Consider the following 121763-nt stretch of genomic DNA (forward strand, 5'->3'; position numbering starts at 1 on the left):
ATTAATGCTCTTCTTGCCTGTTGGTTAGGTGAACGACAAAGTCTTCATAGGTTGGCAAATGTTATGTACTCTTTCCATTAGAGTAAAAGTTCAGAGAAATGCTTTAATGTTGGGATGTTGTTTTGCTGAAAATGTCCCCACATTTTTAATTCTGGTGTGTTTCTCTCCATTCAGCATTCGCTCTGCAGAATCAGTACATTGTATTTATTAAAACAATTTTCTTTGAACTGGCGACATATTTTGAAGTTTGCAGAGAACACAGTTATAATTACATATTATATGGTGTATCAATTCTTACTTCAATTTCACCAAAACCAACAATTTTTAGAAAGTAAAATAAAGTTAATATTTTAGAAAAAGTCCAGGCCACTACCTTTTGACCTCATTAAAGGAGAACCAATGGAGCAACTTATTAGTAAGAGAGAAATAAAGGATGAAGCAAACAGTAAAAGGGTTTTACAAAATTATTGATTTTCAAAGAGAGTCACACAAAAGGCCACATTTATCAGTCCCTGATTTCACACTTAATGACGAATTTGAGGCCTTACTTTCTGGAAAGATATTCAGAAATGGACAAACTCTAATTCATCATTCCATCATTTTTATATCTGAAATGTAATTACTTTGTAGATATTTCAATTCAATTCACTGGTAAATAATTAATCCCAAAGCAAAATTAAACATTTTAACTCATGTGATTCAGCATAACACACAGTGATTGTATTTGTGCTTTTTATGTTTTTCATAAGGGTGCAACAAAATGTTTCCTACTGGGAAACATTTTCCTACTGCAAAATGTTGGACTGATGGTCCAACATTTTGCTCATCTTTGTTGTTTTTTATTATGTTGAAACATAAAAAGGCAGAAAACATTAAGATATGCACATCAGCCACTACATTAAAAACCAAGCTTTTAAATCGATTTGAGACAAAAAATAATTTAAGTTATTCACACTTTTGTAAGTACTTTTAATAGAAAAAAAACAAAAGCTATGTTGTTGTGATGTAATTACATAAAGACTCCCATAAAAGAGACATTAAACCTGGCAGTGATACAAAATGCGAGGACATGATTGCTGTGTATGTTACACTAGGTCAAATAAAATAATGTTCAAGCAGATAACTGGAAGTAGCAAATGGCAATGTTTATTTCTTCACAGGTTCAGCTCAACTCTCTTGTGCACAGCAACAGCGCCACCAACGCCAAATTGTTATAATTCCTTTTGCTTCAGATTTTACAACAAACAGCCTCAGAGGGCAAAATTAGACCTAAAGCGTTCAACAATCTTAAATCTGGAGGTTCAATTATTTCTTTGTTTGGAACACCACATAATGTTTCATGACATATTTCAGCTCTGTCACCTGAAACTTCAGTTCATTGTCTTGTTTCTCACAGTATCTTTTGCACCAACACAAAGTAGGTTAAGTTGTTATTTAAGAGTTATTGCAGAAAGCAAAATAACTCAGCTGTCAGTTTGAAAGACTCATAGAGACAGCAAATAGTGTGCAGTCATCTCTAATGGAAGAGTCTGCTTTCATTCCTCCTCATTAAAACATAACCTGAAGTAAAACAGTCTCCTGAGTGGTGGTGTTCAGAACTCAAACACATGCAAATAAGGTGTTAGTTTTCATCAAACAAAATGCAAGAACATTTCAGTCACCAAGGGGTGAAGATGCTCTGGAGTAGGCATCGTTTGGAGAAGAGGCAGAGGAATGTGAAGCACTTTCAAACTGTCGAAAGTTTAAAAATGTATTTAATTTGCCTGCGTCTCTGCCTAAACAGTTTTCTTTTATAGCGCTTCTGTTTTTTATAGGCTGCTTTGGTTTTTTTAACTAATCGAGAAAAAAAAAGTGAATAAATGCAAAATTCTTAACATTCAGTTCTAGCGGTTCTGCCTGTTACTAAAGTCTGATAACTGACTCAGTTATTAGTCTGCCTGTTCTGATGAGGCGATTTTGGTTCTGAAAGATGGCAGATCAAAGTTGGGTCAAAACTTTTCCCATCATTTCTTTTTGCCCGTCAGATTAATGAAGGAACTTGAGTCAAAATGAAGCCATAAAACCCATTTCCTTTCAATCCTGAGAGACATTTATTCCCTCATTACAGGACATCTTTGTATTCTGCAGTGAGAGACTAGAACTAGTGCTGCATCTTTATGATTATATTTAATTTTGAAACGGAATTGCATATATTAGTTTAATATTTCCTCTTAATTATGACCGTCAGTTCCTCTATAATCTTTAACTAAAGTATTTATTTTAGTGTTTTAATTTAAATGTGATTATTATTGTTCAGTGAATAGGACAATGCAGTGCCCTTTAATTTTTCATAAGTTTTGTTATGTTGTAACTGTTATTGGTTTATGAGAAATATAAATATTATGTGGAGAACTCAGGCGGCCCAAGACTACAGGGCCCATAACAATGCAGAACTTAAAACATTAAATTCTCTGAGCATTGAAGCATAAATGATGACATTGAGAAAAGTTTATATTTGATTTTTGTTCATAAATGATTGACATAGAACTGCCACTGTTAAGAGATACTTTTATATATTTGTACAGGTTTCAATGTATTAAATTTATTTCAGCATTTTTTTTTACAAATCAATTTATTTTCAAACCTATAAATCATAATAAACATTTTATAATTGACAAACATATCTAATTAAAGTACCAGGAAATTCGGAGATAAAAAACAAACAAACAAAAGAAGCAATAAAAATAATATTTATTGAACATTTCTCAAAGATTTGATAGTTTCACACCAGTAAATCACTATTGTGCTAACAGGGAGGTTGTTCCTAAGTAAACCTTAACAGAGGATGTCAGCTCTTGTCACAGCATAATTTATCCCCTAAGGAATTTCATATTCAGGGTGAAAGGGTCATGAAAGCCAAAGATATGTACATAACTGTGTTTCTGGTTCATTTAACGGACAACAGTTACATTTCTTTTTAAAGAAAATGCAGTGGTTTTGCTTTGACTCATTTTAAACATGAAATAATCCTCACAAAGAAAGGCAGAAATATAAAAATAAAGTAGCAGACAAAGTCACTTTGACTTAAAAAATAAAAATCACATGTTTGTTTTGACTTATTTGGCCTCAATATTATACAAATTAAGTCAGTACAGAAGTGAATATTGTCTAATAATGCATAAATACAGCATAACTCAATCATTCAACAATTATTCAAGTGGTGTCAAGAGCCATCAACAGAGGTGTTTATGTCAGCTGGTTTCTAGCTGCGTCCTTAGTGAAAAAGAAACCAACATAAAATACTTATGAACTTGCTCTCAGGATATTAATATCCATACAGCATCACTCCTTATATCACCTAAAACTAATTATGTAAACTGTTCATTGAAATCAAGAAACCTAGTCTTTAACTTGTGCATCATTATTATCAGTCATTCCTGCATTGGTTTGGTGTGGAATGCTTTACGTCGTAGCTTATATCCATCCTCCTCTGGATAAGTGGTCAATATATATTTTTTATCTGACTTCATATAGCCACAAATTAAATCTGTACCGCAATTGTTATTTTACCTTTTTATCCTTATTTATTAGCATAAATAAGTTTGGTAACTACAGTTTTAAACTGGTAAACATTCCTTCAGTCGATACAGCAAAGATTCAACTTTCAAAGAGAAACACTGATCACAAAAATGTTTTTGTTTTTAACTCACCTGGAACATTTAGCTGCAAAGCCTGTTTGTTTTAACACCAGTCTTCATATTTAATGCAGTCTCAGTTCTGCATGCTGCCGCATTGTTCCCATCAATATAGTTCAGTAAGGTGACATAATTCAGATCACAATACCTTCACATATCTTTGTTCACATTCACAAAGTGAAGCATTTTCAGATTGTAAATATTACTTCTGTTTTCTTACAAGTGAGAAAAGGAAAAGTACTTCAGCGTTTTACCTGCAGTCAACAGCGATCAGAGTAATTCGATCATCAGACGATGAAGGTGGGAAATGTGTGTAGTATGCAAGTCAAAATCCAACATGAGGACTCAAGTGTTTAACTGGTAAAAGTGAAATTGCTAGAAAGTTTCAGAAGAACTGAGCACTTATTGCCAGACAGAAATATATCCGAAACCTGGAGACGAAGTCATCTTATATTACTGCAGCTCTTTAACCCCATCGCCTCTTTTGTCCTCATCCAGCTTATAGTTCATCCCCTTTGTCACAGTTTCTTTGTGTTTCTCCACACTGGGAGATTTCTGATTCCCGTCGACTGCAAATAAGACACTGACAGCTTGTAAATATTTTGCACATCCCCTTCTCAAAAAAAAAAAAACAATAAAAAAAAACAAGCTTCCAACATGGACACAGCTGAAAAGCAAAAAGGAAATATTCTCTGATGAGCACACACAAATACCTTTTGCAAGGAAATAGTGATTTTCCATTTGGCTCAAATCAAACTGTAAAAAATCCAGATCTCGCTATAAAAAGGAAAAAAAAAATACCTACAACAAAAAAAAAAAAACATCATTGGATTTGTTAAGTTAAACAAATCTTTTTTATGAATTTGACATAAAAAAGCACACATACTTACTCCCAAAATTTTAACAGCCAGAGAAACATATTGCTGCTGTTAAACAAGGTCTGTAACGGAAACTTGTGTTTTATATTATTATTAGCAAAAAGTCCTAAGAGTTCTAACTATTTAACAATTCAAAACCTTGCAGCCTGAACTACTTAAAGCATCCGTAAAAGAAACCTGATTGTACCTATTTGCAAAATGACCAAACATTATTCTTGAAGGTCTACATGACGTGTATTATTGTGTGTATGGTACTATAAGATGAACGTGCAATTCTCTAAACAGGAATAAATTTATCATTAAACTACAATCCTGGAGAGAGAAAATAGGACTACTATGTTACGATTAAATAATAAAGATGGACTTCTTTTCCTATTGGTCACACTCTGCTCAAAATGCCATAATGCCCATTCATAGATTTTCGAACCAGAAACACTGGTTTGTCCGTTCTGTACTGGAGTCCTTTTGCTTTACTACCTCCTGTTAAAGAGGTCTTTCCGTTTTCGTAGCTCCTCTAAGACCCGCGCCCTGAACTGCATCCAGTCTTCGTCCAGGAACTGCTGGACGCCCAGAGCCTGATGGAGCTCTGCAGAGTGGCTGCGGAGGAAAGGGTTGTACTGCTTCTCCTCCCCGATGGTGGAGGGGCTCTGATAATGAAGTGCATGACAAAAACAATTCAGTCTCAGAAAGCTCCAATCACTTTGTTTGTTCTCTTTTTGGCAGAAAGGAAATGTATGCAGCAAAGGATTTCTGCAGCTGAAAATCAGCTCAGATTTACATTTGTGGATGTCTGACCCAATTTGAATACTGCTTCGTTTATTCATGCATTTTTTGGACCCTGAAGTAACTTATGTAGCTGAAGAATATGTATCCAGAGTATTAAAAATATTTCTGAATAATCATTACTGACCAGAATTCATTCAGCTTTGCTGGCTAAAGTATTTACAATGATTTTGTAAAGGCAGAGCCACAACATTCAGGATATTAGAAAAGGATTCCATGTGACGAACCAATGCAAAGTCATAAATAATTATAAAAATGAGAGGAAAACAATACATAATTTTCCATTTTTGTCCCCCATCCTTTGATACCCCTTAATTAAATCCAATGCAATTCAGCAAATATGTGGAGGAATATGTCAATGAAGCTGCTCAAAGGCTAAGATGAATAAAACTTAGTAATGGGTGAATATTATGATCTGAAAATGCGCAAAAGAGGTCGACACAAAATCAAATGTTTGATGCAATGGAAGTGAAAATTGTGTTCCAAAATTACTTTATGCTGCAGAATCTGAAGTGTGCAAATCTTAAAAAAACATGTACAGAATAGGCCATAAGTTTACATACACAGGAACGTGTAAAATGTATATGTCCTTTATATTTCAGATACCCAACGAGATGTGTTTGAACAAAGAGCAAAGAATTGAAATTATACTGACGGATGGATCAGGAAGAAGTTGCAGGGTTGCACAAAACTTGAACAGAAAACATGAAACGAGCATCACACACGACACTGTGGTAAAAGTCCCACCAAAATAATAAAATGTTTATTTTTTTCCATGTATGAAAACTTATAGCCCATCTATGCTCAACTTTGTGTCTGTCACATAAAATTCCTCAAAAATACATTTAAGTTTGCAGTTTTGAAGTGAGAAAAGCTATGAATACATTTTGCATAACAGACATGCGGCTTCATGAAAATCAGCCACAAACAGAAAACATGAGCAGAGCCTGAATCTCATTAGGCTGCTTCAGTGTCAGAGTCCTGGCGCCGTTCGTACTGGTTCACCATCACACTGCCGTGGCTTAGAGGACACATGGATACACTGGAGTCTATGCTAATCTTATTAGTAACACCTGGCCTTTCCCTTCCATGAAAAGCCAAAACGCCTGTCTGAAGTCAGATGCGACTTTCTTTTCCAAAAGAAATTCCCGAATCAGGAGCCAATATCACCTGGAACGGAATAGGTTACCATAAAGCTGCTCTGTTTTGGGATGAGAAATGAGTGAACAATGTCCTCTGATGCCAGGAACTAACTGTAAAATAGTAGGGATTTTATTTCATGAACAGGAAAATAATCAGCAACAATTCGCTTTCAGACAATGTCACAGCCAATTAAATGTGTTTACGCTTTTCTCCAATAACAATTGCCAACTGTGCAGAAAATGTGATATTGAAAATCTTTCTATGCGTTCCCTTGTAAAAATATTTGTACGCTTTTATTTTTTTATTAAACATTTCTGTAATATTATAACCAAAAACTAAAAACAGTTTTGAGCTCTTATTTTATAACGCAAAGTAGTGCACAATAAAAAGGATTATTTTAAGTGGGCTTTTCCACATAAAAACATGAAAACTGTGGCAAGCATTTGTCCTCAGCCTCCTTTCACTCTGATTTAGGGCTGGAACAATTCCTCGAATGATTCGATTACCTCCATTATTAAAATCCCTCGAGGAAAATGTATCTGCCTCGAAGCTTCGTTAAATTATGTTTTATTATGTTGCACATGGTGTTCCAGCCGGGTCATTGTTTGTGTTGGGCAGTGATATCTTTCCCGCCTGCGAGTCGTGTTAAGTGATGGCTGCACAATGTCAAATTTTCCTGGTTTTTATTGTTTGTTAGGGGACCAGTAAGCATTCTTTAATCAACTGGTGCGGTGCTTGCAGTACGCCACCATTTCCCGTTGCAGAAAGAGAGAGAAAGAGCTTTAAAAAAAAGAAAGAGAAAGAGATTTTTTCCGGATTACGCAATTAATCATAACAATAATCAATATTCTTTTACAACAGATTTTTCCGCAATAAAATTCAGTTGATTGGATTTTTACTGGCAGCGCTCCACACAGATGTTTCCTTTTTGAGTCAATTTCCTGATCTGCGTCTGATTGGTAGAGTTGTTTTCATCCACCTTGCCCACAGTAAAGAAAAGTGAAGCAATATAAAATGCAGGTGATCAAGTACATAAAAGTTCAAGAGGTATGAACACTTTTGCAACATGCCGTATTTTGGAAATGGAGGTTGACAAAACTCCGGGAGGTAAAAACTAATGGAACAGCCTCTGCAGTCATGTTGTATTGATAAGAGGTAAAAAGCAATCTAAATTCCAGGTAAGCCCTGAACTGAGAGTCTCTGCCCAGCTGCAGAGTGCATCACAGATGAAGCTCGACAGTAAGCCTGGAAGGTTAGGGAGGTGACGGGAGTGTGCAGACCAGGCTTTGACAGCATGTAAACTGTATGCAGCGATAAGCCTTGTTTCCCAGGTGCAGGACAACACGAGTCCTTTCTGGGAAGGCGGGCTTGAGGAATATAACAATGGTAAAATATCATTCTCACCGAACAAAGCTTCTGGTCTCGCTGCTGCAGCACCCACTGATATTTGTTTTCTCTGGTAGCGTTGTGTGGCTCGACCTCAGCAGCAAACAGCAGGTTGTCCTCTGCATACTCATGACCTGCGGGTTCAAGGACACGGGAAAAAAAAAATCAAAAATTCACTGCATGTCAATGACACTGAAAAGCTTTCAAAGTGTTTGTCGTAACATGACAAAAAATCAAGCATACTTTGAATGGATTCCAGTTAAAAACTGTCCATAGTTTGCTTCACAAATACTTCTGAATGACAACATGAGAGAAATGAATGGATTAACTAAACAGTGTAACTTTAATCTGATCGTTTTTTGTTTTTCTAGACTCTCAATTCTTTATGTAAATTTAAGGATGGACAGAAGGAAACAAAGAAAAAACATAGACAGGAAAGAACACAATGAAGGACATGAGAAGAAAAGAGGGAAAGACATGAGGATGGAAGAATGGAAGGCCACAAAAGAGGTAAGAAAGAAAACATGAGAGGAAAGAAGGAAAAAAAGAAAGGACACAAGGAAGGGCAAAAAAGGAAGAAAATGAAAGGCCATAAAGATGAACAGAAAGGACAATAAAAGGAAATAAAGTGTGGAAACAAATGCATTTCTAAATATTTATCCAGACCTGAGAAAAGCTGAAATCAAATTAAGCACTTTTCTAAATAGTTTATGGCTTTGTGAGAACTCTTGTTCTTTCAATCTGAAGTTTGAAAAAAAAAAAAAAGCTTTTCTGTCTGACAGTAGAAGCAGTTTACATACCTGGCCACAGTAAAGTATCGTCACTTAAGGAGCCGACCGTGTCCAGAGATGAGAGCATTGTTGTGGCACTGCCCTCAAACATCCTCCCTGAAAACATTAAGTTCAAATCATCTTGTTAGAAGAAACAAGTATTTCTTCTAACAATAATAGAAATATCCTTTATTGTCCCTTACAGGGAAAATTAACTTGTACAAAAGCAAAGGGACAGTAAGGACAATTTTTCAACACCATAAGAAAAAAATACAGTACAATTCAAAGAAATGTGCAAATGAGTCAGACATTCTGAAAAAAATAATAAAAAATGTAAACCTAATAAGTATTGCAAGTGGTACTGTTCAAAAATGACAGAAAAGTATTAAGAAATACAAAATCAAAGTCACACATTTGCATTTTTTCACTTTTATTTCAACAGCTGGCCTGTTTCCAGTTGACCTAAGTTGTTGTGAAATTGATGTTTTTCAGCATTGCACAATCTTCCCTGTTTTTCTTTCATCCGTGTCCTAACTCGTTCAATACAAGTTGAGGAAATTATGATGAGTGTCGCCCAAAAGCAAAAAGAAAACTAATCAAAAAGTGTTCAGGTGAAAAAAAAGAAGTAAAAAAGCTTTTCCCCCCAATAAATGATAGTTGAAAATTTTTTTTCTGGAATCTGGAATGTTTGGTGCTGAAAAGATCTGTCTTGGTGTCATTTGGTCCAGTTAAAGTCTCAGTGTAATTAACATTTGTAAAGAAACTGGCTGGTATGTAGAAAGCATCTAACGGTTGTTTCATGGATTTGAAGAGCCCGAGAAGTCTCTCTTTGCTGCAGTTTTCCAACAGTGAGCTTTAGAGGTTTACTTTACCTCCATCCCATAATGCTCCCTGTGTGTGAGAGCAAGATAAATGTGGGACTAATGGAGCCTTGTTTGTCACAGTTCCACTTGTTCTAAAGTTTTTCATTATTGCTCCGACTCTAGATATAAACAAGTTTTGACAAGCAGCTACTTTTTGTAGCCAACTTCTGACTTACAAAGACTAACATGTCTTTTCCAATTCTGAAAGTGTCTAACAGAAATGTGTCCCATCATATTTATGCCCCAGTTGAATGGCGTGTCATAAAATTAAAAGTTTCAAGACATTGATGTAATTTAAGTATAAATTTAAAAAGTTTATTGGCTTGCAAGAGTTTTTCATTAATTTACGCAAAGAAAAGAAAAATGGAAAAATGAAACAAAGTAAGAAAGAAGCGAGGAACTCAAGGACTTGAAAGGCCTTGAAAAAAGGATCTGAGGAAGGACACAAGGAAATAAAGAAAAAAAGAAAAATAAGGGCAAAAAAGATGACAAGGAAGGAAAGAAGGAAAAGAAACAACAACGTAAGGGAGGGAGGAAAGAATTGAAGGAAAACAGCATTTATGCAATGAGATAAGAAATAAAGGCTGGAAAAACTGTTTCTTCATACTCATCTTTTTTAAATACTTAAGCAGATCTAGAAAATAATAAAATTTTTTACTTTTCAGACGGCCCTGCAATTATTAAAAGGTTTGTCAGAACAACTGCAAAGGGACTTGAACTGAAGCCAATGTGCCACTGAAATAAAAGATAATAAAAGATGATAAAAAAAAGTTAAGGTTTTGAACATCTTTAAACAGAAACTAACAAGCATTTATGAAAAGCGATGTGTAACTGACCACATCCTGAGAGGAACACCAGATCCCCAGAGAAGAGGCTGGAGGGAGAACCGGCCGCCGGGCCGTCCAGGAGGTAGATCATGTGACCCACGGTGTGTCCAGGGGTGAACAGGGCCCTAAAGTGCAACCGACCCACATTTACTGTGTCTCTGTGCGAGAGTGGGCTGGGAAGAGCAAAAATAAATCAAACTGATGTCCACAAAACTAATTAACGTAATTAGAAAAAAGTAAAAGCTAGAAAAAGAAAACAGGAAGTCATTCAATGCGACCTATGATCTAAAATAAACCCCCACAAGACAAACAAGAACAGTTAATCGCAGCGTGATAATTTACTGTGAAGTCAGCTGCTGCTGCGAGGGCTGGCGGAGGGAACAAGACACGACTCATTACAGTAAAAGGCAAACGTTGAAAGTGTGTGTGCTGCCCGTGCAGGCTGGGACTTACTGTGTGAGGCCAGGAATGTTATCAGCCGCGCTTCCGTACACATGACAGGAGCTGTGAAGCCTTTTCAGGCCTTTGTTGCCCCCGCTGTGGTCCCTGAAAACACAAGAGAAGATAAAGGACCTTTGGAAAACTACCAGAACTGACACATCTGAATATTTAATTTAGATGTATTTTGTTGCTGAAAATAAGCTAACTCTATATACACTTAAACGTATGCTTACCAAAATTACTAGATACTCACCAGTGCTTGTGGGTACATAATATAGCTTCTAACATTACTCCCTCTTCTTCAAGCACCGTCTGAAAAGTTATAAAGAAACATCAACAAAGTGTGCCATTTACATGTAAGCTGGGAGAACTAACTAATAACAAATGCTTTTACTTTAGCAGTTCATCATTGGAGATTTTACCAGAAACCTGACAAGGTAAACTTCCCACATTTGTCGAAAATACAGCTTCAGGTGTCAAAACACTTCTGCATTAACGGGAAATGACAGCTGATGTGTTCACCTGAACTGTTTGAGGGTCTGCAGGGTCTATAGCAACTGCAACACTGGAGGCTGTGTCAATAACAAGGTAGCTGTAGTTGTCAGACAGAACGGAGATAGGAATTATTTTAATACCTGTGGACAAACAAGAAGAGGACAGATCAGAATACACACAAAATCCATAAATACACGGAAAAAAAGATGACTTCCCTGCTGAAGCTTATAGAATAATATATACCAGCTGAACCTTTTTACAACTTGTAAACGCAAACATTTACAACATAATACTGAAGAGAAAAATAATAACATATATAATAATAACATTTTGTTTTTTCTACATTGTTCCTCTGTCTGTATATTTAGTTTTGTTATTCTTTGTTTTTTTAAAGCATCACAGCATGATGCCGTCATGTATGTTCATGGTTATGTGCAGTTATGTGTAACAAAACTTGATCAGAGCTGCAGGTTTTTTTAAGGTTCAGAAAAACCTTGAAAAATGTATTAGGATTTTATATCTACTCGAAAATTATCTCGGTGAGACTGTCATAGAAAAACAGAGTGACTTCAGTCAGAGGCTTCCTCAAATTTGTTGTAATACAGGCCGCTACAGGAGATTTTCCTACCCATAGCCATCACCTCTGACAATAATTCTTTAATTAAATGGGTTACAGCAACATTTAATTTAAACTTAAACACAGACAAACAAGGTTTGATGCTTCTTCTTTTATAGAGATGTTATTTATCGAACATTATGTAACCACAAGAAAATGGTTAAGCCAGTAAGCCATTTGAGTGTCCATGAAAATACTGCTGTTATTATATCTACATATAAAAACACTTGTTGGTTAGATTTTTAGCCATAGAGGAAAGACCCCTGGGCGAGCCTGTGAGTTTGCATTAGTGTTGAATTCTTTATATTTTTGACTAGTGGGCTTTTCAAGTCACTTCAGAAGGATATTAATTTTATTTAGAGGAGTCAGAGTAAAGTGGAAATAACACAAATGGATGCAGCACTTCTCAGATTGATGCTATTCCTTTTATTTTATGTCAGTCTATCATGTAAAATCCTAATAGGATATGCAGCAGTGGTGCTTGCACTGCTAGGAAAATGTAAATAATCCCTGAATGTACCATTGAGCTCCATAGGACGGGTTGTGGAATGACCAGCAGGGTAATTCTCCCTGGCTTTCCTCAATTGCCTCTTGTAGTACATATAACCCAGTCTGGTCCTTGTGTAGAGTGTATACCTGGAAAAATAAAGCTCAAAGCTAAACAAGATATTTTAAACTCTGACAAGCAGTTGACTCATTAGCATGCAGGCAAAGTTTTCGGCATTTAAATAAAAAAACGTAGGCTTGCTAGCAACAGCAGTCAAAACAATACACGTCGCTAAGCTACACAGACAGAAAACCTTAAGTTGTACTGACGCGATTCGGAACAGCGGCTTCTCTGTTCGAGCCATTATCCCGTTCAGGAGCCGCCTGCAAAACGCCAACGTGGTCCGCCGGTACCGAAAAGATAAACACAAGAAACAGAAGAAGGATGCAGCGACCAGCGGCGTTGCTATCCAATCAGGAAGCGCCATAGCCTGCGTTGTGCGTTGGGCGCAACGTGATGACGTCAACGTGATGGGACAGCGTCAGTTTAGTCGTCTGGTCAAAACAAGGCGGAGGAAATAAAAACAATACACGCCATTGTTCATAATTAGAAGCAGTAATTCTTGTTTTTACAGTTAAAATAATAATAATAAAAATGCATTTACATTTATATTCAATTATACTTGGATTTGCAATTTAAGAATAATTGTGTATTTCCTCTGTTTTTGAAGAGACATAAGAACTAGGGTTTTATTTGCTTTTGTTGCATTGAGTTACACATCAACATGACAAAAATAAAAATAACAAAACAAATTCACACCCATCATGTGAGTATGTTTAAACTTTTCCCCAGAACAGAACTATATTTTTGGGGAAAGAATAACAAGGAAAACACTCTGGGAAAAAGTTCAACTTTAATTTTGTTCCGTTTTTTTTATGTTTGTTTTTACATTTCATTGCATTCTGATCAACTAAACAATGAGGGTACCGGTGTGTGTTCCAGTTGGCATGCTTTCTCTGAAACAGCAGTGTGAGTTTCAGTGAGCGTATCCAGTTACACAGAGGACTTGTTCCAACAATGACAGTCATTGAGCAGAGAGGACGGAGGGGCATTCTGCTCCCATCACAGGCTGAGGCCAAAAAAAGGTAAGTTTCTATTTTTCACATATATTCAGACTAAACTATGACACAATGGGGAGTTTAATTAGACCCACGTTCTCAGGTTACCTGTTCTTTTTGTGATAATAATACCGGATTACTAGACTTTTAAAGTCATCAATGCAAACCTTAGTTTAAACAATGTGGTTATATTACTGGCTATATAATTCCTAAAAATTAAAACAGCTTGGCTGGAATTACTTTAAAACTCAGCAGCAAGAATCCTGAAAATGGTGAAGGTAATCAGAAAGTGAACCTTTGTGTTTTGGAATCAATATAAAGTTTTTCTATTAGTTTTCTAATGGTTTTCTTAATACCACCGATAGGAAATAAAGTTAATCAATTTCTTATTATTGCCCTCATCTTGGTTACAGCATCTAAATATTAATGTTTTAAAAGCAAACTAAAAACTTTTCTCTGATATTTGTTATATTAATTAATCTTGCTGTTATTTTGGATTTATCACAAATATTAAGGCTAAAATTTATCTTCAAATCACTGTAATTTTTTGAGTAATTTCTTCATAACAGTTAAGTTTCCATTATTTTGACTTGTCTAACAATATTTACTAAAGTAGACATTTTTAACTTGTTTTTCTTATGTCAGTCTATCTGTTTTAACATGTGCAATTCTGTAAATTTTCTTTTTAAGGTGGTGCAGAGAAATGTCTTCCAAAACCGATTGTCCTCCATCCTATGAGGACGCCCTGAAAGACCCTAAGATTAATATTTACCCCTTCCAGACACAAAATGGCGCCCTTCTTCCCCCTCCTCCGTCCTACAGCCCCAGTCCCGGCGTGTGTCCAGGCCCCGGCTTCCCTCCGTCTGTCCTTCCCATCCCCACTCTGTCAGCAGGACTGTCTGCGTCCAGCCCAGGTTCCCAGGAGCTTACACAGACTTTCATCACTCACTTCTATTGAATTCAGATTAACTTCTGAAGCTTAAATTGCCTTTTTTGCAATTCTCAATTCTGCAGGAGAAATGGATGACTTTTTCAGCAACCAGTGGGAGAGCACGTCCATTCGACACGCCTTCATCAGAAAAGTAAGGACTTTCTTTTCTTCTCTTTGCCAAAGTCAGGGAGTCAAACTGCTCCTCTGTTGTTCAGTGTGCCAGTAATCACTGTTGATCTGACCTCCATCTCCATCCCTGGACAGGTTTACTTGATTTTGACTGTGCAGCTTGCGTTCACCTTTGCAGTCGTTGGCATCTTTACATTTGTGTAAGTCTCCCGGTTCAGTCCAATAGAATACCACTTCTACTTGTTTAGTGCGGATGAATAAAAGAAAGCATTGCTGCTCTCTCTGTTGTCTGTGGTTTCACAGTGACCCAGTGAAGATGTTTGTCACCCAATACCCAGCAATCTACTGGGCTTCGTTGTGAGTTTACTTTCCATCTACAGTAACTAAACTTTTAACAAAAATGTCTAATTTTATTGTGAGAAAAAAAAAAGAAACTTTTATTACATTTGAGTCAGCCAAGCAGAGCCACATTCCTGATTTATTTCTCCATAGTGCTGTTTTCTTTTTGGTGTATTGCATTCTCATCTGCTGCAAAGAGCCAAGGTAAAGCAAGGATCATTTCCAAACAATCAGAAATTATTGTTTTTAAAGACGTCACATTATTTTTCTTCATTTTCTGTGCAGGAGGCGTTTTCCATTGAATCTGTTGCTGCTGGGAATATTTGTAAGTATTTATCCTGAATCTGGAGCCAAAACCTGGGTGAGGAGTTAGGGCTTGAGCCAAAGACTGGCAGCAAGTAAAGATGAAAGAATAAAACAAGCTCTTGATTAAGAAAAAACATCTTGTCGTGTTTTATCTTGCAGACTGTTGCCCTGTCTTGTATGGCTGGAACAGTTTCAAGGTTGGTTTTTGAACACCTGAATTCAGCGCACAAGTCTTTTCTTTACGTTCTGTCAGGTTATAAACACAAACTTCAACGTGTTTCATTAAAAAAGATCAACACCAAGTAGAAGAAGTAAAAATCTTGGAAGTCTGCATCTGTATTCAGTTTTTCTCAATCAACACTTTGGAGGAAACACTTTTTTTTTTTTGTCTGGGATTGTTTTTCTTTTAACCTGGTTTGTTCCAGGATTGTCTTGAATTCATCTCCCTCCATCAATTGTGATTAGCTCTTTCAGTCCAAAAAGCTTGTCCACATCATCATTCTGCCACTACCATGTTTCACAGTGATGTTGTTTGTTCACTGTGTTTTGCATGTATGTTGAAAAGTTTCAGTTTCATTTCTATTTGTAATAAAATTGGAAAGCAAATAATAATCTTCCATTTTCTGTCACATAAAATCCAAATAAGATGCCCTAAAATTTGTGGTTTAAACATGGCAAAATGTTATTCTATTTAAATCTGTATGTTTCTGTTTTTCCAGCTATTATGAAACCAAAGCAGTGATAATCGCCATGGGAATAACAGGAGTCGTGTGCATAGCCGTGACAGTCTTCTGCTTCCAGACGAAGGTATCTGAAAATGGTTTTTCTGCTGCAGCTCAGCAGCCTGTGGCTTGTCAGAGGATGTCTTTGTTGTCAGTGTAAAAGAACTCCATTGTCTCACATTACAATGGGGCACTGAGCTCCTTTAAATATTTAGAACATTGATGTGAATCCCATCTGATGCAACTCCAGATACATAAGTTGCATGTTTGGCCAGTACATGGCACATCCAGCCAACTTTTTTATTTTCTTTATTGCAACTTCACTCAGAAACGTAAAAAGAGAAGAAAAAATATATTTCCACTGCTCCTTTATATGTGGCTTGAAGCGTGTTCTGTCTCCCTTTCATCCTTTTAATGACTTGTTTCTAATCACAGGTGGACTTCACCTCCTGCGGGGGATTTCTCTGCATAGCTGCTGTTTTGCTCATGATCATTGGGATCGTTACGTCCATCGTGCTCTCCTTCCAATATGTGAGAACTCTTTGGTCAAGTCCTTTAATATATTCTCGCTTCTCTGCGTGAGCTTCAGCAGTAGCTCAACAGGGGTGTACACGTGTGACCAATTTTCTCACTTAGTCTTTTTTTATGTCACTCAACAGGTCCCCTGGCTGCACATGCTCTATGCTGCAATCGGAGCCATTGTTTACACTCTGGTGAGTAAATGCTGACATAATTACAAATCATTTCAGTTTTGTGTTTCTATATTGATCAGCAGCAAAAGGCAAATTGGTTTCAAGCTATATTGAGAAAAGCTAATTAGCAAGTTGTTTTTATATGAATTGCAGCACAGTGCAACTCTAATTTTATGCAACGTTTCTTTTCCAAATAACCAGAATTTAACAGTATAGTGTTTAGATTTATGACTTGTGAAATGTAAAAGTTTAATATACTGGGATTCTGTGGGATAAAACGGCACAAAGTAGCAAAAGCTAAAATGTTAGAAAAGAGGATAATTTGTTTTAAAATGTTCTCACTTTGTAGAACCACCATTTCCAGACGTCATTGGAAACGGTGTATAAAGTGCATCTTAAGTACATGTTCCCCTCTGACATTTTCTCCTTTTACTTTTCACCAAATCTCTATGACTGTAGTACATTCCTAGTGATAAACCCTGACACTTTGTCAGAGGTTTAGTTCCTCCAGCTGAGAGGCTTTTACTTCGGGACAAATTGTGACAAACTCACTGGACTGACTGACAGGTGGCGTCGGGTCAATTGCTGTTATACATCTTTCAGGTTATGTTCCTTCTGCTTTTGCCCATTCTTCTTTGTAAAATACCTGAAACTCAGTGAGACTGGAAGGACAGTGTCAGTGAAGAGTAAATTTTACATCCTATCAGAAACTTTGTTAAGTTTTGCTCTGGACTTTATCTGAGACATTCTAACACCATCTAAACTGTTTCATTGTAGTTTTGTTTGTTTAGGGTCTATTTCGCAGCTTCCAACAGGGTTACCTCTAGCGTTTTTCTGTATTTAGCACCATTAATCTTCTCTGTCCATTTTTGAAGAAAAGCAAAGTTATTGTGCTAAGAGTGAACCGGTTTTGCAGTCTACCTAACTGTTTGTTCTCTGAAATGTTCAAAGCTTACCCTGCTTTAAATTTCTCCACAACTTGATCTGCCTGTTTCTTGGTCTTCTTGTTCATTAAGGTTCCGTAAAACATGAGACCCACACTAAATTGTTTCAGATTCTTCACGTGAAACTTATTTTCTGCTCTTTTCTAAGTTTTTAGTCTACAACACTCAGCTTCTCATCGGGAATCGGGAGCTGGCCATCAGCCCAGAGGAGTACATCTACGGAGCGCTCTCTCTCTACGTTGATATCGTTCACATCTTCCTCTTCATCCTGCAAGTCAGCGGAGCGGCAACCGACTAAAGCAATCACCCAGCAACATTTTATCAGTAAATCCTGAATGTACGGAGTATTTTGGGGAGCAACGTCACATGTATGCATGCGCACCAATCAAAAGAATACTTTGTGTAAAACTTGCTCACCATTATGTAAACTTTACTGTAGTTTTATTTATGTTTGTAACACTGAAGCACTTTGATGCTCTCTTTGGAGCAGGAATGGAAATTGGAGACCTTAGCCAAGTATGAGTGAAGAAAGGCACTTATTTATGATGTAATATTTATGTATATAGAACAAACATCTGAATTATTAATCCTTTCAAACCTAATTATTATTTTGGTAATTTATGTCCTTTCAGCTCGCAGCAAGAAACAAAAACATATTTTTTTTCATTAGCCATTTTTATTTCTCATTAATTACTTATAAAACACATTTAGTTACAGGCAAACTGTTGAAAACCACAATCTTTATATGTAATGTTTGTGCTGGTAATACAAAGGACTCTGATTTGTGTTCCAGTTGTTTAATCCACATAATTAACCCTTAGAAAACCTTTGTTAATTAGAAGACTAATTAAACGTGTGCAGCCTCCTCTGGGAGTGTTCTGGCCCATTCCTTCCCACTTCAACGCGTCTGTTTTTAGTTGTTAGAAAACTGTGCACACAAATCAATAAAGTACCTTCTATTACAACTGCTTGATTCTTCTTAGTGATGAACTTCTATCAGCCTGTTAGAAACAGGGGGTGGAGTTATATCCCACTCATTCCCCCCTTTCTGGATTGTAGATTAGTTGTAATCTCCGTCACCTACAGCTTTGAGTCCGGTTGAGGTGAGATTCCTCTGTACTCAGGGTGTGAGACGTTTGGGGTCACGCGGGAACATGGAGGTCTGACGCACGTTGTGGAGACCCAGGTACAGCATGCAGACTCTCTCCAGACCTGTGAGGGAGGGTGGGTTGGTAACTCACCAGATTCAGATTTAGCTTCCAGTAAAAAAAGACTATAAAGCTTCTTACCAATCCCTCCACCACCATGTGGGGGAGCTCCATATCGGAATGAGTCGATGTACGACTTTATCTTCTCCAGATCTATAATAATCAGGAAAAAAAACAGAATTGTTACAAAGTAGCATACTAAACATTTAGCTTTTTTCTCCACAAATGCTCCCCATGCTTTTCACATTCTGCTATTGTAATACCTGCCATTTGACTGTAGAGGGAGATAAATCCTTTCAAACACATTCTGTGAATGCGCTTATGTCTAAACTTGGTTTCTTACCAATCTGGTGATGCAGGGCCCTTTCGGTCAGCAGCTGAGGGTCGTGGACTCTCTGAGCCCCAGACAGGATCTCCTCTCCTCTCATGAACATGTCATAAGAGTTGGAGTATTTCTGGTTGGAAGAAAACCCAGAAAAGAATCATATTATCTGTTAATTAATAGAATATTTACACTAAGTATGTAAGGTCTTATATATAAATAAATAAACAACTTTCTGAATATAAATCTGGGTAAAATGAATCTTTACACCTCGACCTGCTTCACAGTTTCACTACAGAAACAAAATTTAGTATTGTTTATGCAGATTTTATATGATGCATCAACTTATATTACATAATTGTGAAGTGAAATGAAAGTGGACTCCAACCAAAAACCCCCTGAAATTTTCTCTGTTTGAGTTCATCCACTCTGAGTCGATAACACGTAAAACAACCTTTGTCTATAGTTGGAGCATTTTGTCACTTCTTTCCACAGATTCCCACAGGTCTGGAGTTTGACTAGGCCATTCTAACAATTTTTGGCAGTCCGTTGAGGACTGCTGTAAACTATGTCAAAGTCTGAAGTGTTTTTCAGCTTCTAACAGGTTTCCTTCTGCATTTATTTCCGACTTTGATCAGTTTCTGTATTCATGGTGAAGAAAATCATCCCAGTGGTGAGACCAGGGAAACGTGTCTTTTTTTCTGCCACATGCAGCGTTGGGCGTGAAAGGAAAAACAAAGTTACATTTTGATCTCACATGTCCAGAGGACCTTTGCTCTGTTTCTTTCAACAATTACAATCCATTTACCATTCCAGTATAAAATGTCAGAATGGTGCCAAGTATGAGCAATGGATGTCCAGAATATCAAATTTCTCCAATTTTCTTTGTTTATAAAATCATTAACACTTCTTAATTTTTTGATATTTTGTTGGTCATGGAAAGAAATTAGTGGTTATAAAGAGATAATATATGAAAGGTTTAAGGGTTATTAATACTTTTGCAAGAAACATTTCAATAAAATAACTTTTTAAACGTAAGAAAATATCTTTTTTTTTATTTATGGAGCTGAATAGGTCGAAAAACGTCCTTCTAAAAATGTATGGAAGCAGATTTATTATTACATAATTTTGTTTTTTAGATGATAAGTGTTTTAGTGTTTTGTGTAGATGAGAAACTTACAGGGTTGTTTGGATCTGGCATTGTGTAAAAAGGTCTAACAGCCAGTGGGTATTTGTCCAGCACATAAAAGTCAGTGTCATACTGCGGAAAAACACAAATAAAAACAACAGATATGAACAACAGGTAGTTGCATTAAAGTGAAGCAAAAGGAACCAAATCTTGAATGAAGCAATTTTGTTTTTGGATTTAAATATGGCAGTGGCCGGCAGCTCCAGTCCTGCCTCCCTGCTCCAGAATTAAATGCCTTATTTAGCTGTATGGCATGTCAGCAAGTTTAGCAAATGTCTCATCATTAACTGTTCATTTGATTCAGATGTGTTGGAGCAGGGATGCACCCAAAAAGGTTGCAGGACAACGGCCTGTGAGGACCGGATTAAACTCTACAAACCTTTTCCTTGACAAGACGACCCAGCAGCTTCTCATTAGGAGTGCTGCAGAATAAAAAAAAAAGATCGTTAAACATTTTATTTACCATCAGCAAAAAACTTTCACACAGTTTTCAAATGCTTTCATTTCCTGCTCAAAAAGAAAAAGTTCTGGAAACGTGGTGTTATCACGAGAATTACATAAAGTTCCTTAAAGCATATCCTGACTTCTGCATTTTCAAATTAAAACTATCTGACGAAACATGGCGACCCGTGCAGAGGGTCTGTGACGTAACCTGACCTCAGGTCGTCTTCGTCTCCTATCTCCACTCCGGCCTCGCGCAGCATGGCCAAGGCCTCCGTGTATTCAAGCCGCAGAGTGGGCTCCAGGAATTTAAACGGCTCGCTGGGGAACTGCTTGTTCACCGTCTGAATCTCAGTCTGGAAGCTGATGCAGAAAAACCAGAGAACAGTTTTAATTTTATTATTCATTGATTTTCACATTTTTAACATAAAATATATAATGCAGGAATAATTATTTGCAGAAAATGAGAAATGGTCAAAATAATGAAAAAGATGCAGTGCTTTCAGAGCTCAAAAAAAGCAAAGAAAACAAGCTGATATTCATTTAAAAACAACAATACTAATGTTTTAACTCAGGAAGAGTTCAGAAATCAATATTTGGTGGAATAATCAGGAGGTTTTCAATGAGGTTCAGTGCAGTGAGCTCTTTATTTTTCTCAGTGCTCTGTTAGATTTATTAACAACAACCAACAGTTTATCATATTGACTCAAAGGAGCTGAATACAAATGAATAAGTATACAATGAGAAAATAATTTATGCTTTACTTTTATTTCAACTTTATACTCTGGTTTGTACTAGTTTTTCACATAAAGTTTGTGGTTGTAATGCCGCAACATGTAAAAAAAACTCCAAAGGTTCGCGAAGTTTTTACAAGGGAATGAAAATCCCTCACTATTTCCAGAGAAACAGAAAACATGAATCAGATCTTAACTGTTATATCTTCTAATAAATATTCTTTTTAAAATGATGTCTAAACAGCATGTGACGACAGATGTTTCCAGAAAACAACAGTCATGAGTTGCTCTGAGTCAAAATAAGCACACACGTCAAAGGAAATAGTCTGGGAAGTCATGAGAACCGAAGTAGCAAATTGGACTGAGAACAGAAAAGAGGAACAACTGTCATAAGGTAAAACAAACCAACAAAGGCAACTTGAACTGCATTAGTCGGCATTTACTCTGATAAAGCCGACTTTCCCTGGACAGATGCTTCAATCATTAATTTACGAAGTGGGACTTTATTGTTTATTGTGTTCTTCTTTTACTGGAATGCACCAACTGACAGAAATGCTGCAGGGCTTTTTGTGTGTGATATTTACTCTATGATTTGGCCATCTGCTTCCTGCTGCACTGATTTCCACCAGTAGGAGGCAGTAGAGTCACATCGTATCAAATTCCATGGTGCAACTGGCTTAATGTTATTTTGGATCTGCATCTCTTCCAAGTCGTCTTTTGTATCATTTGCATACATAGATGAGAAATTATTAAACTCATTTTGAAAAGAGGCCAAGAGAGTTTTATTTATTTACTTATGATCCAAAGAAACATGAAGTCATGGATTGTTAAAAGTTTTCCAAAAGTCTGAAGTTTCTTACTGGAAACTGTAAGATCCCAATAAAAATTTTTACAGGAACAGTCAGGGGTGCCGGTACATATGACCCCGGTCATGATGCCCTTTATTGTTGCAAAGTGCACCAGTCCCTCCTGCAGCTAAACTTCCAGACAGCATGATGTTGCCACTGTCGTACTTCACAGATGAGAAGATGGTGAAACCAAACCAAAACCTTCCAGAATGGTATGATGGCTGGACATTTCCATGGTGTTTATACTTGGAAATAATTGTTGTAACTAATGGCTGTGGCCCCTCAGGTCTCTGGGACTGTTGATTTTAATTTCCCATTAAGTCACAGATGGCAGAATGTTGAATAAATCTGCAGGTGTGTCTTCATTTAACCCAAATGTTATGAATTATTCAGTTTACAAAGCTTTAGTATCGTCTCTTGGCCTTTTTTCAAATTGCTTAAAGAGTTCTTCATGTATATAAACATTTGAATTTGAACAAAGTAAAAAATCTCACTTGTTTTTATGGTATTTAGTAAATAGGAATGATTTTCACTGACCTAAACCAAGAAATGTTTAGCCTGATGCAATAAAATGGTTTTCTTCACATTTATTAAGTATATGTGAATGTACGTTTTCTTCTGTGTTTTCTTAATGTGTAAAAATATATTTTTCTTAGTTTATTCTGATTTATAAAGATACAAGAGAGTCGATACTCCCTTTGTGAAAACAAATAATCAACTATTTAAGTAAACATATGTAAAATTTATTAACCCAGTTTTCTGTTGTGTTCAGGTTTCTGGAATCCAACTCAGCTTGGGATATTTATGCTCATACAAAAACATTGTGAATAAAAAGTAGCATTATGTGTACTCTTCGGACACAACCTATAGCTTGAATAGGATTTTTATCACTTCTCAGCAGATTTATGACCCTCTAAAGCATGTCTAACTGTGACTTGGTAAATATCCTGTCTGGCTTCTTACTTGTCTCTGAGGCCCTTGAATATCTGCACCATGGTGTCAGTGATGGAGTCAATCACTTCGTGGTAGTGGTAGCTGAAGGCCATCTCAATATCCAGACCCACAAACTCAGTCAGGTGACGGTGAGTGTTGGAGTCCTCTGCCCTGAAAACTGAACGTCGGACATTTAACATCAGGGTCAAAAGAAGTCATACGTTAAAAATGACAAAACTAGCATGCAACCTGACTGGATCTAAAGGAAGAAGAGGGTAAAATAAATGTGGATTAACAGTTATGTTAATTTTTTCTTTTTTCCCCACTCTTCCATGAAGGCCAGAATAGTGGAGAGCTTAGCTAATTGTTATGTTGAAAGATTGTTTTTCAAATCAACTTGAGCTCCTCTGAAGTTCCTCCTTGCTACTTCTCTGATTAATAGTCTGCATAATCATCATGGTCCGTTTATGATGCCGTTTGTTCACTAATGTTCCCAAACAACTTAGAAGTTATATAACTGAAAGTGAAAACGTTTAAAGGGAATTAGACTTTTACAAGGTACTGTATAGTGAGAGTGGAGATAAATCTTCAACAGTCTCATTTCCTCCCCTGAACAAATAACCAGCCACCGACTGGAGTTGGACCTTTTTATTCTCTTGCTTCTTTTCTAAAGCGCATCATAGATCTAGGGGCTAAAGCTGAACAAAGCTGAGCTTCTGACCATTTAGATATTTGAGCACATTTGACCTCACTTCTTCATACTGAGCCTGCATGACTGTAACTAAGGCAACAGCAGTGAGCACAATGATCTTGAGCCCTTTGATTCGTCAGGTGCAGCCACAGAGGAACTGGGAAAAAACACAATCCACCGAGCGGTGTTCTCTTCCTAAATATACATCAAACAAAGTGTTTTAAATAAGAACGTCATTCTATTAAACCAGCTATGCATTCAAGTGTTTGCTCACCTCATCAGATGGTGGCAGTATTTCCTCAACTACAAAGCATGAGGTTCTCCCAAGTCTGTGTAAAAAGTATTTTACAAGTCCCTTTACGTCACTAACGGACCAACTATAAGCTCTGTCCACAGTTACAGGACCAGTGGGATGTCTGTTAAACTTTAACACATTTGGAGCCATTTTAAACGTGTCATTTCAGTTAATAGGGTCTACGGTTTTCATTACACTCCTGATGCTCATTTTTTTATTATGCCTGTGAGGACTTTGCCAGCTTATAAGGTGTCAGACGAGAGGCGTCTCTTTTACCAGGGCCGACGCAGAAGACCTTGTCAAAGTCAGCACAGATGCACATCTGCTTGTAGAGCTGAGGGGACTGGGCCAGGTAGGCGCTGGACTTGAAGTAAGACACCGTGAAGACGTTCGCTCCACCTTCGCTGGCAGCTAGGAAAGGGCAAAGACAATTTTCAGGAGTGATGGGGGGATTTTTTTTTCCCAGCTCAACCTGCAAAAAAAGATTACTATGACCTGCGAAGGCTGAGAGTGCTTTTCAAAACTTCACCCAATCTTACCTGAGGTATGGCGCTCTACAAAACTCTTGGAACATTTTCTTTATATTTTACCTAAAAGGAGCAAAAAAGTGCCCTGTAATGTTTAAAGTTTTTCTTGGAAACTATTTTTCAAGTAGTCTGAAGGCAATTCAAAGTTCCTGGACTTATTTTTTACCCTGTCTGACAAATTTCAGACCTTTTTGTGTTTTTTGAGCTTCTTACTCACACTGAAAAATTAACAAGGTGAATGTTGTGCCAAAAAATATCTCAAAAATTCAAATTGAGACTGACAAATGAGCCCAAAATCAGCCAAGGTTCCAGCAGAACCCAAAAAGGACGATGAGCATAGCAACGGTTTCTATTTATCTGTCTGCTGCTGGAATAATTGCAAGACAGGGAGTGATTAGTTCCAACTAGAAAGGTCTCAAAGCAATTAACTAATACTTTACAAACTGGACTGGAAAATATATGCTCTTCCAAATCAGAGGTGGATGAATGAGGATTGCTTGAGATGTCTCTACAACCAGACCTGTAGAGAACTTTATCTACACATAATGGAAGGGTAGCACCAGTGTGCAGAACACTAATAAAGCCTCAAGATTAATTATATAAAAAAAAATAATATTAGTATCATTATATTATGAAATGTTTCACCTGTCCAACCTATCAAAAATAATTCCCAAAACACATCAGATCCGTTTTAGCATCTGATGCAACAGAAATGCGGCTCTGATGATGTAAGCAGCAATTAGATGATGTTAAAAATCAATGGAGTCTCGTGATTTCCTGTGAATGTGGCTGAACAACACAGATTCAGAGGTACGTAGCAATTTGATGGAAATGTGACGGGTGAACAATGTATAAGTGAATAATAATAAGTGAGCTACATTACAAAGTAAAATGCATCCACTTTTGTGGGGGAGGGGAGTATGAATTTAAATCTTTTGCTTACTCATGGTAGGAAATCAGAAGTACGGAAAAAAAATGTAATGTTTATGCTGGTAGGATATAGACTTTAGCTTTAATAACATACAGCTACATCATTTTTAAAGTTTAATCAGTAATACTTTTATAACAAATTTATGCCAGATCATGATTTCTTGGTTAATGTCAAGTTGTCACAACAAAGACAGTTTGAATAATGTCAACTTTGTATTCAAAGTGTCATGATTTACCGAATGACACTTTATGACAACAGTCATAAATATTCATGAAGACTTACTCATTTTTATGACTGCTGTTATGTCGTGTTTCTGACGGTGTCATGACTGTCTTGTTCACAACATGTTAAATAAAGCTGTCTACCAATGTCTCTCTCTAACGGTGAACTCAAGGTTTTCGTGCATAATTTTGATTCTTAATATCAAACTGGGGGAAGGTTTGGAAGAAGAACAATACTTGAATAAACTCCAGGAATCCCCCTTTTGGTCGATCAGATCACCTTCAACTGCAGTGTTTCCTCCCATTGGAAATCAAGTTTGGACCTCAGCAGGTCCGACCTCCGACCTTTCTAAGGCTGTCAGCTGACGAATACCTCGACACTCAGGTTGGCCCTTGGCCTCTCTCCTGGCTCTGCCCTCAGAAAGTCAAAGTCGTTTCCCTCGCTTGGACTTCTGAATCGAAATGTAAATTCACAATCAAATCTGAAATGTTTTTAGATAAACCAACTTCTGGACTACACCAGGTGAATGAAGACACCTGCAGAAACCTGAATGAAGACGGCAAACAAAAGCAAAAATTTTAATCACATGGATCAGAATTGAGATATTCAACTGGTTGTGACTGCTATCCCCACACCTCCCATTATGGTATGTGGAGGTGTGTGTGTGTGAGAATGTGTGTGTGTGTGTGTGTGGCTAAAAATACTATGGAATTCACTGAAACCTTGTTGTTTACATTTTAGAGATGGTTGAACTAAAATTGAACTATATCTATCACGGGAAAAGACAAGGTTGCATCCAGAAAAGAAGCTTTAAAGTTGTTACTGATTCACAATCAAATCAATTAATTATTTATGGTTTTAAAGTAGCAAGAAAATAGTTGAAAGATTATTTTATGTGTACTGGGATGCATCTTAAAGCTTAGCCATTTTCAGTCTCAGATTATCTTAGCTCACTGTCGTGATAAAGGGGTTGATAAGCCTAAAAAAACTGACTGCTGACCTTTTCCAACACTTCAAGCAGCTCTGTAGGAAATTATTCTTAACAGAGTTTGCTTCTGTCCACAACACAGATGTTTGATAAGCAAGAAACTGACCTCAGGAGAAAAACAAAAACCGACTGATTGGGAGTGGGAACAAATGAACAAGATAAAATAAAAATAATCAGTCTGACGTATCGGCCACCTGCTGCTCCAATTCATAAACAACAAATGGGTCATAGGAAATGAGACTTAAAATTTTTATACCACTTTCCTGTTTTTGTCTCTGGATAAACGGTCACCCTTCTACTATTTTCAATTTAATATTCAAACATAAAATGACGCTTTTGTAGATCTACTCATGTCATTCTTAATGTTTCAAGGAGAGCCAATTTGCCAATTTAAATATATTTTCCACATTTGAGCTGTAACTCAACTTTAAGGACCAATGGTGGGACTGCCTTTAGTTCACCTTAGAATTAACTTTGAATAAGATTTTCTGAAAGTAAATAATAAATTAAAGATTATTTCTTTAAGCACTTTGATCTTTGCTCAAATAGAAACTGGTATGATGAGGGTGGAGTCATTTTTAGGTGTGATTTGAAAGTGAACCACAAATTGGTTAATTGTACTCAGACTCAACTGTCTGATAACACTTTGAACATCAGTTGACATGCAGCTAATTTTTTACCTCGGAGGTTTATAAAAATCAACAATAGTGTTTGGATTCTGACTCAAATGGTTTGTTTTCTGGTAGGAATGAAGCTGCTGACAGACTTGACCAGGATTCTCCTGCAAGAGATTTGAATCTCAATGGGATTTTCAAAATAACAAGGCCTTATAATAATGATAATAATAATAATACTAAAAAGAAAGTTTGTGATATCCTTTGTATTACACACAGCCTATGTAATATCTGCACCGCCAAATCTATTGAATGTGAATGCATACATTTGAAAAGTTGAGTGTTAGAAATAACTGAACAGAAATATTGATCATTTGCTGCTCTTATGTTTAAATATTGCAAAAAAACTCACATTTTCCAACATGGGTTTGGTTGAATTCAACTAAAACACGTGATACCTCATGTGTTTTAGTGAAGTATCACTAAAACTTCACTAAATAACGATATACCCAAAGTCTTGTTAGATGAAGACTTTGTGTTTAACAGGCATTGTTTTTGATAAGGCAAAGATAAAAAAAATGAAAAAAACTCAGCTAAAATAAAGAGCTTAACAAAGTACCCTTCAAGGTCACTTTGCACAACAGCAAACTCTCTGAACCTAATGTTCAATTACTTTATGTAAGTTGTCATAATGCGGTACAAACTTATTTTTAACCTTCACCAAGACTGCGATGTGTTTTTATTCAAAAACAACACGTTTCAGGATTACATAACGACCAGCCATGCAAAGCACATCTGCAGCTTTCTGTTCGACACAAACGTCATCAAGGAAGACGCTATCTGATGTTCTCGTGCCATAGTGAAAATATATAACAGGGCGTGGGTAGGGGGGTTCTCACACGGCACAAACTGTACGCTGCGTGTGTGATGGGTGTAGCCAAGGCAGGAAGATGCGGTTTTGCAAAAAGCACATCATGTTGCCTGGCAGGTGCCGCCAAAAAGAAAAAACGCGGCAGTTTTAAAATGAGGCGAAGACGCAACGATTGGCTCCCACGCAGTAAAAGAGGAAGTGAGAGCGAAGCTGTTCATTTCAAATGTGAGAATCACGTGGGAGTCCAGGGATAGCACAAAGACACTGCCCTTTTATATTACATGTTTTGGAGTTTTTTATGTAACATGCTTTTGCCGCCTCTGTCTCAGGTTTTAGCTCAAGTTGAATATTTCTACTAGAATAGAGGAAAAATACCAACAGGAGAAGAAACACAATTGAAAGAGCTCAAAAACATTTGAACTCTGTTTTGCAGGGTGAAGAATCTTTTTTGTTTTGTTTTATATTCTCTCCAGCTGGCAACTTCTTCGTCTAATTAAAACCTTGGAGTGTGAAAAGACGTGAAAATTGAGAGGTGAAGGTTTGATGCTACAAAAACAATCTTCTGAATAGACTTTGACAAAAGCCACGTCTCCCAATCCTGGTCCTCGAGGCACCCTGCCCTGCATGTTTCAGATGTTTCCCTACTTTAACACATCTGACTCAGATAATTGCAGTTCAATAAAAGTCTGCTAATCGGCCAGCAATTGAAAACGGGTATGTGTGAAGCAAGAGAATTATAACTTGAGGAAACATGGGAGAATTGTCATGTTCCAATGGCAGATTGTTTCATTATACTTTTGTACTTTTTCATCAATATTAAGAAATTTTTCACTTAAATCAAGTTCCTTTATGCTGAAAATCTGCTTTTAAGTTGGTTTTGCTTTATTTCAAGTGTACTGAGACATTTGCACAAGAAACTAGACCAAAAACACTAAGAATGTGTGTTTCTGCTGTGTGAATGAATAACAAGCATTGGTTGGTTTGGTCTGCAGTTTCTTTTATGCTTTTGGCTTTTTTTCCCCAACTCTTGCTACAGTTGAAAGCAAAGCAGGGGAGATCACTGTTAAAAATTAATCCTCAAAACAAAATTGTGTAACAGATGAAAGAGCACACTGAAACATAAGAGTATACTCCCTAAAGTAAAGGCCCCATTTGTGGAATGAACAAACAGCTTCTCCTCCTCCAGAGCTGCCATGGGCCACTTGGGCTGCATGTCTTACTCTTTCCATTTTCAGATGATGGATTGAACAGTGTTCAGTGGATTAAACTTCCTTACAACTTGATCCCTGAACTGTGCTATGTTTTCCTTGGTTTTCACAGTTGTGAGACTTTCTTGCTGCAGCAGTTTTAATATGTTTGCTTTAAGCAGTTGAACAAGTCTATTATTTTTTTAAAGTTTGTTTTTGCTCTCTATGGTAGGAAAAGCTGGTAGAGGGGGTAACAATTCAAGGAAAATACCTCTGAACTCTGAAAGAATAATTGTTGTGTTCTGAACCAAAGTACAACTACAGTAAAACTTCCCTTTTCCAAATAGAAATTGGTGTTCAATTAAAATGAAGCAGAGAGGCTAATGTTTTAAGTTTAAGATCCTGAGTGGCCTAACATTTTTTCATATTCCAAACTGTGTCATGTTTGCATGACTGTTTTGGTTTTATGACTAAAGTTGGGAGATTCATCTGAACTTAATGTTTGGTTTATGATTTTAAAATGCATACTAGTAGAGGAAGCGTGATTTACAACCGTCACTTCATGACTCACAGGGCACCTGTGGGCGGTAGGATGGAAACAAGGGTGCCTCCACTGAGATGGCTTAAAAAAACAAAAAGAAAAAAAGATCAGTTTCCCCAACTGGGCCAAGATAAGAAAACAGTTTTACCAGATATTATTTTGGGGGTCTGGATCTCCACAAAGCCCTTTTTGGTGAGGGTGTCTCTGAAGAGCTGGCAGACTCCTGACTGCAGGCGGAAGATGGCCTGGCTGGTGGTGGTCTTTGGGAGGAAACACAGATACACATACACACGCATAAAACATTGAACCACAAGCAGAGCAGCGTTACCACACACAGAGTGATTCATTGGACTCATTACCCAATCGGAACAGATGTGCAAAAACAAGATTGCCAGTTTTTTTTGTTGTTTTTTTTTTTATCTTGCACCTCCCGTCTGCACGAAGGTTGAAACATTTATTTTCTGCCAAGGGCGAGACCTGCATCAGAGCCCGGTGGGAGCTCCGGGAATGCAAAGCCTATCATTATCAATGTAAATGCTGACAGCGAAGATTACTGTTAAAAATTAACCCCCAAAACCAAAATGTGTGACAGTTGAATAAAATAAGCAGACAGAAACGTAAAAGTACACTCCCTAGAAATCCTTTGACTCATCTCAGATTACCACAAACCTCTACAGTTTACTGGCCTGCGACTACAACTATTACATGTCAAAAGGAGAGAAACTGTTGCTATCAAGTCTCATCTGTACTGATGGCCTAAATTTGAATAGACATCATGACTACTTCTTGACAAAAAAGGGAAAAGTGATAGCATGCGAGTACCGGCCAACTTCTAACTCGACAGACAATGCTTCAGGGATGTCTGACTGAAATCTGAACCACCAGCGAGAACAATTGGTAAAAAGAAGAAGTGAGAAAGATATAAAACTTTCCTGAGCATTTTTATCAACACCTTTGCAAAGCTGCAAAGCAGAATGGCTCTGACTCATTTTTGCTGTGCGTCATACGTTTGGGCCGAACCTTTCTTTTAATCTGGGGAAAACAATCAGAAAAAAGCCAGTTTGAGTGAGGCCACGTTTATACCTTCGAAAGCGCTTCCTGTTTACAGCAAGTCTGCAGCGAGAAGGTGCAATGGGGGATATGGAGGCAGTAGTTGGTCTCCTCAACCAGCAGCTCTTCTGAAGCTGCGGTTACTTATAAGAAGCACCTGAACATCACTTACAACTCAGAGGCAAACTCTACGGTTCAGAAACCCAGCTGCGGTGATGAGATACCACAGACGGGTTTCAAGGTCCAAAATTTAAATTTATGGTTACGTGCGGTTTCAGACGCACGTCGCAAGACGAGCAAAGAATTCATCTTTTTTTTTTTTTTCCCTTACCATGGTAAACAATGACAGACTCCAAAATGGTTAAAATAATGTTAATACTGGAATTTGATAGTAATAAAAATGTCTGAAGTTAATCTAACAACTCAGTTATTCTTTTAAAGTATTTGGCAAATGTGAAATACCTTAGAGAAATGATAAAACCACCTCTAGAGAACTGCATAACATCTGACTATGCAATGACATGCATTGCATTAGTTAAACTTCTGCATTTTATATTGTGACATATTAACAGATAAAATGTAGCATTGCAAAGTATACAAGAAGTTTATTTTCTTTGTATAAAATCTCAATATCTTAAAGAAATGCAAAGTTATTAGTGAATTATACAACTATCACATTCATGCTCATTTTGCCAGGGTCACATTTGGTGACACTTGTTTAAAACAGCAGAAAAAAATGTTTTTCAATAAATTATACTATTGGGAGAAAATCTATATATTTAATATTATTTATTTTTTCCAACATTTTGGGTAGATTGCTCACCATATAAGGTCAATTTTTGCACTGTAACATTAACACATTCGCCAACGTCTACACAAATTGTATGTTTTCTTGAAGACACATGTTGAAAGTTTTCATGTCTTTGCAACCATTATATTTAAGCAATTTGTAGTTTATTTTCAAAACTTGCATGTTGTGATGAGGTGAGAGACAGTTTTGCTCTGTTATGTTCATAAGTGGAAGAATAACTACAAAAAAAACATCCTTTTACCCATCATTTGATCAATTCAGTTTCATTTACAGAATCATTTTATAGCTTTAAATTGCTTATATTTTTTCAGTTTGATACACTACTCTTTCAACAAACAAATCCTGTATGTGAAGCTGTGCATGAACCTGTTAAAATGATCTCCATTTGTTGCAGTTAAAGCATAAAATAGAGGAACTAGAAGCAAAAATATACTTTAAAAATGTTAAATCTGTAATGCTGTTTAAAATTAACAATCGCACATCTAAAAAATAATGATGCAACGGTCAAACAGCAAGGAGCGTACATATATCACTCAAAATGTTTTGAACTGCACTGTTTCAAAGAAAAAATGAGCAATGAATGAAATAACTCTGGACAGATTGCAAGTCCAAGCTTTATTGCACAAACTAAATGAACACAACTGAACTTTCTCTGCTTTTCATTGTACAAAGCACCTGATGTTCAAGCATCACATGAGAGAAGTTTCATGGAAACTCAACTATTCTTAGAGGAGCTTTATGGGTCCCTCATCGAGTGTTTGTCTACCAGAGTGGGAACCGCTTTACAGCCTCGCCAGGCCCTAAAGTGAACAAGTGATGACAGACCCTCGTCTGTGAGCTTCAAGTGTTACAGAAACAGGTGTTGTTGTGAGGCTTTAGAGCGCCGTGTCTCTGCTGTGGTGTTGCTGCCTTCCTGCCAGCCGTATCACCGATACATATCAAAACAAGGCGAGACTCGGCGGCTATGTGCCTTCTGCTGCTCGTATAGATTTAGCATGCTGCCGCATTGTGTGGGAGATGTGCTAAATCACAGATGAATGTTTGCTCTTCTAAGGTGCAGTGGTTTGCTCAGTCGTTTTGAAGTTATTAGGTAGTTTGCTTTCTGTTTGATCTAAAGTACCGCGCTTCAATGCTGTGGCAGTTTCAGCTTAACCTGAAAAGTCTGAATGAAGCCGCTTCTAAATTTAGACGATGGAATGTAAAAGATAAGTTTTGAATGGTGTTGCTTGAATTTTTTACTGAAAAAACACGCATGTTTGTAGGAATGTGAACTGAGATTTTCTTTTCCTCCACCAAGTGTCACTTTTAGGATAATATCCACCAATTGATAGTTTTAACACATTTCTGATGTCTCTTACCCTGAGATCAATCACCCTGTTGTCCAGCCTGGTATCCTGGTTAACAGTGGCTCTTCCTTCCTGAGGGGAAAAAAAACATTGTAACATCACAACCAAACATTCGACTTATGAAATATTCAACAGAGCTGATCTGTTCTGCTCCTGTTCTTCACACAGGGGTGCTTGTATTCAGTGATGTGTAAATATTTTATAGGCTTTTTAAAGCTCACAAGGGATGAAACATAAGGAGTGTTGCATATCTGGATATGTTAAGATATAACATATAGGGGCCATTCTCAGTAACTTAGAAAAGTAACTTCATTCCACTAATTCAGCTAAACTCATCATACAGAGCATGATGTGTTTCAAATGTCCATCTAATCATGGCTTAGTTAATAAAGCTCAAAATTGACTTTTTTTCATAAAACATAATATTATATATCATGCAATAAAAATAAAACAGAAAGTTATCACTAAAATGGAAAAAACTAACTTGAAAGTTATCCAGTAATAAGGTCATAACATCCTCCACAAGGACAATACTGTGCCAGAAGCGTTTGCTAAAGAAGCTTGCTGGTCACTGGCTTATTAATGTAACGTTTAGTGGAAGGAAAAAGTGAATATAAAAAAATGTAAGCAGGTTTTTATGAGTTTTATGCCATAAGTATCCAAAGAAGAATAATTTAATTTTGATTGTATTCTAATTTGTCGAGAAACATTAAATTAGCAACAACAGAGATGTGCTAAGTAGTTTTAATTCATACATTTGAGTGAAAAAAGTAAATGAAAATCTGTCTAATTTTGGGTATATATGTGCATGCAAACATTCTTCTCTATCCATTTCAATGCTACTAAAAATTTCAAGTGACCCGTTAAAAGAAAATACCTCTTGTAAGTTTCTTTAAAAATGAAGTAAAGGACATTCAAAATCAAGTGAGAGATAAGTTAGGGCAATCCAAAAATGTATTTCTAATTTATATTTTAGCCATTTAAATTTTCCCACTAAGGTGACAACTTGGTATGCTAAAGATGATTTGTGTCGTTTAAACGTCAGACTGAGAACTGTCCAAAAAATAAAAAATTGCAGAAGCTATTAAGGGTTCATAAAGATTTAATAAGGCCTAAAAAATTTTAATCCTTTGCATTGTACAAAAATCATGAAACCAATCTGAATATAAAGTAAGGATTAAAGCAAATTTCTCACTTAAGTTACTTTAGCTCAAGGAGCTAACACTAGCTTCTAGGTGATAGGGTGACCAACTTTTTTCCCGGAGACAGAAAACAAATTTCTGTTAATATCTTCTGTTTAAATAAGAAAACACTAATGTGCTAATAAATTATTTTCCCTGAGATAAATAAAATGTGACATCAATATATGAACAACTAAATAAACTGAGCACTGACATGTCCTAATATTTTCACACGACTGTGAGAATATGCGCACCAAGCACTAAATGGGAAACAAGATCAGATGCAGATTCAACAACAAAAATAGTCAGCTGCACCAAAACATCTGCTGTTCAAGACAATAGGGAACCGATTCAGAAAAGGGAGGAATATAAAGAGAAACAAATAAAAAAGTAAATGTTTCATCACAGGAGGAACTAATGCTTCCAGGGTCATGTCGTGCTTCCTCAGAATATCCTCTGGGGCGTGAGTTAACAGCCTATGTTGCTACATCCTGCCCCAGACAGCCTCATACAGTGGGGAAAAAGCGTTGGATAGGCAGACAGTCAGAGCCGATCTGCCCTCTGTCTCTGGGGACGACAGGTGCTGCTACAAGTGTGTGACTGACATGTTGAATCCCAACAGAAAACACCTGAGATCCTGCTGCAGATGTGAAATGTAGCTGGTGGACACAAACAGGTGTGTTCACTGCAACAAGGCACAACCCGTGTACATACAAGGACAAATTATTTGACATCCCTGTTTGAAATGTGCTAAAAAGTCTTTAATAGTTCACCCTTCACTCCAGTTTTGTGCTACAAAATACTGTAAATGGTTTCATCAAAGACATCAAAAATTCTATTTGTGATACCTGCAACCATCCCTTTGCAAAAAATAACTTCACCCTTGTTTTTATTTTATTTTTCTTTAAGTTGGCCAGAGTTCAAAAATGAAGAACTTCTAATTATGAAGTGATGTTTATCTGTTATTCTCAGGTAGAAATATGCTGTGACAGATGCTTGTTTCTCTATAAAATGTCAAACAACTTCCTCTGAGATGTGCTCGTCTAAATAAGTCTAGAAAGAACGACGGACAGAGAAACAAATAAAGTTTAAAACAACTGCAACAGGGATCCAAAACGGCTGTCAAAGCTTCTACGACAATCAGACGCTTTTTCTCCACCATCTGTCCTAAAACAACTGTTTCTGAAGCTGCAGTTAGCCTAGTTTAAGTAGAGTTTAAGTGGAAGTAGTGTTCTTGTTGGATAAAAATTAAATGAGCTAGAAGCCCAAAAAAACCAAAAAACAAAACTCAAGGTAACACAAAGAATGCACATTGTTAGATACAGTGGAATATATGCTTCTCTTCCAAAGGACATGGGATTATTTTGAGATGTGCATGGTGATATAAACTTCAAGTCAACACCAAAACATTCTTAAATAAACATTCTTCTCTAATTAAAGCCTACGGAAAACTTGTGTGATGGTCTGAAAACAGAGATCATTAAACATGCTTTAACCATGTGAAATCATATCACTAGAGATAAGATGCAGCCTTTTTTAAATCATGTCATTACAGCTAATATTGAGCCAAAAGTTAAGATGGTGATTTAGTTCTGCACAACAGCAATATTTGCTAACTTTCTAACACAAGTTGATTTTTTCCCCCACATTTGTCACAATGGAATAACATCATTCCTCAAAGTTTTCTCAAATAAAAATATGAAAGGTTTGTATTCCAACCCCTCCTATATAAAACCACTTTTTGCAGTTCTTTTGACATACACCTCTACCAGTTTAGAGTCTAAGGTTACAGATTTTTTTTGTCCATTCAAGTCACCTCACCTCCTCCCCATCTCCATCCGGCCTGACTGCGTCCTCCAGCTGCAGGGGGAGACGAGGCTCTGCCTGGCTGATGACAAAAATCTGAGAGAAAAAAAAACAAGCAAAAGAAAACAAAGCTTCGCATAATAAAATGTCTGAAACAAAGCTGCAATGTTTACATAAGGGCTTAAGAAAATGGAAAGTACCTGACCTCCAGACGTCTACGTCAAAGTGAAAGCGGATAAGAAGCGACACCCCCTCTGTTTATGTGAAAAGCTGACTCCAGCTGACAAACGTGTGCGTTTATTGTGATCGGTTTGGTTATTATTTCAAGTGTAGAGTCTGAACACCTGGTCTCGTATCTTTGAAATTTTATTTCTCCACATCTGCTAGCACGAGGTTTACCTGGTCAATGATCCCAATTTGCTTGAACATTGAGTTTTAACAAAGAGGTAAACTTTTACCTACTCTAAGAGCAGCTGTGTTCTTCCTGTGAGGGGAGCTGTGTACCTGCCTAAACAAAATTATAAAGGCCTAAAAGTCTGGATGCTTTTATGCTGCCAGGCAGGAAAGATATACAACTTTGTGTGTTTATTTGGATGTGAAAGGGAACAAAGGTGCATGAGAAGGCCTTGCAGGTGAGCTAACCCTCTCGATGTGGAGCTCCACGTCCTGCTGTGAACAGCTCTCGATCTTCTGCTCCACTTTCCTCACCATGGCCTCCACATCCACAATGCTCTCCTTTGTGATGCTGCGGAGTGAAAGCAACAAGCTGCACTTAGAAAACAAACTTCTACGCCTGCATCGAAGCTACATTTCTGTTAAACTCTGACATCAACCTGCAGACATGAAGGAAAGCAAGTGAGTGGGACCTGGGTGAGTGATTTCTGACTTGATTGTGCCATTTTTTCTTCTTTTTTTTTCAATCATGCTGGAACTACAACTGTTGAAGTGACATTTGCAGAAAAGTGAAGAGGTATTTCGTCCACTTGTGGCTTTCATATCAAAACCACCTTCCCCTATTTCTCCCACTGCTTTAATCAGCAGGCTGCAATGACATGTACAATTTCCCTACAAGCTCATTAAGAACAAAACACAAATGGCTCAAGTAGTTTGAGGGAAAATATTTATTCAAATTTAGACAATTTGTAATGAATGACAATAAATTGAGAGATTTTTTAAAATATATTTTGGGTCATTTCTGATAATTTCAGGGGTCGCATTAACAGGATATTTTCTGTATTTGAACAGAAAATCAGAAGGCCTGTAGCAGAGAAAGATACACAGTGGTTAACTGCAGCCTTGAGATTATTGTAAACCAAAGTCCATTTGATAGATTTACATTGTGTGGACTGTCTTGAAGCACCACTGAGTACTTCAAGAATCACTACATGCAGACACAATTGTGTTAAGTCAACCCTGAATTAGTGACATCTGATCTCAGCATCTTACCTGGGCTAAGAAGAGAAAGCAATGGATCATGGCTGAAATTTTCTGTTGCATTTGAAAATCAAGATCCCAAACTCTAAAATAAGACAGGATGGGCAAGAATTTTAAGTTGCTTAAGATTCGGTGTGATGTTTCTACAGATAGCAAAGATTTGGGGAGCCTTGTAATCAGCTGGTGTTGGTCCACTTTAGACATGGAGATGCCTTTAAACTAGTCTGACCAAAACTTCACAGGGTTTCTCTCAGGAAGGTTAGAGAAAGCTGAACCAAAAATGCAGCTAAAAGCAACTTGGGCTTTCCGTTTTGCCGTACTTTTATGGCATTCAATACAAAAGGAGTCCTAAGAAATATTCAGTGCATCTACTGTACAGTATATGGACTTGCTTATAAGTAAGGGTATAATTCTGGATTATAATCCTGTCTAACTGGTATTCAGTACTATAATTTTATGAGAAATAAATTTGGTATTTTGTTTAACTGAGAAGCATAATAAAAAAATTAGTCAAACGAAATGTTTAAAATATTCAATCTGTGTAATGAACCTATAATGTAAGAAGTTTCTAGACAGAATCATGGAGATACATTAATCTTATGATGACATTCTGATTTATGGACAAGCACCTCCATCTACTCAATACTGATCAACTCCAAATAACAAATCTACCCTATGGAAGATTAACAGACAGATTATGCAATCAAATGATTTAAAAAGCAGAAGTAGAAATCAAACAAAAGGTATGGAAAGTTTGTCAAATTCTCAGAAGCTGAAAGGAAGAGACCGTCACTCAATTGTAACACCGAACGAAAGGAAAAGGATGTTTTCAGTCTTCAAAATCATGCATACATCATCTAACTTCCTGCACCAACAACTACCTGAGAAAGAACCTGAGATAAAATTATATGTTGTTTTTATTCATCTAATTCATCTTTAACCTTCTGAGAATCAAATAATTTGGTACTTAAATCAGTAATTGTTGAAGAATTTGAAATTATAATTCTCAAATAAAAAAATTGGGAGTTTAATAGTTTTAAGTTTGCATAAAATAAAGCAAAAGCGTCAGGGTGAGGAACTGCATTGTATTTCAGGATGTAGGAAGCAACAAAATCATTCATTTGGGTTTGTTCCCATTGTGATTATTTATCTGCCCTACATTAATTTAAAGTAAATATGGAGGAGGGCAATTTTTTATTTTTACTTGATATTTGTTGGTTTCAAAACCAACCCCTTAAATTCAAGCTGGTGGAAACTCAGTGTACCGTGTTAGAAAAGCGAAACACCCCCCTGCTTGCCAACCAGCGCCGGGCCAGATGGGAGACCTGCTGTAATCCGTCACTCCTCCTCATTAAAAAGCAGTAATGAGGGACTGAACGCCGGGGCACTGCTGTCCCTTCAGCCCCGCGACAGCTGCCGCCATAGTCCTTCCCATCCAGGAGGAGATCAGTAAAATAAATAAATCCCCTACATTAATGACCGTCTAAGCTCGCCCCCAAAGACTCTGAGGATACACGACACGTAACTGACATCACCGCATGGAAATGAGACAGAAGAGAAGGGAGATGGACTTGAGTAAATGACCCAAGGAAAAGCAAGATGGTGTCATTCTTCAACCTGACAAAACCTGACTATGACATGGGTTCAGTGCTTGTGGGTCGTCTCTAATCACTTTTAGAATTGGAGGGAAATACATTTGATTCGACTAATCCCAGTCTGAGGCCGTGGTTTAAAACTGAGGGGAAAAAGTGGTCCACTCCATACACATCGACGGTCATGCTCTGGCCTCGACTACAGATCAATTGTCTTGGAGTCTTGTTCTGATTAACTGGAGCTTGTCTGTAGAAATGTGAGCGCTGATCTGTTATATTATGGTTTAAAAGAAAGATTAAAAGTGAAGCTCATAATGACCCGCTCTGCTGGCTTCACAAGCCCTTCACATGTGGTCATGAGATACTAAGTACTGCCATAATAACCACATAACTTATAAAGGCAGTTCAAATGTGATCCATCTGTTGGGAGGCTGGGCTCACCCTAAGAGCTGAGGTGTTTTCACACCAGTCTGGTACACTGTGATTGATTGAGGACAAAAGCTGTCATATTTGCTATATTTTGTGCTGGTATGGTTTGTTTTCACACTGCACTGTATCCAACAAACCAAACCCTTTGAAAAATCACTTGTGGTGGCTCTGCACCAAGAATCACTGAAGAAAACAACATAAAAACCTCTGAAGAAGACATGAAGGCAACTTCTTTCTTCACAAAATGTAAACAAAAATGAACTGGCGGTTGTAGAATTTATATTTTGCCCTTGGTTAAAGACCACGGCCCATTTCTCTTGCTAGCATTAGATTCTTGTTATTAGCGATCTCCAAGCAGACCAGAGTTTGCTTCAACTAAACACACTTAAGTTTTCAGACAAACCAGTTTGCTTTTTGGGACCACATCAGAGTTTGATTGCCGTTCACACCTCCCCAAATCATCAAGGCCTTCTATGCAAACAAACTACTAATATACCTCACTCTGTAAAAAAACATCTATTAGAAATCAAAAGTGTCAACAAAAGCGACTTATCAGTAGAGTAGTTTGTAGAGGACTCCTGCTTCCACTATCTAATAAAGAATTAGGAGGTCTATTCTATAAAAAGAAAACTAAACTACAGTAGAGTATGGGCTGAATTGGGGACTTCACATTCAGCTCCGCTTTGCTGGCAGTGGAGTAAAGGTTGCAGAGCGTCTGGAGCTCTTGATTAAACTGTGTGTGAGAATAGGATGTGCTGGACATGGGATAAATGAAAGGCGACTTCCCACTATGATGCCACCTTTGGCCTCGGTATGATTATGAGAGGATTTCCTTTTAATCTGGGTTCTCACTCAGCTTGTCAATCATCAAACTACAGCATGTGAAACTAGATGAGGAGGGTAGAAACCCACCAGTTGCGTTCTGAGAAGCGGCAAAGTTTAGTGAAAACATGTTGCTTTGACAACGATGTCGTCACTTTCACTTGCTCCGTTGCTTGGTGCAAGTTTTGCAAAACAGACCAACTGTCATGCCACAAACATTGCAGAACTAGATTGAGGAACCTTGAAACGTAAGAGTTGCAGATACACTGACACCTAAATAAATGCTTTGGGAAATAAAGTACAATAAGCTTTGATAAGAAGAGTAACGTTTTAAATTTATACTGCCGGCCTCTATTAGATTTAACTTTTCTTGGATATCTTTTGGTCATCTAGCTTAACCAACCCTTACTATCAAGATCTTTCTGAACTGCTATCTACTTAATCTTTTCTCACACGTACTGGGTTTTTTTTTCCAGTAGAAGGGCAAAAGTTAGCGAAAGTTTTCAGAGCCCAAGATTTTTTTCCCATGAAGATCATTTTATGATTGAAGATGAAATGCTTTTACAGACAGAAGAGAGGCAATTATTCAGGACTCTGAAGACACTTTTTTTCTCTCTCTAGTGTTTTCAGAGATGGGTTTCTGAGATTTAATATGACAACAAAGGGCAAACCAAGTTCATGGCCGTGAGAACCATCAGTTATTTTGCAGAGTCACTGATCCCACAGAATAAAAGTGATCTAAAGAGGAACTGCAACAAACATCATGAGTTTGAGCCATATGCTCAAGCTGACGTCAACACTCCAGTTTGAGGATCAGTAGGTTCACCACCATAATTACAAAGTGAATCTCTAAATAGCAGAACAAATTGTAGAGGATCCATCTGAAACATAGATGTGATAAGCATATCTCGGATGTAAAGTATGTGTAAAAAGTCAAGTAAATTGTCATTTATTAACTAAAAATGCTGAAATTACACATCATCTTCTTATTTCTTTTTGAGTTCCTGCCTAACAACAACTTTCTGTCAAATACTAGTTTTGTTTTACATATAATCCATATAACTGGACTACTAAACTCAAAGGAACACAATATTCGGTTGTAGCTGCCTTGAGTCATGTAGAGTTTTGTTCTTTTTTTTTATGTATGATGACATGTCTTGTTATAGGAGATAAAAATGAAGACTATTCAAAAAACGGTTTAGATCCTAAACATAAAGTCAAACAGATGTGTTAGCATCACAGTAAAAATTAATTAAAAAAATGTAAAAAAAACATTTTATTTTGGCATAACTTTGCCATCATCAAACTAATGCTTGTTGGATGACAAGATATTCACAGTCTTTGAAGTTCTGTAACTAAACAGTGGCTCTTGTTAGAAATTCAATTCGAAATTAAAAAAAATATATTTATATAATAATTTCCATGGGGAAATTAATTGTTGATGTAGCTCATAATTTTCCTCAGAGTTGTTGTAGGACGTGTGCAGGAAGGATCTTTTATAGAGGTCTGTACTACAACACCGTCTAAAGAAGCTTCTGATTGAAGCCAGTCAGCTGTTGCACAACAGTCTCAAGAGGAGAATGCTCAGAATAAATTATTTCATTTTACACTAAATAATTATTTGAATCTAATTTTGCAGTTTAGCAAAGCTGTAGGTTAGCCTTTGCATACTTACGCAGTTTGCGCTTTTAATGTTTCATTTTCATCTGACTGTCAGAAGAATTGATCACTCAAATAGTTACAGTCTTACTTGCTTATACTACTTACCACTCAAGCCTTTATTTCCTTTTGCTGAAATGCATAGAGCAATAGTCTGGTAGTATCATTGCATACATTGAGCAAATGGAGAATATTAATGAAAGTGAAGATTATGCAGGTAATGTATCTACAGGACTTTTACTTTATTTTAAGAAAGGCCCCTGTAAACAGATGCTGAGAGTTTCTTTGAGATGTTTGGTATTTATTGATCTTTCATTGCTTATTTTAAAAATAACCAGTGGGAGAAGAAGAGGCCGGGAAGGCCAGTTCAGATCACAGTGAAGATGTCAGAACCTGCAGAGCTTATGAGGCAACTGTCTGAAACAGTTACAAAGCTCAACATGTTCTGTAAGCAGGCCTGACTCTGCTCTATATGAACTGTCTGCCTAATGCCTTCACTCAGAGTATTTACTTTCTACCAGTTGAATGGGTTCCTGCAAGAGTGGCACAGCATACAAGCCAAGGGAGGCGCTTTTGAACTGAGCTATGGTCACATCTTAAACGGTGTTTGTTACTGCAATACCTGAATTGCCAAAGCAGAGCATCAACTGCCTTTTCATGTGGTCTATTACAGCCGTGGGTGTCACCGTTGAACTAATTTGGCAACATCCACAGAAAAGCCGTTAATGTTGCATATAATAATTAAGGTCTCACACGCGACATTCACTAAGTAAAGGGCGTAAAAAATGCTTGTTTTGAAATCAATGTGTTGCATATTTCAGCACATGTGCATAATTTTCATCAAGCAGCATTTTTCTATCTAATTCAAGCTCCCATTAAAAGTTATTCTATAATCCACCTCTTAAGTGAACCTCTAATGTGAGCCTCAGTCAGCGCTATTGTGTCCCTTCCTCTGTCCTCTGAAAATTGCTTTCATTCATAGACTAACAGTAATGGGCTACAATTTAGCTGTTAAAATGACTAATGATGTTTTGCACTTAAGTGTGGCTTCCACACCCTTGTATCTGCCATCTTAACAGGAAGTGCTCCATTAAAAACTGCGTTGTATTCCACCCTGTTAAAAGCCAGCTTCAGCTGTCATGTGAAAAATGACTGATTGCCAACCCCATCCTCCTCTCATGGTTTAGAATGTGTGAAAATGGACCAGCGCACGATTAGAGCCCAGGATTTTCCCACCATTGTCTGCACCGACTGACAGGAAAAACAGTCTCGGTACTCACTTTGCGGCAAACTTGACCATCTGCTTGCTGGCACGATCTCCCACTGCGACCAGCGCCTGCACGTTGAACTGCTGCTGACGCAGGACCAAGAAGCACTGCTTCCCTGCAAAAGCAAAGCAACAACAATAGGTGGTGCAGGCCAAACAGACTTATCACATTAAAAAAAAAGAAAGAAAGAAACTTAGTTGGAAGCAGGATTGGTTTTCTGAGTGAAATAAAAAGGAAGACTGGATCCTGCAGCTGCAGAGGGTCAAACATTTGCAAACAAAGCCTTGTGTTTGAACAGCACTTTGTGGAGAAAGTCTGATAGCTACCTTGAATTCAAACACACACCTTGGAAGAGTGTAAACAAACGAGCTCACAAAAACTCAGGTCTGCCATAGAAGGACCACCCAGATACTTTGATGTTTGCTGGTGAGAGAAAGAGGGGAGTGGTGGGGATAGCACCGATGCCAAAGTCCCACCAAAAGACAAACCTCATCCCACACCGAATCAGGATGTTGTTCTGCTCACACGGACATCCCACAGCGAGCACGGAGAATTAAAACATAAGTGGCTAGGAAGCGACTCTTGACCCTGGAAGTTATCTTGAAAGGAAATAGCCAAAAAATACAAACATAGGTTTGTTTACGGTGTCAGCAGGTTTGTTTGTGATGGCAGGTTTAGTCGAGCACAAGAACAGTGGGGTGTTTAATGCAGAGAAGAAACAAAGTCAAGCTTAGGCAGTTAATTGTATTCAAACTCAAAAGCTCCAAGGCTGTCAGCTGCTGGAACTGAGTTATCTGATCTTCCTGTTGGCAGTCTGAGAATGATATTAGAAAACACCCTCAGACTGTCAAACTGCTTGACAAGGAGAGGGTGGGAAAAGGGAAACATTGTAGGGAAATAATGGGACAGGTCCAACTCAACATAAATTCTGTTTGGTTTGAGATCTTAGAAGTTTTTGCTTGTTTTTAACAGTTTCTTTTAGAAAGTATTCATACCACTTCAATATTCACATATTCTAATATTAATCAATCAATAGTGAAGTTTAATAATGCATAATTTTCAAAAGTTAGGTGTGCTTCTGTATTAAGACTCTTCACTCTGACACCTGAAAATAAAATCAAGCACAATGAATTGCCTTCAGAAGTCACCTTATTAGTAAACAGTCCATCTTTCTGTAATGTAATCATCCTAAAATGGAAAGGGCAAGGCAAAGCTGAAAACCTGCTTGGCTGTTCACCTACACACGTTTAGGGAAGGAGAGCATTAATCAGAGAAGCAGCCAAAAGGTTCATGCCAACTCTATAGAGAAGCTACAGAGATGAGGTGGGAAAAAAAATAAAAAATCAGTCAACTATTGTTCTTGAACTGCACCTCAACTTGACTTTTATGGAAGAATGCCCCCACAAAAGTCATTGTTTAAGGAATGCAGGGTTTCTCCCGGTGAATGGCCTGCCATGTTTTATGCTGATTTTATATTATTATATAATTTTTTTTAGTATTATGTTTTAAGATACACGATGCATCAAACCGTATTAAATGCTTTGTCCACTTAGTCTGCCAGTGTCAATGGGCGTCGCTGAGAGAGATCTGAGAAACTTGTCCCATAAACGTCAGCAACCAAAACAGTTTCTGTGACTCTTATTAAAAACTCAATGAAAGAGCTACTCAAGCCCCATTAGCAGCATCTAATTAAATCTCCCGTTTGTTGTGCATCTCTCCATGCAGCGCAGCTGATTTAACTCATCATGGAGGTTTGGTCCAAGACTGTATGAAGCCTGGAGCAGAATATGAAGGTGATGTTTTCAGCATCTTCTGTGTTAGATTTAGTGAAATTAGGAGAGCAGGATTAGTTTAATTGGCCATCCTAAAAAGCAACAATTTACAATTGCAGTTTACTAATTTGTATTTGTGAACAAATAGAGCTCAAACTCGAAGATTAAACTCAGAGCATCAGATTGGTAACAAAACAATCTATGAATATTGTTCTTTGAACTTTTACAACGTAAACTTGCCATCTCCTTAACATCTTACATTTAAATGTTGAGCAATTTAAAATCTTTTAATTTATGTATGCTGAAACCATTAAAACTAATTTAGCAGCATTGATAATCTCAATAAACAAATGTTACATTTATGTATCCGTGGTCTGTGTTAAAATATCAGTATTTATGTGGCCCTTGAAGGCCTTATGGAGTCGCTGAGTTAATTTGGACTGAAAAGAGGCAAATAACTGATATTCATTTTAACTATATTTTCTTTATTAGATGTTTATAAGGCTAGTTGTGGGTTTAAATAGCATTTCAATGGCGATATTTTTCCATAACACATAATTACCCAGTAATATTTTTACATTTCCTAACATCTTTTAATACCAACCGGGCTCCGCAAGTTTTCTGGAGGAAACCCTAGGAATGCAGTAAGTAGTAACATTTTTATGTTGCCACCATGTGGGAGCTGTTTGGGTCAAATGAGACCAAAATGTAACTTTTTTGGTGTTGAAAGAACAATCAGTAGAGACAAAAAAGCTCTGTTAGAGGAAACATGTAAGAAAATTTATTGTAGGCTGCAGAAGAGGTAAAAATACAGCCAGAGCTTCAGTGGAATGATTTAGATCAAACTATATTTGTATGCTGAAATTGCTCCAGACTTGGGAACTGATGTTCATAGACACATTCCATCCAGTCTGACAAGTATTGAGGTAATTTGCCCAGAATTAGCAGACATTTCCATTTCTAGACGAGCAAAGCTGTCAAGAGACATATCCCAAAAGACTTGCAGATGTAATTGCAGCACAAACTGGTTCTACAAAATATTGAGTCCAGAGAAAAACACACTTTAGATTTTTATTTGCTAAACACTTATTTTTCCTGCATTTCACAACCTTGCATTACTTTCTCTTCATTTAAGCATCAATTGAAAGTTCAAACGGTTTTAATACTTTTTGCATTACGTAGATAACAGTGGGTGGTAAAAGTAAGTATTAAAACTAAGGGGAGTGATGTCAGTAGTTGAGGTCATAAGAAATCCAAGAAGTCCACATCACTATCAGCTGCCTCTGCTGTTTGATCTTGAACTAAAAGGAGAGCTGTGGAGGAAAGTGGCTCAGGGGCAAATGATTTAGTCTGCAGAGTATAGGACACCAAGGATAAGCATGGGGGGGCATCTGAGCCGGGCTCTTTGAATGCTCTGATATAAAAGGTGAACAAAGCGCCCAGAGGCAAAGGAGTGATCTCACCTTTGGCTCGGCTGGTGTGGACCCGGGCACGCAACCAGATCAGCTGGTCAACTTTCTGCGGAGTAAGGTCTTGGACTCGGACCAATGTCCTGTCTGTGTAGACATACACATTTTTCATTAGTTCAAAGAACTCCCCAACGTCTGAGCAAAAAAAAAAAAAAAAAATAAATAAAAAAACCTTCCTTAACTATCCTTTATACTCCCAAAGGTAGAACAAAATGTGAAGAAGCAAGCGTGTGCTTGTGGTGAAACAGGCAGTAAAAGTGCTCAAATTACAGGCATGCCTAATAAATAAGACACAGTAGAAGAGCTGCTGAAAGCCGTCTAAAATTTGGCTATTCTCCCTGGGCTTTATGACAAATTGAGTCTAGTTTCACTTGTATCACTCTGAGGCATGTTTACTGCTGATAATCATGCAGACACTAAAGAAAGAGCTGCCCCTTTGGCTGAGAACTCTTCGTCAACTCTCCTGCTCCCAGACCCCTCCTGCTTCGTCCCTGTGGCTGAACGTAGCATGCAGGTGAGGGAGGGAGGCCCCACTTTGTCTGTTTCCACTGATGCTGAAAGAATATGCAGACAGATGGACGTCAGCAACAGGTCTGTCTGGTGCTTTCCCCATCCAGGCAGTTCTCAAACACAGGCAGTCTGATGAATTATCTCTGGTATCGATGAATTTTCCACTGAAGGTGACTCCAAAGAGGTTTTTCGTGATGCATATCATAAGCCTGTTTAATCAGTTTGCTTGACTGAAGTACTTCTAGCTCTACTGCCATGCTGTAAGAGTTCATGAAGAAAAACAGGTTGAAACTCTCTTACTGCATGTACAAACAGCTGCACAACCTGTATTTCTCAACAAGGATAGATGAAATGTGTGGAACAATGACTGGCAATTTCCTCGTGACTTTGTAATGACAAGACAACAGTGTGTAAACTTTGTAATGTCACCTTGGTAACAAACAGCAGTGGAAATGAGCACTTAGAGCTTTAAACTGGTACAGTGCATCTCTCCTCTTGTGGTTAGTGCATCTTTTACATTGTCCCTCTTTTAAATAAATAAATCATACAATCTTTAAATGCAAATACAGCCATACCCTTAAATATTTTAACATTTTGTTGAATGTATTTTATCCAGAATTTGTGATAAACCATAAAAAAAGGAGTTTATTGTAAAGTAAAAACAAAAACTATATAATTTTCAACTTTATTTGTTCTTTTGTTGGACCAGAGACGGTTCTGGACTAAGTTTCGGAAGGGCAGAGGTAGAGTCAGTGAACCTTGATCCAGAACCGCACAGCAGGGGTCCGCAAGGTCGGTCCTGGAGGGCCGGCATCCTGCATGTTTTAGTTCTCACCTTGGTGGTAGTGACAACCTTTTCAGCATGTCAGTGTTCTTCTTAGGCCTCTAATGAGCCATCATTGAATCCTGGTGTGTTAAATCAGGGAGAGAACTAAAACATGCAGGACGCCGGCCCTCGAGGAGCCACTTTGGGGACCCCTGCCGCACAGCAATCTGGGGGATCTAGGCAGAGGAGAAAGGCTTTAGCCTCTCAACCTCTCATGTCGAGCTAAGAAAGGTTTGTTTCTTTGGTTACCTAGAAACAACCTGCTTGTTAACGTGTAGTTTCAAACTGCCCCAAACTTTGGCTCAACCTGTTGAGCAGTAGCAGTTTCAGGTTCTGTCACTTTTCCTCATAACATCTTGGGGTGAAAACAAAGGATAAATCAGAAAAGATTATGCTGCCAGTTTGGCAGTATTTCAAATATATAAACAAAAAAACTAATAAATAATTATCAAAATTGAGAATTATTATGAAATGTCTGTATCATGATGGGTTTTCCAGCCAATACTGTATCATCGGGTAATCGCATTGGGATCTGATGAACTGTTCTCCGACAAAAGAATCGTCTCAACTGTCTTTGTTAAAACGTATTTCCATTTCAGCTTGACAAACTGTTCATATTTGTATTTGCAATAAAACGTTAAAAACATTGTATATTTCTCTTCCATTGCACAAACATGCACTTTGCGTAGCTCCGGTACCAACCAAGTTTTTGCTGCGATTGCACCATAGCTGACACCCCATATCGGTCCTTGGCAAAGTCCTTTAAAAAGAAGACAACAAAACACATTTTAGTACACAACGCTATCACAGTTGAGACAGTCTTTCCACTTCGTTGTAATGACGTCTGTCTGTCTACTACATCTGCGATAAGAGACACAGAAGAGATACGAGAGCTTATCATGATCCCAAGGAGAAGTTGTGCAGCAAAAAAACAGAATCTAAGAGTCATGCGTGCAGGTATTTGCATACTAGTTGTTGCAACAGAATACCAAAAGAAGACAGAAAAGCAAAAAAACTGCCTAAAAAAAGCCAGTCATTTGAGAATACTTACATCTTCATCTGCACTTTGCTGTTCAGCTGCCTGGAAGAAAAAGGAAAGCAACAGGAAATGTTAGGAGACATTGCTAGTAGATGGTCATCTTGTTATTTCCTAGCTGTTAAATTAAAAAAACAAAATCCACCAAAACATTTGCCTTCAAATGGAGAAACGTTTTGCTACAACAGTCATGGAAGTTGCGTTCCCATCTTTTGCTGTTGAGGATTTGAATAAAATTATTAACTCATCGTTCAACCCCAGAGCCGAGCGTCAGATCCCTAGAATTCACAGCTCTTCCACACATTGCTTCGAAACATCACGGGCAATGAGTAATGGCAGCACGAGATATTGCTATGTAATAGAAACAGTGTAAGTGGACGGATATTCTTTATCTCTGCATGGACTTCCAGGCAAATGACTCCCAGAGTGCAATGAGATCCAGCCTTGGCAATGCTGTGGCTCCATTTCCTATGCAAATTGATATTGGGGGCACGGAAATGGCTGCTGGCAGTGGAGTGAATTGGAATCACCCATCCTTGATATAATAATTCAGTCACATGATGGATGATATTGCAGCTTATCATCAACTGAATATAGACCCGCTTTAGCCGTAAAGCGGCCGAGCCCCACAAAAGTGACAAGTGTTTGCAGAATGAGCATAGAGCTTGCAGAGGCGAAGAAAAAAAAAAAACATACCGATGTTCACTCAATAAACATTCAACTCAGCTTTCAGGTCTTCCCCGAGGCGATGCCTACTGCGCTTCAGTGATGTGAGCAGCAGCTGGCGGATTTAACAGTGACAGCAGCCTCTCCCTCCATGAGATGACGCTGACTGGTTTAATTCAACTGGAAGACGACACTTCACTGCTTTCACCTTTCAAAGGCACCTCAGCTGTGACAACGCTGCACTGTATCAAAGCTACATCTTTAATTTAGATACAATTTAATATACTTTGGTCAAACTGTAAGATCACAGTAATAAGGTTCTATTTCAATGCCTGCCTTTCGGGCTGATTTTTAGGATAATAACTGGATACTTTAATGCATTTTTTTCTTCTGCTATGCAAATAATTGACAGACTGAAAATTAAGCTAAATAACCATGAAGGAATGATGAAATAATCCACCAGGCATTTCACAGCAGCACATAGCAAATAAAGCAATCAAGGAACAGGTTGTAGGACCTTGAGTGTTCTCAAATATTTACATTTTTCCTGTTTGCCCACAGGTAATTGGTAATGATTCATTTTTCTGGTGTTATCTCATTGTTAGGTGTACGTTAAAATAAAACAGGTTACTAAGACAACCCTCATCAAATACAAACACTGGAGTAAGATAGCAGCCAGCCCGGCGGGTCATAAACCGTTGGGACCAAAATGTTGTAACTTCTCTAAGACTTATCTGATGAATTAATTTTACAAGGCTCTTGAACAGTTTGCAGTCCCAGAGTTTTTGAAACACAAACCTGTTCTCAGTCTACTTTTGTATTTATTTAAAATTATGTCCAGTTAATACTAAGTGTACAGCATCTATTTGTAACTTCAAGTGTACAGAAAAACAACCAGGAAAATAAAATAAAAAAATCTAAATTCAACTTCCATGAAAGAGCTAGAGTTTTTAGGAAAATATTGGGTGAATTTAAAGAAGATGAAGTTGTATTGAAGTACTTTTCTTCAGCTCATGTAAACTCCTCACTGAATGAGTTATTTTCAAACCCATAGAGATCCAAAAGAAAGAAACATGTCTGCGTTTTTGAGGCAATCAAAGAGAAAGTGACATTTTTCAGCATATTCCTCTTTTCATGTTCGTTTCCCTATATCTTTTAATATATGACACTAATTCAAAGCAACCCACATGCAATTCTGAAACATTTGGAAGAAGGGAGTCAAAAGAAAAAAAGATGAGGAATAATCATATGGAAAACTGAATGAGTTTTCTTAAAAATGCTGATTAACTAAATTGCACAGGATTTCCTTTTAACTTAATCAAGCAGTCAACCTTTAAAAATAAATCTGTAGTCAAGAAAACCAAATTTGATGTGAAAAAAACGGCAGAACTTCTGAGAAAACTAATGAAAAAGGACTTAAAGGGATGCTTTGATCAGTGAATGTAGCAGTGTGTAGCTGCAGAAAGTGTGTATATAAAAAAGTGAAGTTTATGGTCTCTTTGTTGAAACTTCAATAGCAGCAAAAATCCCATCTCCTGTTTGGCAAAAGGTGGACAGGATAAATCTTACAAATCCTCCATCTCGATGCTTGTAAAAGAGAAAAGCCAAGAAATCTTTGCTACATTGCGCAGTTTATTTTTGACTGAAAAATCCTTTGTTTTTCCAAAACAACTCCAACATAACCCATTGCACAGTAACTTTTGTATCTAATTCTGTTTTGGAGTGACCAGAGAGGACAGATAAGTGTGAAATTAATTTCATACAATCTAAACCTTAAGTTTGATAAATATTTAGTTAATCTTTGCTTTTTAAGTTGGCAAAGAAATTGTTCCTCAGCATGTTAAAGAAATGTGTAAAAAAAAAATCTATGTACTTTGCAGAAACTGTTCTTATTGTTAGTTATCTGATAAAAATATCTCCATAATCCATCTGTCATAAATGTAAAAGTGCCTTAGTAAATATGAGCATTACTGTGTAGGATGTGAGGATGATTCAATTAGAAAACAACACTACGCATGGACATAAACATGACCGAAATGACAGGAATACTTGAACAATAGAGTTCAACCCCCTGTTGGCTCACCAACCCTGCTGGGCCAACAATGCCCACCAGAACAGCACGTCACATCGTCAACAGCTGTAAGATTTTTGGCGGATGTGAAGCATCAAAATAGAAAAAAATGCAGTGGCAACACTGACCAGTTTGGCCTGTTTCTCAGCCTTCTTAGCAGCTTTCTCTGCTTCTTTCTGCTGTTTCTTTAGGGCTTTCTTTGACTGAGCCTGCTGCTCCTCCTCCATTGCACTGAAACAGGAAGAAAGACACAACATAAACATGAAAGTCAACTTCCACCTCTTATTTCTCCTGCATCCCAGGAGGAAGTAGTTGAGCGCCTGGGAAAATTAATTCTGAGCCATCACCACCTCCAGCTTTAAAGTCTGAACTCCCTTTAATCCTATTGTTCTTCCAAACAAAACAGCTGGAGTTGAGATGAATGGGTCGGAGAGAGCTTGGAGAGCAGTTAAGATTGAGATGTCAGAAAGTAAGATTAGGTAGATAAACATTGCAGCTCTGAGATAGACTTACAATCTCTAATTTTATAACTGTTTGTAGAGAACACAGATTATCCCATTATGATAACATGAAGGTGTCTTTATTTACCAGATTAAAAACTCTTTACATGAGCTCTTAGGAATATGAAATTTACCTACAATTAAAAGCATAAAGAGGATAACAAACTGTGACATGATAAAACCAAGAGTAGCCAAAATTACCACAAATGTACACAAATGCAGAACATCTGTCTTTTGACACATAGAAATGTTTTTGTTCAGGTGCTTTGAAGAGTTTGAAGGTGCATTTCAAGGGCAGGAAACTTTTCCAGAGACTACTGTAGAAATAATTTAGAATATTGCAGTGTTTAGGTTCTGACATATCAATTAAAGCTATCACAAAGCTATCAAACATGCTGTAGCTGATGTTTCAGCGGTCATCTCGAAGACTTTATTTATTAAAGTTTTCTTCAAAGATAAAACTTATTTTGATCAATTTTCAGAGCCCAATGGCCATGAAAGCATCACAAATTATTATGAAGCGATGGGGCCAAAACAGTTTGGTGAGAATGTATTCTTATATGTTTGCACACAGTTTGGACTGGGAGTAAGTGACTTTTAAACTGTAAAAACTATGACACAATCAGACAATAATTGATTTTTGGTCCTATCTCACTGAATCCATTGAATTAAACTATGGATTCTGTTGATGCAGTGGGTGGAGATCCATTTCACCAGATTCCAGCAGCATTTCTACAAGAGGAGAATCAACTCAAAGCTCACAAAAATAAAAATGAAAATAAAAGTTTCATTATTTTTCTATTTAGTTTTTGAAAGTGTGTAAATGATTTTTTCTGAGTAATAGCCTAATGATATTTCTAGTTTGTATTTTAGATTTAAGAACAAAATTTAGTAAAAAATTTACCCACTATAAAGCAGCAGATCACAAACAGTTTGATCTTTGGACTCGTCTATTAACTCATAATTATTTTCTAAATCTGCAGGTGCATCAATAGCAGCTGCTTGGTTTCCCAAAACACCAGGAGTCTCGACCTGAAGGAAGCCTGGGAGATCAGGAAATAACAGGGAGCAGAGGACAGCTATGAATAGCAATAAAGCCCAAACAAAAGTCAAAAACAGCAACATATTATGACTTCCAAGGGAGGAATCAGATCCCGGTTCAATTTCCTCTATTGTCTAACGTGTCATTGATACATCTGCTTTAACAGCAAAGCCAATAGCCTAAGTTCTCCCTCTATAAAACCTCAAACTAATCTTCAGCATATGGATATCTGTGATACGTAATGGCTCTGATACAGCAGTAGTAGTATGCAACCATCTAAAATGTTGTTTTATTGGTTTTTTGATTCTGAAGAAATTATCTGATGTTGAAGATACATATTGTGCTTACAGAAAGACTCAACTATTAAACAAATGACAGCTCAACAAAATCAAAAATAACAATGTAAACATATCCAGGATCCAACAGCTTCAGTTCCCGGACAAAATACCTGTTCTGCTGTAAAATGATAAACATTTCTGACATAACCACATAAACCAACAATAAAAGGTGGGGAACAGTTAAATATAAAACGAAATGGCATCAATTTTTGAGCAAAGTTCACAGCTAAAGTCAAACAGAATGAGAGCCATTTCCTATAAAATGAAGTTAAATTTAAAAGTTTACTTTCGAGTAAAAACAAATTAAAGTCTTCATCTGCGTGATTGCTGTTAAGCTAGCAAGTATCTCTTTTGATTTTTACATGTTTGGGTGACCACAAAAGCAGCTGCTCAATGGAAGTTCATTGTTTTGTGCTTTTATCATCTAATGCAACAAAATTAAATTATATTTCAGATTGAACCATTTCAATAACTCATCAAAAATACTTAAGTACTTTCTAAAATATGTAAGTACTTTAATATAGAAACAAGAAAAAATGTCTCCTATTCATTACTGAAGCTGAGGATGTAGCACTGTGCTGTATGTTTATATCTTAAAGAGGAAAATAAAATGTGTAAAGAATTTTAATGAGGCCTGTTATCAGACATGCACCACAGATTCAGCAAAGATCACATTTTAAAGATTTGCTTTTCCCAAATCTGTAAGGTCAAGTTTTTTTAAATACCACTAATGTAATATATGCTTTTAAAATTCCTGATAAATAAATAGCAATTAAATCATATCAAAATTAAGATGGATTTGGGATTTTTAACCTAGACACAATAACTTGAATTCAATTGCGTTTTTAAGCTTTTTCACAGAGCTCCAAAGTCTTGAATCTCAAATCACCAGAAATGCAATTGAAAAAAAAACTGCTTAGATGAAATATCTATCGAATGTCTGGTGACAAGCCATAAAAAGTTAATTACCAGTAATGCATCCTTCATGTCAACCTAAACGCCCAATTATAAACCACAAGCAAGGTGGCGGAAATGTACAGAAATTAAATAAAAATAACAGTACATAGTGAGAAAATTGGGAGCAACTATGATCACTATAATTAGATGCCAGTGGTACAATTAAAAAGCACGTGATAAACACATTTTACGAGATTTCTTTCTGAATGTTTAAAACTAAGAAACGTTTTATTGGAAAAGGGAGTAAATAGAATCAACAGTCGTTTATTGTAATACAAATGTAAATTTTGCTGTTTAATGACCAAAAATTGTCACACATTGAAAATACTTTATACTGTTTTTATTTTTTTAAATCATCAGGTTTTAGCACAATTATGAACTTTGTGTTGAAAACAGCCAGTTAAATCTTATCAACTGTTGGTTTCCATAGTTTCTGGCATGAAAATATCCAGAGTCTGAACCGTGTTGTTATCTTGTTGCTTTCCGTGCTTTGTTGCTGTTTGTGGTCTTCCGTTAATTTCACTAAGTTGCTGATTAAACTCGATCAAACTGAAATGAAACTAATTGCTGATGCAATTTGTTGCCAGTCAGCTGCTAGCCGTGTTAGCACCTTGGTGAAAACAAAATGCCGCTCTGAGAGCTGTGCTTCAGCAAACGCCACATTCACAGCGCTCTTACCCGTTTGCTTCTTCTTTCGTCATCTCCAATTTTATTCTTGGAAAGTTGGGATAATATATTTATATTTTTTACAACTGCTTGTGAGGGAAAGAAACTCCGCATCAGCTGTTCACAGCATGGACGGGAGCAGGAAGGAAGGAGCTGTTTTGACCGAGCACAGTTCCGAGTGGAAACGAGTCACAGACTGTAGTTCCGCCTTGTTTGTGTTTGTCCGGAGCAGACAAAATATATCAAACATCTGTAGGGAAATGCGTCTGGAGTAATTTCCTCAGGCTGTGCAGAACTTCAAAGTAACAAATAATTTTATTTAATAAAATGCCCAGATTTGCGGAACCTTTTTTGGTTTATATTCAGTTCATATCAGTCCAGTTCATTCCAAAGCACTCTAATAAACTGTCAGAATCAGGTCCAATTCAGCTCCGAATACAACACAATTTAATTAAGTTGAGTTTAATATAAAGTAGTAATAGGCCAAAAAGTAAAAAGGTATTTGTCTAAGAAACTGTAGCTGAATGCATGAAGCCATCCACCTGATAAGAAGTGGGAGCAATATTACAGCAAACCTATTTATATTAAGGAACAACACAATTAGTGAATATTGTTGCTCTAAAAAGAAAATGAAGCATTTTGTTTATATTCATGATGAGGCAAAGAACTCCCTTGGCAGGTATATGTGCTACTTTGTCTCAATCTATCCATTAAAATCCAGATAAACTACAATATGAAAATGTAAAGTTCAATGGCCTAGTGCAACTCAGCTCGCTTCAAATCATCTTAATATATTCCAATCCAAAAACTCATGAATGACTTTTTTGAACATAAACAACCATGAAAAGTGGCTCCTTTTCTTTTTAGTATTTTTATGAAAAATCAATCTGAAACATGGTATGTCTGAAGAAAAGACATCTGCTGTCATCTGAACCGTGGTGACCAATCTTTGCCCAATCTATATGAGGCATGAGGAACTGCAGCATTGCATTTGTGGTTGGCTGGTGGTCTTAATCATGGGGTTCGTCTTCTGTTTTCTGGGCTGGGGGTTAGACTTTGTAGATTGTTTTTGACCTTTTACACTGATGCCACAGTTAATTATTGACTTCAGAGACTTCAGAAAACATACTTATGTCACATGCAGCTGTGATAATTTTGAAAGACTTTAATCGTTTTAACTACACTTAATTATATGGCCTGGATAAATCAGTCCATATGAAATACAGGTCATATAAACAACTGACAGCAGGTCTTTAGCAGGTGGAGACTGCTTTACTCGCACAGCAAGTGTAAAATTCACACCTTTGCTTGTGTGCTCTAAGTGCACACAGGTATCCAGTAACCTTTGCAGGAGCGGACTGGCACAGCGAGTGACGGTGGTTTGAATTCAGTGGGGGTGTCTTCAAAGCTTTTCTCAGGCTGCTGGCCACAGGAGCTCCTGATGCAGGAAACAGGCTTCCTGTCACTCACTTTCCTCCCTAATACTGTGTAACCTTTGCGAAGCGTGTCACTGCACAAAAGGAGCTCAGGATATTAATTCTTCTTTTAAGCTGGTGTCTGCTAAACTATACCTTTTCTGTTTTGTTTTTACAGTGCCCAACATTAACAGTTAAGTAAGGCTGAATAATTTTACGGAATCCAGTTTAAAGCTTCAGAGTGGAGGTGTAGAGATAATGAATCACTAGTGGGAGCAATTTCCTGCTCTCTCCAACAACTTTAGCCTTTAACCCAGGATACTGACCTTCCAGCAAGGAAACATTTGAATGAGTGTGTTTTAACTCATCAAACGTAAGTTTAAAACATTCCAATTGAACTCCAGTTTTGTTCATTTAGTCTTGAAACTTTTAGATTATAGCAGGTAGAAATGTCCTAAATTGCTCATTTGAAGGCGGCGCTAGAGGTGTGTGATGTTAAATATTGTAGTTTTCCTTTGCACAGAGAGAATGAAAGCTTTAATAATGAATGGAAGGGAACATTCTTGTACCCAAGATGTGAATTCCTAACAGGACTGCCTATCAAAATTTAAGCTTTGGGAACCAAAGTCAGTTTGCAGAGAAGCAGAACCCATACATCTCTTTACTTTTATCATTGTAGTTGATGACAATTTGAAAGACAAACTTTAGTGTGTTTTATTTTTATTTTATGTGACTGACCAACACCAGGTTGTTGGACATATTTGCAAAGCAAAAGGAAGTAGATGATGCTTTTATTGACCAAACTTTTAAAAGCACGGAGTCCATGTCTTTTATATTCTGATGTCCCTAAATTGAATACAGTGCAAAATGTGCCAGAAAGACTGCAATAAAAGTCAAAAATGTGTTGTGTGCATTTTTATTCAGCTCTCCTGAGTTAATCATTCACTTCTGTTCACTCTTCTTTGGAAAAGCTAAAGCTCAGCCAGATTGGATGGAAGAGAATCCATGAATATCAGTATCAAAGTCTTGTACATTCTCTCAATTGAACCTTAGGGTTCATGCTTTGACTGGGCCATTCTAAGACATGAGCATTCTTTCATCTATACCATTTCATAATAAACATGGATGTATATTGTGGGGTTGTTTTGCTGTTAGAAAGTGAACCTCTGACTCAGTTTAAAGTGTATTGATCAGATCAATCCTTCAGGATTGATCTGTTGCTCCTTCCGTCTTCTTATGAACCCCTTGCAACTTCTCTCCATGCTGAGGACAAACACCCAGCATGAAGCTGCCATGAGGTTCTACTTTGGTCTCATGTGAAAAGAGAACCTTCTTTTGTATTCTTTTTAGGTCCACTATATGGATTGTCTCAAGCTGAGAACAGAACTTTTATCCCTTTTTTCATGTCACTATTATAAACCCAGTATGTTACCACCACCACCACCACCACCACTGTGTTTTATGGTCTGCAATGCTTTGAATGTGGCCAAGAAAGTTCAACTTAGGACTCATGCTGAGGACACACTACAAAACTTACAGAGGTACTTAAAGCAGAAGGTGGTCGACTAAGATGAGATGCATAAAACTACATGCCAAACTTTTGAGATTTTTAATTGTAGACACACTAAAGTTTGTCGTAACTGAACAAAAGTATTAAATAATTTAAAGGACATGAATACTTTTTTGAGATTTATTCCCCCCACAGCAGTTGCTGTATTAATTTAAACTGAAAAAGATGTGCTTTTTTTCCCAGGCTGGGAGTTAAATTTTCTCTCATCTATAAAGCATAAATGCAAGTGAAGAGATCTCCCTGCACAGGATGAGGTCTTATGCTAAATGAGGCTCATTTGGATACCTTCCCAACTTTAAAAAGCTCCTCTTGTTTTAAACTGGTTCACTGCACCAAAACAGGCATTAACACTTTGACTTAATGGAAGCACTTCACATTTTATTCCTCTCCACGTAAAGATATGGAAATGTATCTCCATGGGAGTTTAGAGTGAATGCCATGGCTGTGGTATTGTACAAAGGGCATTTGATGGCTTCATTCTCCTTGACATCAATTGTTGTCCGCTTCCTTTGGTCTCCCTACTTGAACATCAGTCTTTGTCACCAGTTCAGTGCTGATTACATTTATAACATCTATCTTGGTTAAAAGAGATTAATGTGCATAAATGTCCTAAAACAAGCCACTTTAAGGTCAAACGTTGCCATTTTCTTGTTGCAGCAAATTTATGCAAATGATACATCACAAAAGCCCTCATGAGAGACAATGCCTGTCTATTTGCATCGACTGAATGCATTTATTTCAGTTTTTGTGATCCATTTAATGGTTAAGCTGACCTGATGACCCTTTCATTGAGTTGAATTGGAATATTGCTTGTTTACAAGCCAAACATAAAGAAGGCAGTATATCTTGCAAACTGGAAAAGAAAGAAAATAAGTCAGAAGGAAACCTTAACATGCTAATTGCTTTGTTTAGGAGCCATATGGATGCTAATTCCAAGAGATTTATTTTGCTTTTGTGTCACTGTCTGGTTAAGATGTAAAATGCACAGATGTTCCTGCAATTACAGGGTCTGTCTGTGCAGTCCTTCTGCATTTCAGGCCAGTTCAGGTGGTGACATTTGTTAGGAGACTTTCTACCCCCCACACCACTACTCATCCACTAACTCCCCAAAGGGGAGGGTTGTTAAAACCCCCTCATCACACAACAGTCATGGAAAGTACAAGTCACTTTTATTTTTACAGTAAAAAAAAAAACAAGTACAAAACAACTTTCTTAAATCAAGCATAAGCCCAGTGTAAACGACAGCAATAAATTATAGCTTTCACTTATTCACACGACTTAAGTGCGACACGCACACACACAAGAAATGCTACAAACAGAACTATGTACAAGGAAACAGAACAATCTGCAAGTTTTGCAAAAGCAGCTTCCAGTGGAGGAAAACAATAAGATCCATAGTGGAGCATCACAGTCTGTGAGGACAATACAGATAACGGATCTTGAATGGGAAAGAAGTACTGACCAGGAAATGATGTTACTTCAGAAGATGAACAATTGGGAAACAAATGTAACAAAACACAAACAACTGCAGTTTTCAACTCAAACAAACAACCAAGTATAAAAAAAAATGTATTTTTTTTCTTAACATATGTACAAATTGTAGTAAGTTCTTTAAAATAAAGCTTTTTTATTTGTAGTCTCTCTGAGAGCATAAAGTCAAGAACTCCCAACAATAACTGCCGGTTAACTCGATAAAACGCTGGAAGACTCTGACTCTGTGGACACAGAAGAAATCTGCCCACGCTTTTTGGTCATGAGAGTCACTTTCTGGCTTGATTTGCTGCTATTTGTGAGCGTGCTCCTGGCGGTTTTGTTGAACTTCACCCCAAGGAAGGCATAGAGGATGGGGTTAAGGCAGCAGTGGAAGTAGGCCAATGCTTCGGTGATGGAGATCCACGTCTCCACCGCCTGCTGCAGCTCACAAGAAGAGCGCACAACGTCCAGCATTATGAGTGTGTCCAAAAAGATGCCGGCACAGTAGGGCAGCCAGCATCCGAAGAAGCAAATGATGAGGATCACTGTGGTCTTCAGCGCTTTCTTCTTCAGCACCTGGCCCTTGGCGCCTTGGGAGAGCTTGGAGATAATGATGCAGTAGCAGACGAGGATGACCAGTCCGGGCAGGACGAAGCCCACCAGGATGTGCTGGAAGCGAAAAACCACAGTCCAAACCAGACTGCTTTCCCTCGGGTAGATGCGCTGACAGATAGTTCTCGAATCGGCACTCTCCATGCTGTCCTCCGCAAACCAGTAGTTGGAGGAGTTTACATCCTGAACTCGGGCAAACACCAGGTCAGGCACAGTCAGGATGGCAGCCGGAAGCCAAACTGCAACATAGATCACTCTGTTGGCCAGCAGCTTCCTTTTGGCCTGGCTGTTGGTGGCGTGGACAATCGCCAGGTACCTGTCCAAGCTGATGAAGGCCAGGATCAGGACGCTGCTGTACAGGTTCAGCGTGTAGATCACGTGCACCGAAACGCAGAGGAAGCCTCCAAAGTACCACGTCTTGGCTGCGTCCACAGCCCAGAAGGGCAGCGTGAGGACGAACAGGAGGTCAGCGACAGAGAGGTGGACTCGGTACTTGTCTGTCATCGTTTTGACCTTCTTCTGGTAGCCCATGACGGCAATGACCAGTCCATTGCCGACAATCCCGAGGATGAATATTATTCCATAAACCGTCGGGAGGAAGATCTTGTTGAAGTTGGTGCTGAGTAATTGACCACATGGCTCTGGGATGTTTAGCTCAAACTCTGCCAACTCCTCGGAGGTGTTGTAGGTGTTGTTTTCAGAATACTCAAACGTATAGTCGTCCTAAAAGGAAAATAAAATGTTTTTCAGTTATAAAATAATTTAATTGTTTACAAACTAGGCTTTTAACCACAACATCCATCTTAACTTTAACTGCTCTTAAAAATAAAAGGGGGAAAAAACTTTAAATAGTTGTAAATCACGTTGAGAATGAACTCAAATTAACACAGGAATCACCTTGCAGCAAAAAGGGAAACAACAAGACTCACCTCTTCCATGTTTAGCTTTCACCGATCATGAAAAGCTTTGGCAGCAGGGAGCGTGTGTTTGCGCGTTTAGCGAGGTGATTAGATGTGGCGATATGGAAGCGGACCTGCCCCATTAAGTAGGCACAGTCAGCCGGGCCCCCAGCTCCGCCTCCCCCGGGAAGGAGGAGGAGGATGCGGAGGCGGGGCTGCGCTGCGCAGCGGGGCTCCAAAAACAGCGTCACTATAAAACCCTAAAACACTCCGCATGCGGTGAAGGCGGAACATGAAACTTCTCTATCTGCGCAAAAAGACGTTGAAGCATTAAAATAACGGCACCAGACAAAAAAAGCAGAAGGGGTTCAAGACCTAAAAAAAAAGGAAATCAATGAAAAAAACAAAATGATTAATATATGAATGTTAACTTATTTGATGTTATTTGCAATTGTGGGGAGACAGTAACTTACACCCTTCACAAGGAGGACAGACCACAAAATCAAAAAACTTTCCTCCAAGTATGTCTCCCATTTTCTTTGTATTCCCACTGTTCCTTTGCACAAATCTCCACAGTTTTGTACAAAACATATTTCTACATGGACATTTACATTTGGGATTTTCTTACTATTTACCTGCAAAGTTTTTCACTGTGTGTTTATCACAACTATGTATTATTGTATTTTATTCTATTCCATAGCTGTAAAGGATGATTACTGAAGACACTAGCTCTTCATAGTGTTGTACTCAAGAATATTGAAAATTGACTGGAAGGAAAAAGTAGGGCAACAAGGTGCATGAGGAAACTTAGAAAGCTTTCATAAGCAGCTTTAGTCACTGCTTCACTGAATCCAGGACATGGGATGCAACTGCATTTCTTTTGTTATAACACTTTTTAGAAAGCATTTTACTTGGGTTAAGGAGAAAAATAAACCACACTGTTGTCCAGTAAATGTATTATTTTCAAAGTTTCACAGTCTGAAGGAAGAGTGAACAGGTTCACAATCCAAGTTGCTTGAGGTCTTGTGTGAAGTTTTCAGAGCAGATGACTTCTTGTGTCATCCTTTGTTTTTGTGCTCTGTGTTTCACCAAATCCAGGTCAAAATCAAGTCAGTAATTGTTGGGAAACTTTATGCTTCTCTCTGCTGACCAGCATCATTGCAGATTGCAGTTTTCCAACAGAACTCAGTACAGTCAAAGTACCAATACCTGCTCCTTTTTCCATGGTGTCACTGGAACTGAGTGACCAAACTGGCATCACCTAAACCACATATAGATCACTGAAAACAGGAAGATTACTGACAACAAGCCCCACAGTACATATTAATTAAAAGCTGCAGCTAAAATCAACTTAACACCTTAGCAGAGCATTTAATCACTTGGGAAACATTTGAAACATACGCAGTAGTCTACCAGAATCCTCTAAACTATAAAGATACAAGCATACAAAATTAATTATTTCCTCTAAACTTATATTTTGTTTTGTGATCTTTTGCAAGTCAATTTTTCATTTCAACGTAAAATTTATATTTTGGCTAACTAATCAAATTTGGACATTTCTAATTAGTTTGAAATATTAAAGTAAATAGAGAATGAAGAGGGTAACTTGCTATTAGCCATACTGTGCATAATTCTGTACATTTTTTCTTATCCCTCTGTCTTTTAAGCTGACATTTGTTTTGATCTTTATCTTTATAGGCTAAATTGGGGGAAACTTCGTGTTGAAATAATATTTGGTAAATTTACTGTGGTACAGAACATAGAGCTGTGGAAAACATTATCGGGTTTTCTCATTTTCAGCAAAGGAATACAAAATTTGTGCTTGGAAATTCTGAGAAATGTTGTCAGTAGTTCATATAACAAAAGAACAATATTCATTTTACTCAGACATATACCTATAAAAATTAAAATCAGAGATTCATCATTCAGCCCAATATTTAACCAGATACAGCAAACAGTTTTATTTCAGGACATTTTTTTTTTGTTAAACTTGTAAAACTTTTGCATAGTTTTTAAAGAATCCTACGGTCATTTCTTTTTTTTATTTTTATTTTTTTAAAAGAGCTAACGAGAAACGGTGGAGCCTGTCAACAGAGCCCCTTTTGGAAAGTTTTATGCAAATCACAGCAATTTAAAGATTACAAATGCTTCTCACTCCTCATCTCTGCAGGCTCAAGCATGCATTATCTTTGCCTGAAGTCAAGGCTTATGTTACAGGTTTTGGGGTTCTTTCCAAATATACATTCCCTCTCTACAAGTCACTTCATAGCCATGTCTGATGACAGTTTTCATCACAGCAGGATTCCACATCCTGTCACTTCTCAACTGCTGTTATGTCTGAGTCCACAGTGGATGTGAAAAGCGCCACACACCCAGTGACGTGAGTTTCTTTCAAAAACGGCTCTGGAGACGCGGCGTGCTGAGCATTCATGCTCTGCTCGGTTCAGTTAGAGTAGTGGTGGCACAGCGAGGCCAAACGAAACTCCCCGCCCTCCTCTTTTTGACGCACAGGGGCTGACGGTTGTTTGAAACTGAATATCCTACTTGAGTCTTTGATATATGAGAGCAATGACAGATCCAGCGACTTGATATGCATCATTGATTCCCTCTGATACGTCTCACTTGTCCCAAAGAGAGATTGAAAATATCTACTCGCCTCAGCTTTAGGTAGGGGATTAGATTTAAGAGACAGATAATGATTGTTTTCATATCGGACAGAGCAGCACTGAAAACATATGTTACAGATAAATGGTTTGTGGGAGGTTTGTCTGAGAAAACCGACTCTATTAGAGGTGCAGTGGAGCTTGAAAAATACACTGCGGTTCTTTACTGTTTTTGAGTGTGATATGTACAGATACAAATGAGGAAGTTTTAGGGGGAAAAGGTTGTTATTCTTGCTGATCAATAAAAAGTCAGACGAGAAGAGCTGGACATTTCTGACTGTGTTGACATGTAAAACTTGAAAACTCCAGTTCTCTATAACCCATAACCTTTCTTCATCATATGAGTTAGAATCATTTGACTGATGAAAGTTTCAACACTTTCTGTTTCCCCTGATGCTGCGTCTAAAATCCCCTAAAACTTCGGAGATGTTTTTTTTCAGTTTCTGTTCGAACGTGGTTTGTGGTCTTTGAGTTGCTCTTCGGTAAATACCGAAGTTTTTCAAGCACAAAGACCTAGAAAGGTTATGATTACGTGTAGGGAACAGAGATGAATTAAGGCATTCCTGTTGTGTTTACCAATCACTTTGAGTGGAGGTTTTACGTACATGTCTCACCCTCCAACGCTTAGCACCACCTACAGGTCTAAGGGAGCAAAGAAAACATTTTGGGTCATTGGCAACTGATTTCAGAAAAAAGATGCTTCAGTTTAGAGCTTGGTCACCAGCCATGTTAATTAGTGAATGTTTTTCAGTCTGGAATCCAAAACACTGTTAAGTTGTACTTTATGTTATTCCCAAATATGGCTGGGAATGAGATATTCCCAGCCATATCTGAGATATTCCCAGCCATATCTGAGATATTCCCAGGCATATTTGAGATATTCCCAGGCATTCCCAACAAACTCTGTTGTTCGTACTCATTTTCTCTATGATAGTTAATTGGTTCAGTTTAATCTCGTAATAAATTTATCTCAACACTCCCTGAGTTCTCCTAAAGTTGCCCCAAATATAAACAGTGATTCTTGTGTTGACAGTTTGAGAGCCAATTGATTGCTGTAAAAAGAATAGACAATTCTTAAATGACAGAAAAGGAAATTTATATGTATTTGAAGTGGAAGTAAACAATTATAACTTTCTAATATAAGAATGTGCAGCAATTTAGACAGATATATAATAACATAATGTAGCCATAAAGGAATGAATTCAGAGTGCTGAAGCTTATAAAAATAGCTGCATTAATCTTGAGGATGTCGTCCTTCAGATCTGCCTGCAGCTGCACTCCTGTGGAGAAGAAACTCTGTCAAAGAAAGGCCTCTGTATGGGTATGATGTTCTTATCAGCTCCATTCAGAGGCAGGCAGTTGCTACATTATCTGACTGCAAGCAGAACACTGGCATTTCATCAAAAATACATGCAACGTTTCATCATTTACATTGTCCAAATTGCTTTCATTACAGAAGGATTCATTTTCTGATGCTATTTGAAATGAGAGAAACTCCAAAAAACCTGGAAGATTTTATAAACTATCAAAACTCTCCAAAAGACTGGGTCTTGATTTTCTTTGTTTCAGTTGTACGGTGAAAAATAGTGACAGATGTTTACGTTTGTTTCTTTTCTCCTATCAGGTAATTTTTTTTTCTTCACATCTAAGTGTAATTTAACACATAAAGATCAAAAATTTTATTTTTGCACTGGCATAGCTCTAAAAACTGTCTTTGGCGATTTTTTTCATCACCTCTTAGCTTGATATGCACACATCATTTGGTTGCATTACAACAAATTTCACGCTTCAAAATGTAAAAGGCATTTATTTTGGCTCCAGCAGGATACCTACAGCCCCCCTCGTCAGCATCAGAAGTCAGATTGCGATCGGCCTGGAATACAAAAGATCTGCGAGCTACTTAGAATACAGATCGGGAAAACTCTGAATGACTGCAAAGGGCTCTTTCTAGTGAAGAATGGCTATTGAAACGAGGCAGCAGAACGCCGGTGAGATAAAGAGAAGAATGAGCAGAGCTGCTCAGCCAACAACACTACCTCTCTGGTTCCAACTCATCCCTGCAAGTCTGCACGGCATCATTTTTCATCATGACAAATCGGCTCAAATATCACTTTATGGTGTTTCTAAAAATCAGAAAACAGGGAATAACATCCAGGGTTTGTCAGTCAGAGTGATTTTGGGCGTTGGCCTCAAAAGCACTAAAAGATTTGACTCAAAAACCTTTAATCTCATGTCTGGACTCTGAAAAGCATGTTTGCATTTTGGCTCAGTGCGTGCAAAGAAGAATTGCATATTCATCACAAACAGTGAGACGGTTTTTTTATGTTTGTACTCAGGAACGTCTCTGTTTGTTGTTCTATCAGTATGGTTAACCTCATATTATGATATTAATATTCACACAGTCTGAGTCATGTGCCGAATCTGTTTTGGGCATAACTTATATGTTATAGCCTCCACAATCCTCTTTAGCTGATGTGTGAACGCTGCTGTTTCCCAATGACTTTAAATGATCTGAATGCATTCCTGCACCTTCATGCATACTTTGTTCATTATTCAACTGGAATGCTTATCTTCTTTATCTATTCATCAGACAATGTTCTGCCGCCTTGCTGTTGTTTTTTCTGTTTGTGTGGTCGTTCTTTCAAGGCAGAAGGCTGGCTGTGGTGTGTTTTCTTGTATGTTTGGTGGCTCAAGGCCAAAACGAGAACCATCCTTCACATACTTGGCGCCTTTGTTTGGGTTTTGTCTTGTTCAAAGACACGACACATCAAGCCTCAGTGAGTTAGACTAAAAAAAAAGGATCCAATTTTTATTTTCTTTATAGGAGACTATAAACTCACACATAGGATTGTTCTACCTCTGAGTGACTTATAAGAGCTGTTAGTTGCAAAGGATGTTTTTTTTTTTTTGCAAAATTATTATTATTATCAAAGTAGGCAGAAAAAAAGGGGAAAAATGTAAAAGCATCCGGAATGCCAGTCATCTATTTTAGTATTCAAGGAAAGTGTTTGGGTTTGAACAATGGAGTCACTTTTAAGGACAAAGCTTGCCTCTTATCTTTGGACTTCACCCATTTAAACTTCCTACTTCTCTGTGTTATTGGCCTATTTAAACGCTTTGTTTCTTGACCCTTCCAATCAAGTTCAGAGTACTTTCATGAATTGAGTGTAAAATGCAGGTTTGTGCATTCTTTCTTTATGGATCATCCTGTGAGCTCGATGCCGTCTCTCTCGCCTCACCCTAAATGTTTACCAAAGGATTTAGATGATTGCCTGACACGGACGTGGAAGAAAGTTTGCTTTACCTCTGATGAAGCATTTCTGTGTTGTTCAGACCAAATTCTTTTCCTAATGCACTATTTTTCTTAAAAAAGAATAGCCTCACAGCATCACAGATCCTCTGTACTTAACAGTGTCCATGAGGTGTTTTGCTTTACGGTAATTGCACCCAGAATGTTTTTACTAAACAGCACAATCTTAAACTCATCTGACTAAAACACCAGTTTAAGTCCCAGTAGAGTTCCATTAAAAGCTCAACTCTTTTAAGTCTGTGATGGGACAGAATAGGCTTTTTCCTGATGTCCCTCCCAAACAACCCATTGGCATGTAAACATCCTTTAATGATTGTAATGGAGACGTGGTGCTCCCCCAAGATGCCACTCTTTACCACACTTCCTTCACATTGAGGTTTGGAGATTTTTTTTTCTTTTACTGTCAATGATTGTCAGAGTTTCAGTTTGACCGTTTTTAATTATTGCTCTAACTAAATGGAGAAGTTTATGCCAAATTGGGCTGATGGTAAGGAGGTTTTCCCAATCTCCAAGACTTTGTGCTCATCAGCATAACTTTTTTAAAATGAAATGTTATTGAGAAAAGATGAATGTTTTTTAAAACTCATTTGTTTTTATTGTCTTGTGAGACTTGCCTGACTTGTTAATGGCATTGTTTCATAAAAAAATAAATAAGTTTGTCAAAGTCTGTGTGGAGGTAAACCTTAATTTAATGGCATGTGCTCATGTCTATCTCATTTTGATAAATAGCTGATAGAATGTAGTTTTCTGTGCATGTTATTTACAGAAAGCCACATTCTTAAAGATTCATTATGAAAAGTTTCTAATATCATTTCCTTTTCTTCTAAATAAATTGTTGTTGTTGCAAACAGATGTGCAACCAGTGAGTCTGCAAAAGAATTATTTGAGCTAAAAGTAAATAATAATTTCCTCTGCATAAAAGCACTTAAATTAAGGGCTTGTTTTTTCTATTTTTATTTAATTTTATATTACCCTGCAGCAATAAGCTGCTCTTTGATCATCACCGTCTGAACAAACTTGTGAAAGTTTGGAGTAACCTCGTCAGTGGATTTTACTGATGACACCTCAAATATCTAATTCAGCTTCAGATATTGATTTCACAAAACTGTCACGCTCAAGTTGATTTATCATTCCTGCTGCGTACTAACAAGCTTACACACAATGTTGGTCTGGCATCGTCAGAGGGGGACAAACGAAAGGCAGCTTTTTTTTTTACCACTCTGAACTTTTTCACGCTGATTAACCCAAATCCTTTTGCTGCCTGTCCTGACAAGGAATCCATGCAGACTGAGACACAAAGGGCATGAACCAATAAAAAAAACTGAAAAGGGTGACAATCCCCTTGAGCAGTTAGTGGAGAAACAGATCCCACGTGTGGCATAAATCCAAGACAAGTCACAAGGCTGCTTGAGAAAGGCAGCCAGTTGTTGCAAAGGAAGGTTGTTTTCTATGAGCCCATGATAAATGAAATCGTGGTTGCTTTTCCTTTTCACCAACGTCTCCATTTTGGCTTTTATCTTGTGACAGTATTTTATCTCTTTCCGAATGGCCTCCTGTGGATCAGGGAGTTCATTTGTAGCAGCTGAACAGTAATTAGACAAAAACAATGCAAATTGGCCTCTTTGAGTGCCTTCATTTGCATGACAGTTCAGATGTCAATTTATGAACCTGCCGTTTTACATTTTTATAAAAACATTGAACTGCCACTGCCTAAGTGCATCAATGTGCAAATTGAAAAGTTTAAATTATCTTTTGTAAAAGCTTATTGATTGAATTTTTGTAACTTGGAGAGAAACCTGTTGGGACAGGAAACTTAAGTGAGTGTCTTAGTGGCTCTGCAGGTGGAGGTCCACCATCTGGCCTGTGTGTTTGGTTCAAAGAACTCAAACCAGAACAGGAGCACAGCTCAGCCCCGATTAGCCGAGATAACGGGAACAATAGGCCAGATGAGAGCAGATAGGCTTTCCAGAGTCAAATGACCAAAGAAAAGACGGAAACAATCTGCTGCCATCCAGACTTTCTCTTGACACAAACCTACCACTGCGATCGCAGTTTTTACTTTCAGCTAATAGTAATTCAAAATCATAAACAGGATTTTATTTTTTTTTTAAGAACTGCTTTCCAGGCCATAAATAGTATGTAAATTTATTTAGCATCCTTCCAGGTTTATTTTTTTCTTGGTTGTGTTATATTTTATTTTTTGAACATTAAAAAATTCATGAAACTTCTAACATTTTTGACACATAAAAATCCATCCATCCATTTTCTAACACCCTTCACCCTCGTGGGGTCGGGAGGTGCTGGTGCCTCTCCAGCTAACGTTCCAGGCGAGTGGCGGGGTCACCCTGGACAGGACGCCAGTCTGTTGCAGGGAACACATGAAAAATATCTAGCATTTTGTTTTGCAATTGACTTCAATATGGAACAGGTTCATGAGGCAACCAGAAGCCTAACAATAATAAAGGAGCTGCAGGAATTTATATTGAGAACTCGATGTGCTCGACCTGTAACAACAAGAATGTGCTACGCTTGGATGAAACCAAATTTTTCTCTAAATGGAATTAAACATTTTGGCAAGATGGAATAAATTATGAACCATTTTAAATGCTAGTCAAACTTCCAAGTGCCTGCTGGAAAGCTGAAGATGTTTTTCTTTTTGCATTACAGTGAATCCAAGAGAGCATCCTAAATTAAACAAAAATAATGACTAAAGTTAAGTTCCAGAGACAAAATATGTAGTGAACAGTACATCTCACAACCCACTGGATTTGGGAAACATCTGTAATGAAAGTTGCCGCCGGACGCCGCAAGTGGCCCTCGCAGGTCAGCACCGCTCCTGCCTCCTGGTGAGGAGGCAGGAATGACGCCCCCCGCCAGCCACCAGTGATCCTCTCACACAGTTCCTGCACCTGTCAGCCAGGCGATACACACTGATGCGATCAACAGTACTCCCTGATGATGCACCAAAAATCTGGTGCAGATATTCTGTTGTGTTGAGGAGATTTGGGTGACGGAATAACGTAGGGGGCGCAGTGGAGTCAAATTACAATTCAATGCTATTGGGCTCTTTAGAGGTGAGCAAAGGTCATACATATCCAGTTTGGTCCAAATCGGATGATCCATGTGTGATTTAGAGACGACCTTATGCATATGGCGAGGGATTGCAATTCGCCATTCAGCTATGCTGCTTGGGCCTAATGAATAAAATAGACACAACCAGAAGATTGCCGTCTTTTTTGTCTTTTTTATAAGTAAAAAAAAAAAGCTAAAAAAACGCTGGATTTTTGAGAAGGGAGTGAACCATTTGGAGAGACACTCAATTTGGCTCAGCAATAAATATGTGGCAAGTAATAAAAATAAATAAGTACTGCCCAATCATCCACTTTTACTTTGCAAATATGAGCTGTAATTGTTAAGGAACATGACCTGTTTACATAACATGTTGCAGTTTGCAGATAATAGTGTTACATGCTAAAGAAAAAAGCTTGAGGGTAGGTTGTGATGTTCTGAAGCTCATTATCTCCACTTTTCCAGTCTCACCCAAGCTTTTGATGCTTGAGTCCTGAGGAGTCATAAACGTGTGTTCACAGGCATTTCTGCTGCACAAATGGCCTGCATTTGGTATCCATGGTGCAAATGGATTGATAATAAATGTCAATTCCATTGGATTTCTTTAAAACTTACTGTTCATAATGTTTTTGGCAAATTGGAGAAAACCGAGCACAAATAAAGAAATGTCAATTGATTCTTTTAAACAGTCTGCATTAACCCCTCAATGGCTGTGCATAAAAGCCTGTGGCAGTTTGCTGAATGATTGCACCGCTCAACAAGCAAGACACATTTCATTTATTATTTAAACACAGTGATGGAAAACTGGATGCACACATGTGACCATCTTTTTGTTGTGACATTAAGCTCTGGTCTGGAGCGGGTGTCCGGCACCGGACCAGAACAAAGCGCAGGCAGAGGAACATGCATCAGCTGGAGCCAGAGGGATGCTCCGCCGCCTCTGTTGTGCCTCCCTGACTGAAAGATGACACCGTCTCTACTGACCGCCTGCAGCCAAACCAAGAACAAATAGATGTTTTATTTTCTTCTTCCTGTGGTTTCTAGGACGTAGCAGTTGGTGGTACAACATGAAATTTTGTTTTTCTGCTTTCACTCAGAGTGTATGAGTCAGACGGTTAGTCACAGTCTGCCGATCAGGCTGGAGCCTCTCATGAATGTCAAACACTTGAGATTATGAGCCAACTTTTTGTTTTACCTGGAGCCTCTGCAGGTACACTCATTGTTTTGTTGAGTGGTTTCTCCTCTGTGCGTTGAAAACAAAAGAAACTCTTAGACAGTAGTGAAGAGCTTTACTTACGTACTCATGTCTGTCTCTAGCTGAACAAGTACTACCTTTTGCAGATTAAGAAAAAAACACAGTAACATGTACAACAAAACAAACCCATGTGGAAGGCTCCCTCAGCCCTCTGATAGCAACTCTTCAACTGAATCCTAGAGGCGCTCACTTGAGACCAACTTCCCTTTTGTGCTGCTGCCTTCAGGTTTATTTTTCCTGCACAATTGGAATTCTTAACTTCTCTAAAGGTTGCAAAGATTGTAGATCCCTCTGCTGATATAACGAGCCGCCCCCAGCACCCCTTCCCCCGACAGCTCTAAATCTGTGAGGATTATTGTGTTTTTGAGTAAACAAAGACACGGAGAAAATAATACTTGTGGATTTTCCGTACCCAGAAGAGTCTCCAGTCCTTCAGCTTTGATTGTTTTACCTTGAAGTTGTTTATGACAGGATACACGTTGGGCACTGGTCAGTGTTTTAGTAAAACAAAAGCACTTAACTCCCACAGAAAGGCCAGTCAATCAGGACAGAAACAATGCAACCTGCTTCATTTGTACTTCTGTTACTTCTGCATAGCAAAAACTTTAATGTATTTAATGGGATTGTCTGACTGGAAGGTGCAAAGAAATGAAACAATTATTAATTTTTCTTTTTACAAATAAAAAGAAAAATTTAACACTTTGTTAAATGTGTAAATGTAAACTTATTTAATTTTTTCATGAGAAAAAAGCTAATAGAAAAGTACAGGAGCTTTTTAGTTTCTTCTTATCTGTCTTTCTTATTTATCTAAGCGTCACTGTCCTGCCTGAAGTTGAACACCTCAAAGCCTCCAAGAAGTTTTCATTCACAACTGACCTGCAATTAGCTTCTTTTGTCTTCCCATCATCTCGGACCATCTGTCCCACCTCCTTGTTGGACTCCACACATGGTGTGTTTAGGGTTGTGTGTTGTGTTAGTTTGCCATGGAGAACTCGTCTAACTCACTTCCTTCACCGGTTAGATTTGTTCCTTACTTGACTTGAAGGGAACATCAAACTGGTCTTCTTTGGCTTATCTGTCAGCAATTCAACAGTCGTGATATTTTTCTAAGGACAATTTGCAAAGGGCACAACTAGTAACCTGATCTCTGAAGTTCTGCAGCTCCTGTTGCTTCATAATAGATGACTGTTAAGTTTGTATGATGTAAAGCACTTTGACCTGCATTGTCCCTGAAATGTGCTAATCAAATAAACTTGACTTGACTTGACTCCAGAGTCACTTTGGGTGTCTTAGCTGCTTCTTTGAGTCATACCTGTCCTGCCTAGCCTGTTCGTTCAGGTGACAGCAGAAAGAACTAATGACATTTTCAGAGGACAAATAGAGATTTTCCACCGTTAGAATATTGTTTTTATAATTTACTAATGTTCTCTAACAACAGCTGTACTAAATGCTACACATATGGACTCCAGTTACTTATTAAGGGTCTTCTGAAGGCAAATGGTTGCACTTGATCTAATTCAGAGCAAAAAGGGCTCCACATAAATGCTCTCCACAACTTATGGACTTTTATATGTGTTATGCTGAGAGGTGTGGTGTGGAAGAAGTCAGTCTATCTTGGCTGTAAACAAAGCTGGTTTTATTAAGACTGGTGCAAAACAGCAGATTTAAAAAAAAATGGCAGCATCAATCCTCCTGCTACATTCAGCAGTCCACCTATATCCTGCTTAAACCCCGCCTTTCCAAATGACATCGGCCAATCAGCCTTCCAGAGTGGGGAAAAAGGTAAACAAAGTTAACTTTCACATGCACAATGTAAAAAGTAACAATTACTTTTCAGTAATGCAATATCAGGCAAGCATTTATGTCTTTAACAAATTGTTTTATTCTCTAATTACTTTATACATCAACCAATCAAATTGCATCTCTTATCCCTGCACTTTCGATAAAAGAGCTGAGTTTGAGGCAGGTTTTCTCTTTAGCAGGGTTTCAAGATGGCTGCCACAAAAGACACACCCACAAGGTAACAAACATTTCTTCTTTCACACACTCTAAGACTAAAAGAGCTTGAGAGAAAGAAATTGTTTTTTAATGTTTTAAAGTCATCCATTTCATTCTTTTCTCTCCTTAATTCTATAATCATTTGTGTTGGTCTGCCACACAAAACTTTGATGAAATAGTGTCATGGAGAATGTTTAAGTGGTATAAATGCTTTGCAAGGACAAAGCATTTATAAAAACCCCCATAAAACATCAACATGAGTTGGGTCAATGCGGGAAGTGATAAAGTGTGAACACTCTCAGGACAGACAAAGGCTTTTTAGGCCTCAGGTGGGAAGTGGCTCCTGTGAGCCTGTAATGTTTCCACTGATTATTATCTGTCGAGCAGTGAGACACTTGGACATGCTTTGAGCTGCAGTGACCAGAGAAGACAGACCCCAGGCAGGTGGCAGAATGTGTCATTATCAGGAGTGTCAACAAAGCTTCTGGGTTATCATCAATAACATCTGGATGATGAAGAGAGCAGTGCACGTGCTGCTCTTACTCCATGCTTTGCTGCTTCTCACATTTTACCAGTTGCATGCAGATTTTTTGTGTTTTGAAGTGTTTATTACATACAATTACCTGGGAATCTCCCTACCTCACATTTTCTACTCGAAGCTTCTGTTTTCATGTTTTCATTCGGCAGTGGTGCTGCTAATTTTGTGTTACGGTGTCAGTGAAACTGAATTCTTGTTTTGTTTTTTCTTCCTTTTCGCTTCTTTTCTTTTCTGCATTGTATTTCACAGAAATACCAGCTGCAATCAGATTTCTACCTGGGAACCACAGGGGTTTTCCTACAATATTTCACACCGTAATGTCAAAGATGTTTGTTACATTTGATTTGTCAGAAACTAGAAACTCAACTCAATCTTAAAATGAAAATGTCTGGGTAAAAAACCCTATTTGGGTTTGCCCAGTTCTGGGTTAATGAAGAATCTCCTTTTATAAGAAAGTTTTCTAGAGTCAAATCAGATGCAACGTCTCTAACTGGATACCTCACATGAAACTGTGACATGAAAAAGGACAATAACGTTTGGAACAGCAACAAATGTAAAAATAGAATGAAATGTGTTTCAGTGGCCTAGTCCATGACTCAGTTAAAGTCATTAAGCGTAGGAACAGTGATTTATTTCACCTTCATATTTTGTGTGATAACTCTGACAAAGTACTGCAGACAAAAGAAAACAGAATTGGCTATGTGGATATAAATTTGTGCCAAAAACCCCAGATGTTTTCGAATAAATTTTACATATTTACAAGAAAAAACTGGGATATTCTCTGATGTTGAAAAGTAATACACTTATGTGAAAAACGATCCAAGATAAAGGATTAAATGTATGATTTTAATTTTACTGCTTCAATCTAAGCGTAATCTTTTTCTTATGATTGTATATTTTTCTGGTAAATTTATGACAATGAAACTTTTCCAAGTTTTTTCTTGAGAATATGTGAAATTAATTTCAAAATTCCTAAGGCTTTTGGCAGAAATTTACTCCTGTGTGGCCAGTTATTCTTTCTTTTATCTAGAACAGTGTGACACTCCATCATAGACAGCATAAACATTGGATAAATAGAGATCTTTCTGCATAGACACAGTACTTTTCTTTTATCTGATGTTTTGGAATTTCATTTGAAACTCCCTCTGAAACTGTGATTCATTCACAGGAGAAGGAAATGAATGGCGGCACGCAACACATCATTTCTTCTTGTGTAAACAGAAGAATCACAGGTAGGTTGGTCTCCATCGCTCACAAAGCAACTTTAAAATCGTTTCTATTTATCTACTGCCATGGAAACAGCAGGAAAAACACATTTTAGCAGCAGGTCAGAGACAACGTTGCGACGGCGAAACAGCTGACAGAAGGAATTCCCTTTTTTTCTGTTTCACTCTGTGAATCAACAATTCATTTCCAGCCGATTTGTGGAAAAGGTGATTGTTAGCAGCCTGTCCACTTACAGTTTCCTGAGTGAACCCTAGACAGTCATTGCTCAATCATGGTTCACCTCTCTGGCAGAGGGCAACGGCGGCAGCTTTCACATTCACTTCAAATCAAATCAATGTGTGATCCGTCACGGGCCTCCTGCCCCTGGGGCATCTCTAGAAATCTAAGAACTAGTTTCTGTGGTATCTACAAGCTGCTTATGTCGCGGATTGATGTGTGTGTTTGTGTAATTATGCGTGTGTGTGAGAGGGAGAGAGTGTGCACGCGATAATGGCGTTATCTCTTCATTCCTCTTGGGAGCTTTCCATCTGGTTTGATATGTTTTTAGTCATAATTAGGTGACATAGACCTACACATATATTAGCAGATGTCAGACAGAATGCTTTTAGAGGATGTGTTCAATATTGTGACACTCAAAACTTGGGCCACCAAATCACAAGTTAACTGCATCTTAGCAGATGTTGTCTTTTTTCCCCCACAAAAGACAGAGAACGACAACAACAAGCATATATTTTTTAATGATGCATCACTATTAGGAGCATTTTCATGTGTCTGTTCATGTAAGAAATTATTTAATTATGATAAAATAGTTTAGGTTTATTTTGTGGTTATTTTGTTGATGGTTATAGTTGTTTACCGTGATGGAAATTCAGATGGTTAAACCAGTGAACATCCAAAAATTAAGAATCATGACAGGCGTTTCTCTTAGCATGTAAAAATAGTATCAGAACTGTTAACCACCTCAATTTCAATCACAGTAAACAACTGCAACTGTTAACAAAATAACCACAAAATGACATTTCAAAAAGTAAAATCTCAAGTAATTATGGAAGATCAGTTTCTTCATTTCTTCTGATAATTGTTAGATTTGAACAGACATCAGATGAAGCAATAAGAAATTATGGATTTGGCATCTGTATTTATAAACTGTGTGCAGTCTTTACAAATATATTTAATTGCAAGTATATCTTGTAGTGCATGACATGCTCAATCTGACCCAATTACTTAAATCTTTGGCTTTTCTTGGCTCGCTCCCTAACGAGTCTGGACCACAACTGTGCACTCAGTGTTCTCCCACAATGTTGCACAAGTTAATTACTCAGTATTAGAGCTGCTAGTGAATAGTTCACATGTTTGGAAAGAGACTCACACTTGAAGCTTTCCCACTGCTCCCAGTATTCAGACTAAGCCTGGCTAATTGACCTTTGGCTTCATCTCAGTAGTTGCAGAGCTTACAGGATGCGAGTATTGATCCTCTCTTTTGTTTTTCCCAGGAAAGCAAATGAGCAATTTTCCCAAAATGTAAATCCTTGGCATTTATACAGTGCTAGGTGATTTGGTGCTTACCAAAAATGGGGTGAATTGTGAATAGAAGACAGTAATGTTATGATTAAACACATTTAAGAATTCAATAAAACTTATTTATGTAACTAACAAGATCTTGACACCAGGGTTCCCAGCGTGTGGTTCAAATGTCACCATTGGTACTTGCCTGCTTTTAGAGCTACTCAGAAGAAAGTTTGATACTGGCAGAGCCAATTAATCAACCGCAATGTCGAGCTACAGAGCAGAAATGTAATTTCTTCCCTGAATAGCCTGAAGTGGGCAACAGTGAACAAGGAACAGTGGGTTGTGCCAGTCCCATTTAACCATGCAATTTGGATCTGGAAATGACATCAAACTGAAACTATCTGTGTTCAAGTTCCAGGTGTGTGAACGCAGTTCCAAATATTTGTATTGTTTCAAGTTAAACTGGTTGAAAATATTCTCATTCAGTTTTTTCCCCCCTCTTTGTTGACTACATCTGGCTTGGCAATGTCTGAACTCTGTCTTCCTCCTAGACAAATCTAATGGCTGAACTTGTGCTGCAACTAACTGCGTGGAGCCACCTTCGTCCTACAGATGTGAAAATGAGCTCAGAGTTTATCTGATGTTTTCCCACCTGACAGTCCGGTTGACTCGGTTCAGTTGGGAAACAAAACTGTAACATTTTCGGCTGTTGCGGTTTGCTTTCAAACTGCACTGTGTTAAAAGATACAAATTAATTGAAGTGCCTGTTGGTACCAATCACCTGCAGGTGCGCTACAAAAAAAAAAACAAAAAAAACAAAACAAATAAAAAAGAACCACTGCAGGAAACACCATAGAAATTGCGCTCAGTGTCTTCTTTAGGTACTTGACTTTTGAATTGTTGGTTTGCATTGAGATCTTTTTGTAAAGTGTCTGAGACGACGTATTGTGAATTGTTTTTACATAAATAAACTGAAATTGATTTCCCAGCACCATAAAATTTCAAATATTAAATCAGTTGTGCCATATTTATGTGAAATAATGTCAGAAAATACATAGGTGTAAAAAAAAAAAAAAAAAAAAACATTTTTAAAAAGCAGTTATTAGCCATAATGTCATATTTTGTTTTCAAAGTCAGAGTTGAAAAAACCCAAACTTAGACTCCAATTTTCCATTTCAACTTCTGCAGGTTAGAGGTACCGTTATTAGTACTCTGAAGAAATATTGAGGCAATTACCTGCAAATTATCTGTTGCATAGATCCACATCCACAAGAAAAGAAACCCAACAAATAAAACAGAAGTGAAGTAGACAAAATTTCAAGAACCCTTAGCAGGATTTGCCTCTGAAGCAGGAACATGAATCAGGGAACGACCTCTATCCCAGATTAATTATGCAAAATTAAATTGCATGTAGTTCCTAGTTCTGGTGGCGTTTTTTTTTAACTTTCTTCTGCACCTCTAGCATGAGGTGCTAGAACACTGATAAAACTTTTTATCAGTGTTCGTCACCCAATCATTGACATGACCTTATGAATTGTGACTCATGCACCACATTTTACTTTTTTTTCCCCTCTTTTTTTCAACATCATGGAGCAACCACCTTTTCTTCTCAGTTCTCTTTTCCTCGTCCAATGTGATTCATGAGATTCAACGTGTTTGAATGCCGGTGGCTGCCTGCTGTAATAATATGTTGAGCAAAATTGTGTCTTTCCCTCGTCAAATTTCTGAACTATCTTCAGGGCTTTTCTATCCGCCTTCACAGATAATGATTGCTCACCGGCTTTGTAACTCTGAAGCGCTGATATGTCATAAATCAAGTTTTTAAAAGCATGCATTTTATATTCACTTGTAAAATGCATGACTGTTAGAAATGCTTGTCTATCTTTGGTTGTGTGATGTTTTTCAGGTAAGATTCCTTCGTACGGCGTTCTCAAAATGTTTGTCCACATGGCTCTAACCTATCAGCATTTGAACTGATTTTCAGAAAAACTCACAGCTCTTTTAACTTACTATTTATCATACAATAAAATAAACTTATAGAAGTATAAACAGCATTTATTTTTCAAAAACATGTACCCTGTGGGTTAGCTCTACCTTTAAAATATGTGAAATATCAACCCTGTGCTCCATTTTCTGGCATCATTTCTTATTTCTTGCCCATGCAGGGACATTTTTGCTCTGCTTTGATAATTAAATGATAATGTAGCCGCCGATGTGCCTCTTATCTTCTTTAGGGCTGCCTTTTCTTGCCCAACTCTTGCACATCTTAACTCCTTGTGAGCAAGTAAACACTTTCATTCTCTCCTTGCAGAATGTGTGGAGGAGAAGCAAACCAAAATGTAGCAGAGCAAGAAGAAAAAAAAAAAAAAAGACAAGTTACTTATGTCAGACGGATAGTGAAACAAAGTGAACTTTTAGTGAACCTATTTGTCTTGCACTGGTTGTCTGTTTGCGTCATCACAGGCAGAATGTGGGGAAGAGATGCAAAGCAAAATGTGGTTTGGTTCCCTGCTCTTGTGACTGACAAGCAAGCCCTGATAGGTGCCACAGATGTCCACTGTGAGAGCAGATCAATAACCTTCCTCCAACCCACTCCCATTCAGGCATCAGGCGCCATGCAGTAGTCCCGCCCGACTTCCCTTTGCCACGATTGCGTGAGAGTGGGTGGAAAAAAAGAGCTAATAAAGCAATGCAGAGGTTCTTGTTTTTGTCTGCGCGGGCCGCCGCGTTGGCGTTGGACCATGTCAAAACAGTTTTGTTGACACAGCTACAAAGTGTTGTGTCACGAATTCCTTGGCAGTTAATGCATGTTCATGTTTTAGCCGGCTCTCAGTTTTATGTTTTTGTTACCTAAAAACATAAAGTAACAGTGAAGTTAGTCATATTTACTACAACTGAATGTGTCAGTGCCTTGGAGACAAGCAAATTAGAGTCCTAACATGCACCTACTCACAACTACAATGCGGTTGCTCAAGTGTTTGGAGCGCGGGCGGGTACGTTGATCATTTGACAGCAAGACGTAGAGAATTAATTTTTAACAAGAGAAAAGTCCAGCTCATTAGAGCTCTCTTCTGTTCTGGTCATTGTGCTGCTGCTGCTGCTGCAGGTGACAGATGGTAGTCCGGTGGGGGAGGGTATGCTTGTGTGTTTGCATGGTTGAATGTCATTAAGGATAGACTGGTTAATGGCATAAAAGTATACTAAGGACCTAAAGAAGTTACCCATTTAAAATTGGTAAGGGATTTTAGTTTACCATATGGTACAAATTGACAAAAAAACTCCAAAATGATCAAAACTGTGAAAGCAAAAAATGGTGAGGGGGCAAAATGATCAGCATGTCTAACTTGGCTCTCTGTGTAGTGAATGCCCTGACATACATACCATAGTGTGCGGTGTTTATGTCATCTGTAGAAGCTTCCTGTTTTGCTGGTGTCCAAATGGGTAAAAATGCCTCATTTAAATGAGGCTCTGGGCCAGTTCTTCAGCATAACCTGTCAAATCCCACCAAACCCCTTTAAACGGAAGAGTATAAGAAGAAGAAACTGAAAAATAAAAACCAACACATTTTTCTAAAGTGTCAGCTTTAAATAATGACCATCAGACTAATAGCAGTTTTGGATTATTCAGAGTGGGCGGGCAGGCACTAGCAGTGAAGGACTAAACGGCAGGATATTTCACCATGAATGAGAATAGACTATAAGCACTGAGCCCAGGGTGTGCTTTGTTGCCGCTGACAATACAGACCTGACAGCACATCTGGCATCATAGCAGGGCCTTGGTGTTTGTCTCCCCCGGTGGGAAATGCTCTCTGCACCATTAGCTGCTCAGTGGGCAGGAAAAGACCAGCTACAGTGCCGACCTGCTGTCAGTCATTCAAGATGCATCTTTCTAACACTCTCAGCCTGCGTCATTTTCCTCTACGCGGATGATAGAGCGATATCCATTTGCCAGAGTGCGCCTCATTCTCTGACATGGCCTAATTGTGAAAACGGCAATGTTGCTGTGATTCCTTCACCCACCTGAAGAAGTAAGCATTTTCCACCAGCAGCCAAGTTTTCTGCAAGTCTGGTTCATATTTAGGTCAGCGTTATTTATTCAGGAACCCTCATTCAGGTCAAAACTCGTTTGCAAACGAGGGCAGACGTCAAATCTCCTACCACAACAACCAGTGGGGCTGTCACTTAAAGCAACACAATGTGAATGGACCAAGAAACTTAAAAAAAATGCAGATGTGCCACATGATCAAAGAAAATTATGTCAGAACAGCAAAAGACTATTTGCATGTTCCCTTATCTTTAAATTCAAATATTCTTTATGCAAAACTCCCTAAGGAATTAAATTAATACTTTAAGGAAAAATAAAAATAGTTTTCAATAATTCACTGTTTGATCATCAGCTGCTTTTCCATTAATGGACAAATACAAAAGGTATTTGAGTCTTTTTCAGAGATTACGTTTTGAAACCATTGAGTTAATCAAGAGCCCTAAACCTGAAGAGGGCCGATGTGTTTCTGTGTCAAATTCTGTGTTAAGGGCCCTTCACGCAAACAAACAAGACTGACCCTGGAGTGAAAGAGGGCAAGAAGAGTTGCGTGACCTCTCGGCTGGTTGTGTGTTTGTTCAGCGAATTCTCGCTCATTAAAACATCAAGAGCCCCAGAGCCGCCCCGGCCCAACACAGGGTCTGTGAGGGGGCTTTAAAGTGGCCCACAAGTATTGGCTGAAACGGGTAAACATCTTTACAATGACTCACTTTCATCCTCGGCCATTTAAACAATAATTGCCAGTAAAGCAAATCGAAATCTTTATTTGGCCCAGAGCTGAAGTGAGTCTGGATGATTAGGATTCAGTGCAAAAGTCAAGAGACTTACAGCTGCAAATTTTCAGGTGAACTCCTAGCAGCAACTAGGCAGAGAAAATACAGAGCTATTTGGAAAGGTTGTATGAAACAAATTCAGCAGAAATAGCCCCCCTATTTGAATTATTAAAGCTTCCCGAGGTTAATATTACACGTTGTTACTGAAACAGCCAGGCGAACGCAATCGTATTAGGACACATCATGAAATACGTTTGATTGGTAGCAACCTCCTCACCCCTGCCACGGTTTTACTCTCCCAGAAAACAAGTTTTATTGCAAGAAACCCAACATTGTGCTGTCACTATACTCACCAAAGTGGCTAAATTTACTGCTCAGTAAATTTTGTTATATGCTTCGCCTCAGAACCTTGCTGTTTTCAGGGTTTGACATTAGCAACATGAATGAGTGCCAGTGTGACCCCTGCAAGTCTATAATGGCTCTTACTGGTTAACTAAGACAGATCAGGGTCAGGGACACTATAGCTTGGACCACCTGTGTTAAAATTATGGGCTCATCATGTTAGAACGGAAAGGGTCACGCAACAGAGCCTGGCAAAAACTAAACAACTTTGCGGTAATTAGACTTTCCAGTCAGAAAATAGTTTATTTCCCTCGCTGCACTTCTCTCTTCTACTTCACAGTAGCAAGTGGGATAAATTGGTAAAAACGTTTAACAGCAGAGAAAAATGTCATCCGACCCAAAGATTGCTTGTAGTCACTTTGTAAATCACATCAACATCAGCGACTGATTTAATTGCTGCATCTATAACCAGATGAACCCAATGGAAATGCTGACAGAGACATGTTGAAAACTGAAATCCATGTACACTTCTGCTGTGCTTGGTCTTGGTCCATCTGTCTAGAATACAGATTAGATGAGTTTGCAAAATGTGGGAAAGTTCAAAAGAGCCCAGATACTTTCATGGAGCAGTGTACTCTAACCAGCTGGGAGAAACTCCGAGGCAAATTGAGTGTTTTTGTTTGTTTATTCATCCATGGTAGCTCTTTTTATTATTTATAGAACACAAATAGGACTGAGGGCATAAAACTGACAGAATACCCAGGCTGGTAGTTTATTGCAGAACCTTGTGTTGCAAGAGCAAATCCTTTTACTGACCTCCTTGCATTTAATTTCCACTGCTGCAATAATTACAAACCAACGGTAGATTTTGTCCTCATCACACGGAAAGTGTTATAAGACCATAAAAACAAAATCTACCAGATGGTGCTCATCACTTCCTCATTTGACTTGATCTTTAGTTTTCTCGTAATGTTTTATTAATTCCTAGGCAAGGATCACTCTCACCTTGTAATCTCCCTTCATGTGTGCCTATGCTTGAATTGGGGATGACTGTAATCGTCAATGTTCCCTTTTCCTGGGCCTGCATGTCTGCTTTAATTACTTATTGATGGACGACTGCCTTTCATCTGAAAGGGGCTTTCTTGCCCACTCGAGTGTCCGGTGTTCCCATGTCTAAGGTTTCACGCTGGACTTTCTCCTTTTTGATCATCCCGCAGTCTCTTTCAATCTATTTCAAGTCTTATAAGCCCGCATGCCGCCTCCTTGCCGCAGTGGCTCTTTGAATCCTCTATGAGGATAAATGTGTTGAGAAGAAAGGAGGCTGACAAGCTTGTGTTACCGGAGAGAGATTTACATGGGGCCATAAAAGCCAGGGTGAAAGGAGAGGAGATACAGCCCATATTAAAGGGTCAGTGTAGGGGGGACCGAGAGGTAAACTGACCCAGTCCGGACAGCCCATACACACCACCTGGACGTACTCCCATTCACACCCTGCCCTCTGGTCGAAGACATTTTAGCTTAAGACAGAACACCTCCACCCCACTAGACCCTGTATCCCTGTTTTCAATTTCCTTTGGCGAACATTTAGCCAATTTGCGTCATTGTCTGTGACCCATAACTCACAGAGAGAAATGGTACCAACCCTGCCTGAGCTAAAGCCTTGGAGCCATGTCAAGCCTGAGCAGCCCTGCGAAACCTCATGTCCCAATGTGTCAGCATGGGTCATAGAGCTGCAGACATGAACCCCAATGGAACTCCAGGTAAAGTTTCAAGAAAACATTGCACTTCATTGTTGCATCCAACAATGAAATGTTGAAAGAGCCACTTTAAATTATTACATGAAAGTAAAACTACTTGGGAGAAAACAAGTACAAAGTAAATTAAATATTTATGCACAGAAATGTACTCTTTTTGAGAAATCACATTTAAAAAGCCAGACAGAACATTTAAGAAATGATGCACATATATCTCAAAGCATAAGTCATCCATCCATTTTCTGTACACCCATTTCGCTGGTGGGATCAGGAGGGGCTTTTTTTCCCATCATACACTGTATGTTTTTCAAAGGTTTTACAGAAATGATGGTGATTCTTGCCAGACGAGACTGAATGGCTTGTGGCTGGATTAGTAACAGGCTCTAGAGATCCAGTAGGGGTCAGACACCAGCAAGGTGGGCGTGGGGTACCGGTATGGGCTGCTATTATTAAAGATTAACCAGTTGGACTTTAATGGGTTGAAGATGGATTCAAAGTCAATTCCCAAACCTTCAGCCAGTTAAAATACACTTTCTTAAAGCAATGCAGGAAGAAGGTCGCGTCTTCAAAACACAAACGTTTTTATGCATTACAACACATCAAAGTACTTCTCTGCATGTCCAACTCGTAAAGGTATTAAGGAAAAACTTTCATAACTTTCACTTGACTTGAACTGAATTGAGAACTTGTGGTCAGTTCTCAGGAGGGAGATTTACATTGAAGGAGAACAATCCACCTCTCTGGACGGTATCAGTAGTTATTGTTGCATAAAAAGTTGATTGTCAACAGATCAATAAACTGACAGATTCCATTAATTGAAGGATTATCAATGCTATAGGAAGCAAGGATGGCTACATTGATGTCTGATTTTCTTTTTAAATGTCAGAAATGTTGATTGAAAATATGGAAGTTTGTTTACAATTCTCAAATAAACAGATGGAAAAAAAGTGAGATGGGAAAATACGTCTTTAGTTGTGTAATAACTCTCCACAATGACAGTTGTCCAATAATTGTGCACATATTCTTCTGAGAAAGCCAAAAAACTCACTTTTACTGTCTTAAAAGTTCATGTTTGAGGTTTATCAACATTTTGGTTTGACCAAGAACACTGTTATTGGTTCATAAATATACTCCTCAAAAATAAGACTTACCCAATAATTGTGCACACAGTGTCACTAATCATAACATGACCGATGATTTTACATGCCTCGCATGGGTGAATAACATCACACCTTACCCAAAGACCAAAAAGCAGAAACCTTGTAATGTGTGTGGATATGGGTCTGGTACAGTGGTGTTCATGATGCAACTCAGAAGGGAAATCCATCATGGCATGGAGAGCAATTTATGTCCAATGTGAGACATGACTGACATCTCCCAGCCTGCAACGTGGTGCTTCTGGTTTCACCGAGCTCAACCTGCTGGCCTCTGCATAGGACGATTTCTTCCAAAGAGAAGATAATTACAGCCACTAAGTGAATTGATTTCAATATCTTAGAGGACTGCGTGTGAAACAGTCTAGTGAGCAAACCACTTCCTCAAATGGGGAGAACAAATTGTACACTGACAGATTGTTTTTCAATGACAGTGGCTATTTTTGGCTAACTGCGTAGCTCGGGATGTTTTCATGCGAGAAGCACTTAAGCCGTTTCCTTCACACAGCAGTTGTTTATGATTTTATGCAATTTTACGCTTTGATGTCTGATAGCAAGAGAAAGGAATGGGCATCAGAGTTGGAGGGAGCTGGAATTAACTGGGAGCATCTTGCAAAGGTTAAAGTTATTTTAATTCTAAAATGATGTTCAAAACATGAATAAGAAGCCCCCTTTTGACTTCAGATCCCCTTTTGTTTGAATTTCCAAACAGTCTTTGTGAAATTAGAGTCAGTTGGGAGTTTCCGGCAAAAAAAAAAAAAAAAAAAAAAAGAGAGAAAAGAAAACAAACATAATAAGTAGCAATCAGATCAAGTGGTAATGAAACATGACTCCCAAAGAAGCAACACAGCTGGGTGCAAGGGCCATCTAGTGGAAACATGTGCGTCATTACACAGATGAATTTGCCCACAGATTACTCTCATGGTCAATTATTTTCACTCAATAAGCACAGTTTCGTGTGAATAGCCACTCAAATTTTAGCATTCATTAGATCTGATCACCCCCATTTGTGAACCAGTAATTTATTACTAAACAGCCATCATGAAATGTGCTACATGGAGAAAATGCTTCTTTGTTGTGGCTGTCCATTTGTACCCACCGGGTCCAATAATTTCAATCCACACACAGAGAGAATAATAGCTGGGAAGTGTTTGTTGGAAATGAACAATGCTTTGAGGTAAACGTGAATTGGCTTTTATGTGTCGGTGCTATTGACAATCCAATACAAGAGTCTCTTGTGCACATTATCAATCGACAGAAAGCAAACAAATAAAACATTTGTGGGCTTATTCAATTACAATAGACACATGTGAAAGTTTAGAAAAAGCAAAAACAAAAGGATAGTAACAGAAGTACATGCAACTGCACTTCTGCTATAAACAGTGTTGAGTTTGCATTCATCACAGTATGATACTGCCACCACCAGTTTCATTTTGGGAGTGGTGCTTTCAGGATAATTTGCAGTGTTAATTGTCAGACACAACTTTTTGGCACATCACAAACAATATGCATCTTTTTAATGCTAAAGTTTGTGGTTTCAATGTGGAAAATGTACAAATATTGTTGTACCAGCGACTATCCAGGCGTAGTTACACTTGAAGACCAACATTTGAATTTTCTTTTCTAAAGATAAGATTGTTTAAACACAGAATTGCAAAGGGGCAAATTTCACTACTGTTTGAATTACGGCAATGTAGCTGAAATGCAAAGCGGCGGTAATTATGCAAATTGTCCTGAATTAAATTATTGGTAACTGGTCAAAAAGTGACATGAAAATGAGATGTCAATAGGCTGTTTAAATGATTTTCTTTGCCACACATATCCATGCAATTATTATGATTAAGAGAAGATTGAAGAATTCAGCTGGAAAGGTTTTATTCATTCAAATTATTAAAATTTAGATAATTACATTTCATACATTGAACAAACTGAAATCGCTGACTTGCACCTAATTCCATGACAGACATATGTTTGCATCTTGTATATAAGAACTCCTCACACCCCTGTTGAGATACTACGATTTCTGTGACATCTCTTTGAAAAAGGCTATTTTTTTGACATAAAAAACATGCAGATTTAAACTAATACTTTACTGAACCACATTTTGGTTCAGTTCCAATATTTGCTTGTGTTCAGATTATGAGAACATTTCTTCTCCACAGACTTCTTCAGCTGATTGCACTGATTTTCGGTCAGTAAGCTCTAAATAAAGGCTGGTGAAAACAATCTTTTGATTGTTTTTTTATGTGTGCTGTAACTTACTGCGATACTGAAAAATTAAATCCCTTTCTGTCTTCAGATTTCTATCAGATGCCAAAAGTTCTTGAGTAAAATCTGAATGGTGGATAGGATTGTTCTTAATTTCATCCAAACAATTTGAAGAAAAGTAATCCCAAAACACAAATTTCACACTTGGTATGAATTATTTGTCTTTGCTAATGAGATAATTCAAGAATTATGACACACTAAAAGAAAACAAAATACAATAGCTCACAGTTTAATTTGTTTTTATCACAAAAACTTTTATTATACCTCTAAGTTATTGCGTGTAATTTGGAGAAATCTTTGTTTTACTGAACAAAGATTTCTGGATCATTTGGAGAAATTTGTCCAGCGAGAGAAAGTCGAGCTCGTACCAAGGAAAGAGACAAAGTTTTCATCACATAATTATGAAGTATTACCAGGCTCCGTTGGAACCATCAACAAACACTAAGTGGCCACTGTAAGTGCCACTGATGCAGCACTGCAAACGGGTTTTCTGTACTGATTCATTGAGGCATTTATTTCTGTTTCCACAAACAGCTCTGTGTTTAACAGTCACAATTGAGATTGAGCTTTCTCATTTTCCCCCAGTATTCAGGAGGGCTAAATACCTTAAGTGCATAATGACCCCTTCGTGTGTGATTATTTACAGCCCTTGTTCACTGAAAGGACAAGAGAATTGGTCGGATTAACTCATTTATCTCCGGGAACAGGCAGTTTGTCCAAGGAAACGGCTCTGCACAAATCAAGGCAAACACAGACTGTTTCTCCTAATGTCAGCAAAGCTGTTTGTGGAGAGGTTGTCTTACCCCTTGCTTTTGTCAAATACTGCATGGGTCTTTTAAATCACACTAGCAACATTTAAATCAGATCTTGGAGAAAATGGCACTCATTTTTCATGGTCCAGACAACTGTGTCTGGGCACCGTGGCGGTTCTCTAAACTGCCATAAAGTCTCTACAAGCAGAAAAAAGTAATGGCTGAAGGAGCCCCAGGAGCATTTACTTGTACAAAATGGAAAAGTGACGTGTATAAATCAAGCATCAGAATTTACTGTGGAGGAAACAGGCTCCACTGACTCCGTCAGTGGAGTCACTCTAACCTGAAATCTGTGGTCGAGCTCATGAGGAGTTTAATTTTTATATGTGATTAATTAAAGACGGACGTCTTGACATGACTTTGCTTTAATAGCTTTGCTGCTTTCCGCTCGGATTGAGACACTCTTAATAGTGTTGAGGATTGAAGTGGGCAGGTCGGGGATCACTGTGAGCCAGGATATTGGGAACAAATTGACAAGCCGTCTTTGCTGTCTCTCTCCCTATTTAGACCAGAACGATCCAGACCTGGTGGCTGGCAGCCAATTTATCTTGGAGATGAGAATGCGAGGAGGGATCCCTCTGAAACTGCTCCTGAGGAAATCTTGAGGTCTGATGAGACCAGCCGAGGGAAAACCTTAACTGCTCTTTGTTACAAGACATTGTCCAAGAAATGACACATGTTTTATTTGCAACTGAAATATCCTGGAAATTCTGATTTATTTCAGTCACTGAATGAAAAAAAAACATATTATATGGATTTCTTACACACTATGCTTAAATTAAGCATTAATTTCAGTTAATTTAGATGATTATGGTTTACAGCTGATGAGAATTCAAATTTCAGTTTCTCATAACATTAGAATATCTTATAAGAACCATAAAAAATGACTCTTAATACAGAAATCTTGATTTACTGAACACTATTTCCATATACTGGCCTGGGCTCTTTATGCATGAATGCAATGGTAAAGAAGTGATCAGACTGTGGATCTGCTGAGCTGTGAAATAAGTCCAGGTTGCTTTCGACTAATTTGCATTGTTGGCTTTGGTGCTTCTTTTCTACCTCTTGACAATACGCCATAGATTTTGGGAGGTTTAAGTCAGGACAGTTTGTTGGCCAGCACAGTTAAACTCTGGTCATTAATGCAGGTGTTTGTGTCTTTGGAACGGTGGGCGGGCGCCAAGACCTTATGGATGAAATCAACGCCTCCATAAAGCGTCAGCAGAGGGAAATGAAAACAGGTTTATATCCAATATCAGCAGATTAAACCAAATCATAACAAACTGCAGAAACTTCATATTTGACTTTAAGTATTTTTGACTCTCCACTCTTCTGCCAGGTTCTTGATTTATACCACAGTAACTTCTCATGGACCTTTGCTCCTGTGGTTTTTGTATGTCTGCTCTTTCTTCACTAGATTGTTGCTGTTCAATTATTTAAAGTGAGTCGTTTCTGAAAGTGAAGGATTGCTGCAAATTTAGCTATTTGATGCAAATGGCTGCACTTCCTTAGATAGAAATTTTATAAGTAGGATGAAATTGAATTGCATGCAATCAAATGTACATCTATCAGTGTTTTTAGATGGAAATTGTGGTTAACTGACCCTTTTTTATTTTGTGGTTTAATGGGTTTTGATATTTTGTATCGTACGTCAATCCAATTATTTTTCTCTTTAGTCCAGGTAAAACACATCCAGTTGTCTTTAGTTTAGAAGTTGCTTAACAGATCGAAAGTGAGTGTTTTACACACATGTAAAGGCTATACACACATGTAGTGGATTCCACTACGTGTGTGTGTGTGTTTGGGTGTGTGTGTGTGTGTGTGTGTGTCATGCCTCTTGAAACATCCCAAGTTGTGATTCTTCAAAGACTCTTCAATGGGATTTCATGTCTTCAAAACTGCAGTTATCCCTGCTTTGTGGGCAACATCTTTTTTAAGTAAACCACATTTTTTCCTTCCATTCAATTTTACATGAATGAGTAACAATCTTTTCCAGACATTCAGTGTCTGAACATCTGTAAGTCAGCAGTGATATTTCACTGCTGACTTACACTTAAAAAAAATCATTTAAAATAACTGAATCCGAGTTTAACCATCAGCAATAACATAAATAAATACATCAATGTGTGCACCGAATCTGAGTTTTCCTTTTTGAACTGAATTACTTCAACAAAATTACATTTGAATAATACTGTCATTTTATTGGGATGCATCTGCATTTTGACAACTTGAGCGTTAGTCTTTTTTTCAAATCATGGCAATATGACATAATCAGCATCCAAAACATACTGAATATCCACCAAAATCAAGATAATCAGGAGATGATGAGTATTCTGTACTATTGTTCCTCCATGTCTTACTGACATAGATATAGCTCAACAGTGCTCTCTTTGGTGCCAAAAGTTTCTGACACACTATTGTTCACAATGATTTGGCTGAGTGGGACTCATTCTTAGAGAGCTTAACCTGCCAATATTAACAGTGGGTGTTTAGGAAATTTAGAGGAGCCATTTGTCTTTGCACACAGGCTAAGCACAGGGAGAAGAACTAAGCTTGTTTGCTTATGAGGAGAGCGAGTTGCTTTAAAGAGATGCTGTTGGATTTGCAATTGGAGAATAAGCTGACTGAAGGCAGAGTTTAGCAGTACAGGCTCTCTGATGAATGAGTTATAAGAACTATACTCTTTTGTCGCTTGAGTTTTTTCATTCTTTCTCCCCTGGAAGGAGCTGTTAACCATCTGCCAACAAGACGCTCTTCCTGGTCCAGATAGCTTTGAAGCCTTATCAAAGATGCAGTTAGTGGGCTGGATTTTAAATTGGCAGGGTTGAGCAGTTTTGCTTGACTGTCACATTTTGCCATTTTTACATGACAGCACTGACTGTTTTGCATTAAAAGAAGCTGACGCCAACATCCTGAGGGTCGCTTGAATCAAACTGTCACTGGATGTACAGTAATGGAAGTTGGTGACCCGGAGCAGTACAGAATGCGCCATTCAGTTCAAATTCAGACTCAAAAATACATTTAAATTCCCTTTGGTGAAATTAAACGTTGTAACTCGTTACAGTCTGTATCACAGTAAATTTGAAGAAGTCTTCATCTGAAGACTGTTTTTGTAACACAGTCTCGTGAAAAGCAAATTCCCATCAAACATATATGCTTTGTTTTAGATTATTGAGCACATTTTTAAACCAAGTGCTACCCATAAAGCGCCAAAAATAAATTTTAACCACATTCAGATGAATAGTTAACTTTATTTTTGAATTCAAAGAAGTGTTTTTGAATTTCTTTAGAAACAGTCTTGACGACTTGGTGTTTGCTTTGTTGTTTTAAGCCAACTCCATGTGGTCAGACATGTTGTGTTTAAGTGATTTTTGATTCTGAAGCAAGCCTGTCAGTAAGCAAGCCTGGGGATGGCCATTAAAATTTGAACACTGAATTCCAAAAAGATGTGGATCATTGCAGTCATTTCATCCATACTGTGGTTCATTTATATTTATCTTTGAGGAATGCTGAGCCTAAAGTTTAAATGTAATGTCAATGGCGAAAACAACATGATAAAAATCCTCTAAAAGACATTAAAGCGATTTAGAAAATTTGTCCACATACAAAAATGTTTAAGCTAATTACAGAAATTTGATGTTAATAATTTCTGCATTTTTTTTTACTTGTAGTAAAAAAAATATGTTTTCTAAGACAGAACTTTTGATGAAAAGAAACTCTTGCACTTTTATTTTTACCAAACGGTGTACTGAACACATTTTGGTTCTTCAACCCTTCATGAAGAGAAACAGGATTCAGTTGGACGCCTGGTGACTCAAACCGTCTATATAAAAACATTGAAGAGGAAATGAGTGATGAAAATACCAACATTAGACTAACAGACAAAATCTAAATGATCATATTTATCATATCATATCATATCAGTGTTTTACAGAACTGTAAAAATAACATCTAACTGAACAGTGTTCAGCATTTGCTTAGCTTTATTTAAAGAAATATAATCATTTTTATATAATCCTCAAATACTTTTTGTCTGTAAACTAAAAATTGTTGAATAGTGCAAATGGAAATTTGTGTAATTATCAGAGCTTTTTTATAATAGTGTTTTGTTTGCATAAGTCTCTGCAGTTAAACCGACCACAAGCAGCATTTTTGAAATAGCTTCTTTTCTGTCTCTGTTCTCTGCTGCTATATTTCGTCTTGAATGCTGGAGCCGCTTAAAACTGGACTCATTGCTCACACCGGCGCTACCATTCATGGTAGACGGGGCTAAATATAAAACACTGCTGCTGAGCTCAAAAGGAGGTTATTTCAGAAATTATCCAATGAAGACAAAATAAACAGCAAAGAATCAACACTGAAAATCTAAAGCAACTCCTTCTTTTTCACAATACTTTTCACCAGGAAAATAAAGCTGCTGCTTTGTGATTTTAAAAAACCAAGATTAGGTTTCAAATTACACAAACAGGTAAACTTTTCGTAGACATAGACATTGGCCATTTAGTGAGGAGTTGTTAGTAACTCTTTTAGGGTTTTTTCAACCTGCAGTTTTTATTTACAAAGAATTTATTTCTAATAAAGAACTGTTATCCAAAAGAATCACAATAACACTCTGCACTCTCTTAAACGTTCAGTAAGAATTTATTGCTTCAGTAGTCAGTAATAAGTAGCATAAAATGATTGATAATCAGCACTGACTAAGTATCTAGTGAAGCAATAAATTCATACTGAAAGTTCAATTAAGGGCTGGATCTTTGTTCTGCTATTTTACTTTTATTACTTCTTCTTCAGTGTGCATGTATTCCAGAGCAATGAATTTGCAAAAACATGTTTTGGCTAGACCCAGAGTTAAAATGGTGAATCAAAAAGTGACAGGAGGAGAGCGGAAAAGGTTCCAGCAGGACTTTACAGATTTTTCACAGCGTATATCACATAAATATTTGATATTCTTACTTTTTTTTCACATTACAAACAGAAACTTCACTGTGTTATGTTGAGAGTTTATAAGCTAGACCAGAATTTGGAGGAATTGAGCTTTCACAAAAACAAATTGTAAACGTGGAAGGCATTTGTATTTGCTTTGTATTTACTCTGACACTCAGCTAAGTTGAAAGTCGAGCCCACCTGTGTGTAATTTATTCTCAGTTATAATCCATCTATAGTTCATCAGCTGTTTCCACACTTCAACAAACAGCATCATGAATGCTAAAGAACAAGCCACACAGATCAGGGATAAAGTTGCAGCGAAGTGCAAAAGCTGGGTTTCGTTTTGAGTCAATAGCCCAGATTTTAAACTCACCGAGTACTGTTTAATATATCATCAGAACATGGAACGAGTACAGAACAGCTGCAGACCTACCAGGCTATGGCTGTCCACCTAAACAGACAAGTCAAGCCAGGAGAGCATTGAATAGAGAAGAAGCCAAGAGCTCCAGGTGAATTGAAGAGAAGCCGAAGATAAATTTTAATGTTTGGCCTTCGCATGGTGAGGGGGTGTAACATGACACCCTGGAGAAGACCATAAATAAAAATAAAAGCAATAACATAACCCATCTGAAACATGGTAGTGGCAGCATGATGCTGTGGGAATGTCATTGTCCAGAAGAGGGAAAGAGGCTTGTCAGAGTTGATTGTAAAAAAAAAAGTCTTAAATGAGGTTCAAATTGAATGGTTATAGAGAAAATATGTTGTCATAAAATAATTAAATTTATTTGATTAAAATATTCTGAATAAAGTTTATTATTAAGCAGTAAAAAAAAACAAGCAAAATAATTAAATTATTGTTTAGCTTTAATTTCAAACACATCCAAATGTCTGTGCTATATTAAAGCCATGTTATATTAAAATATATTCCAGAGATGAGATTCCAGAGATCACACTACTTTCTATTGGTATGTTAGATAAAATCTTATCAAAGTTCATCATTTGTGGTTGTAATGGGTCGAAATTCAGCAAGGTTCTGTAAGGCAGGTCACAGCTGATGAGATCCAGAACCGTAACAAGCTCAGCAAATAATCAGCAATAGTTTTTTATGTTTGTTTGTAAAGTTGATAGAAACAAAACAATCAAAAAATGCTTTTCGGGCATTTTCCCAATGAGTCTTCAGTATATTTAGCTCCCTATTGAGCTACATTACATTAAATAATGTGATTTAAAAAAATATTTATTTCATAGTGGTTGATTTAGAGTAAATTGACTTCGAATTATCTCCATCCCCTTGGCTCCTGCTTGGCTTCTAAACATGCCTACGTTGTTGGTCCTTGGTGTTTTCCATCTCATTGTCTGGCTCTGTTGAGCAATGAGGATCCTTATGCAGGAGTTTGTTTTCTGAATGTTAACAATGACCTGCCACTCATCACAACTGATCAGAGTACTGAATGAGCTTTTCCTTCCCGTCTGCACCCCTGAGTTTGATTTCCAGCTCCCCAGGCAATTACAGCTCATTTGGCTGCATGCGAGGGAAACAGCACTGCCCTACTTCTCAGGCTCCGCTGCTGTGTTTGAGGGCACTGTACTTAAAATATGAGTCTGTTTTAATCCATGTTACTCTACTCAGCTCGGTATCTCTGCATCCAAGACTTGTTATATTTTCTGTGCAGGAGATCTAAAAAAAAAAATCCTGAACAAAGCAAAACTCCCACAGCAAATGATCAGGGCGAAACGGAGAAGAGAAGCACAGAGTCTTTGCAGGCAGTGTTATGAGTTTATGCCTCAACACCACGAAGTATTAAAATGCCACGTTCAAAGATGAAGAAGCTGATATGCAGAGAAGGGAGCTCAGCAAAGGCGCAGCAGGCTTGACGCTTGTCAAGAAACTGATGCTGTAAACCACAAAACGTGAAGCTGTTTGTGTTTAATCACAAAAGGTTTGTGTGCACCCAGCATCTGCGGTTTTGTTCCTAGATGTCTTTTTCAAAAAAATTTTTTCTTCTTCTTCAGCGTGACTTTCTGCATTGTTCACATGAGCCCTGCTGGTCTTTTTGACGCATGGGAAATCAATGATGCTGTGCGGAATCCATATGAGTTTATCTCTGGGCCATGATACGTATTAGCAGCCTCCTCCTGTCCCCTGCACCTTTATTATAATGATCTGTCATTTTCAGAAACCGCAGTCATTTGTTCGAGGTGCACCAAATTAATCAATGTTGTTTACAAATTCAGCAGGTAGGTTTCCAAATCCTCCCTGATAAATCATGCAGTCCACCTGCTCTCCGAGACTTTCCAGATCCGTATCTGCTCACAACGGCATCCCAGTCAGATGAGTGGGGGGATTGTATGGGGTGCTGGCTGTATTCTCAGGAAGTGGCATTTAATTAATCTGGACAGCTTCCAACAACCTGAGAGGCCCCACACAGGTTTATCTCAAGGCCCTTGAGGTGCGTAGGGAAAGCTGGCCACACTTTCATATTTAGCAGATTTCTCTGTGTGCACAGTCTCACTGTTTAACCTCACTCCATGAGCCTGGCTCACTGCCAGATCATCACAGCTCACTTTCAGCAGCAAAGCTTATGCCAGTTTAGTAAAAAAAAAAAAAAAAAAAAAAACGTTCAGAGTATTTAAATTTAATTTCAACCTTTATTAATCAAAATGTACTTTTCTAGTGAGCACATCTGAATTTCTGCTGCTTTTGTACATCTAGAAACAGAAATGGTCACTTTTCATGTCTTGTCAAAGGCTCACATCTGTATTCATGTTTGGACTTTGACTAGGCCATGAAAATACTTTTAATCTAAACCCTTCTTTTGCAGCTCTGGCTGTATGTTCAGAGTCACTGTCACCTGAAAGATGAACCTCTGCTTCAGTCTCAAGTTTTTGCATCTTCTTAACAGCTTTCTATTCGAAGATTATCGTATATTTAGCTTGAGCTTCCTATCACCGCTCACAAACTTTCCTGAGGAAAAGCATCCCACAGCATGATGCAACATCTTAAACATTTCACTGGGAGTGCAGCATCTAAGACGATGCAGGAAGTAGCTGTGTTATTTCCAGCCCATGAATAAGTTTTTTACTTTTAGACCAACTAATCTGATTTCACCTCAGAGGGTCATATAAATGTATCTGTATGAGAAAGGGGACAGATTCTATGTTTTCTATTTCTATTTGAGCCTCCCAGAAAACCCCTCAGTCTCACTGGTGGCACATCTTATTGTGGGACTCTAATTTTGAAGATCGACTTTGTTGAGGTCAGAAGACAGGGATGTCGGCGTATATCTCAGATATGAATCGTCGAAGCCTGAAGGGAAAACTCCATAACGAGAACGCTATTAAGTACCTCGTGTTCATGTTGCTTGGCAACAAAGAGTCTCCGAGAAGATTTGAATGCAGCTCAGACACGACTAAATGAAAAGCTGCTTGAGGTAAATATCTGCCATCGTCTCCGTGATGTTTTCAAATTATAAGGCAGCCGGGCTGCTGAGTTTGGAATATGCAAAACGCATCAGAAAACCTGGCGAATCATTCCACCTTCGCTGAGCCATTCATGATGGAGCAACTTTGTTCTTGTCTCACAGACAGTGGACTTTGGGTAATTAGCTGTTTATTCAGGAAGCTTAATTAGCGTTGTTTAATTACCCTAATCAGATGTAATGGTCCATTTTCACCAGCAGATTTGGCATCTTTACTTTGTAGGCTTCTCTGAAACAGAAAAGTTCCTCAGTGTGCAGGGAAATGTATGGGCTCTGAGGTTTCTGTGGCAGCGAATTTATCAACAAGGAGCCAAGACTTTGTTCAAATCCAGTCAGGATGCCATACTGAGAAATTCTTTCAAAAGCAGCTTTTATCAACTTAAAATAGCAAGAAGAAAACACATATTTCTTACAAAAAGAAGATAATGTTAAGTGATGAAATTCAGAGAAAACCATCTCTGCATACAGATAGACATGCGGGAAAGCTTCTCCACCCCCTCACTTACTCTCACATTGTCAACCATAGTGACAAATCACCTTCAGCTGCATGCAGGCAGAACCTCCTTCCCCCAGCTCAGCTGCCCAGAGCTTTATTACACACACAGAGCCGATCTCAGCGATCAACCCCAATTGAGCGCTGGGCTGCATGTTAGTCAGTCCTGCCTCTACAAGCCAAATCCAATTCAACATCTGCCCACACGTGCGATTAGTATGAATGCTGCACGCTGCACTGCAACACGCATCAAGCAGAAAGTTGGATCCAAAGTCAGGCGCAAAAGTTGATTAATGGAGAAGAGTTCGCAGCCCTTATTCACCCACTCTTGTGATTATTTTCTATTCATCTGGTAAGGAAAAGAGGAGGACATTTGAATAGCTCCTGCACTGCCAGGGCGAAGCCAAATTAAAACCATTACAATGAAAGCCTTGTGCCAACGGACTTCCTGAAATGGTGCCTTTGTGATTCGTTATTATTTGACATAATTAGCTGTCTTTCTTCTTGCTCTTGAAGGAAAGGCGGCCGATAGTGCATGGTCAGCAGTAGCACCAGCCACTGTGTGTGTTAGATAGCATCTCATTGCTCCCAGTCTCCATCTGCTAGTGTTTCATTTGATCTTACCTCCAATTTGTTCATAGGATCTTATCTACATTTCCATTAGCCTCTGGCTAAGTCTTTGCTAATTGGAGGCTCAGGCCAGACTGGGTCTTCTGTCTGGTTCTGTGACCCAGGTCTGTCTGCTGTTTCCCATTAGTGCCTCACAGAATGAAATCCACTGTGGTCGTGCATATAGAGACAAAAACCAGCGTGAAGCTGGGCTCTATTATAGCTCTTGGTTTTCCATATCTCCCTCAGGCTTAACTCGAGTCTCCGTTAAGTAATAGAAAATATCTCCTTTTGCAGATTCAGCATAACATGTCATTTCGCTTGCTGAAATGGTGTGTTATAAGCTAAATGAATTATGGCATCCTGTGACTGCAGGGCCTTTTGATGACAATGGTACTCTGCTTTTTTACAGTTTAGAGAAATTACAAATTTATTGCTGCAATACAGTAACAGCTGATGAGCTTTGCAAATATTTTTTTTTACTTTTCCACATTTTGTCTAGTTATTCCTAAAAATTCCAGAGTATTTGAACAGACTTTTCTATGTTACACCAACCCAAAGTAAGAAGGATGTAAGGAAAATGGTTTTATGCAGGGGTGGAAATTAGCACCCGCCACTGGCCAGATGCAGGGAAAAGTATGAAGTGGCGTGTAAATTGGAGCAACGCATCCGCCACAGAGGCAGGTTGACAATTTGAACAGAAACTGCATTCAATTTCAACTTCTGTGCTGGGGAGGACTGACCGTCTGGAGTCCAGACTGATGCGTTCACTGTCCATATCAGGTGGCCTTATATAATCATAATTTAACAAAAAATTATATTAAAGTCCATTGGTTGATTTTATTGACTGACATTGGGCTTATCCAATGAAATCCATCAGTCCTCCTTGCACAAAATCATCCTTAGATGGTGAGACTTTACCCACCCAACTCAATGTTTATACTCGTTTGAAAACGGCTGTAAACAGATGCACGATTATATAACTGCAAATCTTTGAAAAGCAAAAGTGGAGCCTCTTGCACAACCAACAAGAATGTGGCAAGTGGTTTCTGAATGGTAAGTGAACAACTTTCTTCAGCAACACAGAAAAGCTGGTCAAACATGGTGAGAGGGACTGAATGCATACGCATGCCACACTTTTCAGATATGCATTTCTTTTTGTAACCGTTTAATTGTGTAGCTTCTTGCAGTTGTTGCTTAACCTTTGCTACCCCTTGTTCAGGGATCCCTTGAAAAAAGGATCTAATCTCTATGGGACTTTAAATAAAGTTAATGAAAGGTTTGAAAAACAACCTAGAGAAGCTGATTAAGGTGTCAAAAGGGACTCGTAAGAAGACAAATTAAATAAATAAGTTAGAATATCCATTGAGGCATGTTTTTCATTTTAAAAATACCATCATATTTATTAAACCTGCATGTTTTTCATTTTAAAAATACCATCATATTTATTAAACCTGCGTTTCTACAAAAAAAAGTAGTCAAATTTAATATTCTAACGTTAAATGTCTGTATTTAGCAATAAGTGAAAAATCATCATGATAGAAATACAGGCTTGTGTAATTAACCTATATACTGTTTACTGAGCTGAGTTGTTAAACTAGATTATAATGTATTTACTATCACTGTGTTTCTGTCTTGCATAAATTAAACATTTTGAGGAAGACACATATTTTTAGTTCCTCATCTCTGTTTAAGGCATAAACATCATTTATTATTACGTCAAAAGGAAAAACAAACTGCCTTCTAATGAGAGATCATCTAAATTAATGTAAAGCTTGGGTAAACAAGCCCAAGCTTTCCCAGTCTTTGAGCATCATTGCAGTGCTGTTCATTAGCTAACCACTAGATGGCAGAGTATCATGCACATGCATAATGCAGCAGCACCCGAGGAGGGGCTGTTCTCAATTCGCTGACCTGAGCCTAAAGTCACAGGAGACCATGCATTCCAATTTTAAACCTTTTGTGTACAACTAACGTAGTTCTTCCAATCTCATTTGTGGATGAAGAATCGCTCCTGTCACCATGAGGACTTTATCATAACCAAACATCTTCAAAGATAAAAAAGATAAATCTCCATGATATTTATTGAATTTGACAGCTGGGGACTGAGTTTGCTCTCATGTCAGTTACATTTTGATATGCTTTGCTTTTATGCTCCTTTTGTAAAATATTCAGTAAGTGCAGCAAATAAGTTAAGGGACCGGCAGAGCTGTTGGATATTCGGCCTGCAATAACACCAGGGGTAATGCATGCAGGTAAAGTTAGGGGTTCTACACAGAACGTAGTTTTCTGTGAACTTTTCTGACTAAAGGAAACCTGAGGAAATTATGCAATATCTTCAATAACCTTAGGTAAGATTTCCTTTTACCTCTAATCTTTAGCTTTGTGAAAATAACTCTTGTTATTACAGTGACAATATCCACCAACTGAGGTACAGAGCTCTTTGATTGGAGGGGAAGATAAAACTATTCTTTTTTAAAATTGGCCTTCATGATAAGTCAACAGGATAATTTGAGTTGTGACTTTAGAATCAGCATACATTGACTTGGATGTCCATGCATGGCTGACTTTTAATTAGTTGGGAGATAAGTCAAAGTTCATCAGGTGAAATCACACAATACACCAACCCAGAACAGTGGCGCGTACATTAGGTTTGGGTCATAAGTTTTTTTTTTTTTATAAACGGTGTTTATTTATAAAAAGAAATCATTGAGGGAACAAAAAACGTCCATGAAAATTAGTATCCTTTTTAAAAATGTATAGTTTAGTTGGCGGAGAACATTTACTTAGTGACGAATTTCCAATCAACAATGTCAAACTTTCAGGCAAGCTTAACAGTACTATGAAATAAAGAAAACGTCTACCATGCACTTCTTGAAATGTCTGGATATTTGATAAAACATTCTGTTTGTCTCTGCAACGCTGAGCCTTTAATCTGGATAGTCATCTGAAATATAAGACCAAATCAACACAGAACTGGTTGAAATTAACTTTCTTCTAAGGCCAGTCGATGACTTTAATTATTACTCTGACTTTTGGTCAGATTAGACCAAGATTGAACTTGTTGGAGAAACAATTGGGTTGGCCTCTCATGCCCTCTGTAAAGCAGATGCTATGGGACTAGCACCCTAACAAATAACCTCCAAACTTGTGAATCCCTCAACTTTTTATACAAATACCAAATAGTCTTTGTTAGAAAACTTAAAAATGTGTGACCATTGGGTCTTTCAACAGTATATTACCTAAATCATAGTTTGCAATAAACAAAATTGTCACCAGGTCCCCACACCAAAGTCCCATAGGAAACATTTGGGTTGACTGATTAAAACAGAGAATAAGGGATGGTTTTGCTAGATCCTATTAAAGTGTGAAACATACAGTAATAAAAAAGATCAGTAACGTTAAGGCTTTTTCGGTTCCAATAAAAGCACAGGGCAGTGTATTAAAGACTAAAAAGAGAAGGTGTTTATTGAGATAGCAATCAGGCTGACTGAGTGTACACTTCCAGCTGATGACATCCATCACTACCTTTCCACAACCATCCTGATTTGTTTCTTCATTCCCTTGTCTTCAAATCCAATATTTCTTTGTAATAAGCAGCATTTTTCCAGGCTCTGTGCTGAAATCTGGGGAGGAACAATTGAGTCTGCAGGTGTTTTCCTGCACCAGCTCCGTGAGGCGATGCTATATCTCGCGTAATTAGGAGATAATGAACCCCTGCACCCCTCCTCCTGCTCTGCCAAATCATCTGCCTCTGTTAAACTGTCAAACCTACACAGATGACTGATCGATCTTCCACACTGTGCTAACGTCTAGCGTGCCAAAAGTCCTCCTAAATGCATTTTTAAGGAAAATATTACAAGATGCATTTTCTCTTGTGTAAAATGAAACCTATGAGTGAAACAAAGAGGAAAACCATGGTGGAAAGATGCCAAATTTATGTTTTTTTAAACCAGGTTATGTGATTAAGAGCTCATTAAGAACGCATCATAGTGCATCATTAAAGTACCCATTTCACTAACATTTTTTTTTCACACTTTGTCATTTTGCAACCACAGATTTTATGGCATGTTGAAGCTGCATATAATTATGAAGTGGAAGAATGACTTTCTGCAGATGATTGAGATCAAATCGAGGCTTTGGTCTGTTAATAGAGGTGTTTCCCACTTGTACTTCAAGTGTTGCTGGAGTTTTTGCCTCACCAGATATTTGGTGGGATTTGGTGGAGTTGGATTTCTGCTGTAGACAGATTAACAGCATAATGCCACCTCTGCTAACACACTTCCAAGGGCTTTGTAGAGAGTGTGTAAACTAAGAAACTTCTCTATTTGCTATTTGTTGGTACATCTGATGTCAGATGGTTTTATTTACTAGAATTAGAGAAGGCAGCTTGAATATTGAGGCACCTCACAAGGAGCATGTTTTTTGTAAGAATTTATTCCCTTCACTCCTCAATTATGCATTAATTATTTAATTATTAATTATTTAAAATTCAGCATACTTTAAAGAAACATGAACAATTTTAAAGTGTTGGGATACTTTATGCAGGGCACTTTACAAACCGCTCACATAATTTTGCCTTGTTGCTCATTTGATTTGATATTTTGTTGCAGCCAAAGCCGGTGGCTGTGGCTGATGATTAAAACGAGAGTTCGAAGAGAAGGCTTGTTACAACTAAAGCAGCTTCATGGATCCGTCTGGCTGGGAAAGACAGTCAGGGACCAATTTGGACACAGTTTGCACTTTATCCTAACACTATTCACTTTCAAGAAATGTCCACCCAGATGAGAAACCGAGATTCTGAGTACTCACATGATGGAAACTTTGCTCTCTTGCAATGAAGCGAATAGCAAGGAGAAATTTGGTAACCGCTTCGTATACAAAGACTTCATGCACAAAGAAAAGCATAGACCTCTCTAAGAAAGATATGCTTTTGAGTTGCAGGGCAATTTATTTTTTAATTTTTTTACTCTGCATGAATTTCAACTTAGTTAGTGCAGCCTGGGGATGAATAAAATCCAGTGTGAAGGTTTGATCTGCAATATTTTGGATTTTTCTTGTAAGCCTGTCAGAAAAATACCTCTGAGATGCAGAAGGTATTTATTTAACCATAGCATTTTACAGCTTGTTTTTTTTTTTTTTTTTTTTTTTTTTGCAGATCTCAATTTGTCAAGACATTTGGTAAAACTGTGTTTGACAGGTGACTCAGGATGTTCTTAATTCGTCTTTAAAGCCACATGCTAATCACTGCAGAGGACGGATCCACCGGTGCCGCTGTGATTAGGGCAGCTTAAAGTGCTCCATGAAGGCCAGCAGTTCCAACAACTAATATGATATAAAACTAAAATCATAAATGTGAAGCTATTCCTGAGAACTTTTCCAAAGCAAATGTTATGAGGTTATCTTATGCAGGCCTGAACCAAAGCACAATGATGTTAGAAACCTGCTGTTTACCCTAATAGAGCCACAGAAAGGGCCCAAGAATACTTGAAATATATCTGAAATTTTGTATTTTGCAATAATATTCACACCTTTTGCAGTTTATAAGTTTTTATTTTCATTATTAGCACCAACTTTAAAACATTTATCAGGACTTTAAATGACAGGGCAACACAAATTTGACACGGTTTTCAGATTTGTTACAAAAAAATTAAATCTAAACTTTGCTGATCCATCCTCTTAATTACTGGTGGTAATGTAGTAAAATATGTAGAAATATTTTTACAAGTCGTTTCCATGATTTAAAAAAACACATGCAAAAAAAAATGTTGCTCTCAAAGTTTGCAAGTATTACATTGGGTTTTTATATATATATTTTTTTTAAATTGAAATTTTAGAATAAGTGAGTGTAATGAATTGGCTTAAGGTTTAAAAGAACTGTGAGATGTATTCGTCCCGCAATGATAGAGAGGCTTAGTTATTTAACTGTTTCTACTCCCTGTCTGCTGAAATAATATTTAATCTTCACAATGACTGCAAATAAATCCAAATATCTCCCAATTTCATGTTGTTCTTTGTTATTATCACCAACTAACCTCAGCTCCTTCTTCCAGTCTGTGTTGAAAAGTTGCACACAAAACATGACAGCCGGAAGAAAAGAGTAAGTCAGAGAAATACACTTGTCTCCAAGATTCATTTGTAATTGTTTTTTTTAATTAAATTATGTAAAATAGCTACTGTAAGGCCCAAGCTAAAGTCATTCTGTAATACTGTCAATTTAGCTGTCGGCTTATTAGTAAACCATGAAATTTGGGGTGTTAAATGCCGAACACACCATTAATAATTCTGTTGTGGTTGGTGGCTGATAAGCTTAACTGCAAGTGGGTTTCCTAAATCTAATTCTGCTTCAGGCCCCATAAAATCTCGTGCCGGCTCTGAATGTATTGAGTAAACGACATGCAGCTTGAAAGGGGCAGAATGGGAGCTGGGGACACTTTACAGCTTCTACTTGAATGTTGTTTGAAAAGCTTTACAAATGGCATTGAAGACGCTGCATAACTGCACTTAAACACAGAGACAAGATGGGATGTATGACTTTCTGATAAACCTGAAGTGGTTTTGGATTTTCAGCATATTTTGCACAGTGACAGACAGCAGGATTTTAAAGTGGGGGCTTGCCACTGAAAGACATGACTTACCAGCTGCACTTTGATTTCATTGCCCCCAAAATGTGATGTGAGAAAAGGGGATGCCACAAGGTAAAAAGCTCAATTTCAAGCTGTCTGCATCTCTGCTAAAATTTAGATTCCTTGTCAGGAGTTTACATGGATTTGGTGAATTTGTCCTATCAGACGCTTGTCTCCACTGTTTCTCTGGAGTTTCTATGCGAGGCAGCAGCGTTTTCCAGCTTTCATCTGAATGCCTGCCAATTAAAACAAAATGGGCAAACAAATACTCCTGCAAAGCACCAGTGAAAGAATCAATAATCTGTTTCAAATAGAGAAAGAAAACATGAAAAATGATTAAACCTTGCCATGATTCATCTGTAAATGTACTGAAATTAAGCCCGCCTCAAGGTTCCCTAAAGTCATGCATTAATTAAGTGCAATCAGAAAACTAAGAGCAGAGGAGTTAATCAAACTAATAACTGTGAAAAGATCAAATCTTTATGAGCAATCACTGCTGTTGACCTTAAAGTACCAGTGCAGCTTGCAACAAGAGAATGCTCATCAATGCAAAACTCGGAGCAAAACTGCAGAAAGTGAATTCAATCTTAAGAGAAATCGACAGATAAAAAATGTTTCCCTCCCATAAACCTGAGAAAAAACAAAATAATATGAATTAGCAATAACACAAATGATAAAGTTACACAATGTTTCATCTCCATTGGCTCTTTGATTTGAGTTTTGAAGATTAAAATCTGCAGACATAAAAGATGCAAAATGGTATTTTCTGTTTTGTTGCTTACATGACATAGGAATAACATATGGTTTGGTGTTCATGGATAAAACAATAAAAATATCAAGAGCAATTTTATTTCTGCACCATTTATATAGTAAATAATCCACAAATGTTTTCATACATTCATCAATGTCATTTCAAGCTTTCGTTAGTGTATTTTAACTACATACTACAAAGACTGTTGTAAAAATAACAAGAGAAAGAAGTAGAAAACAGCTTCCTGTATTAAAAGGCACTTGTTCTATAATTCTGGAGCCATGACTAAAAAAGGTTGATCTACTATCAACTTTCGCTATTTTTTGGAACAGCCAGCAGAAGTTGAGGCTCCTTAGTGAAATGTAAGGTTCAAGCAGGTCAGAGAGGTACAGAGGAGCAAGACTGTTAATGCGTTGGAAACCCAAGAGGAGGAATTGAAAATTAATTTTCTGGCACACTGCTGCCAGAAGAGAGATGATGGAACAGGTGAGATATGTTCGTGTTTGACGGTACCAGTTGGAAGGTTAACCTTCTCAACGAGCTGAGCGAATATCCATGTTATTTTTATGCATATGTGTTTTTGTAATGAAATATTTTACTGCAACAAGAAGTGATGCTGTGTTAAAACCAGAATCTTTTGCAGATCACTAAAGAGTCAGAGTTCATCCTGGTAATTCTGCTCTAAAGGTGATCTATTACGCTTCTTTGAAAAAGTTAGGATCGATCTGTGGACTACACAATACATGTTAATTACAATTTTTTATACCAAATCATTCTTATACAACCATGTCTTAGTCTTGTTGTATTCTGTACAATTTGAGCTCCTATCACATTGTCACTTTGAATTCCAATAAGCCACCAAATTCAACATTTACACTCGCATGTGAAAATGACTGGACAATTACATTTTTGTCTTTGAACATTACACAAATGTGTTTTTGGAATATAAGTGATCAACAAAACAGTTGTCTTTGCCAGCAGTCACCACACAGAGCGTGCATTGAGAAAACTGGCTAACCAAACAAACTGGAGCTTCCTGGGTTGCTTGGGAAACCAGCCCAAGTATCCTTGTAAACAGCCCATGTTTGCCTCTCTCAGACTTCTTGCATTTTTGTAGCTTAATTTTAATACTCATCATTTGGGCATTTTAGAAAACAAATGCGTCTTGCATTCGGGGAATCCACCTTCTAAAGGTTGTGCTAAAGGGCAGCAGCCAGCCGGGTGGGCAAGGCCCTGGCTGATATTGGCAGCATCTCTAAGCGATGTCTCCAGATCCTCATGCATTATTCAATATCGACGGGGGGGCAGACGACTCTCCCCAACCTAGACTTCCCTCTGAGATTTCACACTCACTGGTGTCCATGTCTTCTCCGATTAGGATAAAGAGCACACCTGCAGGCGAAATACTCTCTGTTTATCTTTTACATATTTATTGGAAGTAAGTACTTGAAACAAACCAGTAATTTGAATGTGGCCTTGAGAGGAAAGCTGTGCTTTCACCAAAAACAAAAAAAAATTATAGAGTATCAAACTCACTTCCTCTTGGTATTCCACTGTTGTAATACTATTATAAAAACAGCTCTTCATAGCTCATTCTTGTGCTAATTAATATAGCTAGACAATGGATAATCATGTGTTATCACAGACACCTGGTAATTATATATAACAGTTTCAAACTGAATCATTTAACTTGTTAATTAAAGTCGGCAAATTTATAGATGTCCCTCAGAGACAGATTTTATTTTTAAAAACACAGTATGACAAATTTTGAGGCACTTACATCCGTGAACCTTTCTTTTCAGATTAACGTGAGTGTTTCATCTGCGACTGATCTTTTAGCTGCCACACAATTGATTGTTTAACTCAACAAGAGTGATAGATACAGCTGACCTTCACAGCCTAATGGAGTGGCATTTGCACTGCCAGCAAGAGGATGAGACAACGTTGCTCAAACAACTAAGCAAACATGTTTGTCTGAGTTTTGAAGGCCTTGCAAAAATATTCATGAACATTGAACATTTTCATATTGTCTTGTTACAACCACAAACGTAGATGTGTTTAAAAGCAACATGAAGAACTGTAAAATTTTAAAATAAATGCTAAATAATACAAGGCTTTGTGAAACCAACTTTTGTTGCAATTACAGTTGCAGTTAAATTTATCTCACGGCTCTCTAAGTACGTATATGTCTGCCTATTCTTATTAAAATGATTTAAGCTCAGTCACACTGAATTGAGCATCTGTGAACATTAATTTTAAAGTCTTGCTGTTTATTCCTGAATGAATTGATGTCTGTACTTTGACTGGATCCTTGTAAACTCAAGTATGTTTTATATGATCACTTGGTTGCATCTTTGGTGTAGTTATTTTGCTCAAAGGTAAAGAGCAAGATCAATCTCAAATATTTTTATATGTCCTACAAATTTTCTTCGATAGGTTTCCTGTTTTTGCCCTGTGCTAGCACTACCATGTTGGAGATGGAAAGACTTTAAAACGTATGTTCCACGTCTTTTTGTTGGCATTTTAGAGACTCCAATAAAGTCATAAACAAAATCCATGTCCACACTGACCACTACCAAATAACTGTGGTTAATGCCTCATTTGCCTCAGTTAAAAGTGACCATTTATAGAAAAATAAATATAAAATATTCAGATTTATTTCTGCTAAACATGCTATTCATGGAATGAAACTCAGGCAAACTCAGGCATTCAATTTTGATGTTCTTTCTCTTATATTTCACACAAATGAGAAATAAGTGGGTTGCATTAGGCTCAGGAAATTGAATACACATTGTTGTCTGCATTAAAAAGGCACATAAAAAATATGCAGAGCAGCAGGGTAATTACCATAGCTCTATTACACAAGACTCTCAATCCATTCTGCTTTAACTGACCATACTCAAGAAAATGTGAAGGGTAACAAGTGCACTGATAGATATAATGCTTTTTTATCATGCAGCCTTTTATCCAGGGTAAAAAGGGCCAACCTTTACAATGGAGAAAAAGTGTTTGGAGCTGCAAAGCAAAAGGTTATCATCCACTTTTTTATGCAAGGGGTCACAGTTGACGTCTGTAAAGTGAGTGCATTGACATCTGTGAATGTATGCAAGAGCAGCATGTACAAATATTGATTTTGTTTTTCATTTTAGGAGAATAATTGAGTTTCTTTAGCGAAAAGGATATGTTAAAGAAACTTCATTTTTTTTCAGGCCTTTTCTTTGTTGCAGAGCAATTTCATTTGGTTAGATGACAACATCAGTAAGTGTTATTAAAAATAATAACTATGAGGATGTTAATCAACTATCATGTTTTAATTTTGTTTACCGTTTTCACATTGCAAGCTTTTGCACTAAAATTAGCTGTGTTGGTGTCCCTTTGTTCTTATCTGGTCAGGCTTGCCACATTATTGTGATGGGAGTTTGCAGCCCAACCCACTCATATTTAATGGATTACAGGATTTTTTTTTTGTTTTGTTTTGTCTCAGCCTTGAAAGGAAGCATTTAAAACCACAGTTCTTTACATTTTCTGATCAGACATTCTACATCTGCTGCAGTCTACTTGTATACATTAGAAAAGTCATTGAAGTTTATTCCTCTCATCAGAAAGTTCATCTTTTTTCCCTTTATTTCTTCACATTAAAATTGTATTTGTGTTTAGTTCAGCATTATCTGAGCAATATAACAAAAATATTTGTAAACTCTTTAAAGTGTAAATGCACAATTGCATCAAAGCAACAGGTCATATAACATGTTTTTATTTTATTTTTTCAGGTGCATTTAGCACCCTGCATGCTAATATCTCAATCTCAGTTATTCTATTATTTGTTTGCTTGTTGCCAATGAAAAACAACATTAAACAATTGAAATTGAGGGTGATTTTCGGCAAAAGAATAAAGGGGTTGGGCAACAATAAAAAAACTAATAAAAGACTTAAAGAAAAAATATATTTTCAATCTTTCATCAAATTAAACTAAAATGACAAACTGCAATTGACAAACTAAATTTTCATTTGGGTCAATGGGGGGAAGGGGAAAGACTTTTACTGTATAATAGGAGTTGGGCATTTTAGTGGTTTTGCTCAGGGAAGATTGTTTCCAGTGAAGCTTGGAGCTGGCTGCAGGCATTACAGAGACTCTGCCAGCCCTGAACCACTGTGACATGTCAGATAAATGCAAGATGTCCAGGCTGTAAAATCGTACATTCTGTCACAGGTGATGTGTAAAAGGACAGTCCGTCTCCTGTGAAGGTAGTGATACTGCTTTCTGCTCAAGCCTTATAATAAGTCTCAGACTTATTATAAGACTAATTTATATGGTGTTCCTTCGAGATCATTTTTTCTGAGCTTGGATGGAACATTTCTTGCACAACTCCTTACATTTACATACATCAATAAAAAGACTCTTTGCAAAGCAATACTTTTCCATGAGGATTAAATGAAATTGTATTGTGGAAATAAATTCAAAGAAAGGAAGCTGATTAAGTCGCAGTTGCAACATCAGGAAGTGAATTGGGAGTGATGATCTTAATCTATACGATGAATAGCGGTTTGTGTAAGTTGAGCCAATATTGTTTACTCTATCAGAAAAAGTTCAATATTATTGTTTTGATCCACATACAATATTTGCCTTATTTCATTGCGCTGCTCGTTTAGTAACAATCACCATCACTATAACAACCAGGTTTATAGTGCAATCACAATCACACATTTTCTTTAAACATTAGAAGAAGAAAAGGTTGGAAAATGAAGAAAGAGCATTCTGATCCACATCCAAAGCTTTATTGGTGGTAAGACGTGGTTTATTCATGCATTGGCTTTTTTTTCATATGTTAAAATTTTCTATTTTCAAACTGGTGAAACTCACAGAAGGGCCATTTTTGCACGTAGCGTTCCTGATCTGTATGCATTTCTCTGATTATTTGCTTAAAATATATGCACAAACCTTTTTGCAATGTTTTACTTAAGTCCTTATATTTAAAACTGAACTGGCAAACAATTTTCCTTCCAATGTGATGAGGTGCAGGCCTGACCGTAAACCAATCCTTCTGTGTCCCAGGAGTACAGCTGACGCTACGATGCATCAGATTTTCTCTCTAATCTGTTTCTTCTTTCAATTCTCCGTAGGACTTGCACTTATCTGCTCGGTTGATGGAGGTAAGGGACCTCAGACTGAGAAGAGAGAATGGAGTCCTTGCTGCACAGATGGCTGGGAACAAAAAGTCTGCCATCATCATAGCTCCTCTCTTATCTCACCTATCTATCTGGTGGCTATTTGCTGTTATCGTCCTATTCTTCTTTTTACCCCCTTTACCCTCTGCAGGAACTCTTATCAGATCCAGATTCAGCTGTTTTAATGTCTCTTTGCTGTGCAAAAGAACTGCAGAGTTACTGCTGCAAACCTTACCTGGCATAATTGCAAATGGCCTCTATTACAGGTAAAAGTATCTACAGGTAAAAGTATCTGGAAACTACCAGTTTGTTAAGAGTACAGGGTTTGTAAACCCGGTGTTTAATTGCTGGATGACCGTCATGTTTTTGAGTATAAAATGCTAAAAGCTGGCAGGAAAATTTAAAATATCACTTGATTAATACCTGAAAACCAACTATAAATTCTTAAACAATGGAAAATATTAAAAACAAACTAAAATAAATAAACAATGCTTAGCCTGGTGGGGGCACAAGTAAAGCCTGTTGGCCCACCAGGCTTATAATCCACTGGGGGAAACCCTGGAGTATCACGTTAAAGGATAAATAAACTCTGACATAAAATGCATATTGCTGCTCCTTGCAAAAATGTTTTTATATATTTGTCTTGTTACAATCACAATACATCAACACATATTAATATGAATTGCATTACTATGATGAGAAACAGTGACATTGTTTTCAAAATCTCTTGCAATACAATTCTGAAATGTGTGGCACTAATGAGTCAATATTTTATCAAACTACCTCCTACAGTAACTGCAGCTGTGAGTCATTATTAGAGGTTGTGTCACTGCCACTAATGCACATCAAGAGACTGAGGTTTTTCATAATCCTTCCTCATAAAATGTTTTAGGTCCAAGTCAAACTGGATGGAGAACATCTGCAAGCATCTGTCTTAAAGCAGAATAAAGCTGAATATTTAGCATTGTTGTTCTGCAAGAAGGTCAACACAAATTTAAGTATTTATTTATTTTGTGTTTATTTTAGATTTGCTATGTTTTACATTTTTTTGTGCTTTATTTGTGCAAAATAAATTCCAGTTCTGATTCTGAACAATAGTTTGTGTTTGACGAACCAAACTCCCCTCTTTCGCTGGTTTTCTATTCCCCCTAAAGGCTTTGGAGAAAACTGCAAAACATGTTTTTTCATGGTTTCGTTTCAACAATACTTTCTCCCTGACTCTTTTCCGCTTTAATATTTAATATTCTACCACCTTTGGTAAATGTCTCTGCAGCTCCTCTAGAATTTTGTAGAAATTTTAAAAAGTGCTGTGTGATCCCACTTGAGGTGTGTTGATCATGTAACATTGACCTCAATAACTTAGTAAATAAACTCACTGAATAACTCAAACCTTTGACTGATGCTGTTAAAACAAGGACAATTTTTAATATTTTTTGAAGTCGTTCCTGGGTTGGACCTTGAACACATTCATCATTAAAATCATTTTTAGTCGTGGTCATTGCCACATTGAAAAAGCTGCCGTGTTTTAATAAACCGAAGCGTAAATTTCTGTTTTTCACAGCTTATTCAGAAAATAGCTTTAATTTGCCTTGGAGTTTTTCATTTATACAAACATGAATAGACCATTTCAGGTCAGTTAGCACAATTTATGATGAAATGGAAGGAAATGACAATAGTTCAATGCACATCAGTTTTCTTATTGTTGAGCCATTAACACAAATCTCAAAACCTAAATTTTATTACCTTCATGCCCTTATAGGTATTTTTCTTTTTTTTTGTGCCTGTAACACTTCTTCTGGCTTATGAATAAGGAATCAGTGGACAAGTTGAGAATTGAAGTCATGAATGTGCTGCGTGCGTGATCTGTGTGGATCATCATCTGTTTTCTGTCACTGAGATCCATGTTTTCAGCCAGAGAGCCAACATGAGGGAGATGGCTGCCACAGCGAGGGTTAACATAGCTGTCGCCCCAAACAGCGCTGCTTTCAGGAGATGACAGACTTATTCTTTTTCTTCTTTTTGATCATCTCACAGTTGCGTTTAACTGTGCTGAAGAGGAAGCGCTTAACATAAATATGCAAACACGTTTGAAAGATATTGCCAGAGATTTTGTAAGCGAATAGTTTTGGAAAGTGATTTTTAGTGTTTCTGGTCTCTTTGTTGGAATTAATTAGACACCGTGAGTCAAGAAATGTTTCTGAGGAACAGCTACTGATGTTCACCCATATAAGTTACATAATGTAAGCATGACTCATGGAGCCACAGCGATATCACTGGGAAATGAACCAGGTTGTGTTACACAGAATTTATCAAACATCTCAGCGATCATTCAGTGGCCAGGCAATAACAGCAACACAAATGTCAGCGCAACAATCAGCTATGATTAGTATATTTACAGACGTAGAGCTCCTTGCAGCTCCTTGCAGCTTCTTGCAGCTTCTTGCAGCTTCTTGCAGCTCCTTGCAGCTTCTTGCAGCTTCTTGCAGCTTCTTGCTTTGTGTTAGAGATTTTTTTTCAATTAAAATGTAAATCATAAAGCAGTTTCTCATCTTTAGCTTCCAATGTAAGCACTAGGTATTAGAAGTGTGGAAAAGCACATTTAAAAAAATTACAGCTAACAATCAAAAATTTAAAATAAAGACTTCTTATATAATAAAGGTTGTCAAAATTTTAATTATAGATTAGCAAAATTTTTTATAATATAGCTTGAGTCTTCTAAGGGGCTGGGAGCTACAAATACTAAATCAACTCTTAAAATACTATTTTTTCTCAATGAGGTCATAATAAGTTTCTATTTCCTAAAATGTGCTTTAAAAATATATATTCCATAAACCGGGAGCTTCCCAGATCCCAGTTATGAGGGCCCACTACTAATATTACATTAACTTGAATAAAATCAATGTCCTGTACAGTGTGCTCATAAGAATGTCCTGCAAAATTTACTCACATGGCTTTTTGACAGCTTTTTTTGGGAGTCAAACCTTTCCTCTAGTATTTTCTCATAACTTGCTGCACTCCTCCTGTCATGCATTTTTACCAAAACCTGTCTCTAGCACACATATTCCCAAGGCTTTAGCAAACCACCTCCATGTTTCACAGTAAGGTTTCACTCCTCTCTTAATGTAAATATAATGATCGAGGGCAAACATTTAAATTTTGGTGGTATCACATTTTGAGGCTTGTCTTAATGCTGTTTTACATAGCAAACAAGCTTCTTTATGGCATTTGTACAGCATCGACTTTAGTCTGGCAAACTGACCTGACAGCCCATTTTTTCTTCAAGTGCCTCTCATTGTTCATTTTGAAACAGGCACAAGTCTTTTTTCAAAGTTCTCCAATTCTGCTTAAGCTATTTGAAGGTATTTCTTCTTTCTCTTCATTGCAAAACGTTTCAACTAGACTCCATTTCTCTGACCTGACTGTGGCTCGGCGCTTAACAGATTCTCTCATTTTAACTTCCAAGTAAAGGGTGAAAATTGTTATTTGGCATTTTCAATTACTTGAAGAAACAATGTTTCTTTTCTGCTTTTCATTAATATTCTCAGAAAAATTCTGATAAATGACAGATTCTGCAAGGCCAGATTCAATAAATGATGTGTTCCGGTGCGGATTGTTTGTACGTTTTAAAAATAATGTTTAGCCTTCCAAGAAATTAAATGTCATGTTTTTATTAGATCAACATTATAAAAATAATAATTAACAGAACTATTTGCTCTAAAACAACAATGTGTGAGTAATTGAGCCCGAAAACGTGTCTTAATGACTTGAATTACAAAAATAAGTGTTCTCCTTTACAACATTCTAACTTGACAATCCATCCATCATTTTGAGATAGAGGAAAATGACAGACTACCATTCAACAACATTACATGATCTGCATTCACACTGTGTTGGTGTCCCACTGAACACACAATCTGGATGTGTCCATTTTGTTGACAGTGGCAGATATTCTGCCACAACTAGGAGCTTCTCCAACATGTTTGTTGCTCAGAAAGCAACAAACATCCCAAAATATTATTGAGCTTATATGGGATTTTTATTTGTTTAAAAACTTGAAGCTGCCATCTTCATAAAATATACAAAGCTGGAAAAAATGAAGCGTCCGCTGCTCCGACCCCATTGAAAACCTCCTGGTTATTCCACCAAATGTTGATTTCTGAACTCTTCTTGAGTTAAAAGATAAGTATTGTTGTTTCTAAGTGAATATGAACTTGTTTTCCTTGAATTATTTGAGGTATGAAAGCCATACATCTTTTCTGTTATTCTTCTACATCTTTGCTTAGAGACTTGTTGTCAGTAGTTCATAGAATAAAAGAACAATGTTCATTTCACTCAAACATATACCTATAAAAAGTAAAACCTGAGAAACTGATCATTTAAAGTGTTCTCAAATATTTCCAGAGCTGCATTTTGTTTCTGCTTTCATATTGCTAATTGATCATTTGGCTCATAAAGTATTATAATTCAGTTCCGTTTCATTGTGGATAGACAAAACTTTTTAAAAAGTCTTGCATGTTTTACATGTGTCCCTGCTCTCACACAAATGAATAATTAATTCCCTCCTCGGCTTGACATCACATTCTGCAGAGGCCTCATCTGGTGCTGAACAAGGAAAGGATCTAAAACATGCAGACCAGAAACCTCGAGATCTTTCTTCAGACACAGCTGATATAAGACTGCGGTTTAAGGGAAAGAGAAATTGTTTGTCAGTGGGAAGGTTAAGAGTTTAGTTCAGGGCTTCCTGCTTCGTAAATCAAAGTACTGGTGGATCACCACAAATTTCTCCCAAATCTTTATTGATGTATGACTGCAGAAATAGTGGTGTCTGGTAAGACGACACAAGCACTGGCAGACAGTTTAAATGTGTGCGAAAGTTGAATTTGATGTGCAGTTTAAGAGTGTCCTGAGCACTGAATGAAAAATAAAGAGCAATACTGATGCAGGCCATTGAACAGATGCTTTACCAGGTTTATGAGGTTGAGAAAAGAAAACTGATATGCTCAGTTATGTTTGTAGGCATAACAGGATGGAGGTGAATTATAGAAAGATGGTTGTATTCAATAACCAGTCAGAGTTGGATGCAGAATACCACAGGTTTGTGGTTCTTAAACATTTAATATCTGCTAAATATTGTTAGTTGCATTTCAAAATTTCTCTGGATCCTGCAGCAGACTGTTTTTTTTAATTTCTTGTTTGTTTTACAGCATTCTTATCTTTGAAATGACACCAGAAATGCAAGAGAAAAGTCAAAGCTTTCTCACCTACCCCGGACTGAAAATCAAATGTGGCCGCTGTCTGTCAAAAACACAACAGTAGCTGCAGTTATTTACTACAGTTTATTTGCACTTCTAGTTGCTTAAATCAAAATAAACCTTTCCTAAATATAATACATGTGAAACATGTCTGTCCCTTAAATGTGTGAATTTATAAAATCCAGAGATAGGCTTCACTTTGAGCTTCAAAAACAATATTTGAGCGAAGCAACACGGATTTTCTGATGTCCAGAAAATCAGACTTCTATTGAGGGTTACCCAGTTACCCCCACTCTAGGGGTAATTAGGTAACTGGACTTCCTGAAAAGTAAACAGGATTACATTGGGTGGTTTAAAAGATGGCACACAGTCTGGTGCCACGTTTTACAGACTTGTGTCTCCTGCTCAGCACATTAATCCAGGTGGTTTGACGGATTTTCAAAGCAAGATGTCTGAAAAATGAAATGGAACTGCATGAGTGATATTGATAGATAGCCACGTTCATGGGTGAGTTACTCACGGTCACTGCAGTGTCTGTGTAAATCAAATTAGACATGAACCATTTTTTCCTTTTTATCTGACAAGCTCTATCCCGTCTGTCAGTAAATATAAGGATTAGTTGCTTCATTACAGGTGAATTTGATACACTAGACTTCAGATTATAACAGACTAAAGAAAAAAAAAGCAGAAAATGAAACAATGTACATTGATTGACATTTCTTAATAAAATTGGCCCATTTTCAAGAGACATTTCACATGCTTGACAATGGTGTAGAGCACAGTGAGATTTTTTAGGCTTCGATTATTCATCCGGGTGCCAATTTAAATCTCAAACCGCAGCGCATTATCTACAGGGAGCATGGAGAGGAACATCTGATCTCGTACCTCTGTGGTTTCTTTTGTCTTTGCTGAGAGAAACCGCCCTGCTGAGCTTTTCAACATCAACTTGCTGAAATGCTGCGCAGCTAATACACATGATTTTCATCTGCTGTTGTTTCCTTTGCAGAAACTTCCTGAACTTTAACAAGGCTTGAAGCATGTTTTAAGTTATTTAAACTGATACACTGACAGATACACGACTTCCCTCTGGTTTTCTTCTGATGCAAGACTTCAGCGCTCGCTCACTTTGTGATGCTCTTGTGGTTAATCCAGTCCCAGTCTGGTTTATGATACAGACTTTTACATCCCAATTGTGGCAAGAATCACATCTCATGTCTTCTTTAATAGCATGTTGGTGTAACATTGTCTCTTCAGCACATTTAGTATATTTACTACCACCCTTTTCTTCAGGAAATAGCCTTGGCAGGGAGGGTGAAGTAGCACCAGGAAGGGCACGTCCTGAAATTTAAGTCTGCGATTTATAAATAGGCATCTTCAGAATCGGGTGCCACATTTTAATCTTACAACACCTCAGCGCTTTGGCTTGGGTACAGATGCCAAGTCCAGCTTAACATCTTTTTATTGTGATCTATTATTGCTAATGGTGAGTGCTGTCAGGTGCAAAACAAGAGACCTGAAGCAGATGCTGCAATAAACCCTCTGTCTTAGAGCTGGACACTTCCAAAATACTCTTTGGTCAAAGAGTATTTTTTTAAATGAATTTGCTAATTTCATGGTACATCATGTAAGACTGTTATATTAGGTTTACATGTCAAAAATGCATTTAGCCATTTTTTTTGTAATGATATCAGTTTCTATTAAATTGTCATGGTAAAATGCTATGCCTATAAAGTCTCCAGTAAGGTATTTCTGCAACAGTCAGGCAATAACGATGAAGCCTCAAATAAAATGAACCTAAAAAAAGCCCACTATGTGGGGATACTTCAGTTTTCATAGAAAGTCAGATGGCAGCTGGAAGGAAGATCTATGTGCAAAGCGTACAGCAGAGATCAGGGGAGGCAACACATCGAACATGGTAACACAGCCAGAGGAGCAGCACCCAACACTAAATTCAAAGTCACGTTTATGCTGTCTGCAAAGATATGAGGAGCATTTAGCATCTGGTTTTAATGAAACAAATATTAGCATGTTACTGGTCACAACCTGTCTGCATGACTGTTTTGGAGTTGTTGGAATGAGTATTTGATTGATTTTAAGTGAAAGGCAAAAGGTGATGATGTCATGGCTTGTTTGTGAAGTCCCTCATCAGCGGTCAGTCGGCTCTGCAGATGCAACCCTTATAACTGTGTGAAAAGGTAAGTTCACTGAACATTACAATTACAAAGTAATATTCTTGAATAACATAAAAATGATTGTGATTGCTAATATTTAATACTCTTCTAAATTCCTTTTAAAGTACAGTTAATATGTGGACATCTGGCTTCACCCAGCAGCCTGTTGAAAAAGCCGGTAATATTCATCCTGTATTTCAACCATCTGTTCAGCAGGAACTCATGCAATCTCACAACTACATTGCTTTGTTTCCATGTGAGCTCGTAGTTTCATATTTGACTCTTGTCCCCAGTGTGTTATACTCCACACCCTGGTATCACACCTTGTTCCCTTACATTGTTTTCCTATTTTCACATGTCAGTCTTTCTTCCAGACACGCATTCACTAGCTGGTCCCAGATCACCCATTCATTGCTCAGATAGTGAATATTTCAGTGGTGCACCACCGTTTACGGAACATATCAGAAAGGAAATAATGGGACAATAAGTTGTCCAGAAAGTGTCAAGGGAAAAGGGGCAGTTGGATCTGCCGATATGGCCAGTGCTCTTCAGGGACTTTGATTAAAGCAATATATTTTTTAAAGACAGAGCGCAGAGTGTGGTGTAACATAAAACATCCACTGAATGGGGAAAGCTTGTATGGAGGGCTTGGAATAAAAAAATAAATAAAAAATCTCATTTTCATTACAGCATGTGGTTACATTTAGTCACAACTTCAAGCTGTAATGCTTCCATTTTTGTTCTTAGTTCTTCACATGCTGTGTGCTCCAATTTGCAAGAAAGTCACATAAAAACAGAATGCAATGATGATCTTTTCATTCAAGTTCTGAATTTACAAAAAGTATGAAAGCTGTGCACGGTATTAGCTGCTTTATGGCATGTCTTATCTGGACAATTTCTGATGTTTAGGATAAAATAATGAACTTGAATTCTTCAGTTAAATACCAAAGGGATGAAACATAATTTTTTGACCTTCTCTGCAGATCAGGATAAATTCAATTATTAGAATTGTGTCTCTTTCAAGCTTAGTGGTTATTATTTGAGCTATTAGGCAAGTTTAATGTATAATAGTGTTTTGCCATATCTATACGGGCACCCAAGAATTTTATTTAGCGAAGTTTTTTCTGTTTGTTGTTTTCTTTTTTAACAATTCAGTCATGATTCAAATATGAAACATTATTATTAGGATTTTGAGACAGATTGCATTTTAAAAATCTTGAAATACTGCCAGTCCATACTAACTTTCTGACCAAATCTTTGACCAAAGAGTATTTTTCTAATACAGGAAGTGTCCAGTTCTAACCATAAAGGTGCGTCGTACAGCTAGACTTTAAAAGCTAACTTCAGTGAACTCAAATACTGAAGTTATTTGAGTTCACTGAACTCAAATACTAGGCTGATCCCACATTTACTCCTCTAAAAAATGATTTCTTTGTGCACCAAATGAGCTTAACGCTTTAATTTCCCTTTCCTCTGTTTGATCAGTTGTTACTGATCACTTTTCCAACACAAATCTTGTAGCAAGACATACACTGAAGAAGCCCAAGTTGGCAAAACCTAAAAGTATGAAATGCTTAGTAATGGGAGCTGGCGAATAGGTGGCATAGGAGGAAAAGTCAGACTGTAATTCTTGATGAAGGTACTGTAAATATTTAATAACGAAGGGGGGCTATAAATGTACAACATTTTAAATGGAAAGGAATATAATTCCTGCAAGAAATTGCGTGTTCAGCTCAGGAGCTACAGAGAAAGACTACTTTCTGGTCTGGCTGCAGTTTTACTTTAATTAGGCTGCAAATATGAATATCTCTCTGATTTATGGTAAAAAAGAATATCAGAGTGTCAGTTCTCAAGCTGTAGCATACAAATAATCTCATCTTAAGTACTCTGAAAATACTTGCAATTTGAGCACAGAGAGCCATAGCACTATTTAGTGATTATTTACAAGATAAATTACTACATTACTTCATTGTATAGATTAGGACATATTTATCTATTTATTTCACAGCTGTACTTTTTTTGCACTTTTTTATGTTATTCTTAATAATCGCATTTCAATATGTGCATTTTATTCAATTTGCTATAACTTTTGTGCCACATAATGCAGATTTCCACATGTAGACGCTTGTTTTTCTACCCTAATAAATTTTAAATACCCTTCAGGTGAATAGCATGTAGCTCTCTGTTAAACATTTCTGCTTAGTCATATGGGGTTTTAAGACAAAACCACAGAAACCTTCTCGTGCTTTGATTTTAAGGGGACTGGGACCACTTTCTGTAATTTTTTTTAAGAAACACTAATTCTCTCAATAAAAGGAAGGACATTTTGATTCTGACGCGCTCATGCTCGTAAGACATAGTGGGCATTTAATACAAACAATTTTCTGGTACATTGGATTAATTGGAGTGCCTGGAGATGGTTTCCTGTAAACACATTTGTAATCATTCACACTCAGGAAACTGATATCTGGGTGTTAGGCTGTAAACTGCAACCCACTGAGGCTGAAAGCGAATACAAACCCCTGCTGCTTTGAGGATCTTTGAAAACTATCCATTGATGTGTCCAGGTTCTCCTGAAGGGTTCAGACGTAAGCTATACCGCACGAGGATGTGGAAGTTTGCTATTATAGAGGGTGAGGAAAGACATTAGAAAGCATTGAGGAAAGCTGTGAAAATTTTGCAATTACTTTTATTTACCAACACAGACATTTAAAGGCAACGGGCATCCAAACTTTATTGTTACTTTGTTATTTTGTCTGTCATTCGGGCATTAATTGGTCGCAACATTTTGAATGTTCACACAGAATTTATAATTATGAAAGTCTTTGCATTTAGTGCACTATGATTGAAAATTGAAAAGGGACATTCATATCATGTGGGCAACATCAATGGAGCATTCCAGGCTCAGACAGGGGAGTGAATTGCTGTTTTTACTCCACACTCTTATTCCCATTGCTGCAAAGAGAGAGAGAGAGAGAGAGAGAGAGAGAGAGAGAGAGAGAGAGAGAGACTGCATAATGTTTAAAAAAGTCCTCTGGATTGACAAGGAGTAGAAGAAATAGACTTAGGACAAGAGGACGAAACACCATAAAAGATGCAAAGAAGAAAAGCTGCAACACATTTTGCTGAATCTTCGGTTAGAATCTTTTTAAGCTTTTATAATCTCCTATAATTTTTATGACTGGCTTTTCTTGACTTTTCTTGGATCATAAATGTCTATGAATCCTGGATGTCCCTCCAGGTGACCACTGACTTCTAATATATGCTGGTATATGAAATGGAATATATATAAAAAAAAAAAAACTAAAATAGGTTTGACATCAGAAAACCTCATTTCTAGCATTGACATGCAACAAATCAGTTTCCTTTTTGAAAAATGAAACGGACGAGGATGACAACATACATCTTTCATCTAAACGTAAAGATTTATGATAAAGATTAAAAGCAATCTGGTTTATAATGTGATGTCATTGCATCTGAAATGATTATTGATGATTCTGTCCATTGTACTTGTACAAATGTAAAAGCAGGTATTTATAATGATGGATTGCATGCATCAGCACTGCAGTCTTTGCAAGATGCTCTTAATATGTCTCTGAAAAACAATGAGAAAACTTGTTAAAGGTAACTAAATTAAACATTTAACTGTTTTTTTGTTGTTGTTGTTGTGTTTTTTACTAAGCTCACTGGTGTCCAGTACATCATCCTGGCCCTCAGCTTATCACTCATGTGACTCTGCCTGTCAACAGAGCATTAAAAGACAGTGAAGTCTTTCAAGAGGAAGTGAGTGTTTGGCATCTGAGAATGTCTAGTCTAAATGTAAATAGGAGCAGCAGTTCTGGGTGAGCTTATCCTTTTCCCAATACTCCCAGCTGTAGTGGATAAGACGGCCAAGCCTGCAATTACTCACTGTCTCTTGCCAGGACTGCTTTCATTACACTGTTAGAGTGAGCCCCCAAAATGAAATGAAATAAAATAAAAGCAGTAGTGTTTACGTTGCTGATTTGATACCCTTTTTGAAATTCCAGCAGCAAACTGAAGGCCTGCAGGGCTACGACTGACGTCAGGGTGCCCAGATGCATTTACTAACTTATATAAGACTAATTTAGTTTGTTTAGTTATGGTGACATGTATAAACATGTTTTCTCTATTGACTTTAAACGTCTCAAAGCTGCACTGGAATTCAGCAGGCTTTACTGAATTATCGGTTCTGGAGCATCATATATGTCTCATTTAGAGAAAGTTTATTTTGAGATTCCACTGTTGTTGTT

At 37.7% G+C, this 121763-nt stretch overlaps 4 protein-coding genes across 5 annotated transcripts; 1 reads left to right on the top strand and 3 right to left on the bottom strand.

The window, feature by feature from the left end:
• Positions 1–2711: 2711 nt before the first annotated feature.
• pnkd (PNKD metallo-beta-lactamase domain containing) lies at positions 2712–12850 on the bottom strand. The gene is made up of 9 exons (XM_055032326.1): positions 12693–12850; positions 12397–12512; positions 11288–11400; positions 11019–11077; positions 10778–10870; positions 10334–10497; positions 8665–8751; positions 7883–7998; positions 2712–5199 (listed from the first exon to the last, which is right to left on the bottom strand). Exons 1-9 carry the CDS (start codon positions 12848–12850, stop codon positions 5026–5028), a joined length of 1080 nt encoding a protein of 359 aa, XP_054888301.1. The 3' UTR covers positions 2712–5025.
• Positions 12851–13455: 605 nt separating this feature from the next.
• LOC129361358 (protein lifeguard 3-like) lies at positions 13456–18159 on the top strand. The gene is made up of 12 exons (XM_055032162.1): positions 13456–13508; positions 14172–14395; positions 14496–14563; positions 14677–14741; positions 14845–14898; positions 15034–15084; positions 15166–15205; positions 15346–15383; positions 15906–15993; positions 16344–16439; positions 16568–16621; positions 17693–18159. The coding sequence occupies exons 2-12, from the start codon at positions 14185–14187 to the stop codon at positions 17840–17842; spliced, it is 915 nt and encodes a 304-aa protein (XP_054888137.1). The 5' UTR covers positions 13456–13508; positions 14172–14184; the 3' UTR covers positions 17843–18159.
• Positions 18160–18206: 47 nt separating this feature from the next.
• Positions 18207–55498, bottom strand: dars1 (aspartyl-tRNA synthetase 1). Of its 2 annotated transcripts, XM_055032161.1 has the most exons (19): positions 55350–55498; positions 51963–52065; positions 49113–49142; positions 48764–48821; positions 46720–46812; positions 43497–43599; positions 36923–37025; positions 36296–36376; positions 33306–33365; positions 30235–30346; positions 24482–24616; positions 23250–23397; positions 20921–21067; positions 20643–20685; positions 20255–20335; positions 19096–19207; positions 18834–18905; positions 18629–18756; positions 18207–18545 (listed from the first exon to the last, which is right to left on the bottom strand). In XM_055032161.1, the coding sequence occupies exons 1-18, from the start codon at positions 55370–55372 to the stop codon at positions 18665–18667; spliced, it is 1596 nt and encodes a 531-aa protein (XP_054888136.1). In that variant the 5' UTR covers positions 55373–55498; the 3' UTR covers positions 18207–18545; positions 18629–18664. The 2 variants fall into 2 exon arrangements, with proteins under 2 accessions (XP_054888136.1, XP_054888135.1); XM_055032160.1 differs by having other exon boundaries at positions 18207–18756.
• A 3974-nt stretch (positions 55499–59472) lies between these two features.
• On the bottom strand, positions 59473–61439 carry LOC129361541 (C-X-C chemokine receptor type 4-like). The gene is made up of 2 exons (XM_055032450.1): positions 61337–61439; positions 59473–61130 (listed from the first exon to the last, which is right to left on the bottom strand). The coding sequence occupies exons 1-2, from the start codon at positions 61343–61345 to the stop codon at positions 60006–60008; spliced, it is 1134 nt and encodes a 377-aa protein (XP_054888425.1). The 5' UTR covers positions 61346–61439; the 3' UTR covers positions 59473–60005.
• Positions 61440–121763: the final 60324 nt, after the last annotated feature.

Source organism: Poeciliopsis prolifica, unplaced genomic scaffold, assembly GCF_027474105.1.
Source record: "Poeciliopsis prolifica strain line A6 unplaced genomic scaffold, Auburn_PproV2 SCAFFOLD007, whole genome shotgun sequence".
In the NCBI taxonomy this organism is placed as follows: Eukaryota; Metazoa; Chordata; class Actinopteri; order Cyprinodontiformes; family Poeciliidae; genus Poeciliopsis; species Poeciliopsis prolifica.

Bases quoted from the DNA above. Each gene is read 5' to 3' on its own strand.
- pnkd (XM_055032326.1), bottom strand. From the start codon at position 12,850: ATGGCGCTTCCTGATTGGATAGCAACGCCGCTGGTCGCTGCATCCTTC. The intron at 12,513-12,692 runs GTCAGTACAACT...TTATTTTTCCAG, and splicing joins AAGCCGCTGTTCCGAATCGC to GTATACACTCTACACAAGGA. The intron at 7,999-8,664 runs GTATGTAAACTG...TTGAACCCGCAG, and splicing joins CGATACTTTACTGTGGCCAG to GTCATGAGTATGCAGAGGAC.
- LOC129361358 (XM_055032162.1), top strand. From the start codon at position 14,185: ATGTCTTCCAAAACCGATTGTCCTCCATCCTATGAGGACGCCCTGAAA. The intron at 14,899-15,033 runs GTGAGTTTACTT...ATTTCTCCATAG, and splicing joins GCAATCTACTGGGCTTCGTT to TGCTGTTTTCTTTTTGGTGT. The intron at 15,994-16,343 runs GTATCTGAAAAT...TTCTAATCACAG, and splicing joins TCTTCTGCTTCCAGACGAAG to GTGGACTTCACCTCCTGCGG.
- dars1 (XM_055032161.1), bottom strand. From the start codon at position 55,372: ATGACGAAAGAAGAAGCAAACGG. The intron at 49,143-51,962 runs GTCAGTGTTGCC...TTTTTCTTCCAG, and splicing joins CTGAGAAACAGGCCAAACTG to GCAGCTGAACAGCAAAGTGC. The intron at 37,026-43,496 runs GTGAGTACCGAG...TTCACTCCGCAG, and splicing joins ATGGTCAAGTTTGCCGCAAA to CATCACAAAGGAGAGCATTG.